The sequence below is a fragment of the Salmo trutta genome, chromosome 3, assembly GCF_901001165.1.
Source record: "Salmo trutta chromosome 3, fSalTru1.1, whole genome shotgun sequence".
NCBI lineage: Eukaryota > Metazoa > Chordata > Actinopteri > Salmoniformes > Salmonidae > Salmo > Salmo trutta.
In genome coordinates this window covers 48,873,434-49,007,835 of record NC_042959.1, presented here as the reverse complement: position 1 = coordinate 49,007,835, position 134,402 = coordinate 48,873,434, and the positions used below count along the sequence as shown (strand labels likewise).

Genomic DNA, 134,402 nt, shown 5'->3' with positions numbered 1-134,402 from the left:
TGTGTACGTGCATGTGCTGTCTGAATGTGTGTGTGAGTTTGCGTCCACCTGCACGTTTTTTCACTAGGAGTATTTTGAACTTAAAGTTAAGCACCACTGTACCCTGGGGACCAGAATAATACTACAGCATCAACATAAACCAGAGGAGGGGCGAGTAAACTGGTGAAATGTACACTACAGCAGTGGTTCCCAGACTGAGGGGTCGGCAGGGGTGTCCTCCCCCCCAAGAAAAGAAATATATATACATATATGTATATATATATTTTTTTTTAAAGGAACTCAGTCCGGCTTTAAACATACTGTTGAAAGTTGTAATAGTAGAATGTAAAAGGTGCTATTTATAACTCTTCCACATCAACTAGCCCATGTCAGCTAATGTTTTTTCATTTAGGTTTTTTAGCCCATAGATATTGTTGTAATTTTTTTGTCACTCAAATATCACATGAATACACATTAGACATGGCAAAATGTATAGAATTGCAAGAAAATGTGCTTTAAAACTGTAACGTTTTCTTTGCACCCCATGACAAAATGTGTAGAATTGCAGGAAATAAGCTTTAAAGCTGCAAAATTGTCTCCACCAACCAGAGGGATGTGAACAGCTTGTGTCATGAACAGCGCTTGTGCCCATAGAAATAGACGTGGCGTGCGCGTAGGGGGTGCATGGGATTTTCCCCAATGCTGGAAGGGGGGCCCTGAGTGAAAAAGTTTGGGAACCCCTGCACTATAGTATAACTAAGTACAAAAAGAACAACACAGAGGAGTGGTACTGAAACTGAGGGAGAATACGCAATTACAAGAAATACAAATACTCACTACCATGAGGGTGGAAGCAAAGTTAAGAGAGGGGAAGAATAAGGGGGCAGGGGTAAAGAAGAAGGGGTATAAGCCAGGAGCTGGAGAGAGACAGAGGGAAAGTAAAAACGGGGGATTTGTGAGGAGGGGAAGATGAAACAGAGGGAGGATGAGCGGAGTGAAAGCAGACAGAAGGAGAGTGAGAGGAAATTAGGTGAGAGGTGCCGGGAGGGAGAGAGGGAGAGCATTACAGACACATACAGAGAATAGAGGATAATAGAGAGTGAGAAGTGGGGAGATGAAGGAGGGAGAAAGCATTACACACACAGAGAGAGAGAGAGAGAGCGACAGAGAGGAGAGAGTAGAAGACAGAGAAAGAGAGAGAGGAAGTGTTTCTAGGAGCTAGCTAACGTTGTTTCTCATTACCGATGCAGAGCGCCTTCCTTGGCTTCTCTCCCACACCTCCCGGCTCATTACAGCCTGGGCACTGGCTGCCAGCGCGCCCCCATCCCCTACCCCACCGTACCCCCCCCCCCCCCCAGCCCCTATAATCACGCCCGCAATCACAGCCTCTAATTAGGTTAATTAATTTGTATCAGCCCTTGTAGGGACTTGGCTGATGAGGCAGCCATAATAGCGTTAGCGCTTGCCTCCTTCTCATAAAGAGAGAGATAGGGGGGAATAAGCGTTGTCTATTTAAGACTGAGACAACCCCGCCGCCTGTGACGAGACAGGGCCATAAACCACGGGGGCTCGTCCCACCAAGACCCCCCTCCCTTCCCATACACACACATCCCACCCTCCCAACCTGTCCCTACCCCCAGTACTCTTAATATTCATAGACCCATGGTGTGATATCATCCGTTGGTGCGTTCATGTCCATTGGGACGGAAGCATTCCCATATTGGTGTTTGGTGAGACTGAGACAGAGAGACAGAGAGAGAAAAAGAGAGAGAGAGAGAGATAGAGAGAGAGAGAGAGAGAGAGAGAGACAGTACCATATGATTATCATATCATGTAGTGAGCCTTGGTGCTTGGTGGACATCTTTGGCATCGTTGTGATGTCGTCAGAGACCTCCGAGGCATCACATTACACTCATCAGGACACTGATGAACACACTCTGATTAAAACGGAGACCTGATTACAGCAATCACACCCGTGCTACGGTGTCGCTATGCCCTGCACACACACACACACACACGCTTAGACATAACCGCAAACACATACACACAAATGCCCACACAATCTGAGAGAAAGAAAGAGATTAGATCATGTCATGTCAGATCATGATGAAAATGAAAATTAGAGTATGGAGGGGGGGGGGGGACTCAGTTAGAAAGTGGAAAACAAAAACAACTAGACTTTTCCCTCGGAGCACTGATGCTTCTACAGGACCCTGGTAAGGAGGCCTGAGTGTATGTCTCTGTACCAATGACAACTCTCTCGCTCTCTGGGGTGTTGACGCTCTCTCTCTCTGAGACAGACACCCAGACAGACAATGACACAGGGGAGCCGGTAGACAAGGACAGATCCGGTAGTTAAAACGTAATGAACACGTCCCTGAGGCACACGCCCCACGTCACAGGAGAATGATGGACTGACGGTAATACACGGGCAGATGGGTGCGCTCCATGCTCAGTTCTACACCCCCCCTCCTCCTCCCTCCCTCCCTCCCGCCATACGTCGCTCCCCCCGGCCCATCCTGTCCCGTCACCCGCAGCGTACCCCCTGTAGGTCTGATGGGGCGCTGGCGGTGGCGGGGGGGGGGGGCTATCGTGATTTAGGCTCCCATGCAAATTTAATCAATTCAAGTACCTCTCGCCAGCCAGCCCCGTGGCTCATTAGAGGCAATTTAAAGGGGGATCTGTGATCCCCACCTCCTAACACACACACACACACACACACACGCACACACACACACACACACATACACGCACGCACACACACACACACTGAGCATACACACACACGCATGTGAGCATGCACACAACACTGTCAAAATTTTTCTTCAGACGTCTTCCCTCTGGCACGAAGCCATCCTGAGAGCCAACCTCCGCCCGCCCCCCTCTGTCTTTCCAGTATCCACCACTTCAAACACACAGTGACACCGAACTCAAGTTAAAGGGAAGAGATTTAACGATAAAGCCTAGCTAGATACTCTCCTCCTCTCTCCATTTCGTTCTTTACCCCCCCCCTCCCTCCGTCCCTCTCTCCTCGACCCCGGGCTAACTCTTTCTTCTCTCTCCTCTCTCTCACTCTCTTCTCCTCTCCTCCTCCCTATCAGTCTCTCCGGTGTAATTGGAGGATCGATTAGCGCTATCCTTAACCATCCTTAACCTCTCCTCCAATGAAGGCTGTCTTTGAGCCAGAGCAGAGCTGAGCAGGTAGAAACTCCAGCGGAGTGGTAAAGTGTTGGGTCCTGCAGGGATCAACTGCTAGTCATGGGCTCCCGAGCGGTCTAAGGCACTGCATCTCAGTGCTAGAGGCATCACTACAATGTCTGGTTAGATTCCAGGCTGTAACACAACTGGCGGTGATTGGGAGTGCCATAGGGCGGCGTACAATTGGCCCAGTGTCATCCGGGTTAGGGTTTGGCCGGAGTAGGCGGTCATTGTAAGTAAGATTTTGTTCTTAACTGACTTGCCTAGTTAAAATAAAGGTTAAATAAATAAATGAAATAAAAACTCAACGCAGGCCATGAGGGCCAGAAATAGAAACGGAACATGTAAAGTGTTGGTTTCATGTGCACACACTTGTACATCTCTGTTAGTGAGCATTTATCTTTTGCCAAGATCCACCTGATAGGTGTGGCATATCAAGAAGCTGATTAAACAGCATGGTCATTACACTTTAAAATGTGCAGTTTTGTCACACAACACAATGCCAGTTTTAAGGTAGTCTGCAATTGGCATGAAGACCGCAGGAATGTCCACCAGAGCTGTTGCCAGCGAATTTCATGTTAATTTCTCTACCATAAGCCACCTCCAATGTCGTTTTAGGGAATTTGGCAGTATGTCCAACCGGCCTCACAACCACAGACCACGTGTAACCACGCCAGCCCAGGACCTCCACATCCGGCTTCTTCACCGGCGGGATCGTCTGAAGAAGGGTGGAAAGAGGGTTCTGAGGAGTATTTCTGTGTGTAATAAAGCCTTTTGTGGGGAAAAACTCATTCTGATTGGCTGGGCCTGGCTCCCCAGTGGGTGGGCCTGGCTGACAATTGTGTGGGCCCCTGCCCAGTCATGGGAAATCCATAGATTAGGGCCTAATTTATTTATTTCAATTGACTGAACTGTAACTCAGTAAAATCTTTTAAATTGTTGCATGTTGCGGTTATGTTTTTGTTCAGTATATAAGGTTTATATGAAATGTCAGGTTAAAGAAGGATTTTTAATACTTGAGACAATTGAGACAATGTATGCCATTCAGAGAATGGTCCACCACCCAAAGAACATCCAGCCAACTTGGCACAACTATGAGTAGCATTGGAGTCAACGTGCGCCAGTTTCCCTGTGGAATGCTTGACACCTTGTAGAGTCCATGCCACGACGAATTGACCTGTTCTGAGGGCAAAAAGGGGGTACAACTCAATATTAGGAAGGTGTTCTTAATGTTTTGTACACTCAGTGTAAAATCAAGTCGTATTTGATGATGGCTATTGAACACAGACACTTAGCTTAACACAACCTAAAGGTGTATGTATTATTCCACAAAACGTGACTGTATAAATAAGTAATACGGCCCGAGTGGGTGTGGTCTATGGCCAATATACCATGGCTATGGGCTGTTCTTAAGCACGACGCAATGCGGAGTGTCTGGATACAGCCCTTAGCCTTGGTATATTGGCCTTACAGTACACCACAAACTCCCAAGGTGGTACCTTACTGGTTACAATTGGTTACAATTACCACACCCATATAGCCTCGTTATTGTCATTTTATTATGTTACTTTGTAATTAATGTTTTACTTGAACTGCATTGCTGGTTAGGGACTTGTAAGTAAGCATATCACGGTAAGGTTGTATTCGGCACGTGACAAATACAATTTGATTTGATTTGCTTTGAATTAGAGCAGTAAAACATTTTTTTTGCCATACACATAGTATACAGTCTAATATACCAAGGTTGTCAGCCAATCAGCATTCACGGCTCAAAGCACCCAGTTTATAACAGCACATGTTAAACTAGTATACAGTAAGCCGACATACACACATATTAAACTGGTATACAGTAGACCTACATACAAACATATTAAACTGGTATACAGTAAGCCTACATACAAACATATTAAACTGGTATACAGTAGACCTACATACAAACATATGAAACTGGTATACAGTAGACCTACATACACACATATTAAACTGGTACACAGTAGGTCTACATACAAACATAAGAAACTGGTATACAGTAGACCTACATACAAACATATGAAACTGGTATACAGTAGGCCTACATACAAACATATTAAACTGGTACACAGTAGGTCTACATACAAACATAAGAAACTGGTATACAGTAGACCTACATACAAACATATTAAACTGGTACACAGTGGGTCTACATACAAACATAAGAAACTGGTATACAGTAGACCTACATACAAACATATGAAACTGGTATACAGTAGGCCTACATACAAACATATGAAACTGATATACAGTAGACCTACATACAAACATATGAAACTGGTATACAGTAGACCTACATACAAACATATGAAACTGGTATACAGTAGGCCTACATACAAACATATTAAACTGGTATACAGTAAGCCTCCATACAAACAAACATATTAAACTGGTATACAGTAGACCTACATACAAACATATGAAACTGGTATACAGTAGGCCTACATACAAAAAAATGAAACTGGTATACAGTACCACTACATGCAAACATATGAAACTGGTATACAGTAGGTCTACAAACAAACATATGAAACTGGTATACAGTAGGCCTACATACAAACATATTAAACTGGTATACAGTAGACCTACACACAAACATATGAAACTGGTATACAGTAGGCCTACATACAAACATATTAAACTGGTATACAGTAGACCTACACACAAACATATGAAACTGGTATGCAGTAGGCCTACATACAAACATATTAAATGGGTATACAGTAGACCTACATACAAACATATGAAACTGGTATACAGTAGGCCTACACACAAACATATGAAACTGGTATGCAGTAGGTCTACATACAAACATATTAAACTGGTATACAGTAGGTCTACATACAAACATATTAAACTGGTATACAGTAGGCCTACATACAAACATATTAAACTGGTATACAGTAGACCTACACACAAACATATGAAACTGGTATACAGTAGGCCTACATACAAACATATTAAACTGGTATACAGTAGACCTACACACAAACATATGAAACTGGTATGCAGTAGGCCTACATACAAACATATTAAATGGGTATACAGTAGACCTACATACAAACATATGAAACTGGTATACAGTAGGCCTACACACAAACATATGAAACTGGTATGCAGTAGGTCTACATACAAACATATTAAACTGGTATACAGTAGGTCTACATACAAACATATTAAACTGGTATACAGTAGACCTACATACAAACATATTAAATGGGTATACAGTAGACCTACATACAAACATATGAAACTGGTATACAGTAGGACTACATACAAACATATTAAACTGGTATACAGTAGACCTACATACAAACATATTCAACTGGTATACAGTAGGTCTACATACAAACATATTAAACTGGTATACAGTAGACCTACACACAAACATATGAAACTGGTATGCAGTAGGCCTACATACAAACATATTAAATGGGTATACAGTAGACCTACATACAAACATATGAAACTGGTATACAGTAGGCCTACACACAAACATATGAAACTGGTATGCAGTAGGTCTACATACAAACATATTAAACTGGTATACAGTAGGTCTACATACAAACATATTAAACTGGTATACAGTAGACCTACATACAAACATATTAAATGGGTATACAGTAGACCTACATACAAACATATGAAACTGGTATACAGTAGGACTACATACAAACATATTAAACTGGTATACAGTAGATCTACATACAAACATATTAAACTGGTATACAGTAGGCCTACATACAAAAATATTAAACTGGTATACAATAGACCTACATACAAACATATTAAACTAGTATACAGTAGGCCTACATACAAACATATTAAACTAGTATACAGTAGGCCTACATACACACATATTAAACTGGTATACAGTAGACCTACATACAAACATATTAAACTGGTATACAGTAGGCCTACATACAAACATATAAACTGGTATACAGTAGGCCTACATACAAACATATTAAACTGGTATACAGTAGGCCTACATAGAAACATATAAACTGGTATACAGTAGGCCTACATACACACATATTAAACTGGTATACAGTAGACCTACATACAAACATATTAAACTGGTATACAGTAGGCCTACATACAAACATATAAACTGGTATACAGTAGGCCTACATACAAACATATTAAACTGGTATACAGTAGGCCTACATACAAACATATAAACTGGTATACAGTAGGCCTACATACAAACATATTAAACTGGTATACAGTAGATCTACATAGAAACATATAAACTGGTATACAGTAGGCCTACATACAAACATATTGAAGTGCAATATACCAGAAACAACGTTATATAGAGCTGTGACTTGTTGCGTCACTCTTCCTCTTTTAACCAGGCTGCACTTTCATGCTCCTAAAACAGTTCAGAGTCAGTGTCATGCCCTGCAGCTGTGTAAATGACATAGGGCACACCCCCACCCCATTCCTCACCCCCTCTTATAACTGGTGACACGCAAGACCTTAACAAACCTCCGGGGTATCAGGGTGGGGGGCACACAGGATGCCCTGTGCATGTCGGCAAAAAGAGCTCAAACTACCAAACAATGCAGAGGAAGAGGAATGTTACGTGAATATCTTTAAAATCGGAGGATCACCCTCCACCCACCGCCCGCCCTGCTACCCCACTATCCCACCCCAGCCTCCCCTCTCCAGGCTCTGGCTGAATGAAAGGCGGGCTTCAGGGGGAAACAGTGGACTGTCTGTTGCGGACGGACAGAGGGACAGAGGGGTCCCGGAACTGCGCACACAGCGGTGTGACCGCTGTGGCCCATGCCGCCCCCTCCTACCACCACTCTCACCGCCCCTGGTCCTGGTCCCCTGGACCTGAAGGTCCTGACGAACGCACACTCCTCTGGTCATGTGACGCAGAGAGAAAGGGGTAGGGTGAGGGGAAGGACAGAGGGATGGAGTAGGGAGGAAAAGAGAGAGTGGGGAGGGAGAGGAAGAGACCGATAAAGGGCGAGTGAGTAGGGAGAGAGAGAAAGAGGGAGGGGGAGGGAGGGATGTCAGTCACACCGCCACCAGGTAGAACAGGACTCATGCACAGAGGATCAATATTGAAATGCCACAAAAGGATTCACGTTAAGCAGCTCTGTGGCTGTGTGTGTGCTCGTGGGTCAAAGTGCGCTACATCACCTTGACTTATTTCGATAATCTTGAATATTATTAAATATTTCCCATGAAAATTTGAATTCCAAATCTAGCCAGAAGGCAACACTTCTTATTTAGTATTTGTGGAACCAAAATATTCCATCGGTCTTGTTTAATTTTGAAAAGTTTCACCTATTTTGACTGTTGGGTTGTGTTAAGGCTATGGTGTTCATATTAAGACTATGTTGAGTTGTGTTAAGGCTATGGTGTCCATATTAAGACTATGTTGAGTTGTGTTAAGGCTATGGTGTCCATATTAAGACTATGTTGAGTTGTGTTAAGGCTATGGTGTCCATATTAAGCCAGCCTCAGAGTCAAAAGAATTGGAGCTGCTTCGTGTGAGGCCTAAACTAAAACATCACTCCCCATTTCCTTTTGGCCTCTCCTTAACAGCCGTCTCCCCTTTGCTCTGGTCAGCACCGCAACAGCCAGACCCAAGCTCAGTCCTCCACCCCCCAGGCCCGGTGACATTTGTGCAGGGCTCCCTCCGTCCTCCCGTGGGTCCCAGGAGAAGCTGATGGATGGAGCCTGTTTATGAAGCTGCTGCCACCACAGTGATCAATCAAGCCTGACTCAGAGTGATCTGGGCTCAGGGCCTGCAATCTTCTGTGTGTGAGAGAGCTCACACACACACACACACACACACACACACACACACACACACACACACACACACACACACACACACACACACACACACACACACACACACACACACACACACACACACACACACACGTACAACCACACACTGCAAATCTCTTGCAGCTCCTTTCCTGATGAACACACAAACCCATACACGTTCACAGTACATACAAACACGCACAAAGGTGTGTACATCTAGAGTGGGATGTTTTCCTTTGAGTCGATTTAAATTCTTGATACAGTAAGGCTGTGACTCTTGTGACTTTCGCCTGAAAGTCAGCTGTGGGTACAGTTCTCACCTGATCCCAGACCACAGTTGTTGGACATAAAAAAAACAAATGAGAGGGCAAATATGAGAACTTGGTAATGAGATCAAAGGAGGTTAAGTTTGTATTGAGTCGAGTAGGCAGAGCCAAGTAAATTGGCAGGTTAAATCTGATTATGGAAACTTTCCATCAGAACTTGTGTTTACAACTTTCAATAGATACACTGTGTGTACAAAGCATGAACACCTACTCTTTCCATGACATAGACTGACCAGATGAATCCTGGTGAAAGCTATGATCCCTTATTGATGTCACTTGTTAAATCCACTTCAGTCAGTGTAGATGAAGGGGAGGAGACAGGTTCAAGAATGATTTTTAAGCCTTGAGACATGGATTGTATATGTGTGCCATTCAGACGGTGAATGGGCAAGACAAAATATCTAAGTGCCTTTTATATGGTGCCAGGTGCACTGGTTTGTGTCAAGAACAGCAACGCTGCTGGGTTTTTCACTCAACAGTTTCCCGTGTGTATCAAGAATGATTAACCACACAAAGGACATCCAGCCAACTTGACACAACTGTGGGAAGCATTGGAGTCAACATGGGCCAGGATCCCTGTGGAATGCTTTCGACACCTTGTAGTCCATGCCCTGACAAATTGAGGCTGCTCTGAGGGTGAAAGGGGTGGGGGTGCAACTCAATATTAGGAAAGTGATCTGAATAGCTACACTTTTGCATATTTTGGACGCTGAACCAAAACCAAAATATAATATTAGATAAAGGGAACCTGAGTGAACAAATAACACAACATAGTAATACTTTTTTAAATGTATTTAATAAACAAAGTTATGCAACACACAATGCATGAAAAAGTAATTGAGGAATTTTTGCCCACTCTTCCATACAGAACTCCTTTAACTGAGTGACATTTGTGAGTTTTTGAGCATCAACAGTACGTTTCAGGTCCTGCCACAACATCTCAATCAGGTTTAGGTCTGGATTTTGACTAGGCCATTCCAGAACTTTAAATGTGTTACTTTTCAGCCATTCTCATGTAGACTTGTGTTTTTTGGTTCTTACTGTGGAATGCAGGTCTACATCAGAATGTCTGAAAAGCGACACATTTAATGTTCTGGAATGGCCTAGTCAAAGTCTAGTTAAAGCAGTTCTACATGGAAGAGTGGCCCAAATATCCTCCACAGGGATGTGAGAAACTGATCAAATCCCATTTTTTTATTTGTCACATGAGATTTTACTGTGAAATGCTTACTTACGAGCCCTTTCCCAACAATGCAGTTACATTTGTAAAAAATGTAAAAGGAAATTGTAACACAATAAAATAACAATAACGAGACTATATACAAAGAGTACCGGTACCGAGTCAATGTGCAGGATTACGAGGTAGTTGAGGTAAATGAGGTAATATGTACATGTAGGTAGTGTGACGACCCTCCCACGCTGTCTGCCGAATTCTCTCTTTGCTCTTGTTTTCCGTCATAGAATGTTGGTGGGCGGAGCCGGGAGGTTCGTCAGCGAAATGGAACACACCTGGGCTCGGGCTCGTCCCGGGGATATATACATCTTTCCCACATACATTGAGAAAACTCTCTCCACGCAGACACGCTGTTGTATTTTTCATTCTGGCATTTGGGGTTTCGTTGTGTTCATTTGTTTTGGCACGTCTCAACACCCCTCATTATCACCATCTATGCACGCATCCACTCACTTACAATACTGACTACACACACCATTGTTACTTGTATATAGTTGACTTTATTTAATAAAAATGTTTGTCATTTCATTATCTCCGCGTTGTCTCCCTCTTTGTTACGGGCAACGAGCCGGTTCGTAACAGTAGGGTTAAAGTGACAATCAGGCAATCAGGATAGATAATATACAGAGTAGCAGCAGCGTATGTGAAGTGTGTCTGAGGGAGTGGCGTCAATAAGCGTGTGTGTGTGAGCTTGTGTATTCTATATGTGTGTGTATGTGTGTGTTAGAGTGTCAGTGTAGTATGTGTGAGTGTGTAGGTATAGTCCAGTGAGTGTGCATAGAGCCGGTACAAGAGAGTCAACGCAAATATTCCGGGTAGCCATTTGATTTACTTTTCAGCAATGTTATGGCTTGGGGGTAAAAGCTGTTCAGGGGCCTTTTGGTCCCAACCAGTTATTGAGACTAACGGCCCTGCTACACTATAGCCATTGGGTGTCCGGCGTTGACATCAGCCGTCAGACGTTGAGGAAATGCTTCCATTGAAATCAATGAAAGCTGCTTCACTGCCCGAGTTGTGCTCGTGTTGTGCCACATCCAATGGCAGTGTCCAAGCGCAAGAATCGCTGAGGTTCAATTCTCGATGGCTGACGCACACATTCATTCGATCTGGGTAATGTGTCGTACTGGATTGCTAGTACAAAAAGTGAATTGCTTTGCCACATTTTTTGCAGAATTATTTTATTGCCTTGTTTAAAACAGGATGCATGTTGTGGGATATTTTTTATTCTATACAGGCTTCCTTCTTTTCACTGTCGATTAAATTAGTATTGTGGGGTAAGTTTTCTCCTATCACAGCCATTCATCTGTAACTGTTTTAAAGTCACCATTGACCTCATGGTGAAATTCCTGAGCTGTTTCCTTCCTCTCCGGCAACTGAGTTAGGAAGGACGCCTGTATTTTTGTAGTGACTGGGTGTATTGATACACCATCCAAAGTGTAATTAATAACATCATGCTCAAAGGGATATTCAGTGTCTACTTTTTTTTATTTTTTATTACCCATCTACCTATAGGTGCCCTTCTTTGCGAGGCACTGGAAAATCAGTGTGGATGAATCTGTGTATGAAATTCTCTGCTCGACTGAGGGAGCTTAAAGATAATTGTATGTGTGGGGTACAGACATCAGGTACTAATTCAAAAAGGATGTTAAACACTGTGTGAGCCCATGCAACATATTATGTGAGTTGTTATGCAAATATTGTCTCCTATTTAGGGTTGCCATAACAAAGGGGTTGAATACTTATTGACTCAAAACATTTCCCCTTTTCATTTTTTATTAATTTGTGAACATTTCTAAAAACATAATTCCAATTTGACATTATGGGATATATTGTGTGTAGGCCAGTGACAAAGGGTCTACATTCAATGATTTAAAAAACAGGCTGTAAAACAACAAAATGTGGAAAAAGTGTGTGAATACTTTCTGAAGGCACTGTAGCTAGCTACATTGACCATCTAAGTTCACAATGTAAAAAGCAACTTGTGAAATTAGAGGATAATTTAGTACAACCACTAGCAACATATTAATGAATATTTCCGAAAAACTGGCACAAAGCTATTGTACTTGCGCATAATCGAGGAATATGGTACAGTACAGTAAGGGAAAATAGAATAAAGAGGCTCTTCCACTCTGCTCCTCTCCGCTTTCAAAACAACATGCTCTGTGTAGCACGTAGAACGTCACATTGACGCGACGCTGATGGCAAAGCAACGCTTATAGTGGATCTGAAGTGTAAAGGGGCAATTCATTTTTCACACAGGGGATTTGGGTGTTGCATAACTTTGTTAATTAAAATAAAATAAAATAATTATTAAGTGTTATTTATTCACTCAGGTTCCCTTTCTCTAATATTAGGTTTTGGTTGAAGATCTGAACATTCAGTGTCCAAATTATGCAAAAATAGAGAAAATCAGAAAGGGGAAACAAAACTTTTCACAGGTATAATGGCAGCTATAAAAACTGGACCAGTCAAAAGTTTGGACACACCTACTCATTCAAGGATTTTTCTTTATTTTTACTATTTTGTACATTGCAGAATAACAGTGAAGACATCAACACTATGAAATAACACATGGAATCATGTAGTAACCAAAAAGTGTTCAACAAATCAAAATACATTTTATACTTGAGATTCTTCAAAGTAGCCACCCTTGACTGACAGCTTTGCACACTCTTGGCATTCTCTCAACCAGCTTCCCCTGGAATACTTCTCCAACAGTGCAGCACTCCATTACTCTCCTTCTTGGTCAAATAGCCCTTACACAGCCTGGAGGTGTGTTGGGTCATTGTCCTGTTGAAAATCAAATGATAGTCCCACTAAGCACAAACCAGATGGGATGGCGTATCGCTGCAGAATGCTGTGGTAGCCATGCTGGTTAAGTGTGCCTTGAATTCTAAATAAATCACTGACAGTGTCACCAGCAAAGCACCCCCACACCTCTTCCTCCATGATTCACGGTGCGAATCACACATCCGGAAATCATCCATTCACCTACTGCGTCTCACAAAGACAAGGCGTTTGGAACCAAAGATCTCAAATTTGGACTTATCAGACCAAAGGACAGATTTCCACCGGTCTAATGTCCAATGCTCGTGTTTCTTGGCTCAAGCAAGTATCTTCTTATTATTAGTATCCTTTAGTAGTGGTTTCTGTGCAGCAATTCAACCATGAAGGCCTGATTCATGTAGTCTCCTCTAAACAGTTGATTTTGAGATGTGTCTGTTACTGAAACTCTGTAAAGCATTTATTTGGGCTGCAATTTCTGAGGCTGGTAACTCTAATGAACTTATCCTCTGCAGCAGAGGTAACTCTGGGTCTTCCTGGTTGACTCAAACACATTAAGGAAAGAAATTCCACAAATTAACAAGGCACACTAGTTAATTGAAATTCATTGAAATGCATGCCAAGTGTGCAAAGCTGCCATCAAGGCAAAGGGTGGCTACTTTGAAGAAACTAAAATATATTTTGATTTGTTTAACACTTTTTTGGTTACTACATGATTCAGTGTGTTATTTCATAGTTTTGATGGCTTCACTATTATTCTACAAGGTAGTAAATATTAAAAGTAAAGAAAAACCCTGGAATGAGTAAGTGTGTCCAAACCTTCAATTGGTACTGTATTTACCTATGACAATTCTGACTAGTCTTATTTATACTGTTACGTAGATCATAATTGGTCTTTAAACGACGCCAAAAAATACTAACTACACTATAACGTTATTGAATTGAGCAGTCCTGAGCAAGTCCAACTGTACTTACTTCAAATCTGCCATCTAGACCCTCTGCCAAAATAAAGGAAACCCCAACATAAAGTGTATTAATAGGGCGTTGGGCCACCACGAGCCAGAACAGCTTCAATGCACCTTGGCATAGTTTCTACAAGTGTCTGGAACTCTATTGGAGGGATGCGACACCACTCTTCAACAAGAATTTCAATAATTTTGTGTTTCGTTGATGGAAAGCGCTGTCTCAGGCGCCGCTCCTGAATCTCCCATAAGGTGTTCAATTGGGTTGAGAACGGGTGACTGAGGCGGCCATGGCATATGGGTTACATAGTTTTCGTGTTCATCAAACCATTCAGTGACCACTTGTGCAATGTGGATGGGGGCATAGCCATGGAAGCCAAAATAATGCCCAGAATAATGGCCTGCCCAGTTTTTTACATGACCTTAAGAATGATGGGATGTTAATTGCTTAATAAAATCAGGAACCACACCTGTGTGGAAGCACTACCTTTCAATATACTTTGTATCCCTTATTATATTTACTCAAGTGTTACCATTATTTTGGCAGTAGATTCCATTCCATTGATAAAGTACACTAGTGCCATCTACTGGTAGTATAACTGAACAGCATGATATTGATAAACGCTCACATGAACCTATAAAGATGACATTTGACAGACAAGATTGAGGCTTTAGAAATGTGTCTCAAAACAATTTATTCATACAATAATCAAACTTATATCCTTTGATAAATATGTACAAAAGCCCTGCATTGCTGCAATCATAGAGATGAATCTATGAATCATAGAGAACCAATCAATCATAGAGATGAATCTATGCCTTCAACAACAATTGAGAGTGCATTCCTTTACCATTTCACTTGTCCATATCCACATGAATTGCGCTAGGCAATCCAAAGTCCACATTACTGTCCAATGGAGACTGACTGGTGATCGTATAACAGGCCACAGAAAGGTCCGGTTGATGATGCGTTTCCTGTTCAAAGAGGTTAACCTTTCTCAGCGCTTCCTCTTAGCTTCAAACTTGTAGACGGCGGAGGCATTGATCGTCTCGTTGCTCACCTTCACCTTCTTGTTCTTATCCTGGACAGAGGAGACACCATAGAGATAGAATGTTCAACAGTATTACTATCATTTAGTGTGCCACCGTATTCTTGTGGGAGAGACACACAAGCACAACGAGGACCAAAGAAACCTCCTATAAAGTTAACAAGCAGGCTGTTCTTTCTAGAAGTAGATGCCCCCTTTGGGACAGTGGATAGAATCAAATGGATTAGAACAGAACACAATTTAAAAGCCTAGAATTAAGCACAACTTGTCCACCAGAGGGGGGGAAACGTACCTTTGGCTTTGCTAACATGTGAAGCGCCTAGAAATACCCCATCAATACAATTATCATGGGGAAATCCATGTCTTTCCCAAACACCGTCTTAAGCATTACGAATCATTAAGTTTATATGGCTTGTAGTCATCTCCTACTCACGTGTAGGTTTTTGCGTGTCTGGATCTTCTGGCCAATGACAAACATCTTCTTCTCCCGGTCAATCCGCTGGGACAAGATCTTATACTGGTGCCTCCTCTGTCTGGCCAACTTCTGCAGAGAGGAAAACACACACAACCATCAATACATGCAACAGAGAAATAGTCTGTACAGAGTTGAATAACCACACACCACCATAATTGAGAAATGTGAGAAATCTTGTGAATTCATGCTAACAAAAAGGCCTTAAAATGAGAGACTGGAATGGTCTAAAAAAAATTGCAAACTCGACCCACCAGGTGCCCTGGGCGAGCTAAAACGAATGTACCCCAGGAGGGACACTCCTGACTGACCTTTATCACGAGAGGCTCCACGGCACCCTGGATGGTCTGGCTCTCCAGCGTATGGAGGGTGGGCCGGTTGTACACTCTGTCCACCAGCTCAGGAACTGTATCCAGGTGGCTGGCCAGGTCAAAGTCTGCTACTGTAGTGGAACACAAAACCAGGAGATATCAGGGCTCTGTCAGTTTCAATGGTCTTCACCCATTTTGAATGTTATTTCGTATTTGCGCATCTCTGAGCGATGTTCTATAGATTCCCGGGGACATATCATGTTTTCATGTGTATCGGAGCTACCTGATCCTAGATCGGCTCTCCTATTCTTAGACGCTTTATGAATATGGGCCCTGATTCCTAGGTGTACAAGAAGAATGTCTGTACGTATGATGAAAGTGGGAGTTAATGGCATTCTGTATGAAATATCCAACGCAATACTACAAAATAACACTGCTCAGTGTGTATATACAGTTGAAGTCGGAAGTTTACATACACATAGTTTGGAGTCATTAAAACTTGTTTTTCAACGCCACAAATTTCTTGTTAACAAACTATAGTTTTGGCAAGTCGGTTAGGACATCTACTTTGTGCATGACAAGTAATTTTTCTAACAATTGTTTACAGACAGATTATTTCACTGTATCACAATTCCAGTGGGTCAGAAGTTCACATACACTAAGTTGACTGTGCCATTAAACAGCTTGGAAAATTCCAGAAAATGATGTCATGGATTTAGAAGCTTTAGAGGCTAATTGACAACATTTGAGTCAATAAGAGGTGTACCTGTGGATGTATTTCAAGGCCTACCTTCAAACTCAGTGCCTCTTTGCTTGACATTATGGGAAAATCAAAAGTAACCAGCCAAGACCTAAAAAAAAAATGTATAGATCTCCACAAGTCTGGTTCATCCTTGGGAGCAATTTCCAAACGCCTGAAGGTACCACATTCATCTGTGCAAACAATAGTATGCAAGTAGAAACACCATGGGACCACGCAGTCATCACACCGCTCAGGAACGAGACGTATTCTGTCTCCTAGAGGTGAACGTACTTTGGTTCGAAAAGTGCAAATCCATCCCAGAACAACAGCAAAGGACCTTGTGAAGATGCTGGAGGAAACAGGTACAAAGTACCTATATCCACAGTAAAACGAGTCCTATATCGACATAACCTGAAAGGCTGCTCAGCAAGGAAGAAGACATTGCTCCAAAACCGCCATTAAAAAAATACATTACGGTTTGCAACTACACACGAGGACAAAGATCGTACTTTTTGGAGAAATGTCCTCTGGTCTGTTGAAGCAAAAATAGAACTGTTTAGCCATAATGACCATCGTTATGTTTGGAGGGAAAAGGGGGAGGCTTGCAAGCCAAAGAACACAATCCCAACCATGAAGCACAGGGTGGCAGCATCATGTTGTGGGGGCGCATTGCTGCAGGAGGGACTGGTGCACTTCAAAATAGATGACCTCATGAGGAAAGAAAATTATGTCAATATATTGAAGCAACATCTCAAGACATCAGCCAGGAAGTTAAAGCTTGGCCACAAAAGGGTCTTCCAAAATGGACAATGACCCCAAGCATACTTCCAAAGTTGTGGCAAAATGGCTTAAGTACAACAAAGTCAAGGTATTGGAGTGGCCATCACAAAGCCCTGATCGTAACCCTATAGAACATTTGTGTGCAGAACTGAAAAAGCATGTGCGAGCAAGGAGGCCTACAAACCTAACTCAGTTAAACCAGCTCTGTCAGGAGGTATGGGCCAAAATCCACCCAACTTATTGTGGGAAGCTTGTGGAAGGCTACCCAAAAAGTTAAACACAAGTTAAACAATTTAAAGGCAATGCTACCAAATACTAATTGAGTGTATGTAAACTTCTGAACCACTGGGAATGTGATGAAAGAAATTAAAGCTGAAATAAATAATTTGCTCTACTATTATTCTGACATTTCACATTCTTAAAATAAAGTGGTGATCCTAACTGACCTAAGACAGGGGATTTATACTAGGATTAAATGTCAGGAATTGTGAAAAACGGAGTTTAAATGTATTTGGCTAAGTTGTATGTAAACTTCCGACTTCAACTGTACTTTGCTTGGTGTTTGTATTAATGTATTCCTCTACCTTCTTGCTTTGAGTCCAAGTAGAAGGTGTGCCCGTTTTTCTGTTTGCCGTCAGCGTCCAGGAGATGGAGTTCTGATTTCAACCTCTCAATTTTCTGAAGGCAATTCAAAACACTTAAGCCTGCACTTTCACCACTGTATACCACCATTGACAACTTCAGTGATTAAACAGAGCGAGCACAAGAAAGCAACAGTCTGCACGTTGCACTCCACGGGATAAATTAACAGTTGACGTTGTTCAATTGCTTTTAATAGGCTCTTATTTGTGCGGACTGGCATAGATTCCCCTCACAATTTCACACTGTACATATTCACAGCCCATTCATTTATCTAATCATACAGCTAAAAGGAAATAAGTTCATTCAAGAACATAAGGAACAGTTTACTCAAGTTTAAAAGGCACCACACTGAGCTCTTACCTTGCCCTCAGCCACTCTCTTCATCTCTACATATCTGATATCCTGCGTCCTCATCACCTTCCTCTGTTCCTCTGTATTCTCCTCCTCTGTTCCTTTAGCCTTATTTGCCACATGCACTCCATCCTTTCAGAACACAAGAGGACCAGAGATGAGGGGATTTTATTATCAGACCGCAGAAATGGCACAACCATTAATCTATCACGTTTTACATTCATTCTTATACCAGCAAGGATGAAATATGGACATGGTATGACAGTCAAACATGAAATGACCGTATAAGCTAGCTATTGTATTAGCCTGAGTGCCAGTTTGTTTGTGCCATCATGCCAACTGATTATCACACCTGACAATGAGCATGGGAGTTGGCAAGTGCACAAACATATCTGGGACTAGGCTACTCCTGTATAACCTGGTCCCAGATCTGTGAGGTCTTACTCCATTGTGTTTGGCTTGACAATGACCAGAGGAGTTGACAAGACAGCACAAATCTGGGACCAGGCTAAGCAACAACCAACGAGTGATGATTTACCTTAAGCTGAGAGCTGACCATCTTAAAATAGAACTCATCAGGGTTTTTGTCCAAGGCTTTTTTACGCAAAGCGGCAAGGGTGTTCTGTTTCTTGTGGTAGTCACTGAAAATGTCAAAACAAAGCGTATAAGATCAGCAACCAAATCAAATCTGTACATGGACCACACATATCTAGCTGTGTAGCTCATGTGACAGTTCAGCAAAGGTGTGTTACTAGAATAAGCATGAATTAGATCGACTTACTCCGCACGAAGTTTGTAATCCTTTTTCTTTTCAAGATGTCCCAGATGTTTTCTGAAAACAGGCTGTGGCACAAAATGAAAGATTATTAACGTTAGTTATTACAGTAGGCAACAGGAACCAAATTCACATTGTCATTAACTAGTTAGCAACATAATGCTACATGTCAACAACCACCAATCACACCAGTCAATACTTTACACTTTGGTAGCGGTACAAACAATAGCATTGCTACCTGGAAAGTTAACGCGTTAGCTAACTAGCGATAGTGACTAGCTAACGTAACAACTATCTCATCCTTACCTGGGATCTTTCTTTGTGATTTTTTTGTTGGGATTTCAATGCCTTTCTAAACGACGACATATTGCCAATTTTCTAAGTAAAAAATATATAATGTAGACAGTTCTACCTAAAACAATCAAATGCCTGAATAACTACAAAACCAAGACGCAAATGCCTCAAAATTCTCCCCTAGTAAAACACGTGGGTATACAAGAAGCGCTACTTCACTTTTCATTTAAGAAGATTCGCTATTTCTTCGCTCGCCGCTGGCAACCATATGTAGTACAAATCAAACCAATGATATTATGGTGAGCTCTCTTGATATTATGGTGGGTGAAATGAGTGATGACGAAATATTAATATATGTTTAGAATTTCCGTTTGTGTCATTATTCATATCAACAAAATACACAACATCAAACTTTTGTTGAAATTATCAGATGCGGTTGTTGCAATATTCGCAATTAAACAGTAGGTGGCAATGTTACACACATTTTGACAATGCCCTGATGTTGAAGGTACTACGTGATAGGTGTTTGGGTATGATGATGAGTCAAGCTCCTGTACATGTCATCTTTTTGATAATGAATGTCCTAATAAAGATGATATAACTAACCCCTTGGTCCTAAGGACTACCTTCTAGTATTCAGCAGAATATGCTCACTAAACTGAGGGGCTTAAAAGATCTATTTTAATGCTATTATATGCGTATATTGTTATTAATGTCATTTTTCAGCGTGAATTTAAAAAGTAGCTTTAACTTTCGTTGTTGTGAGGATAATCAAATAAAAATCAGCGATAAGACAACCAAATTAGCCATTCAGCCCAATAAACCCTTAAAGTTTTACTGTGTTGAAAGTTTTCCGTTAAAAGTTTTACTGTGTCTTTAAAATATCAACTTTGGCAATCTTTCTTCAAGCAGACCAAGGCAGATGCCAACATCCTGTTACAGAGACACTGAGCGCACATCACCACATTAGCTTTATATGGACTTTGTAATCATCGGCATCCAACACTGGGATTGTCCAGTCTGGTCTGTTCTGTCGCATGCTGCACAATGCCAGGCTTGGAACCAGGAAGAGCTCCATAACAAACCCAGGTCACTGCGCTAGTCAGTTTATATGTCTTGGCCATAGTTTTGATGCTCCAAATTACTTAAGTCACTGTAATGAAGGCCTGCTTTTGCCAAATAAGTTGTTTAACACAAACAGATAATAAACTCAGCAAAAAAAGAAACGTCCTCTCACTGTCAACTGCGTTTATTTTCAGCAAACTTATCATGTGTAAATATTTGTATGAACATAACGACATTCAACAACTGAGACATAAACTGAACAAGTTCCACAGGCATGTGACTAACAGAAATTGAATAATGTAAACCTGAACAAAGGGGGGTCAAAATCAAAGTAAGAGTCAGTATCTGGTGTGGCCACCAGCTGTGGCCACCAGCTGCAGTGCATCTCCTCCTCATGGATTGCACCAGATTTGCCAGTTCTTGCTGTAAGATGTTACCCCACTCTTCCACCAAGGCACCTGCAAGTTCCCGGACATTTCTGTGGGGAATGGCCCTAGTCCTCACCCTCGGATCCAACAGGTCCCAGATGTGCTCAATGGTATTGAGATCCGGGCTCTTCGCTGGCCATGGCAGAACACTGAAATTCCTGTCTTGCAGGAAATCACGCACAGAACGAGCAGCATGGCTGGTGGCATTGTCATGCTGGAGGGTCATGTCAGGATGAGCCTGCAGGAAGGGTACCACATGAGGGAGGAGGATGTCTTCCCTGTAACGCACAGCGTTGAGATTACCTGCAATGACAACAAGCTCAGTCCGATGATGCTGTGACACACCGCCCCAGACCATGACAGACCTTCCACTTCCAAACCTATCCCGCTCCAGAGTACAGGCCTCGGTGTAACGCTCATTCCTTCGACAATAAACGTGAATCCGACCATCACCCCTGGTGAGACAAAACCGTGACTCATCAGTAAAGAGCACTTTTTGCCAGTCCTGTCTGATCCAACGACGGTGGGTTTGTGCCCATAGGCGACGTTGTTGCCGGTGATGTCTGGTGAGGACCTGCCTTACAACAGGACTACAAGCCCTCAGTCCAGCCTCTCTCAGCCTATTGTGGACAGTCTGAGCACTGATGGAGGGATTGTGCGGTCCTGGTGTAACTCGGGCAGTTTTAGTTGCCATCCTGTACCTGTCCCACAGGTGTGATGTTCAGATGTACCGATCCTGTGCAGGTGTTGTTACACGTGGTCTGCCACTGCGAGCACAATCAGCTGTCCGTCCTGTCTCCCTGAAGCGCTGTCTTAGGTGTCTCACAGTACGGACATTGCAATTTATTGCCCTGGCCACATCTGCAGTTCTTATGCCTCCTTGCAGCATGCCTAAGGCACATTCCGCAGATGAGCAGGGACCCTGGGCATCTTTCTTTTGGTGTTTTTCAGAGTCAGTAGAAAGGCCTCTTTAGTGTCCTAAGTTTTCATAACTGTGACCTTAATTGCCTACTGTCTGTAAGCTGTTAGTGTCTTAATGACCGTTCCACAGGTGCATGTTCATTAATTGTTTATGGTTCATTGAACAAGCATGGGAAACAGTGTTTAAACCCTTTACAATGAAGATCTGTGAAGTTATTTGGATTTTTACAAATTGTCTTTGAACGACAGGGTCCTGAAAAAGGGACATATCTTTTTTTGCTGAATTTATGTTTGTGTTTTTCCAACATGAGTTCTTTATGTTTCCTGCTGGAGTCCAGACCCCGAATATGACTCATATCCAAATCAATGGTTTCAAATAACCTGTGACAAACATCAGTGACAAATGCCTCTGTTGATGGACACCTGAGTGGATCTCTCTCCTCAAATTTTTACTCTCACGTTCCCCTGGCAATGTTTCCGTTTATGATGTGGGAAACATGGAAAATAGGTAATTTACAGTACCAGTCAAAAGTTTGGACACACCTACTCATTCAAGGGTTTTTCTTAATTTGTACTATTTCCTACATTGTAGAATAATAGTGAAGACAGCAAAACTATGAAATAACATAAAATCAGGTCGTAACCAAAAAGGTGTGAAACAAATCAAAATATATTTTAGATTTGATATTCTTCAAAGTAGCCACCCTTGACTTGATGACAGCTTTGCACACTTTTGCCATTCTCTCAAACAGTTTCACGAGGAATGCTTTTCCAACAGTCTTGAAGGAGTTCCCACATATGCTGAGCACTTGTTGGCTGCTTTTCCTTCACTCTGTGGTCCAACTCATCCCAAACCATCTTAATTGGGTTGAGGTCGGGTGATTGTGGAGGACAGGTCCACTGATGCAGCACCATCATTCTCCTTCTTGGTCAAATAGTCCTTACACAACCTGGAGGTGTGTTTGGTCATTGTCCTGTTGACAAACAAATGATAGTCCCACTAAGCACAAACCAGATGGGATGGCATATCGCTGCAGAATGCTGTGGTAGCCATGCTGGTTAAGTGTGCCTTGAATTCAAAATAAATCACAGACAGTGTCACCAGCAAAGAAGCCCCACACCATCGAACCTCCTTCTCCATGCTTCACAGTGGGAACCACACATGAGGAGTTCATCCGTTCACCTACTCTGCATCTCACAAAGACACAGCGGTTGGAACCAAAAATCTCAAATTTGGTCTCCCCAGACCAAAGAACAGATTTCCACCGGTCTAATGTCCATTGCTCGTGTTTCTTGGCCCAAGCAAGTCTCTTCTTATTGGTATCCTTTAGTAGCAATTCGACCATGAAAACCTGATTCACGCAGTCTCCTCTGAACAGTTGATTTTGCATATCACCCCTACCTTGTCACAACACAACTGATTGGCTCAAATGCATTAAGAAGCAAAGAAATTCCACAAATTAACCTCTTAGACCTCTTGGATCACGTTTAACAAGGCACACCTGTTAATTGAAATGCATTCCAGGTGACTACCTCATGAAGCTGGTTGAGAGAATGCCAAGAGTGTGCAAAGCTACCATCAAGTCAAAGGGTGGCTACTTTGAAGAATATATAAAATATATTTTGATTTGTTTAACACTTTTTTGGTTACTACATGATTCCATATGTGTTATTTGATAGTTTTGATGTCTCACTATTATTCTACAATGTAGAAAATAGTACAAATAAAGAAAAACCCTATAATGAGTAGGTGTCTCCAAACTTTTGACTGGTACTGTATGTCAAAATATGTGGGGCCACAGTGCATGAACCAGAACCATGTTGGAAATTACACACTACCCATCTCTTTAGCACAAAAATAGTTATTATTAATACATTCCATATACAGTCACGGGCATCGAAAGCATGCTCTTCTCCTCAGTGACGTGCTTTCATGGCCACATCATTCCATGGAGAGGATAAGGGGGTACAACACCTCCTTGGGGAACACCGCTCTCTCTCGCTCCACTTCTTGATAGAATAATCCAAGGAGAGACCAGGCAAAGCCACAGTGGCACCAGATCCCTAATCCCTAATCTCATGTAGACTTTCACTTTGAGAATGCAATGGAAAAAGCTCAAGAAGGAAGAGGGATATTCCATTATTCCACAAACCATCTTTTTTTCTGGGTTTGCACTCTCTGTGCTCTATCCCCCATGACCACAAAGAATGTGTTTAATATGTGTGAGATTTGCCCAGCGAGCAGAATATTCTGCGGGTGATGAAGAAACCTCTGAATGGGTTCAGTGTTTCCACTTTATGTCACTCACTTGTTTTTCATTTTCATCTCTAATGACCCTACTGTTCGGGGTCCACCTCGGGGCCACTATGATATACTAGTCCACTAACATGAGTCTAATTACCAAAACACAGACAGCACTTTAGGATTTATGGGTTAAATAATGTCTGCGTAGATTGTGACTAATCAGCACTACAAGCCCAAGGCCTGTTGAATTATTGTAAGGGGTAAATAGTAGAATGAAGATTGTGAGTCATAACAAGTAGATCCTAGAGTGGGAGGACAAGAGCATTCGTCTAGGGTCAGGGAATTCGGAATACCCTTAAGGTGGCAGATCAAATCAAATCAAACTTTATTTGTCACATGCGCCGAATACAACAAGTGTAGACCTTACCATGAAATGCTTACTGACAAGCCCTTAATGAACAGTGCAGTTCAAGAAGAGTTAAGAAAATATTTACCAAATAAACTAAAGTAAAAGAATAATAAAAAGTAACACAATAACATAACAATAACGAGGCTTTATACAGGGGGTACCAGTACCGAGTCAGTGTGCGGGGGTACAGGTTAGAGGTAATTTGTACATGTAGGTAGGGGTGAAGTGACTATTCATAGATAATAAACAGCGAGTAGCAGCAGTGTACAAAACAAATGGGGGGGGGGGCGGGGTCAATGTAATAGTCAAGTGCAATTTGAATAATTGTTCAGTAGTTTTATGGCTTGGGGGTAGAAGCTGTTAAGGAGCCTTTAGGTCCTAGACTTGGCGCTCCGGTACCGCTTGCCGTGCGGTAGCAGAGAAAACAGTCTATGACTTGGGTGACTGGAGTCTGTGACAATTTTATGGGCTTTCCTCTGACACCGCCAATTATATAGGTCCTGGATTGCAGGAAGCTTGGCTCCAGTGATATACTGGGCCGTACGCATTGCCCTCTGTAGTGCTTTACGGTCAGATGCCAAGCAGTTGCCATACCAAATCAAAATCAAATCAAATCAAATTTATTTATATAGCCCTTCGTACATCAGCTGAAATCTCAAAGTGCTGTACAGAAACCCAGCCTAAAACCCCAAACAGCAAGCAATGCATGTGAAAGAAGCACGGTGGCTGGGAAAAACTCCCTAGGAAAAACTCCTGAGAAAGGCCAAAAACCTAGGAAGAAACCTAGAGAGGAACCAGGCTATGAGGGGTGGCCAGTCCTCTTCTGGCTGTGCCGGGTGGATATTATAACAGAACATAGTCAAGATGTTAAAATGTTCGTAAATGACCAGCATGGTCAAATAATAATAATCATAGTAATTGTCGAGGGTGCAACAAGCACGTCCGGTGAACAGGTCAGGGTTCCGTAGCCGCAGGCAGAACAGTTGAAACTGGAGCAGCAGCATGGCCAGGTGGACTGGGGACAGCAAGGAGTCATCATGCCAGGTAGTCCTAGGGCTCAGGTCCTCCGAGAGAAAGAAAGAAAGAAAGAAAGAGAGAATTAGAGAGAGCATATTTACATTCACACAGGACACCGGATAAGACAAGAGAATACTCCAGATGTAACAGACTGACCCTAGCCCCCCGACACATAAACTACTGCAGCATAAATACTGGAGGCTGAGACAGGAGGGATCAGAAGACACTGTGGCCCCATCCGATGATACCCCCGGACAGGGCCAAACAGGCAGGATATAACCCCACCCACTTTGCCAAAGCACAGCCCCCCACACCACTAGAGGGATATCTACAACCACCAACTTACCGTCCGAAGACAAGGCCGAGTATAGCCCACAAAGATGTCCGCCACGGCACAACCCAAGGGGGGGGCGCCAACCCAGACAGGAAGACCACGTCAGTGGCTCAACCTACTCAAGTGACGCACCCCTCCCATGGACGGCATGGAAGAACACCAGTAAGTCAGTGACTCAGCCCCTGTAAAAGGGTTAGAGGCAGAGAATCCCAGTGGGAAGAGGGGAACCGACAAGGCAGGGACAGCAAGGGCGGTTCGTTGCTCCAGCCTTTCCGTTCACCTTCACACTCCTGGGCCAGACTATACTTAATCATAGGACCTACTGAAGAGATAAGTCTTCAGTAAAGACTTAAAGGTTGAGACTGAGTCTGCGTCTCTCACATGGGTAGGCAGACCATTCCATAAAAATGGAGCTCTATAGGAGAAAGCCCTACCTCCAGCCGTTTGCTTAGAAATTCTAGGGACAATTAGGAGGCCTGCGTCTTGTGACCGTAGCGTACGTGTAGGTATGTACGGCAGGACCAAATCGGAAAGATAGGTAGGAGCAAGCCCATGTAATGCTTTGTAGGTTAGCAGTAAAACCTTGAAATCAGCCCTTGCCTTAACAGGAAGCCAGTGTAGGGAAGCTAGCACTGGAGTAATATGATCAAATTTTTTGGTTCTAGTCAGGATTCTAGCAGCCGTATTTAGCACTAACTGAAGTTTGTTTAGTGCTTTATCCGGGTAGCCGGAAAGTAGAGCATTGCAGTAGTCGAGCCTAGAAGTAACAAAAGCATGGATTAATTTTTCTGCGTCATTTTTGGACAGAAAGTTTCTGATTTTTGCAATGTTACGTAGATGGAAAAAAGCTGTCCTTGAAGCAGTCTTGATATGTTCTTCAAAAGAGAGATCAGGGTCCAGAGTAACGCCGAGGTCCTTCACAGTTTTATTTGAGACGACTGTACAACCATCCAGATTAATTGTCAGATTCAACAGAAGATCTCTTTGTTTCTTGGGACCTAGGACAAGCATCTCTGTTTTGTCCGAGTTTAAAAGTAGAAAATTTGCAGCCATCCACTTCCTTATGTCTGAAACACAGGCTTCTAGCGAGAGCAATTTTGGGGCTTCACCATGTTTCATTGAAATGTACAGCTGTGTGTCGTCCGCATAGCAGTGAAATTTAACATTATGTTTTCGAATGACATCCCCAAGAGGTAAAATATATAGTGAAAACAATAGTGGTCCTAGAACGGAACCTTGAGGAACACCGAAATTTACAATTGATTTGTCAGAGGACGAACCATTCACAGAGACAAACTGATATCTTTCCGACAGATAAGATCTAAACCAGGCCAGAACTTGTCCATGTAGACCAATTTGGGTTTCCAATCTCTCCAAAAGAATGTGGTGATCGATGGTATCAAAAGCGGCACTAAGATCTAGGAGCATGAGGACAGATGCAGAGCCTCGGTCTGACGTCATTAAAAGGTCATTTACCACCTTCACAAGTGCAGTCTCAGTGCTATGATGGGGTCTAAAACCAGACTGAAGCGTTTCGTATACATTGTTTGTCTTCAGGAAGGCAGTGAGTTGCTGCGCAACAACTTTTTCTAAAATTTTTGAGAGGAATGGAAGATTCGATATAGGCCGATAGTTTTTTATAATTTCTGGGTCAAGATTCGGCTTTTTCAAGAGAGGCTTTATTACTGCCACTTTTAGTGAGCTTGGTACACATCCGGTGGATAGAGAGCCGTTTATTATGTTCAACATAGGAGGGCCAAGCACAGGAAGCAGCTCTTTCAGTAGTTTAGTTGGAATAGGGTCCAGTATGCAGCTTGAGGGTTTGGAGGCCATGATTATTTTCATCATTGTGTCAAGAGATATAGTACTAAAACACTTTAGTATCTCCCTTGAGCCAAGGTCCTGGCAGAGTTGTGCAGACTCTGGACAATGAAGCCCTGGAGGAATACCCAGATTTAAAGAGGAGTCCGTAATTTGCTTTCTAATGATCATGATCTTTTCCTCAAAAAAGTTCATAAATTTATTACTGCTGAAGTGAAAGCCATCCTCCATTTGCGAATGCTGCTTTTTAGTTAGCTTTGCGACAGTGTCAAAAAGAAATTTCGGATTGTTCTTATTTTCCTCAATTAAGTTGGAAAAATAGGATGATCGTGCAGCAGTGAGGGCTCTTCGATACTGCACGGTACTGTCTTTCCAAGCTAGTCGGAAGACTTCCAGTTTAGTGTGGCGCCATTTCCGTTCCAATTTTCTGGAAGCTTGCTTCAGAGCTCGTGTATTTTCTGTATACCAGGGAGCTAGTTTCTTATGACAGATGTTTTTAATTTTTAGGGGTGCAACTGCATCTAGGGTATTGCGCAAGGTTGAATTGAGTTCCTCGGTTAGGTGGTTAACTGATTCTTGTCCTCTGACGTCCTTGGGTAGGCAGAGGGAGTCTGGAAGGGCATCAAGGAGTCTTTGGGTTGTCTGAGAATTTATAGCACGACTTTTAATCTTCCTTGGTTGGGGTCTGAGCAGATTATTTGTTGCAATTGTAAACGCAATAAAATGGTGGTCCGATAATCCAGGATTATGAGGAAAAACATTAAGATCCACAACATTTATTCCATGGGACAAAACTAGGTCCAGAGTATGACTGTGGCAGTGAGTAGGTCCAGAAACATGTTGGACAAAACCCACTGAGTCGATGATGGCTCCGAAAGCCTTTTGGAGTGGGTCTGTGGGCTTTTCCATGTGAATGTTAAAGTCACCAAAAATTAGAATATTATCTGCTATGACTACAAGATCCGATAGGAATTCAGGGAACTCAGTAAGGAACACTGCATATGGCCCAGGAGGCCTGTAAACAGTAGCTATAAAAAGTGATTGAGTAGGCTGCATAGATTTCATGACTAGAAGCTCAAAAGACGAAAACGTCATTGTTTTTTTTTTTGTAAATTGAAATTTGCTATCGTAAATGTTAGCAACACCTCCGCCTTTGCCGGATGCACGGGGGGTTTGGTCACTAGTGTAACCAGGGGGTGAGGCCTCATTTAACACAGTAAATTCATCAGGCTTAAGCCATGTTTCAGTCAGGCCAATCACATCAAGATTATGATCAGTGATTAGTTCATTGACTATAACTGCCTTGGAAGTGAGGGATCTAACATTAAGTAACCCAATTTTGAGATGTGAAGTATCACAATCTCTTTCAATAATGGCAGGAATGGAGGAGGTCTTTATACTAGTAAGATTACTTAAGCGAACACCGCCATTTTTAATTTTGCCCAACCAAGATCGAGGCACAGACACGGTCTCAATGGGGAAAGCTGAGCTGACTACGCTAACTGTGCTAGTGGCAGACTCCACTAAGCTGGCAGGCTGGCTAACAGCCTAGACCCACTGAGAATGCTGTTCATTGACTACAGCTCAGCGTTCAACCCCATTGTGCCCATGAAGCTCATCACTAAGCTAAGGACCCTGGGACTAAACACCTCCCTCTGCAACTGGAACCTGGACTTCCTGACAGGCCGCCCCCAGGTGGTAAGGGTAGGCAACAACACGTCTGCCACGCTGATCCACAATACTGGGGCCCCTCAGGGGTGTGTACTTAGTCAGGCGGGGATGCAACCGATCAGGATGCTCTCGATGGTGCAGCTGTAGAACTTTTTGAGGATGTGGGGACACATGCCAAATCTTTTCAGTCTCCTGAGGGGGAAAAGGTTTTGTCGTGCTGTCTTCACGACTGTCTTGGTGTGTTTGGACCATAATAGATTGTTGGTGATGTGGACACCAAGGAACTTGAAACTGTCGACCCGCTCCACTACAGCCTTGTTGATGTTAATGGGGGCCTGTTCGGCCCGCCTTTTCCTGTAGTCCACGATCAGTTCTTTTGTCTTGCTCACATTGAGGGAGAGGTTGTTGTCCTGGCACCACACTGCCAGTTCTCTGACCTCCTCCCTATAGGCTGTCTCATCGTTGCCGGTGATCAGGCCTACCACTGTTGTGTCATCAGCAAACTTAATGATGGTGTTGGAGTTGTGTTTGGCCACGCAGTCGTGGGTGAACAGGTAGTACAGGAGGGGACTAAGTACACACCCCTGAGGGGCCCCAGTATTGTGGATCAGCGTGGCAGACGTGTTGTTGCCTACCCTTACCACCTGGGGGCGGCCTGTCAGGAAGTCCAGGTTCCAGTTGCAGAGGGAGGTGTTTAGTCCCAGGGTCCTTAGCTTAGTGATGAGCTTCATGGGCACAATGGGGTTGAACGCTGAGCTGTAGTCAATGAACAGCATTCTCACATAGGTGTTCCTTTTGTCCTGGTGGGAAAGGGCAGTGTGGAGTGCGATTGAGATTGAGTCACCTGTGGATCTGTTGGGGTGGTATGCGAATTGGAGTGGGTCTAGGGTGTCTGGGAGGATGCTGTTGATGTGAGCCATGACCAGCCTTTCAAAGCACTTCATGGGTACCGACGTGAGTGCTACCGGGTGGTATTCATTTAGACAGGTTACCTTTGCTTCCTTGGGCACAGGGACTATGGTGGTCTGCTTGAAACATGTACGTATTACAGACTCAGTCAGGGAGAGGTTGAAAATGTCAGTGAAGACACTTGCCAGTTGGTCCGTGCATGCTTTGAGTGCATGTCCTGCTAATCCATCTGGCCCGGCGACTTTGTGAATGTTGACCTGTTTAAAGGTCTTGCTCACATTGGCTACCGAGAGCGTTATCACACAATCATCCAGAACAGCTGGTGATCTCATGCATGCTTCAGTGTTGCTTGACTCGAAGAGAGCATAAAAGCCATTTAGCTCGTCTGGTAGGAATGTGTCACTGGGCAGCTCACGTCTGGGTTTCTCTTTGTAGTCCATAATAGTTTTCAAGCCCTGCCACATCCGACGAGCGTCAGAGCCGGTGTAGTAGGATTCAATCTTCATCCTGTATTGTCGCTTTACTTGTTTGATGGTTCGTCTGAGCGCATAACGGGATTTCTTATAGGCGTCCGGATTAGTGTCCCACTCCTTGAAAGCGGCAGCTCTATCCTTTAGCTCGATGCGAATGTTGCCTGTAATCCATGGCTTCTGGTTGGGATATGTACGTACGGTCACTGTGGGGACGACGTCGTCGATGCACTTATTGATGAAGCCGATGACTGAGGTGGTATACTCCTCAATGCCATTGGATGAATCTCGGAACATATTCCAGTCTGTGCTAGTAAAACAGTCCTGTAGCGTAGCATCCACGCCATCTGACCACTTCTGTACTGAGCGAGTCACCGGTACTTCCTGCTTTAGTTTTTGCTTGTAAGCAGGAATCAGGAGGATAAAATTATGGTCGGATTTGCCAAATGAGGGCGGGGGAGAGCTTTGTATGCATCTCTGTGTGTGGAGTAAAGGTGGTCTAGAGTTTCTCTCTCTTCTAGTTGCACATGTGACATGCTGGTAAAAAAGAGGTAAAACTGGTTTAAGTTTGTCTGCATTAAAGTCCCTGGCTGCTAAGAGTGCCGTTTCTGAGTGAGCATTTTCTTGTTTGCTTATGGCCTCATAGAGTTGGTTGAGTGCGCTCTTAGTGCCAGCATCGGTCTGTGGTGGTACATAGACGGCTATGAATAATATAGATGAGAACTCTCTTGGTAGATAGTGTGGGCTACAGCTTATCAGACGAGCAATACCTCGAGACTTCTTTAATATTAGACATTGCGCACAAGCTGTTATTGACAAAAAGACACACACCCCCCACCCCTCGTCTTACCAGACGTAGCTTCTATGTTCTGCCATTGCATTGAAAATCCCTCCAGCTCTATATTGTCTGTGTCGTCGTTCAGCCACAACTCTGTGAAACATAGGGCAGCCTGATCTGAGTCCTCTTTTCCTTCGTCTTTTCTTCACGCAAATGACGTGGATCTGGGCCTGTTCCCGGGAGAGTAGTATATCTTTCTCGTCGGACTCAGGAAAAAGCTTCTTCCAGTCCATGGTGAGTAATCCCAGATCTGATATCCAGAAGTTATTTTTGGTAAGAGATGGTAGCAGCAACATTATGTACAAAATAAGTTAAAAATAATCCAGATCTATGGCCTGTTTGGTTTTTAATATGACCCTGTAAAAATAACAGCAGTGAAATAAGCCTGCTGTACAGTGGCTGAGTTCAGGACTCTGGTCCTGTCCCCGCTGGCCCTGACCATTGCAGGGCCTTTTTTACATCAGGCCGACCCCGTCAGAAAAGTCCTCAAAAGGAGTTCCTTAGTGTGGTTCCAGATCTGTTTGTGCTGTCTTTCTAACTCCTATGGTCATTGGCGTGACAATGGCCATAGAAGTTGGCAAACAGCCCAAACAGATCTGGGACCAGGTTAGGAGTTTAACATTTTGGTCCCCCAACCAAGACCACAGTATTTTTCCAGTACAATTACTTTACGTTTCTATGAGGAGACCCAGCCTCTAAGACATATAGTGCAAGACATAACATTCTTCCTGTCTTTTCTCCCCGTCTCCCCCTCTGCTCCTCGAGAGCCAGCAACAGTGAGTGCACCCCTGGACCTGATTCCCACCCTCGCTCCCCGACCACAAATTCCTATAAAACGTAAATCATCCACAATTAACTGTTAAGTCTGCTGCTTAATTTCTCTGCTTGAGGTTGTGGTGTATATTACTGGATTACCTGTTAAATTATGGAGCCTCAGAGTGAGGTAGAGTGGGTGGTGGATGTTGTAAGTCTCCAAAATATGTCTGCAATCCTGAGGTAAAGACAGTTCATCTCAGGCTTCAGCTCAAGCAGCTGTGTGCTCTAGGCCTAGGGTTCTCTTATTGTCTTCTACTTATGCATAGCCTACATTTAATTTTTGGACAAGCAACCAATTGGATATTGCGTTTGGACAAGCAACCACCACTTCTTAGAAGTGGTCAAAAATACGTGGTCTTAGACATGGTCTAGAGATAGCTACTCTAGCCTATGGTGACCCATTATGGCTAACTCTCTTGGCAGATGCGGCAACACCCTTCAGAAATGAACATTTATTTTTTGTGACATTTTATTTGACACATACAGTACATGACAGTCACCTGGCTGAACTCATAACAGGTCATACCAGGTCGTATTCCGAACCGCATCCAAATCTGATTCTAAATTGAATCTAAAACTCTAAATCTAAATCAAAGGTCAAAATGTGTCCTGACATTACTGGATGCTGGTGGAAAATTGGCAGTCGTGTTATTTTTGCCATGACGGTTCCCAACCCGACACCACACACACACACAAACACGACAGGCTGGGTGCAGAACAGAGTCAGTCGCAAAGCAACACCCCTGGAGCAGTTTGAGGGATAATACCTCGCTCAAGGGCACAATGATTGTACAATAGGTGGTACCTGAGATAAATGCCAGCCTCCGATTGCCAACTCAATGCATATTTTCCCATCAGCACTGGTAATCCCCCGCAATCAGGAAATGTATCATAATCATATCTCTAAAGTCATAGGGCTTCAATTAAACTCTGTGCTTCTTTTCCAAAATTGAGACAGAGAGTTGTTCTGTGTTGGGGTATAATATGGATCTCAACATTTCTCAACATCTCTGGGAAGATCACTTTTTCCCTGTGTGAATAGAGCGGCTTCTATTCTCTAATTCGTTGTGCAGGACTGACAGGCTTCCACCTAGGTGTGTAAAATAAGAATGTATAATTAGGGGAGTGAGGTGTTGAGAGGTCCTGACAGTATCAGAGACACACTCTTCCAATTGTCTTGCCTTTGAACCGTGAAGACTGAGTGGTCTCACATGTCTTAGGAAACATGTGAAGAATCCTTGTTTATCAACACTCATCCTTTTAAGAAATGTGACACAATAGTTTTTTCCATAAGGTTTTGCAACCCATGATGCAGGTTGTAAAATATGAATAGGGTTTCTAATATGGTTTACATCACGTGTGTCTTCTTTATCCCATTAAATACAGTATACTGAATCTAACAGTAACATGCGCACTCTTGGTAAGGACCCTGCTTCAATGTCAAGACCATATCCACCCAGTTACTTTTCTAAATTACACTATCTTGTTTTCCATCTATGTACATTGACGATTTCGAGGCAGCACTCAAAACACTTTCTTTTAAAAGCTGCTATGAAGAATAATCCAAGCAGTGCTCAAAACTATTTCCTTGTTCCTTTTTTTTAATTATTATTTGAAAACCATAGATTTATTTGATCACATCCATCTTTTTCTTGACCAAGTCCTCAGTGAACTGGTACCGTTGGCACCCAGTTGGCACTCATGCCTAGTTATGTAAAACGTGTTTGGACTGAGTGCAGAACCATGTGAAACGGTGATCTGCCAGAGCTAGCCTAGGCACTTGTCTCCGTGTAGTCTAAATAAAATGTGACGATCAAAACCCACCAGTTCAGACCAGAACAATATCATGGTGTAGGGTGATGCATGTGTCAACATCATGTTCTACAGGCTCAGCACAGCTTGCTGATGAAACACTTGGATTAACCTCTCCTCTATTCCTGGGAGTGTATAAAAAAGTTTCTAGAAGTGCTGATCTAGGATCAGGTACTGCCATGTCCTTATAATGTTATTCATTATGATCTAAAATGCCAAACTAATCCTAGATCAGCAATCCTACTCAGAGACACGTTTTGCATACTGGCCCAAATCTCAGGTGAGTATTTCATTTCTACCCCAAGGACATACGGCTGTTGACATTTATATTGAGAACGCTCCCTCTTGTTGACTCATATAGACAAGATGAGACAAATGAAAAAAAGAGGGGAACAGAAGACAAATCTTACGAAACAGGAAGTGAGATCATTACCCATATTGGGGCAAAGTGCGCCAGATAGATCATGCCTGAGTTAAGAGAAAGAACAGCTGTGCAGTTTTGGGAAAATAAGAGAAAGTACTGATACTGGTCACACACACACATACACACATATAGGTTTCAGTTTAACACGTGTAAAAGTTATCAATAAACTTACAACAAGAAAAAACGTAATGAAAGAATGACCAAAGGATAAGAAAGCAATACCAATCCCAGAGGGCCTATTATGCACTTGTGGACAACATTGGATGAACTCTACGCAATGGCAATTCAAGTCCATAACACAAAACTATACAGTAGTAGGCTTACTGTCCATATTGTTGTGCAGGTTTGTTTGTCAATGTTGTGTATAAGCTAGGCCTACTTGTTGTCTGTTATCCCCACCTACCTGTTATGTGTGTCTAGCAAAATAATGATATCAGCTGTAGCCTAGATTGCAATCAAATCACCATTTCCATTAAGATATTTTTGGGAGAACTTGCATCTGTGTAAGGTGTGAACATACTTTGCTTGGGCTAATTGAGTGACTATCAGTGCCTGACATAACAATAGAAAAACTGCTGAGGCACAACCAAATGTATTAATTGCACCTTGTGTATTCTACTATTAGAAATGGCACCTTGTGTATTCTACTATTCTTACTCTCAACAGTAAATTGAGACCCCGACTTTTGGATGGGAATTCATCGCGGGCCTACAAAAGGTGGACTGGCAGTTTCCCATCCCTGGCCTACATGACCAAAGCACAGCACAGTCCGGAGGTTCGAAGTTAGAGGGAGGAGCTTTTTCTCCAATATCGGGGCGGAGTCTTGTGACTCACCATCAACTTCCTCATAGACAGTAGAGCCGGTGAACTGTGTCACACTTCAACATTGTACAGTTAGAGATCTGAGTAGACTGCAGTGAAAAAGGAACGGGACAAATTGTACAGTATAATAATCTGCCACTGGAGTAGCGAGCGGCAGAAATTCTCATCGTTTGAATGTCTGGTGATACAGCGCGAGAGGTGGGCTTCGATTGTCAAGTCGCAAAGGTGCATTCAACAGCAGATATAACGTCGGGTAAGCGCGATCACCCATTGCACCTACAATAGTGAACTGCAAACTTTTCGCCATCATATCTCCACTGTTCTTAGGTAGACCTACGTAAACTCTAGAGTCGGCCTACACACACGTTTATTATTCTTTGCACATGGATTTACTGATGAAAACCATTCTTTCTTTTTAATCATTCTATTGTGCCATTTTGAGTCCCATTCATTACGCATTTTAGCCTGATGTCAGTAATGTAGGCATAATATGCATGTATTGAAGTAAATACGTTTAATTTGAACTTTTCAGTTTTGAACTTTTCATTTGCAATGTGAGGCAGAAAATAAGTTAATCAGTGCTCCCGGATTCTGAATGAATGAATGAATGAATGAATGAATGAGAGATACAGCAATGCATATAAACCATGTCAGGAAAGGAAGAAAGGAACATCTGACAATTTAGAAATAGCCTACTTTGTAGCAGTTTTGTCCATATTATACTAATGAGACTAAGTGACCTGAGAATAACTGGAAATTGAGACTAAACTATCCTTATAAACTTCAGCTTTCTACTGGACAATGCAACAACGGGAGTTATAAAGTAATTCCATAACAGGATGTACGCTTTTGTTGTCTCACGTCAAGCATAAGAGCCTCAGAATGGGATCTTGTGCCTAATGATATGTCAATTTCCATATGACGTTTCTACTTTCCACATTTCTAAAGCAACAAATGGTCAATAGCTCCCACCTAAACCGCTCCAATTTATATCCTCATAAGTATAGTAGGAAAGGTGACCTCGTAGGCAATATCACTTCATTCGTGGATTTCTCCAAGTCTCAGTTGGTTGGAGAGATATTTAATATGTCTACACATTGTTATTATGTCTACTAACTCAGTATTTAACCATGTCTTCTATACAAGGGTATAGAAGTGCTCAGATAATTGGAGGTTCTGTAGACTTTGTCGTGTCCCTGAACATGCTCCAGTTGCACTGAGGGAATATGAACATTCTTGCCACTTAGCACCTTCAGTAATTACACACAGTGATAACTGGGACTGAAGACAGAGGGAGCCATGAGTGGAGAAGAGAGGGAACGATTGCAGGGAAAAGGGGACTATTCTTGTCACAGGGAGTGCTGGCCTGTCTAGTGCCCACAGATGGGTTGCATCCCAAATGGAACCCTATTCCCTACAGTGGAGGCTGCTGAGGGGAGGACGGCTCATAATAATGGGTGGAAAGGAGCAAATGGAATGACATCAAACACATGGAAACCATGTTTGATCCCATTCAACTGATTCTGTTCCAGCCGTTACCACAAGCCCGTCCTTCCCAATTAACGTGCCACCAACCTCCTCTGATTCCCTACAAAAAATGCAACACATAGGGCCCATATGGCTCTGGTCCAATGTAGTGTACTATGTAGGGAATAGGGTGCCATTTTAGACGGAGCCATGGAATACTTACCACCACTATTCCCTCTGTTTTTTCCTGGCTTTCGTGCTACATGTCGTACCCCAAGGCTGTCATCAGGACTGGCATGCCTGGGGCATCCTGGCACTGATGGAGGTAGCTAGCTGAGCAGTTCCCTCCTCATTGATTCAGTGGTCAGTCCCCAAGGCTGAGCAGTTCTTGGTTAGAACACTTCTGGAATCAGTATGGAATAAACAGGAAAACCTGGGAATTTTGCAACCCTAGTCATGTTGCTGTCTCATCTGTAACACGCGTGAAACGGCAACATTGGCCGAGAAAGGGAAGATGTGGTCACTGGAAGATAAATCATACCCTTAAAATAGCTGTGTCACCAGGCTTACTGTGAGTTCCAGACCGACTAAGTAAGGCGCCAGCGCAGTTGGTTCTCCCTTGCATGCTGCCTGCCTCCTGCTTCACCTGGGACAACTTTAGAGATCCCTGTTTTCCTACACTTAAAAGACTACAATAGCCACAAGGCTGTTGACAACCAAAGCAACCATTACTGCAGTTGTTTAGCACTTAACCCATTTCCTGTAGTTTGTTTCATGTAATCATTTTATTTAATTTCTACTTCAAGTGGCGCACACTTTGTTAATAACATGTATTAAATAATATTAAATAATGTCATTAAAATAAGTTGACTCACCCACATAAGTATATCTGGATGCACATGTATCAACTTTGAAATATGTTTTTCTTTGTTTGGCTAATGGCTAAGCTAATGTGGATTCTACCTAAGCGCAGACATGGCAGTGGTAATAGCCTGCAATTCACATCTCCCATGTAGATGGCAAAAATGTATTTAACTCTCAGTGCCTAGCCTCTTTCCCTCCAAACATTGTTCATTTAGCAGCATTGCTGCGTGAGCTAGGCGATGGAGACCAACTACAGCGCTGCTCAATTCACCGCCCTTTCACCGACTCAGGCAGTGACTCTTCTTCCGTCGGCGGCATCATTTAGGTTGGCCCCTAGGTATAGTTTTTTTTTTGGCTATGAACTGAGCGCGAACCGGCAGAGTTCCCACATTGGTTGTTGCGTCACCTCGCCTTAGCCGAAGAATGCACCCTTAACCTCTCTCACTAAGGTGTCAGAGGTCTGACAAACTACAGTCTTCTTTGAAGGAGCCTCTCTTCTGGGTGTGTTGGTACAATATAACAGATGCTCAAGCTAATTTATATATATACAAAAGTATGTGGACACCCCTTCAAATTAGTAGCTATTTCAGCCACACCTGTTGCTGACCGGTGTATAAAATCGAGCACACAGCCATGTAATCTCCATGTACAAACATTGGCAGTAGAATGGCCTTACTGAAGAGCTCATTGACTTTCAACGTGGTGCTGTCATAGGATGCCCCCTTTCCAACGAGTCAGTTTGTCAAATTTCTGCCCTGCTAGAGCTGCCCCGGTCAACATTTTAAGCGCTGTTATTGTGAAGTGAAAACGTCTAGGAGCAACAATGGCTCAGCCGCGAAGTGGTAGGCCACACAAGCTCACAGAATGGGACCACTGAGTGCTGAAGCACATTTGCAGCACTCACTACCAAGTGCCAAACTGCCTCTGGACGCAACGTCAGCACAAGAACTGTTAGTTGGGAGCTTCATGAAATGGGTTTCCATCGCCAAGCAGCCGCACACAAGCCTAAGATCGCAATGCCAAGCGTCTGCTAGAGTGGTGTAAAGCTCGCCGTCATTGGACTCTGGAGCTATGGAAACGTGTTCTCTGGAGTGATGAATCACGCTTCACCATCTGCCAGAAGAAAACTACCTTCCCGAATGTATAGTGCCAAATGTAAAGTTTGGTGAAGGAGGAATAATGGTCTGGGGCTGTTTTTCATGGTTCGGGCTTGGCCGCTTAGTTCCAATGAAGGGAAATCTTAATGCTACAGCATACAATGACATTCTAGACAATTCTGTGCTTCCAACTTTGTGGGAACAGTTTGGGGAAGGCCCTTTACTGGTTCAACATGACCATGCCTCAGTTCACAAAGCGAGGTCAATACAGAAATTGTTTGTCGAGATCAGTGTGGAAGAACTTGACTAGCCTGCAAATACAAATACTGGCCTGCACAGAGCCCTGACCTAAACCCCATCAAACACCTTTGGGATGAATTGGCATGCCGACTGCGAGCCAGGCCTAATCGCCCAACTTCAGTGCCCAACCTCACTAATGCTCTTGTGGCTGCAAGGAGGAAAGTCCATACAGCAATGTTTCAACATCTAGTGGAAAGCCTTCCCAGAAGAGTGGAGCCTATAATAGCAGCAAAAGAGGCATCAGCTCAATATTAATGCCCATGCTTGTTGAACATCTCATTCCAAAATCATGTGTCCACATACTTTTGGTATGTAGTGTATGTCTTTTATAAAAGATCTCATAGCTTATTTTCTTATTTAAAATAATTTATTGATTCATAAACAAGGATGGAAATAAGTGTCTTACCACTGTAAACCTTATGCAAAAACCTTCATTTAATAGATCAAATACAAAGCTTGTTTCATAAACACGGATAGAAATATCAGTAATCCTTGTCTTTGATCTATGCTAAATTACATTTGATTTATAAAATATGATTAGATGAGAATTAGATTTCTTTCGACATTGAACGCTCTTAATTTTTCTGTAGCATCACATTGTCACTTATGAAAGTCAAATATCATACCCCCAAGACATGCTAACCTCTCACATTACCAATAACAGGGGAGGTTAGCATGTCTACGGGCTATGATCTTTGACCCTCTCTAGGGTTCTATAAAATCAGTGTTGTGGAGAAGGCGGACAGATTCACAGAATCCAGACATTAAAACGGAATTCAACAATATTAAAACATTTATTGAACATAGGAAATCAACTAAATGCATTAATATGCCAAAGATTATCATAAGACATGAACAAAATGCATCAGTGATTCATATTTTCCCGTAAGCTTTCTGAAGAGGCAACGGCACATGAATCCACCTGTCTGAATTTGCACATTTGTCTACCACTTTGTGTAGCCGTTAACGATGATGCTAATGTAAGACAACCTCTTCTGGTAGATGGAAAGGTTCCCAAAAACCTTCTCAATTAAATGTTAACTACAAAGTAGCCTATGCCTACCTGGCAGAAGGATAACATGATTGTTTGTATCAATCCAGTGGCCATTTGCTTTGTAAAATCTGCAATCACATGAGCATTACAGAAACATTGCTAACCAAATGGTCTCAGGATGGTGCACAGTTAAATTTAAAGGGTAACTACACCCAAAAACGAAATTGTCTTAGATTTTTTCCAGACCTCAAAAGTGGTCTCCTGATGTGGTTTAAGCATTGTTGTGGACTTAGAACACCCAATTTTGTTGTTTTCTATTACAAAGGTGTGATTTTTGAGAGCAAAAAGCAGGGAAAAACAGAAACCTGGAAAATAAACACTTTTTTAGGGGGGGAAACTAACTGAATCGGGTATAATATTTGACAGATTTTTATAGGGCCCTACCTATGTAACTCCAAAATGACACAGTACATTATTTACCATTCATTTCTCTTGGGCACAAAATAATCTGAAAAACAGACAAAACAAACTGCAAATGCATCCAACAAGTTTGTAGTCACAAGCTTGATGTAGTCATTGCATGCTAGGAATATGGGACCAAATACTAAACTTTTGACTACTTTTATTTATAAGAATCTTTAGTAGTGATGGGAAATTCGGCTCTTTTTACTGACTCAGATCTATTCGACTCGTTCAGTCAAAAGAACAAATCTTTCAACTCATTTTGTTCAATAGAGTCAGTAATGCCCAGAACACGCAGGACCCCTTACCAGTGAACAATGAACTGAAAACTCTGAAGAGTCATGGTTCTGCCATTCATCATAAGGGGCTTATTGGAGCTGTCATTTGTCACTGAGACTTGTACATTCTTTAAAGCACAATTACATTTGTTGTTTGCGAGGCATTTGAAGTTGTGGCCGCAACCAAACTAGATTGTGAACAACTCTTGGCAGAATGCATTGCTTGATTGCCATGAGTGTGATTGGCACCATATCATTCGTGAATTGCAGCACCCCCAACGATTCATTCTCGAGTTCGAGTTTGTTGAGCAAAGGCTGTGTGTACTGTATGTTTTGGTTCTTCAAATCTGTCCATAACATTCAATAATAAATTAATTGCATTAATTCTTGCACCCTGCGATCAGTTATCCGGGTCTATACATGTATATCATTTTTTTGTGTGTATTTTACCCACCTTTTTCTCCCCTATTTCGTGATATCCAATTACGATCTTGTCTCATCACTGCAACTCCCCAACGGGCTTGGGAGAGGCAAAGGTCGAGTCATGCGTCCTCAAAAACATGACCCGCCAAACCGCGCTCCTTAACATGCACCTGCTTAACCACAAAGCCAGCTTCACCAATGTGTCAGAGGAGACACTGTTCAACTGACGACAGAAGTCAGCCTACAGGCATCCTGCCCGCCACAAGGAGTCGCTAGAGCGCGATGAGCCAAGTAAATCCCCCTCCTGGCCAAACCCTCCCCTAACCCGGACGACGCTGGGCCAATTGTGTGCCGCTCTATGGTACTCCCGGTCACGGCTGGTTGTGACACAGCCTGGGATTGAACCCGGGTCTGCCGTGCCACTCGGGAGGCCCATGTATTTTCTTCTTTATGCTGCCAGCAGCATGAAATGTTTCCCTGCGCCCATATATGACAGACAGCTGTTGGTCAGAGCACGGCTCCTGAGCCACTGAGCTGAAGGAGTGCATATTATGTAATTCAAATAATGAACTGTTTGTGAACTTCACATCACTTGTCAGTGTCAATCATTTTGATAAAAAAAAATACTTGTTAAACAATCTCTCTCTGAGCTATTTTATTAGTGTAAAACAGTTTCCCATTTTTTTTGCATACAATGTTATTTGAATCATTTATTTTATACAGTCATTATTGCTCATCTTTATCAAGGGTGTCAATAATTTCTGACCCTTCATGGACAGTGGTAGTTCAGCTCAAAGCAATGTACTATTGTCAACTTTGAAATAAAACAAATAGCTCTTCCTCTCACTTGTACACCACAACTCAACTTCTTCCTATGAAGAACTGTGTATCTGTAGTGTCCTGCTGTGCCAACAAGGCCAGTCTGATGGTTTTACAGTTACTTTTTTCACAAGAGGGCAATAAAAGCCAAAAGGTAACATCCTTTATGTAGTGTCTGGCATTCCTGCCTTGACCCACCTTATGGAGTATATAATATATCATGTATTTGTTTGCCTCTCTCTCTCTTTTCTCTCTATGGCGTTTTAAGAGATCACATTCTGTTCCCCGGGCGCCGAAGACGTGGATGTCAATTAAGGCAGCCCCCCCGCACCTCTCTGATTCAGAGGGGTTGGGTTAAATGCGGAAGACACATTTCAGTTGAACACATTCAGTTGGGCAACTGACTAGGTGTCCCCCTTTCCCTTTCTCTTTATTTGGAGGTGTCTTTGTTTTGCTGAAGGTTAGCAGTTCTCTGTTTTGGAGTGGTGCCATGTTTAAACTTCAGTGAGACCATAATGACTTGTAATCAAATGTATCAGTCACATACACATTTTTTGCAGATGTTATTGCGGGTGTAGCGATTTGCTAGTGGGTGGGGTTTGGGGGCTGACAGATTCTAGCTCATAGTACAACGATGACGGACAATCCACAGTCGATTGCTCGCAGGTTGTTAGAGACTGGAATGTTGAATTGTAGTTTTGACACCGCACACCTTTCTTTCCCTCTTTCTCCAACTCTGTTGTTGAGGAAGCTACTGGAATCTGTTACTTTTTGCAGTCTGCTTGCTGTTTATTTGCTGACTCTCAAACACTCTATGGGGAATCAGTATTTCGGTATGTGAAATATTGGTTAAGATGGGCAGTTACTTTAAGACAGATGTAAAAGCTACCCAGGCAATTTGAACACTAGTTCTTCAGAAAATAGAACATTATAAAGGTATTGAGCACGCAAGTGATCCTAAAATGAACCTGTCAAGCATTACCTCCAAAGCAGGCCTTTCTTTCTGTATCCTATATCCTCAAACCCCAACAGCCATTTCCCCTTCTTCCTGCCTTCCTCTGGTAGTCAGACTAGCCACTAACCAGGCACCCTTCAATTGAGTATGGGGGTGTGTGGCAGGCAGCTGGAGTGTGTCTGGCCTGTCTGTGAATGAGTGGAAGTGACCTCATGTTTCCTGCATGAGTGGGGGTGGGTGTCCAGGTGCTGCAGTGTTATTGTGAGTGGGCACGGCTTCCTCCAGCGGCTATTTTGTTGGTAAATGGCTGAAATCCGATTCTGAGAGATTGACCCCCTGGGGGAGGCAGCGTATGTTTTTAAAAATTAAATAAAAAAAATTATGTCACCTTTTATTTAACCAGGTAGGCCATTTTGAGAACAAGTTCTCATTTACAACTGCGACCTGGCCAAGATGAAGCAAAGCAGTGCGACAAAAACAACAACACAGTTACACATGGGATAAACAAAAGTACAATCAATAACACAATAGAAAAATCTGTATACAGTGTGTGCAAATGAAGTAAGGAGGTAAGGCAATAGTGAAGTAATTACAATTTAGCAATAACACTGGAGTGAAAGATGTGCAGATGAGGATGTGCAAGTAGAAATACTGGTGTGCAAAAGAGCAGAAAACAAGGACAAATATGGGATGAGGTAGGTTTGTAGTTGGTTGGAAGGCTATTTACAGATGGGCTGTATACAGCTGCAGCGATCGGTAAGCTGCTCTGACAGCCGATGCTTGAAGTTAGTGAGGGAGATATGTCTCCAACCTCAGTGATTTAAAAAAAAAAAATATTTAAAAAGCATTTTTTTTTTTTGTCTTTGTCTTTTTACTTTTTAAAAAATTATTATTATTTTATATATATATATATATATATTTTTTTTGCAATTCGTTCCAGTCATTGGCAGCAGAGAACTGGAAGGAAAGGCGGCCGAAGGGGTGTTGGTTTTGGGGATGACCAGTGAAATATACCTGCTGGAGCGTGTGCTAAGGGTGGGTGTTGCTATGGTGACCAGTGAATTGAGATAAGGCGGAGCTTTACCTAGCAAAGACTTATAGATGACCTGGAGTATGTAGCGAGGACCAGCCAATGAGAGCATACAGGTCGCAATGGTAGGTAGTATATGGGATTTGGTGACAAAACGTATAGCACTGTGATAGACTGCATCCAATTTGCTGAGTAGAGTGTTGGAGGCTATTTTGAAAATGACATCGCCAAAGTCAAGGATCGGTAGGATAGTCAGTTTTACGAGGGTATGTTTGGCAGCATGAGTGAAGGAGGCTTTGTTGCGAAATAATAGGAAGCCGATTCTCGATTTTAATTTTGGATTGGAGATGCTTAATATGAGTCTGGAAGGAGAGTTTACAGTCTAGCCCGACACCTAGGTATTTGTAGTTGTCCACATATTCTAAGTCAGAACCGTCCAGAGTAGTGATGCTGGACAGGCGGGCGGGTGCAGGTAGCGACCGGTTGAAGAGCATGCGTTTAGTTTTACTAGCATTTAAGAGCAGTTGGAGGCCACGGAAGGAGTGTTGTATTGCATTGAAGCTCGTCTGGAGGTTTGTTAACACAGTGTCCAAAGAAGGGCCAGATGTAGGTTCTCCCTGCTCTGTTGTCTCTTCTTCGGTCTCCTCTCTTTCTCTTCTCTCTCTCCTCTCTCAGGTATAAAGGTTATTTAGGCCATATGTTGTTCACTTCTCCCCTCACCCCTTTCACTCTTTCTATCATAAATGTTTCTTTGGTCCCCTCCTATGACATCAAATAATCCTTACGGTCTACCCGTTCTTGTCAATGCGTGTTGTGTAAGAGTTTGGCTATCCCAATACCATTTAGTGAGAAAGCCCTGTCCACTCTCCTAGCTGCGTTGGAACTGTGTGACGTCAGCGACAGCTCCATGGCTCTTGTGACGAAGCAGATGTTTTAGGTGCGTGATTCCTGTCGAGTCATCACCCCCCCCCAGTTGTGTATCTGGCTTTGTGAGTCAGCCATGACTGGTTCCCGGGCTGCGCCCAGACCTACAGCAGGAGGATGTTGTCTACTGCAAGACTATGAGAAGTACAACTATTGAGTTGTTGAAAGGCACGTAATCATATTTAGGCCCCTCTGCACAAAACAATCATGTGACATAGTCTGATTTAAAAAATGTATCCTGTATTTTAAGCCTCATCCAAAAATAAGAATTAGACAAATGAAAGCAATTGGCTGAGGATGATGCTGGACCATCTGACATAAAGAGGACAGTTTTGATAAATAAAAAAAAAAGGTTCAAATCCAGGCATATCACATGGTTGCGCAAACCACATGGCCCTAGTCATAATGCAAGACGGACTGTCTAGTTAGTATCAACACCTCCCTCGTGATTAGTGTTATCCTGTTAGAAAAGGCTCACCATTTTAATGGCACGTCTATAGTGAGTTAGCCTGCCATCTAAGTTGAACTGTTGTGAAACAATAGTGAGGACAGTGTTCACTCTGGTTTAGGCAGGCTGATGGTTGATTTCAGCGTTTTGGCATGCATTTCTATTCCCCTCGCCTAGACTTGCAACACTGTTAGAGAATGTGCCCTAGAACACTGGCAGCCACACCACAGTGCCTTGTCAGTTGTAAACATCACTCTTATTTCCCATTATTGAATAAATGGAGGCCATGTATAAAAAAAATTAAAGCAAACATGCCTCCAAAACCAACAAGCAAGTCACATCAAGCCGTGTAAAAGTGCACAAGGCACACATTGCGAGTTTGAGGACAAATTGCAGCGGTTTTGAGATAACGAGTAATGTGATGTGTATTATGAATTTCATACATACAGTAATGTTTACGTTGGGATGTGGCTAATGATTAAATCATAGGATAGGCCTATATGGTAAGAGGCGGTTGTGGGGGGGAGAAGAATGTAGGCCAATCATTTATACAGCGTGGTAGGGTGTGTAATTTCACCTTGCAACAAACCTGGGAAAGACAGTGTGAAGAGGCCTCTTTGCTGCTGTTCACTCAGCAACCCTATGTCCTCCATTGAATTGGGAGTGTATATGTTATACAGATATATTCGCCATACAGTAATTTAAACATCCCTTCCATAGCTGTCCCCTGTATTAATTTGGCAACTCCCAAAGCATTTATTTTCGAGGACCGTGACCTACCAGAAACCTACTGTCTGATAACAATAAAAGGAATAACAATGAGGAAGAAGGATGAAGTTTTATCGAGAAATCCATTCATCAATCAACCACATAAACCCAAACCTTTTCTGTTTGATTTTTTTTCTGATGATGATGATAATACATGGGTTTTATATAGCGTCTAGACGCTTCTACTCTGTGAACTTGAGGGCGGGCCCAAAAACCACATCTGTGGGACAGACTGTCCTGAAGGATCACCCGCTCGTGATAAGCATGTAGTATCTCTTGTCATCTTTTAGTAATCCTATTCTCGCCTAGATTTACACCTCCCGTAATGTATGTGATAGAAGTCCTTGTTCATCTGGAATGTCATGGATTTTGTCTTCTCCTTTTTTGGGGGGTTGCTCTCGCACACCAAGCATATGGCCTAATTGGCCATCACTTTGAGGCATTGTGGCTTGCTATGATCCCCACCAAAGAGTGATGCTCAACAGCCCTGAAAAAGGCCCGGCGCTAATGCTAACGATACAACCAGAGAGCATTAGAGGACCTGACTTCTTTCCAAAACAGCATTCTCACAAGGCTTTCTCATAACAGTGATGTCCTGGCGTAGCAATTTGCCTGCAATCCTTGTTTGTTCCAACACGCCATCAGCACCATCAACACCACCGCAGTGGCTTTGTCTTTATATGGTTCGGCTACCCACCTCGCCCCAGCACTCACACACTCGTGCACACGCTGAGCTAAGTGCCAAGGCCGGTGTATTAGGGCTTGATTGCTTCCCAACACTTAATGAGCCTAGCCTCCCACCACATCTGCAAGAAATGAAACCAAATGACTGACATCATCACAGATGTGGCGTAATCGGAGGAGAGTCTGTGTGCGCATTTCCTTGAATTTGTGCGCGTTTGGATGTACGTGGACCCATTTTTTTTGTGCAGATATTGAACCCTGTGCCATAACGGGTCGTTACTTACAGCTCATCTTTTCTGAAGGGGCTGTGGTGAAGTGTGTACGTGCGTAAACTCCTCAACCCAAGTTATGGATTGGCTCACCCTCGACGACCCGTCTTGCATGAATGCGTTAAAAGTTGTTACTTGTACAGATTAGATATGCATTTTCTCCTCTGTTAAATTCATACGGCTGTTTTTATTTGGAGCACAGCTGCGAGTGAGTGTGTTTCCCCTCTTTAAGTAACACAAGCAAATCCCTGTTCCGCATGATGAAACTGGTGGGCCATCAAGAATGTAACTCCTTATCGGGCATCTTCAGTAGCCGTCTCTCTCTCTCTCTCTCGCTCCCTCTCCCTCCATCTCCGTAGTTGAATAGACAGTCGAGTTCTCTACTCAGAGGAGGCAGGCTGAGACAGGCCAGACCGACCTGCCGCACTCACACATTCCGATAAAGGCGTGAGCGTATGTCACTCCGTGGCCCTTAAATCGAAGTGTATATGACAAGTTGCCCAAGTCCAACATAAACATAGCGGAGTGTTTACTTGGCAGCAGCATGGGTCCAGGTTGGCACTAATGTGGGGGGGGGGGGCTGTTCCCATCACAATGCCTTGTACTCGCAGGAGCCATAAATGGGAGAACGTGTCCTTGGCTTGGCTATAAAAGAACACAAGCTCCTGGTTGATGAGGAGGAGAAGATGGAGGTGATTTACGACAGGACGGTCAATGGAGAGCCACTGCCAGGGATCTTGAATGAAGGGATGCAGAGAGGAGATGGCGAGAGGAGTGGCACAAGAGGAACACCATTAATACTTGTAGGCCACTGACAGGTGTGCCTGTCACAGGATGGCTTCATCTGAGATTACTGCAAGTCCCTACTGTTTGGTTGGCGTTCAGTGCATACTAATGTTATTGATTCTCACTTGTAATGGTCTGTGTTAGGCACTAGGCCGGAGAAATTCCACTCCCTTTTTTTCCCCCTGCGCATTAAAGGTAGACTCGGTAATATGACGTAGATGCAGAAAATAAACACATTTCTGCAATAGTCTTGCATCTCTCTATCTGCAGTGCCGCTCATGGCAACGTAATTTAGCGGCGACTACCTTTATTTAATTCAACAAAGAGCGGAAGAGAACGTAATTTTATCAGACACACTTGATTAAACTGTTTACCTTTACTTTTAAGGTATTTTGTCAAACAGTCGGATCTATGAGATCATTGGACTAATGTTCTCCAAAGAGCGTAATCTGTTTGTTCGATAGGGTTTGCAGAACCGAAGGGCGGATTCAGCCCAGGATGTTTGTGGTAATTGAATATACACTGTAAAAAGAAAATCTAGTTGTTTTAACAAATAATTATTATAACAGCTTTTTAAGTTTACTCAACTTTTCTGTTAAAGTGTTACCTGAATTTAACCATTTTTAGTTGGCCCAAACTTGGCACCAATTTGAGAAGTCAGGCAAAAATTCTGTCAACATAAAATGTGTTTGCTCAATTTGTCTCATGTTCGTTCAACTATTATTTTGGCATATTAACTAAAAAAAGGCTGTGGAACCAATAATAATTATACTTAACAAAAATATAAACGCAACGTGCAACAATTTCAAGGATTTTCCTGTGTTTCAGTTCATATAAAGAAATCAGTAAACTGAAATAAATTCCTTAGGCCCTAATCTATGGATTGCACATGACTGGACAGGGACGAAGCCATGGGAGCCAATCAGAATTTAGTTTTTCCCCACAAAGGGCTTTCCTACAGACATAAGTATTTCCTCCCTCCCCCGCCCGCAGGTGAAGGTCCTGGGCTGGCGTGGTTACACGTGGTCTGCAGTTGTGAAGCCGGTTGGACATACTGCCAAATTCTCTAAAACAACATTGGAGGTGGCTTATGGTAGAGAAGTGAACATTCAATTCTCTGGCAACAGCTCTGGATGACATTCCTGCAGTCAGCATGCCAATTGCACGCTCCCTCAACTTGAGACATCTGTGCCATGTTGTGTGACAACTGCACATTTTAGAGTGGCCTTTTATTGTCCTCGGCACAAGGTGCACCTGTGTAATGGTCATGCTGTTTAATCAGCTTCTTGATATGCCACACCTTTCAGGTGGATGGATTATCTTGGCAAAGGATAAAATGCTCCCTTCCAGGGATGTAAATAAATTGAGAGAAATACGTTTTTTGTGCATATGGAGCATTTCTGGGACATTTTATTTTAACTCATAAAACATGGGACCAACACTTTACATGTTGTTTATATTTTTGTTCTGTGTAGTTGAAACAACTACAATTCTTTTTTTTCTTCAGTGTAACTCATTCCAGAGCAGAGACCAGAACATCTAACACATTTACCAGCACAGATGGGACCCAGACCTTAAATGCCATAGAGGTTCTGTTGATGTTGTTGTGTCTGCTGTTGTGCACATTTCTATGAGGTTCCCAGGCCTGTTAGACTCAGTAATGTAATGTCCAGACTTTCTGGTTCTCTGATCAAGACTTTTCTAAGTGTCTTGCTACCATCAGTCAAGACAACTTTTTGTGTCTTCATTCGAGAGGGAGAGATGTCTTCACTTGAAGGGGAATGTGACATCCATAGAAACAGAATCTGTTGGAGTCTATGTTCATGATGACATCACTCCCATGCCCCTGACCATCAAACACCAAGCTGACCCTTACTGCAGATGGAACCCTATCCCTACACGTGACCACTGACTTTGACCGTGACCCTGAACTGAAAGGTTTAGAGGACCTTTGGTTAGAGTGAAATCTATAGTTTCCCAGCTGCATTCCTGTTTAGGACTATTACACCCACGGAGGCAGTATTCTTGAATCCATTTCAATACTATGCTTAGGTTGTGAAAAATACTAATGTTGCTATAATTCTGCATTGGTGTGGGCTGGAATATAATCGCTGCATTGCACTGTTCAGCGCTCCTCAAAAGGTGTAGAGCCGGGTTGCTAGGTAACCATCCATGCACGTTGCCACCTCCATTCAGACTAATTTAATGGGGGTTGCCAGATTACCTCTCTATTCTCCACTGAGACTGTCCAGCTGTACATTCTCTCAACGCATCCACCCATTCCTCTTGAGCAAAGTCTGGCAAACATTATTTGTTTGTTCTCTACTTTTTGCCATACGTTAGCAATTGAGTTGCATTTTAAGGGGAGTAGGAGACCTAGGCATCCAGCATCAAACAGAACCACATCCAATGCAAGTGCAAAATAAATTAAATCAATGAGAGGAAAGGGGGAGCGCCAGACTGCTTGGAAAGCAGTACAGCATAGGGCCAATGACACCAACACCATGACTTCACCCCCCCCCCCTCGGCTGCCCTCATCCCCTCGCCGGCTTTCTCAAAGAAGCTAGTAGATGGAAACTGTAAGATTTTGTGACGGCTGAAAAAAAAAAAAGAATTAAGAAAACAGTGGCACCCCACTGGTCAAAAACTGGTTGAATCAACGTTGTTTCCACGTTTCAACCCCAAAAAGTCTAAGTGATGACGTTGAATCAACATAGAAAAGAGATTGGATTTGCAAAAAGTCGTACGACGTAAGGGCATTTTTAATAATTTTTTCAACCATTTAATTTTAAAAAATCTAAATCCAATGACGTGACTTTTTTTGTTGAATTCACAAAAGTTGACAACTCAACCAAATGTACATCAAAGCTAGACGTTCAACTGACGTCTGTGCCCTGCGGGACTATGACGTTAGAGGGCTTTCGGTCTTAAGTCGGCATATAGATAAGGATCATTGGTCAGACCATGTCATACTTGGACACAGAGATAATTTGTGTATGGTGTATACGTGTGCTCCTACACATTCCTGTGTTTTGTATGTGTGTGTGCCAGCTTTTTAACCTTTACAGTGTAGCCAGATTGAATGATGTTTACTGTAGAGTGCCGTGGGATGCCATTTGTCACCATCTGTGGTTGACTGTGACGTTGTGCAAGCCAGCAGCCCACTAATCAGGGGTTGTGCAGTAAATTTAGTTAATTTACACCTTGTGTGACAAACATGTACTTTTAGTTGATCGATGGAGACGTTCTCAGAGCACTGACTAAACCTGGCGCCTTGGACTAGGGAGTGTCAGTCTGTCTGCCAGGTTTCTGTCTTTTCCTGTCTCACTGCTAAAGTCATTTTCCTGTTCCTACTAGTGTTGCATGGTATACCGAAACTTCGGTACTTTTTCGATATTAGAACATGAAAAACGGTTTGGTACTAGAACTTGTTACTTTCGGTACTTCTGTGAAATGTGTCTCACGTCGTCTACTGATTGAGAGAGGATCATGTCTGTCTTACAGCGTGGCCGATGACCCTTATAGTGCGAACGCACCATGCCTGCTCCACTTACTCATTGCTAGCTCTAGCCTGTGCTGAGGAACCACTGCACTCACTGGGAGTCTGGGCTGCATCACCACTTATGCTGCACAGAAGTTAACACACTTAAATAATGCAACACGCCATTTAGAAATGTTAAACTGTTAATTTACTGTTCGCAAAACAATGTCCATTACAGGCTAGAACATTGATGGTAGCTTCCAGCTTTGTAGGCTAACTTTTCCTTACTAGCTTACAGCTAAAGCTAACATCAATACACTACCCTAGTACATCGAAATATAACGGGGGGAAAAAACAACATATTGTTGAAGTCCAAAGCTGATTGAATAAAGTTTTTGGTGACATTCACTTCGTCTCCCCCGCCTCACATCTCTCCCAGTCAAGATCATCTTTTCTCGAGCCTTGAACTGACTGACTGTGTGTGTGTGTGTGAATAAGCGCTCACTTTTATAAAAGAAGATATTGCTTCTTCTGCATCCAACTGCTGGCTTGCTTCTGATGCTAAGCAGGGTTGGTCCTGGTCAGTCCCTGGATGGGAGACCAGATGCTGCTGGAAGTGGTATTGGAGGGCCAGTAGGAGGCACTCTTTCCTCTGGTCTAAAAAATATCCCAATGCCCCAGGGCAGTGATTGGGGACACTGCCCTGTGTAGGGTGCCGTCTTTCGGATGGGACGTTAAACGGGTGTCCTGTCTCTCTGAGGTCATTAAAGATCCCATTGCACTTATCGTAAGAGTAGGGGTGTTAACCCCGGTGTCCTGGCTAAATTCCCAATCTGGCACTCATACCATCACGGCTGTCTAATCATCCCCAGCTTACAATTGGCTCATTCATCCCCCTCCTCTCCCCTGTAACTATTCCCCAGGTCGTTGCTGTAAATGAGAATGTGTTCTCAGTCAACTTACCTGGTAAAATAACGGTAAAATAAAATAAATAAATGCTATTGAATATGCATTCACCTGTATTGTGACTAGGCCTAGGTTACATCCTGATTTACCCAGTTTCAGTAGATTTACCATACTAATAAATCAATACCATTGTTAAGTAGTTGGATTGGTTAAAAATAAAATCTAATGGATTGTATAATTGATTTGATTAATGCATACATTCAAAATTCAAACATTTCTTCAAATGTAATGACATTGAACTAAAAATCAATCTGGATCAAGTGCAATTCTGTGACTTTAGGTAATACGTCTTGTTTTTTGCCGTGGTATCGTTTTGGTATCAAGTATTGTCATGGTATCGAGTATCGTGATACTAAACCTGGTATCGAAGTAAATATTCTGGTCTTATGTCAACACTACTTCCTACTCTGTTAAACTGTTCTTAAGTCCTAGTCTTGAGGTTTCCCCTATACTGTTTCCTATAGCCTACCGTTTCCTAAAGAAGAGACATGTATAGGACCAGAGTAAAAGAGGGCGTTTGAGAAAGTGCGGGGAGATTGTGGTTGATAGATTGCGAGAGAGAGAGAGATAAGACATGTCTGATTGGGACTCGACATAATTCAACTCCACTACCTGTATTTACCAAAACACCTGTGCTTGCTTACGTTGTCTCTTTATTTAACCAAAGTGCTCGGTGGACTTTGCATTTTATCTCGTTGCAGTGAATTAGGCGGAGAAGACGAATAGTGTTTTTGCATGGCTGCGTGATAAAGAGATCCCATGTGACACAGCGAGATAAGAGCGTGACGGATTGTGACTCTCCTCTGGTAAAGTCGAAATCGGATTTCTTAGATTGGGCTCTCCTTCAAGCGCTGTTGAACACACCAACAGTCGAGTTCCCTGTCCATTCGCCTCCAAGGTATATCTGCAATTTTTCATAATGATTATGATGATAAAAATGTGTCTTCTGAGCATCTACTTATAACAACCTGCCACTCCCCAAATATCTTCTATGACAAGGATGCAATGACCTGCCCTTGACCTGGCTACTGCTAGTTCTGACTCATTTTTCCTTAGCAGTGGAGGCAGAAGAAGGACGGGACAAGATGTGAATGAGCACTGAGAATGTGCCTGCATTGCAAAGTCCTGCAAATATTGCACAATATAGACATAGAATAAGGAGTTTCATCTCTGGGCCCATGCGCTACCATCTTTCATGCACAACTGAACGTGGCCCAGGTTCTCAGGTTGGAGAAGGGCAGAGAGATGGAGGGGTGAGGGGGAGGGTAGCAGAGGGGAACGGGGTGGAGTCCTTGGCATGGCAGCTTGATTTATGGACACCTTTTGAAGTTCGCTCATTCCAGCCGCGTGCACAGCCTGCGTTCTGAATATCAGAGCCCGGGGGGGGGCGTGTTTATGTGTGTGTGAATCAGGGCGTTCTCCCTGCGGTACGGAGAGGGAAAAAATTGACCCGCGGGTCGCTGACCCCCCACTGGCTGCACTGTTGGCTTCTCCAACAGACACGTGACATTCTCTTCTCTCGGGTCCTATGTGAAGGTCAAAGAGAAGGGGAGGGGGGAGAGAAGGAGAAAGGAGGTGGTCCTTTTTTGATGGGTCCGCTGGGGATCGTACAATTGGGTCAGGAGAGGCGTGTTTCGGCACAAGCCAGCAGTCTTTCCTCTTTCTTCCCTCATGCTGGACTCTGGAAGGATGTTTAGTAACTGTGTGGTTGTGTAAGTTTTGTCATTATTCCCTTGTGGCCTAATGCTGATTTTCATGGCCGGCGTGTATAAGTTGACACTTTTTTTTTTTTTTTTTTTCCCCCTGTTATGTCAGCTTCAGTGAAATCACTGTTTGAATGAGCACAGCTTTCATTGGTCTCTTATACCAATGAGGAGAGTAATTTGGCAGGATTATGCCTATTAAACCCTAGTGCTTCTTACCCAGTCTGGTCTGCTCTCTGTCTGGATTGATTATCCACTCAGTGTGCTTTGATGACCAGGATCTGCCCACTTTGTTTTTGGAGTTCATTTCCTAAATATATCAAGTTGTTTGATCTTATTGGGTTCATTTATGAGTGGAACAGTCGGAATTGTGAATATGAGCACTAATGACACTCAATGGGAAGTCCCCACAAAGAGACTTTGTTTTCATCCCAAATGGCACCCTGTTCCCTATATAGTGCCCTATGTTTGACCAGAGCTGTACGTGACCTTGTCAAAAAATAGTGCACTATAGAGAATAGGTTGCCATTTGAGACTCGGCTTTAAACAAACTGCTGGTGTGTGTATGCAGCTGCTCACCGCTTCTGGTCTTCCTGCACAAGTCACCCATTGTCCCCTGATTTATTTTTTTTATTTTTGTCTTTGGACCCTCTATCTTCTCATTTAGCTTTTCAGCGTAAAGAAATGGTGTGTGTGTGTATGCAAACTTTTGCATGTGCTGTATATGTTTGTATGTGAGAGCGGTGGCCTGTCTGTAACTTTGTCTACTTGCTTGTCTCTGTGTCAGGCGTGTTTATACAGTACGTGTCTGTTTTTCTTTGTGACCGTGTGTGTACTGTGTCTGTGATGGGATCTGTGAGAGCTCTGGGATATATCTCTGTTCTGGGGACAGGAAGGAGCAACTGGCCCCCGCATTGTCTTCGACCCCACGCCAGTCATAGGGGTCACCGTCCAGCAGGAAAGGAACCTACTTCTGGCCTCCCCTACAAATACCAGAATGAAAGAAATGGTCATTATTTTTTTTTATGAGTGGAAAATTCAAATGTGATATGTATCAGACAGGCCAACTGGGGGAATGGGACTCTCGAAATAGAAATGCCTGTCTGTCTGCCTGTCGCTCCACCACCATTTATCACACCTAGTTATTAGACCTATTATTCTGTTTTTGTACAGTAGATCTTTGGTACGCTGCTTTTAATATGCTTCTGTTATACGGTCCCTTACTGTACAGACATGGATTTACCTGATCCTCAGGTTCTGGAGGCTTTTGGCCAACTTTCCAAGCGTTGCATCAGTTTTGTGTATGACTTATTTAGGGCACCTTAGATCCAGCTGTCAGCTCCTACGCCAACGACATAAAAAAAAAAACCTCATTATCGGTGTGAAAGGAATGAAGTCAGCCCACGAGTTATGTACAGTATCTGATGAAAGTGAAATAGTTCATCTACGAGCGTGTGCGTACTCATTCAGTGCAAAATTGATCATACGGTACGTTGAGTGTGAGAGTCAACATATTTCGCATTGCCACGGTATCACCTCCAGAACACTGGTTGCTGCCCTCAGTGAACTCTGGGAGGACTAGAAGCAAGGGAAGACTTCACTGCCAAACGTTTTATGGTGCCGGGGAATGAGAGCTCTGTTTACACGTTTCCAAGGAGACCTTACTCTGTGAGGGGGGGGGGGAATAAAAAAAAGGACCTCTGCATATTACTGGAAATTACTTTTAACGGTGATTCATCCCAGTCGTTTCCCATTTGGCAGGTTCCCTCAGCATTTTCTGGACATACGTAATGTTTTTTTTTCTCTCAAATAAACCCATCTTTTCAAGGTCATGGAGGGAGAGAGAGAGAGAGAGCGAAAGGGCTGGTTTTTGGTGACTGCAATTTACTCGTGAGTTGCAGAGAACATAGCTAGGGTAGGTTAAGTTCAGCTTTGATACTCATTACAAGTGTACTTACTAGGAACGTTACGCAACACTTCTAATCGAACATGTCTCAGATGCCTATACCTGCAAGCCACAAAGCCTCCAGATAGTCCCAATATAGGTTTGAAATAGAGAGAGCGAGCAATAGGGAAAGAGAGCATTGCCACATTGACCAAAGATCTGGCCTCTCAACCCAAGGATCAGGTGCCACCATAGCAATCATGAGTGGCCATGTGTGTGTGTGTGTGTGTGTGTGAGAGGAATAATTGCTTGCAGTTGTGGCGAGCAGCAATTGCATGTGGCCATCAAAGGGTGCTCAAATTGCTGACTGTGCGGGCTCTGAAACTCTACACCAGCTCCTTGATGCCCTCGCTGAGTCGGCTGAATCAGGCGACCACCTGGGAATGGCCAGGTTACAGGAGGCATTTTGGCTCTGTGGCGCGTGGTCTAGCCTTGGTTTTTGGTCCGTGTGGGTTGGAAATAGCCATGGACCTATAAAAGGCGGCGGGGAGGTGGGGGATGACGTGAAATCAACTTGCTGATGTATTCATGAACATTGTGCTTACTCTATGTTAAATGGGCTGTGTACATTTGACTAGCCAACTTTGTGTCAAAGGTTTAAGGGAACTACACAGATGACCACATTCTGTATTTGCTTACCAAATGAAGTGTCATTCAGGTCAGATCCCTAGAAACCAGGAAGGATGGAATTTGCATTGTCCGTTACAGACGAAAGGAAATCCACGGCTCTGGAAAGGAAGGATCAGAGGCAGTGTGTATCTTTCACCACTGTCTCTGCATGACGGACCGGGCTCTGAGAAATGCCTTTGTACTGTATATCAAGTTCCTGGTGCCCTTCTGTTTTATTTTTCCTGGTTTGGGATTTTTTTTCTTCCGTTTTTCACTCTCAAAATTGCAAGTATTCATAGAGAACAATAATATTGGATGTTCTAAGTCCATGTCAATGCTTACATTGCATCAGAAAATTTGAGGGCTGAAAAAAACAACAAAAAAACACATGGATTTCTTTGGTCTAATACCCCTTTTTAATTGTGCATTTTGCAAAAGAAGAATGTGCTGGTCTAGTGACATTTTTACTGCTGCATATATCCAGTGGTGGAAAAGTACCCAATTGTCATACTTGAATAAAAGTAAAGATGCCTTAAATGACTCAAGTAAAAGTGAAAGACACACCCAGTTAAATACTACTTGAGTAAAAGTCAAAGTATTTGGTTTTAAATATACTTCAGTATCAAAAGTAGAAATAATTGCAAATACTTTATATTAAGCAAACCAGACGTCACAATTGTTGGGTTTTACATTTTTTTTACTACGGATAGCCAGTGGCACACTTTGTGTTTTAGTGAGTCCGCCAGGTCAAAGGCAGTCGAGTGTGTGAATTGGACCATTTTCCTGTCCCGTTAAGCATTCAAAATGTAACAAGTACTTTTAGGTGTCAGGGAAAATGTATTGAGTAAAAAGTAAATTTATTTTCTTTAGGAATATAGTGAAGTAAAAGTAGTCAATGTAAATAGTAAAGTAGTTATCCCAAAACATGACTTTAGTACTGTATTTTTACGTAAGTACTTTACACCACTGAATATATTACGACAGAGTTTGTAAATCAAAAGCCCCCCCCGATTTTATATAAATAATCATTATATAATTCTGCCAGGTAAGCTTACTTTGCAGTTAACATTTAATTGAAGGTTTTGGGGAAAGTATTTTTCTACCCAGAAGACAGTTCTCATTGTCACGAACTGGTTACACAAAGTGAATAAGAGACAAACGTGCGCAGCACACAGACATACAAGGGCAATATTGATTGAACTTAATTGGCAGATATTGTGTCATGTTTGGCTTTTAAGCCGATTCTGGCTAACTAGGAGTGGGATAATGTGGATTTGATTGGTTAGAGCTTGAGGTGTCTCATACTTGTGAGATTTGTTTGACAGTTTGCGCTGGAACACGTGAAAAATACATGCACTTTCAGAATTGTTTGGCAAGCTAGTGATAGGTGGGCTGCGAGCTACCAGTGTTCAACCTGTTAGACTCCTGTACTACAGCATAAAATGTGTGACTGAATCCATTTCTATGACTGAATCACTGACCTCCAAATTAGAAAATCACAATTTCCGTACCAAAGTGTCAAGTCTTCACAGTTCAGAAATATCTAACCGATTTTGTGTTTTGTTTCTGGGTCCAGACATAACAGCCTTGTGTCTTGACTACTGGGGAGGTTGTTGTGTCTGGCTGTAGGTACAAACGAGGGGAGCGGGGAGGGAGGCGAGATGTAAAACACCGTCAGAGATTAAATTGTCACCGCGCCAGTAAAGATATTGCATAGGAGGACTCCCTCCGTTTCCCCTTCTGAAGATTAGTGCAAACACCACCCTCTCCGGAGACCAGCTAGGCTGACCTGCTGCTGAATCACTCTGAAAGGGGGCCAGAGTGTACTGACCTACTGTAACTAAATATTCTGGTCGTACTGCTCTGGTAGCGCAATTCACCTTTAGGTGGGAGAAATACAATACTTTTTCAAGGATCAAGCTAAGGCAGTGTGTTTAAGTTCTGTTGCAATCATTAATGAAATTTACCACAAAGAAATTACTACAGCCTTTGACAGATATTCAAACAATCGACTTCCCATGGTATCTACACGTCTGCATTTCCACCTTTCTCCATTGAAGCCTCAGAGGATGATATTGAGCCAAACCCTCCCCTCACTCTGCCAGTGTCTGTAGTATTCAGTAGGGTTTTGTTTTCAAAGAGATGAAAGGGATGCCCTGGCCTGTCCCCTGGATCGGAGTGCAGATGACCGGCAGCCCAGCCAGGGGAGGACAGGACAGTGACGAGAATGATGGGATGGCCATGTTTGGTAATGCATCTGCACAGTGTTGCTGGTCAGTGGGAAACGGGGTAGCAAGAGCATTCCTGGGAATCAGGGCCATGTTTTGTTTGTTCAAGGAGGAATAATATACTCCACCTTCTCATACAGTGGCTTCTGAACTGTACTCACCCCACTCCATATAATACACTCCCTACCCCTACCAATGTCCGCTAGGGCCCTAACTGAGATTTACTGTAATCAAATCAAATTTATTTATATAGCCCTTCGTACATCAGCTGAAATCTCAAAGTGCTGTACAGAAACCCAGCCTAAAACCCCAAACAGCAAGCAATGCATGTGAAAGAAGCACGGTGGCTGGGAAAAACTCCCTAGGAAAAACTCCTGAGAAAGGCCAAAAACCTAGGAAGAAACCTAGAGAGGAACCAGGCTATGAGGGGTGGCCAGTCCTCTTCTGGCTGTGCCGGGTGGATATTATAACAGAACATGGTCAAGATGTTAAAATGTTCGTAAATGACCAGCATGGTCAAATAATAATAATCATAGTAATTGTCGAGGGTGCAACAAGCACGTCCGGTGAACAGGTCAGGGTTCTGTAGCCGCAGGCAGAACAGTTGAAACTGGAGCAGCAGCATGGCCAGGTGGACTGGGGACAGCAAGGAGTCATCATGCCAGGTAGTCCTGAGGCATGGTCCTAGGGCTCAGGTCCTCCGAGAGAAAGAAAGAAAGAGAGAAAGAGAGAATTAGAGAGAGCATATTTACATTCACACAGGACACCGGATAAGACAAGAGAATACTCCAGATGTAACAGACTGACCCTAGCCCCCCGACACATAAACTACTGCAGCATAAATACTGGAGGCTGAGACAGGAGGGATCAGAAGACACTGTGGCCCCATCCGATGATACCCCCGGACAGGGCCAAACAGGCAGGATATAACCCCACCCACTTTGCCAAAGCACAGCCCCCACACCACTAGAGGGATATCTACAACCACCAACTTACCGTCCGAAGACAAGGCCGAGTATAGCCCACAAAGATGTCCGCCACGGCACAACCCAAAGGGGGGGCGCCAACCCAGACAGGAAGACCACGTCAGTGGCTCAACCTACTCAAGTGACGCACCCCTCCCATGGACGGCATGGAAGAACACCAGTAAGTCAGTGACTCAGCCCCTGTAAAAGGGTTAGAGGCAGAGAATCCCAGTGGGAAGAGGGGAACCGACAAGGCAGAGACAGCAAGGGCGGTTCGTTGCTCCAGCCTTTCCGTTCACCTTCAAACTCCTGGGCCAGACTATACTTAATCATAGGACCTACTGAAGAGATAAGTCTTCAGTAAAGACTTAAAGGTTGAGACTGAGTCTGCGTCTCTCACATGGGTAGGCAGACCATTCCATAAAAATGGAGCTCTATAGGAGAAAGCCCTACCTCCAGCCGTTTGCTTAGAAATTCTAGGGACAATTAGGAGGCCTGCGTCTTGTGACCGTAGCGTACGTGTAGGTATGTACGGCAGGACCAAATCGGAAAGATAGGTAGGAGCAAGCCCATGTAATGCTTTGTAGGTTAGCAGTAAAACCTTGAAATCAGCCCTTGCCTTAACAGGAAGCCAGTGTAGGGAGGCTAGCACCGGAGTAATATGATCAAATTTTTTGGTTCTAGTCAGGATTCTAGCAGCCGTATTTAGCACTAACTGAAGTTTGTTTAGTGCTTTATCCGGGTAGCCGGAAAGTAGAGCATTGCAGTAGTCGAGCCTAGAAGTAACAAAAGCATGGATTAATTTTTCTGCGTCATTTTTGGACAGAAAGTTTCTGATTTAATGACTGTCAACTACATGCTTGCTCCTTTTTTCAGACATTTCTCTATCTCGCCTTAGACTTAAACGCTATCTTTTATTACTATGACTAGCTTTTTTATCCTTTTGTTGAACATGATCTCTATATAGCCTTTTCTCTCAGCTCTTTTGTCCCTGCATTCTTTCACTTCCTGGGTTCCCCTTGCAATGCTGACAGTCTTGTCATTATCTCTCCATCAACTAGTGTTTCCCACTCAGCTCTAGGCCGATATCTTTTCCCGCTTGCTCCCCGTCTTTGTCACTTACTGTACCTCTCGCTTTCTTTCTCGCTCTCTCCGTTTTTCCCTCTGCCCTCTTAACATTTACCGGCAAATACCAGTGCTGCAGAGAAAGTAAAGACACCCCTTCCTGCATTCTCCAGTCAGTGACTTTCCAAAACCTCCTTCGGCATGCTGGAGTTGACTGCATACTTCCCCGAATCCAAACCAGATGTGGAATTGTAATGTATGGCAGCGTTTTTTTTTTCTTTCTCTTCAAAGGAAGACAAATGTGGGACAAAAACAAAGTCTTTTGACCATCCACACAGTGATGTAAAAATAGATCGAGATACATTTTCCAAAATCTAAAGCTGTCCTTCATGATTGGTTGAAAAAAGCACTGTAGAATTTAGGTACATTTCTTCTGTTATCATTTGGTGTTGGGGGAGAGTTATGGTACGCTTGGATAGACAGTTTGCAGAGGGGGGGATATATGACAATTGCATTTCGGGCTGTGCTTTACTTCTGAGAGTAGCTATTCATTCTTTCCTCACAATGAACATGTCCTCTCTTGGCAGGTAAGAATATGGTTTCATCACAATGTCATTTTTGAGGTTTGTGTCCCACATAGGTCTGTCCTTTTCCTGGGTTTCCTCTGCCTCTTCAAATCTCTAAATCACATCTCTCCTCTACACCTGCTCGCTCATTAAAAGCTAAGAGAAGAGACAAATTACAAATGCCCTGCCACAGGTACTCATTTGGCCTCCTTTATGTTTACGACACTCCCTCATTGGAGCCCTCGGTGTCCTCCCACCACCACACCAGGCTGTGTTTAAATGCTCAGGGACAATGACAGGTTAGGCCTCCTGTGTCTGGTCCTCTGCCCAGCCCTCCTTTTGGTGAAGTCAAACCCTCCACATAGGAGCACTGTACCGCTTTCTCACTACTGAGCTAAACTAAGCTGAGCTGTACTGGGCCTGCCTGTTTACGGTTCCAGCATAGTTGCTGGAACCATGTAGAAAGGACGATATGAGAAGAAAATATCTGAGCCAGCACGGTATGGCTCGAGTCTGCACGATAGTATGAAAATGGTCAGTAGAGACGAAGCATCTCGGTGCTGTTATTTTAGGGACCACAGAGAATAGTGATGGTGAATAGTGATGGTGATGGCAGTAGTGTTTTAGTGGGCCTCGGGCCTACTGATTGTAGCATCATGAAATGTGCGAGGAATGAGGATGTTGGTAGGTGGGCCAGGTTGTTCTCCTCTGAAAGTGGGGGAGAAAAGACGTAGAAGTGGCAACTCTTCAGCTGGATCCTCTGTTTGTTTACCAACGGCGTCCGATCTGTGGCTCCACTCCGAGGCTGGAAGCGTAAACAGCGGCGGCCACAAATTGCGCAATGGCTATGCATCCCGACCCGTGGAAGCTATGGAGTGCTGGGGCGGAGTTGGCCTGTTCCAACCGCAATTAAGGAAATGATGCATTGCTTAACAGGAAGTGTTGGTTTGACCTACCGAGACGCATCAGAGTTTAAGATATGCCTCAGGCATTTTAATCGTGACGAGTGTGCCTTTGTCCTCGTTTTTTATGTTGGGTACTATTGGAAAGCAGCTAGCTAGGTTCTGTGTCATATTATCCCCATGTGACTCGTCATTTGTCAGTTAGAAGCAGAAAGTATCTTTGTGGTCTGAGTGTCTGTTCATTGGGTTGTTATAGTGACTGTGTTTGGAAGCAGAAAGCATCTTTGTGGTCTGAGTGTCTGTTCATTGGGTTGTTATAGTGACCGTGTTTGTAAGCGTGGCGTTATCTCGTTTTCATTGGCTTGTTATAGTCACTGTTTTTGCAAACGTGGTGTGATCTCGTTATCATGAGCAATTTCCTCTGCTTCCTCTGACTTCATTGGCTCACCCCTTCCGCACAGTTACTGTAGTGTCTTTATCTGATACAGCGAATGCCAGCGAGTGCAGCTCACAACTAGAAAATACAAACAGATGTTGCACATGAAATGTATCCCTAGTTTGACTTTGTTGCTTCATTGTGCCTATAGTCTCTCATGTCAACTGACTTTCATAGGCCGAGTTACAGTGGCTTCAGAAAGTATTCATACCCCTAGACCTATTCCTCATTTTGTTGTTAGACTAAATTCAAAATGTATTACATGGTTTTTTTCTCACCCATTTTCATGCAAAACGCCATAATGGCAGTGAAAAGTTTTTTTTTTTTTTTTTTTTTTTGCACATTTATTGAAAATATCTCATTTGCATAAGTATTCACACTTCTGAATCAATACTTTGTAGAAGCACCTTTGGGGAAGTCTCTAAAAGCTTTCCACATCTGGATTGTGCAACATTTCCCCATTCTTTTCAAAATTCTTCAAGCTCTGTCAAATTGGTTGTTGATCATGGCTAGATAACCATTTTCAGGTCTTGTCATAGATTTTCTAGTAGATCGAAGTCAAATCTGTAACTCGGCCACTCAAGAACATTTACTGTCTTGGTAACATACCTATGACATGATGCAGCCACCACTATAGTAAAAGATATGGAGAGTGGTACTCACTAATGTGTATGTTTGGGGCAAATCCAATAACACTTTGTATTCAGGACAAAAAGTTATATTGCTTTGCCACGTTTTTTTGCAGTATTACTTTAGTGCCTTGTTGCAAACAGGATGCATGTTTTGGAATATTTTTTTATTATGTACATGCCTTCTTTTCAATGTCAGGTTAGTATTGTGGAGTAACTACAATGTTGTTGATCCATCCTCAGTTTTCTCCTTTCACAGCCATTAATCTATAACTGTTTTAAAGTCACCATTGGCCTCATGGTGAAATTCCTGAGTGGTTTCCTTCCTCTCCAGCAACTGAGATGGGAAGGACACACATATATTTGTTGTGACTGTGCGTATTCATACACCATCTAAAGTGAAATTACTAACTTCTTCATGCTCACAGTGATATTCAATATTAGCTTTTATTTTTTATTTTAACCATCTACCAATAGGTGGCATTCTTTGCGAGGAATTGGAAAACCTCCCTGGTCTTTGCGGTTGAATGTGTTTGAAATTCACTGCTCGACTGAGGGACCTTACAATTATCTGTATGAGTGGGATACAGAGATGAGGTAGTCATTCAAAAATATTGTTAAACACGATTGTTACACTCCTTGAGTCCATGCATCTTATTATGTGACTTGATAAGCACATTTTTACCCCTGAACTTATTTAGGCTTGCCATAACAAAGGGGTTGAATACATATTGACTCAAGACATTTCAGTTAAACATGTTTTATTAATTTGTAGAAACAAAAAAAATGTATAACGTAATTCCACTTTGACATTATGGATTGTGTGTATACCAGCGACAATTGTTTTTATCAATTTGAAAATAACATGTGGAAAAAGTAATGGGATGTGAATACTTTCTGAAGGCACTGTACTCAAAAGCCTAAAAAGGCAGCCTGTTGATGTCCTGATGTTAAGGGAAGTGGCCAGTCAAATGTCCAGTCATCTTCTCCTCTTAGCTTTCTCTGTGGAGAGTGTAGTCCTTGAATTATCAAGTGTTTAAATCCCAAAGGACACTGGCCTTACATTCCTGTTTAAAGGGATTGTAATCCTAATGACAGTCTAACACAAACAGGTTCTGGACCATGAAAATATTGTTGTGTAATTCATGCAATTGACATTTAACATTCGTCACCAAATGGAAAGTCTTATCTAGCGGACACGGCATGATGCATTGAGTAAATAAGGCAGGGAGAGGTCCCCTTTTGGCTTAGTTTTGAAATGGCCATTGCGATTGGACTGTAACACATTAACTTTTCTCGATATGCTCAACCGGGCCTTAAATGATATACTGAAGTGTCCAGCGCTGTATTTCTCTACCCATCTCAAAGCCAGCCAAGGAGCTTTACTCTGTCTGGAAGACATCCAGACAGTAGAACTGAGGAGCACAATGTGGTGGTATGTGTTTATCCAAACCCAACGTTTTACTTTTCCTCTGCTCTGATTTATGACCTTTCATAGGTTTCAGATCCAACGCCAAGATTGGATTTTCCTCTAAATGTCACCCTCTTCTTTGCTCTTTCTATCTATTCTATTCCATTTGATTTCTTCTTAATTTCTCATCACTCTCCTTGCCCATTCTCTGTCCCTCTCATATTCCCCATTCTAGCCAGTTTAGCTAATGCAGCAATTGTCATGTTTAATTCAAAAAAATACTAAGCAGCTTAATATTAATACACTACATGACCAAAAATTATGAGGACACCACTTAAAATTAGTGGCTTCGACTATTTCAGCAACGCCAGTAGCTGAAAGGTGTATAAAATCGAGCATACAGCCATGCAATCACCATAGACCGACACTGGCAGTAGAATGGCCCGTACTGAAGAGCTCAGTGGCTTTCAATGTGGCACCATCATAGGATGCCACCTTTACAACAAGTGAATCCTCACATTTTTTTGACCTGCTAGAGCTGCCCCGTTCAACTGTAAGTGCAGTTGTTGTGAAGTGGAAACGTCTAGGAGCAACAACGGCTCAGCTGCTCCCAGAACGGGACCGCCGAGTGCTGAAGCATGTACCGTGTATAAATCATCTGTCCTCTGTTGCAACACTCATGTCTTATTAAAATCTTGGGCAGATTTATGCATTTTCTAATAAATTCAATGCATTTAGATTGATTTCCTACTAAGTTCAATACATTTTTTTTATATTGTTGAATTCCATTTTAATCTCTGGATTCCGTGATTCTTTTCAGATTCTCTGCAGAGTGGATTGTATAGAGCCCTAGGTTCGGCCAGTAAAACACCATCATTAAATGCTAACATCTTGGTTGGTTAATGGTTTGGTTGCATTTCATTTAGGTTCTTTGTTACCTGAATACTTAATGACATTCTAGACGATTCTGTGCTTCCAACTTTGGAAGACCCTTTCCTGTTTCCGCATGACAATGCCCCCGTGAACAAAGCGAGGTCCATACAGAAATGGTTTGTCTATCTTTGTGGAAGAACTTGACTGACCTGCACAGAGCCCTGACCTCAACCCCATCGAAAACCTTTGGAATGAATTGGAACGCCGACTGCGAGCCAGGCCTTATTGCCCGACCTGACTAATGCTCTTGTTACTGAATGCAAGCAAGTCCCCGCAGCAATGTTTCAACATCTAGTGGAAAGCCTTCCCAGACGAGTGGAGGCTGTTATGGCAGCAAAAGGGGGAACAGCTCCATATTAATGCCCATGATTTTGCAATGAGATGTTTGACAAGCAGGTGTCCACATACTTTTGGCAATGTAGTGTATATGCATTGATGTTTTTATATAGACCAGTGGTTAGTTCAATGTGTGTAAACTATATTCCTTTGGGCCATAGGAACCATCTTTGTTTCACCTCTACTCCATGTTTTTGAGATGTTGTAATGTAGGAGAACTATTGGATAGACTCTGACGGACTGGCTTATCTTGACACTTTTCTCCTGAGGAGTGGCCATAGACTGTATGGGAGTACTCTTTGCACACCAGACTTGCCTGACCAACTGCAGAGTGCTGAGTGGTTAGAAGTAATATTCCTAAGGAGGCCAGCTCATGTCTAACACACAACCACTCCCCATATTCTGGTAGTCTGTCCTTTCTTTTCTCACGGTTTAAGATGGCCATTCATGTCCTCTTTCTTTTATATATGTCCTTGAAAAAGAACAACAACAGTGGTCTCATTCCCAGTCAAATAGAAGAGGCGTTTTGAAAGCGGGAGCACACATTCTTGTCGAAGTTCAAACAGTTGTAGTCGGTAATAATAACAAGGTTTTGTTGACCTTGTTTGAATCTCCTTTCCACACTTTGGAAAGGAGACTCAAAGATACAGCAGCATTGAGTGTGGTTGATGCATGTGTGTGAGGACACTGAACCTTTTGAGGATCTGTGTGTGTGTGTGTGTGTGTGTGTGTGTGTGTGTGTGTGTCTGTGCGTGTTTTGTATGTGTGCATATGTATGTGCTTAATCATAGAGTACACACAGACAAGCAAGAGCTTGAACTCAACACAGAACACCTGTTGGGTGAAGTACACAGGGCGATGTCGCTGTCTAGTACGTCAAGGGCTCTCCTTGCCATGTTTACATCGGCTCAGCTCCAGCAGCCTAACGCTTACTCATCAACACTCTCATCCACTCCGACAGACTAATCCTCCACACATGATTATAGATGACATTTCCAGAAGTGACACAAGTACAGTAGCGTCACGTTTTTCAGCCTCTAAGACATGCATGTGTTTCCCATAAGATTTATGCACTCTGGCAATAGATAGGCCTATAATGTACTTGGTTTATTTGGTTGTCTCATAAATATCACCCTTTTATATCCACATTTTGAAATCCTTTTAGAATAACTTTCTCTGCTCATGCTCTTCATAACATGTTCCTTCACAACAGCTTGTCTCTCAACAATGGTATTCCTGTGTCTGTAATTGTGAAACATTAGAGGGTTATGTCATAATTTGCTTGTGTAGCATACTTTGTGGAACTCGCTACAGTCTCTCTTTCTCGACAGCCAGGGACTGTCTCTCTCATCTGTTGATGTAACACACGGTCTACTGCTTTGTCTGGCAACTCTGACCGTAGCCAAACAGACGTTTTACAAGCGGATACTCTCATTGGGCGTTGGGACAGGGGAAGAGTGCTAGGGACTGTTCCCAGCGCGGAGTGCAACGGCCGGCTCGTTTGGAGTGAACCGAAGCGGGAGCAGAGTTTTATCAGGGGATTAGCGGACCGTCATTTAAACCGGACTGAGCACTGGGGTTGGTGTGAGGGAGCCTTAGCTAACCCATCTCTGCCGCACATCCTGAGTCTGAGCCTGATCAAACGGCATATAGTGCTGACTGACTTGGCCGCAATGAGTAAACAACTTGCATAGACTCATAGAGAAAGCGATCAGCCGCTCTATTGTTTTATCTCTATGCATAGAGAGAATCACGTTTACATTGCTAGGGTTCTATCTCTATGCATAAACCTCTCTCTGTTGGGTCTCCAATAAGCCCACCAACTTGTTGGGGGGGGGGGGTTGTGTAGACTAGACTGACCTTGACGCTCTCTAGCTATCTCACCGGATGTTCTGGCTGAGAATGAGACTTCAACTCCAATCAACGGCCTTGAAAGAGTAAAGGAAGTCAGAGAAAAAGGCACTGGTGAGGAGCCGCTCCATTTTACCTACAGTATATAGCATTTGCAGCATCTGGATGTGTTTCCATTGAGCTAAAATGTCTTTCAGGCAGTTACATTCTCTTTTGGGAATTATGCATGTAATATGCCAGAATGTATTACAAGTAACCTTCCCTACTGTAAGATATGATATCATAAACAGAATTGTTGGGTCGTTGGTCATCCTTGGCAGGGGAGGTAGTGCTTTCCTAGAAGTCTCTCTCAGGAGAATGTGTCACTCACTACTCTAGTGTTTGGGAATGTTACGAGCAGAAAGTGGTTTTTCTTAGTCACTGCGCCCCAAGCGCGGAGAATATGGACTCCTTCCGGGAATCCAGGATACACTGGGAGCAAAGCAGTGTGAGAAGTAGTCTAGATCGTTGTTCACTGAGTGCCATTTCCACATTCTTTCTCTCTCGCTCTCTCGCTCTCTCTGAGCAAACAGCAGCCCCCTCACTGTCTTTTTAGGGGGTGGTGGTGATTTGAAGGGTGGTCGTTTTGGTTTCTGGATTCAATCACTTGTGGAGCCCCAGGCTCGTACACTGACGTCATGCTCTCTCGCTGTGAGAGCCCAGGTCCTGTGGCATCCGGAGTTCATTTACCCATCAGGGCTCGCTGCTTGCCCCTCACGGAGTGTTGCTCTTGCATTTCAATACTACAAGACGTAAAGTCAAAACAACCCGTTCTGTCCTACCATAATATGTATCGGGCTTTGGAATATCGACGAGTGTAAAGTTCCCATCCGTAGTTTGAAGCCACTGGCTGCTTCCTAATCTTAACTGATTGCTGGCAGGCGGGTTATTGTAGCTCAAGCCGTCGTCTCCCCGGGGGCCATAAATACTTGTAAACTCAGCAAAAAAAGAAACATCCTCTCCCTGTCAACTTTATTTTCAGCAAACTTAACGTGTAAATATTTGTATGAACATAAGATTCAACAACCGAGACATAAACTAAACAAGTTCCACAGACATGTGACTAACAGAAATTGAATAATGTGTCCCTGAACAAAGGGCGGGGTTCAAAATCAAAAGTAACAGTCAGTATCTGGTGTGGCCACCAGCTGCATTAAATACTGCAGTGCATCTCCTCCTCATGGACTGCACCAGATTTGCCCGTTCTTGCTGTGAGATGTTACTCCACTCTTCCACCAAGGCACCTGCAAGTTCCCGGACATTTCTGGGGGGAATGGCCCTAGCCCTTACCCTCCGATGCAACAGGTCCCAGACGTGCTCAATGGGATTGAGATCCGGGCTCTTTGCTGGCCATGGCAGAACACTGACATTCCTGTCTTGCAGGAAATCACGCACAGAACGAGCAGTATGGCTGGTGGCATTGTCATGCTGGTGGGTCATGTCAGGATGAGCCTGCAGGAAGGGTATCACATGAGGGAGGAGGATGTCTTCCCTATAACGCTCAGCGTTGAGATTGCCTGCAATGACAACAAGCTCAGTCCGATGATGCTGTGACACACCGCCCCAGACCATGACGGACCCTCCACCTCCAAATCGATCCCACTCCAGAGTACAGGCCTTGGTGTAATGCTCATTCCTTCAACGATAAACGCGAATCCGACATCACCCCTGGTGAGACAAAACTGCAACTCGTCAGTGAAGAGCACTTTTTGCCAGTCCTGTCTGGTCCAGCGATGGTGGCTTTGTGCCCATAGGCGACGTTGTTGATGTCTGGTGAGGACCTGCTTTACAACAGGCCTACAAGCCCTCAGCCCAGCCTCTCTCAGCCTATTGCAGACAGTCTGAGCACTGATGGAGGGATTGTGCATTCCTGGTGTAACTCGGGCAGTTGTTGTTGCCATCCTGTACCTGTTCCGCAAGTGTGATGTTCGGATGTACCGATCCTGTGCAGGTGTTGTTACACGTGGTCTGCCACTGCGAGGACAATCAGCTGTCTGTCCCGTCTCCCTGTGTCTTAGGTGTCTCACAGTATGGACATTGCAATTTATTGCCCTGGCCACGTCTGCAGTCCTCATGCCTCCTTGCAGCATGCCTAAGGCACGTTCACGCAGATGAGCAGGGACCCTGGGCATCTTTCTTTTGGTATTTTTCAGGGTCAGTAGAACGTCCTCTTTAGGACACTTAGTTTTCAAAACTGTGACCTTAATTGCCTACCGTCTGTAAGCTGTTAGTGTCTTAACGACCGTTCCACAGGTGCATGTTCTTTAATTGTTTACGGTTCACTGAACAAGCATGGGAAACAGTATTTAAACCCTTTACAATGAAGGGGATTTTTGGGGATTTTTACGAATTATCTTTGAACGACAGGGTCCTGAAAAAGGGACGTTTATTTTTTTGCTGAGTTTGGATGTTGGTCCAAAGCTGCCTGGATGGGCCACGCAAGGGGGAAATAAGTGGGCTCCAGAATGCCTTGGATGATCCATTCCAGGCTCCGAAAGCTTGTACCCTTGGTTGTTTAGACATCTCCAATGCAATATTGGTCCAGCCTTCACTGAACTAGTGCTTACATCAAACGTAAGTGCTTGGCCATACTTTGAACGACTTGTTTGCAAGCTACTGATACAAATGAACTGGGAAAGGGCAATAAACAGATCCTCCATTTATTTTAGATGAAGGATGATGTCAGAACACCGGCTAACCTTTGCTTTCAGTACTGCATGAGTGTGCACATGCCTGGTTTCGTTCACCTGTTTGGAAAGCAAGGCTAGCGCATACCTGGTGCAGCAGATGCGTTTTGGTTTGACGGTGCAGCCTACATCTTAGCCTTGTGCCATATGTATAGACAAGTCATTGGCATGAAGCTAGCTAACATTTACTTTGGCTCACTAAAGAAAGTCATAGGTATTGAACCGTGGGGCTGCAAGCTCAAATTCCATCCGATCATCCATGTTCGGTTTAACCAAGGTGGTTGTCAGTGACGCCGGCCCCCCAGTTTCATGGCTATGAAGTGAATAATGGTTGAGTCTCTCAGGTCCTTGGGAGATGGGTTTCAGTTGCCTCATTAGTTGTAGTGATGTGGCAGGCTAGTGACGTGAACCAGAGACCGCAGGACTCCCCAACAGTAACGCTCCCTAATTTATGGTTCTGCTTATTGAAGGGGGAAGAGAGGGGGTTAAAAGTGCCTCGGCAAAATGGGTAAAGTGGTGTAATTTCAGAGAGAACACATCATTGGGTTATTTATGAACATTAGGAGCAGGTGAGGACATTTATCTTGATTGCATCACCCGACTCATTTGAAGCAATTCCACATGAATGACACTCACATTTTAAAATAAAAATAAAAAATGTACGTCAAACAAAAACCAACGATTGCAAGTTAAACAAACCTTACAACTCTATGCACAAGGACTACTTATATTAATTTCCACAAATGTAATAAAAACACATTTACTTGAACAGTAGAATTGACCCTCACCGAGAGCTGAAACGTGATAGTTTCGGTCTGATGTGGTCTTTGATCCAGTATCGTGTGTGTGTGTGTGTGTGTGTGTGTGTGCATATTAACACAGGCAGCACTAGACCTCTCAAGTCTTGATTTCATTATTTTATCAGACATGATTATTATTTCTGGGTGGTTGAACACTTAACACAGGGCTTTCCTTCAGCGACACTGTAATGTTTTGGCAACCAGATACTATTACCATAATGCACAAACAATATTATTGTGCACTTTGTGTACTTCAGCTAAGATATAGTATGTCATCAAACTGATGTGCCTTTTTTAAAAACTGTATGTATAAATATAACATTACAGTATATGTTAGTGAATATACACTACATGACCAAAAGTATGTGGACACCTGCTGGTCGAACATCTCATTCCAAAATAATAGGGATTAAAATGGAGTTGTTCCCCCCCTTTGCTGCTATTAGGATCAAATCAAATTTTATTAGTCACATGTGCCGAATACAACAGGTGTAGACCGTACTCTACAGTGAAATGCTTACTTACAAGCCCCTAACCAACAATGCAGTTGAAAAAATACGAATAAGAAATAAAAGTCACAAGTAGTTAAAGAGCAGCAGTAAAATAACAATAGCGAGACTGTACCGGTACCCACTGTATATAGATTCAATATGCGGGGGCACCGGTTAGTTGAGATAATATTTACATGTAGGTAGAGTTATTAAAGCGACTATGCATTAATAATAACGGAGAGTAGCAGCGGCGTAAAAGAGGGGGGGGGGGGCAATGCAAATAGTCTGGGTAGCCATTTGATTAGATGTTCAGGAGTCTTATGGCTTGGGGGTAGAAGCTGTTTATAAGCCTCTTGGACCAAGACTTGGTGCTCCGGTACCGCTTGCCATGCGGTAGTAGAGAGAACAGTCTATGGCTATGGTGGCTGAAGTCTTTGACAATTTTTAGGGCCTTCCTCTGACACCGCCTGGTATAGAGGTCCTGGATGGCAGGAAGCTTGGCCCCAGTGATGTACTGGGCTGTACGCACTACCCTCTGTAGTGCCTTGTGGTCGGAGGCCGAGCAGTTGCCATACCAGGCAGTGATGCAACCCGTCAGGATGCTCTCGATGGTGCAGCTGTAGAACCTTTTGAGGATCTGAGGACCCATGCCCAATCTTTTCAGTCTCCTGAGGGGGAATCGGTTTTGTTGTGCCCTCTTCACGACTGTCTTGGTGTGCTTGGACCATGTTAGTTTGTTGGTGATGTGGACACCAAGGAACTTGAAGCTCTTAACCTTGCTCCACTACAGCCCCGTCGATGAGAATGGGGGGTGCTCGGTCCTCCTTTTCCTGTAGTTCACAATCATCTCCATTGTCATTGTATGCTGTAGAGTTAATATTTCCCTTCACTGGAACTAAGGGGCCTAGCCCGAAACATGAAAAATAGCCCCAGACCATTATTCCTCCTCCACCAAACTTTACAGTTGGCAGTATGCATGGGGTAGGTAGCGTTCTCCTGGCATCCACCAAACCCAGATTAGTCCGTCGAACTGACAGGTGGTGAAGCGTGATTTATTACTCCAGAGAAAGCTTTTCCACTGCGCCAAAGTCAAATAGCGGTGAGCTTTACACCACTCCAGCCGACACTTGGCATTGCGCATTGTAATCTTATGCTTGTGTGCAGCTGCTTGGCCATGGAAACCCATTTCATGAAGCTCCCGACGAACAGTTTGTGTACTGATGTTGCTTCCAGAGGTAGTTTGTAACTCGGTAGTGAGTGTTGCAACCGAATGCAGATGATTTTTAAGCCCAATGCAATTCAGCACTCGCCGGTCCCGTTCTGTGAGCTTGTGTGGCCTACCACTTTGTGCTTGAGCCTTTGTTGCTCGTAGACATTTTCACTTCACAATAACAGCACTTACAGTTGACCAGGGCAGCTCTAGCAGGGCAGATATTTGACGAACTGACTTGTTGAAAAGGTGGCATCCTACATTGGTGCCACGTTGAAAGTCACTGAGCTCTTCAGTACGTGCCATTTTTATTTTTATTTTATACCCTTTTTTCCTCCCCAATTTCGTGAAATCCAATTACGATGTTGTCTCATCGCTACAACACCCCAATGGTCTCGGGAGAAGCGAAGGTCGAGTCATGCATCATCCGAAACATGACTCGTAAAACCACGCTTCTTAACACATTGAAGCCAGCCGCTCCAATGTGTTGGAGAAAACACTGTTCAACTGATAACCGAAGTCAGCCCGGCCTGCCACGAGTCCCTAGAGCGCAATGAGCCAAGTAAAGGACCCCCGGCCTAACCCAGACGACGCTGGGCCCATTGTGCGCCGCCTTATGGGACTCCTGGTCACGGACAGTTGTGACACAGCCTGGGATCGAACCCGGGTCTGTAGGGCTTTAGACAGCTGCGCCACTCGGGAGGCCCAGTAAGGCCATTCCACTGCCAATGTTTGTCTATGGAGATTGCATGTCTGTGTGCTTGATTGTATACACCTGCCAGCAACGTGTGTGGCTGAAATGGCCCTATTCACTAATTTGAAAGGGTGTCCACATACTTTTGTGTATATATAGTGTATGTAGGCCTATCCTCGATTTGTGTTTTCACAAGTCAACTGTCATGAGTTTGACATGAGGGTAGTCAGTCTTCACCGCTGTCTCGGTTGGTGGTCCAAACAGATCTCCATCTCTTCCCAACATAAATATTTACCTCAAATATTTGCATTTACCGCATTTTCCTTTCATCTCGGAGACAGTAGATTCAGAGGGGTTGATAGTGTTACGGAGGAGTGCAAGCAAAGCCCAGAGTGATAGCTCTGTGCAACTCCTCTCTCTCTGTGTCTGTCTGCGTGTGCATCTCGCTTTCATCACACAGCAATAAAAGTTAATAGCTGTTTTGAACTACCTCTCATGAATGCCATGTCTCCATCTCCTGTTCCCCCTCTTTCTCTCTTTCTCCGATTTCACTCTCCCTGCTCTCTCTTTCTCCTCTTTCACACTCCGTCTCTCTCTCTCCATTGGGTGTTACGTTTTAGTTAAACTTCAGTTCAGTTAAAGGTGAACAGTGGAAAGTGAAAAGAATGACAGACAGAAAAATGCTTGCAAATGACAAATTTAACAGAACACCTGTAGTGTTTTTGTAACATTTTCAAGTTCACTGATGGGTACTGATGTCTCTCCTTTCCAGAGTTCATCTCATCTCCCCCTCTCCACCCTGTGTGTCCCCCTCTCCCTGCCTCATTGCCGCTCGCCTTCCCTAGCACAAAGGGTTCATTTTAAAGGCTCATGTTCATGCCGGCACTGTTTTTCTGTTGCAGGGATGGAACAAGTCACAATGAGCGACCGGTTCGACTGCGACAACTGCAAGGAGTCCCTATACGGACGCAAGTACATCCAGGCAGATGGGGGAGAGGGGGACAACCCCTACTGCATCCCCTGTTACGACAGCCTGTTCGCCAACACCTGCGACGAGTGCAAGGAGCTAATCGGCCATGATGCCAGGGTAAGACTTTTGATTTTGGATCCGCTAGTGGGTTATGTTCATTAGGGCATGCAATACTTGTTGAGTCAATTCAACACTGCAAACTGTTGTTGCATGGTAATGAGTGGTAGTTAGTAGTTCTCGTTAATTATGCATTCTGTATGCTAAATGAGGCAGTTGTCTTTCATGGTATGAATGTGGCAGTTAAAGGTTTAGGCAAATTTAACATGCCATTACAGATGGTTTCCAACCAAGCTCAACCAGCCAGCCACGACGTGTCAGACCATGAAATGTTGTGAGGAAAATGTCTCCTTGTTCTCCACAATGAATGCCGTTTTAATATTTCCTTAATGGAAAACACAAACACATGAGGCTGATTATTTGCAACAGTAACAAGAGGGAGTGGATGGAATAAGCGATGAGGGTGGGTGTGTTCTCTCTCCTGCTCTCTCTTCTAGCCCTCTCAGTCTCTTCGAGCCCGCTCCTCTGCCTCGCTCTCGTCTTCAGCCCTCTCTCTCTCTCTCTCAGCCCTCTCGCTCTCATCTCAGTCCCTACTCTCTCGCCTTCTCTCAGCCACTCTCTCTCGCTCAGCCCTCCTCTCTCTCTCCTCAGCCCTCTCTCGTCTCATCTCTCAGGACCGCCTCTCTCATCTCTCATGCCTCTCTCTCTCTCTCACCCCCTCCCTCCTCCACCCTCAAACTCGACCCTCCCCCCCCCTCATCTCTCCCTCTCTCTATCAGGCCCTCTCAGCCCCCTCTCTCTCTCTCTCTCTCTCTCCCCCCCCTCTCTCTCTCTCTCAGCCCCCCTCTCTCTGCCCTCTCTCTCTCTCTCAGCCCCCCTCTCTCTCACTCTCTCAGCCCTCTCCCTCTCTCAGCCCTCTCTCTCTCTCAGCCCTCTCTCTCTCTCTCTCAGCCCTCTCTCTCTCTCTCTCTCAGCCCTCTCTCTCTCTCTCTCTCTCAGCCCTCTCTCTCTCTCTCTCTGCCCTCTCTCTCTCTCTCTCTGCCCTCTCTCTCTCTCTCTCAGCCCTCTCTCTCTCTCAGCCTCTCAGCTCGGGGATTCGACCTGCTGCCCCAGGTAGCCTATTCCCTCTGTTCATAACCAGAAACCCCAGTGTTAGCTTGAGGTTTCCTGGTACTTGCAGTGTCAGGATGACCTGGGAGTCACCAGAGTTGTTTTCATTACAGATCTGGAAACACTTTACATTAGTTGTATAATGCACTCTTTTCAGATAATATACAATACTCGACCATGGTGGTCACAGTAGTTCACTGGTCATTTGAAACAGGGTCACCAATGCAATTGTATCCAATGTACATGTGTAGCCAATCACTTCTACCATACACCTTCCATTACATTGTGTGGCCTACATTGTACTCCTTTCCAGAAAGTCCTAGGAATATGTGTCTATAAATTGTCTTAGATGGAAGAATAGAATGACAAAGTACTAATCTTGCAAATGTAACCGGTATTTTGACCTGCTCCCAACTACTCCAAACACGCCAAAAAAGCACCGGGTCAGCAACAGTGCAGCGCCCCTGGAGCAGTTTAGGAGTTAAGTGGCTTGCTCAACGGCACAACGGTAGTGGATGGTTGCTATGATTCTGATCTCTACTGTTGCCCTTGTCGTATCTCCAGGAGCTGTTCTACGAGGACAGGCACTACCACGAGCACTGTTTCCGTTGTTTCCGCTGTGACCGCTCGCTGGCGGACGAGCCCTTCACCAGCCAGGACGAGGCACTGCTGTGCAACGACTGCTACTGCAATGAGTTCTCATCCAAGTGTGTGGCCTGCGACAAGACCGTCATGCCAGGTACTGGGGGGGGGGGTGCTGCGGGAGAAATTGTGGATGTAAAGAAATGAATGGAACTTTGCCATACCTTTCCAGCCATTACAACGAACCCATCCTCTGATTTCGTGACACCAGCCTCCACTGACATGAACACACTCACTCCTAGCATATATATATTTAACAGGCTACACATACTGTACACTACGTGACACAAGACTGTAATCATGATCTCCCCCACGTCCTCGGAAATTGTTTGTCCTCGCGTCACCCTGGCACTGTTCATAATTTGTGCAGCTGAGTGTTTAAGATGGTCTGAAGATATAGGACACTGAACATGAAAAGCACAAAGAGGCTTTGTCGTAAAGCTTGAGATCTAGAGAAAGATCTTTGACAACGAAACATTTGCACCAAGCCAGAGAAAGAGAAACAGAGGAAGCGAGAATGTCAGAGACAAAAGAGGGAGAAGAAAGAGTTAGCGAGTCAGCGTGGCCGGGGCAGAATGTGACAGAGTAATTGCCAGCTTGCCTTACTTGCTGTCTCTGAGCCAAATCCCCGTGCCTTGGAGAGTGGCCAAGTGTCTGATGATAACGAGATAAGCCTGTAAACTATTTCGGCACCACTGTATCAGCCAAAACGAAAAAAGTCGTAAAACAGCAAATGATTCCAGGAAGAGTGTGGTGGAGGTGGTGTACCTTCTTTTTTTTTTTTGTGAATACTTCTCTTTTAGTTGAGACAAAAATTCCCTTCGCTGTATTCAGAATGCGTTGATGGTGTTGGATGGTGTCAGTAGAGATGTCAGATAGCTAATTGTAAAGATGAATGTATCATGTTTCCAGAGCCTGGAAAATAATGACATGTTTTAGTGCCAACCAGATTGGGTATAGTGTCATATTTTTCGATCACACTTTATTTGGACGAATAATTTTTCTTTAATGAGTTGGACGAGAGGGATTTACTCCAGACACCCGAACAGGCCCTCATCCCTGTCATTTGCAGGAGAAAGAGATGGAGGTAGGGCGGAAGGAGATCGGGGTGCCTTGTGAGGATCCGGCAACGTGTGGCAAATCTGCCTGTGTACGTTAGCCAATTGTAACGATGGCAATCGCTGGATAATAAAGTGGACGAACTAAAAGCACGTATATCCTACCAACGGGACATTAAACTGTAATATCGTATGTTTCACCGAGTCGTGGCTGAACGTCAACCTCTTCTTGAACTGCACTGTTGGTTAAGGGCTTGTAAGTAAGCATTTCACGGTAAAGTTGATGCTTGTATTCGGCGCATGTGACAAATAAAGTTTGATTTGAATAACATACAGCTGGCGGATTATACACTGTATCGGCAGCGGCCTCTAGTAAGACACCTTAGTCATAGACTGTTCTCGCATGGGGGAGGAGGTGTGGGGGTGCTTTGCTGGTGACACTGTCAGTGATTTAATTAGAATTCAAGGCACACTGAACCAGCATGGCTACCACAGCATTCGGCAGCGATACGCCATCCCATCTGGTTTGCGCTTAGTGGGACTATCGTTTGATTTCAACAGGACAATCGTTTGATTTCAACACACCTCCAGGCTGTGTAAGGGCTATTTGACCAAGAAGGAGAGTGATGGAGTGCTGCATCAGATGACCTGGCCTCCACAATCACCTGACCTCAGCCCAATTGAGATGGTTTGGGATGAGTTGGACCGCGAGTGAAGGAAAAGCAGCCAACAAGTGCTCAGCAATGTAGAAAATAGTAAAAATAAAGAAAAACCCTTGAATGAGTAGGTGTGTCCAAACTTTTGACTAGTACTGTAGATGATCTACAGATAGTCATACTATCAAGAAAGTATCTTTAGCATCTAGGGTTAGGTTTAGAATAAGGGTTAGGGTTAGTGGATTGTTTGTTGAAATGTTGTTGACAGTTATTGAACATTATCTGTACTTGGGAGTTGGGACTATCCAAATAAAGTGTTACCTATTATTTTGATGTTGTGATGTAGCTAGTGGTTTCTTGCCTAGGGTGTAGTTTTGCACTGTTAAGCTTCACTTGGTAAAGCTCAGGTGTCATTTTTCTTAGAACTCCATACCAAACTTAAATCACCTCAAGAATATCCCCTAAGCCATTTGAATGGAATCCTGGAATCCTCAGAAGCCCTCTGTCACCTAGACGGATCTGATAGAACAAGACCTGGGTTCAAATACTATTTGAAATCTTTCAAATACTTTGAGCATTTGCTTTAGCCTGCCTGGTGTACCAGGTGGGCGGGGTTTGCACATTTTGGACTTTTCTATTGGTTCCATTGCAACAGGCAAGTTCAATCAAGTACAGCTTTAAGTATTTGACATTGTTTCAAAAAGTATTTGAACCCAGGTCTGGATTGAGCTACAGTAATGTCGGTTGCCAGGGATATTCAGCCAAGCGGTGAAGTGTTGTGCACTCTTGACAGGGCTTTTTCTTTTTGTTCTCACTCAATTTTCCCTTCAACAAAGTATTTCCTCAACAGTGGGACATTCTGTTGCTATTATCGCTGTCAACTGCCATTCATCTTCTGACTTGGACCTTCTTTTTCTTTTTTCTTCTTTTTTTAATGCTTTTTACTTCAATATTGTCTTCTACCAAATAAATATCTCCTTCTTTCTCACTTCATTTTTCTCTCATCTATTTTCTCTCCTCTCTCTATCTCTACACTCCCAGGCACGAGGAAGTTGGAGTACGGTGGCTCCACATGGCACGAGGGATGTTTCATCTGCCACAGCTGTGAGCAGCCCATCGGCTCCAAGTCCTTCATCCCAGACAAGGATGAACACTACTGCGTGTCCTGCTATGAGGACAAGTTCACCCCGCGCTGCACCCGCTGCAAAAAGGTCAGTGTGAAAATTTCCCCCAAATTCCCTCTGTTTATTCCCTGCTTATTCCTTATTTCCTGATTCTGGGAACCAAAGGGGTTAAGGAGTTCTGTGGCAAAAGCTTTAACAGAGGGTATCCATTCTGTGATAAAAATGTTTCATAATAATACACCTATTGAGTGTTTTCCATTCTATCATTTTGACTTGTGGTCTTTGACTAACTATGATGACCTTTGACCCTCTCTTCCCTCCAGGCCCTGGCTAAAGGGGGCGTGACGTATCGGGATGAGCCGTGGCACAAGGAGTGCTTTGTGTGTACGGGCTGCAAGGTGCAGCTGGCAGGGCAGCACTTCACCTCGCGCGAAGACAACCCCTATTGCCTCAAGTGCTTCGGCAGCCTATACTCCAAGAAGTGTGAGGCATGCAGCAAGCCTATCACAGGTAGGGTCAGAGGTCATAGACCGCTATTATGACCCAGTAGCAGGGGACAGTTGAGAAAGTCTGCTATAGACATGGATTTTTTTTCTGAAGATCCAGGTTAAGTGAGTAATTGTTGGCCGTGTTCCAGACTGCCTACATAGCAGTCGCGCACCAAATCTCAAAAGGGATGGATATCATGGGATTCAATCCATTTGTTATTTTTACTCGTGTCGACTGCTTTGCGGATAATCTGATTACACATGTTTATGTATGGGAGGAGACCTCAGTGGCTACTTGCTGTTTGTTAAATAACAATTCCAATGTTGAAAATAACACCTTCCTGTCTTGTCCAGGTTTTGGTGGGGGGAAGTACATCTCGTTTGAGGAGCGGCAGTGGCACCAACCCTGCTTCACCTGCACAGAGTGCTCGGTTTCTCTGGTGGGGGCGGGCTTCTTCCCCAATGGAGACCAGATCCTGTGTCGCGACTGCAACACCAATAGCAATCTATAGACCACACACAGACACCGTATCGCCCCTCTCCTCACACACGCCCACCTAGGTCAACCCCAGGGCCACCCATCACTGCCAAGGTTGTTAACACAGACCCATAGACTGCCTCTCAGGTCATGCCAACACACACAACTTGCTCACTAGACCACAGCTCGATCCCTCATCCTCCCACAGAGCTTTCTGCTGCTTGCTGTCAAATACCAGAGCTAAGCATCAGGCTACTGAAGCACAGACACAGACAAAAATCAGCCAGACTAAGGTTGATCTAACTTGGCAGAGGCACGTTTTCAATGTTTTCATTGCCAAATAGACCTACTTTTCCTTCACCTGTATATATGAGTGACTTTTAGGTCAGATTATGTTTGGTTTAACAGAGGAAAAAGTCTTATCTTTGGACAGAACTGAACCGTTATGAACGATTAACTGATTAGTGGTGTCATTTGATGGATTGCCAATGATCTACCAACCAAAAGAATGATCTACCAAAGAAATGTAATATCTGCCATCAAAGAATTAACTGGTATGGGGGAAAACTATAGATCTGAATTCACTGAAGAATTGAATTCCAGTATCACTACTTCAATGTGCTGTATTAGAGGCTATAGCATTTTAATATGTGAGGATAACATTGACCAACATGCCAATTGTCCATCGAACATTGGTCGAAATCATACTGTTTTGATGTAGTTGCTATCTAGAGTGGAGAGGGGAGATCCACTCCAAGGCTTTCCTTCTCCACAATAAGTTGTGACTATGTGAAAAAGTTATGTGCCTTTAAAAAATGCCATACTTTATATAGTATGTATTATCAAACCAAAGAAAAGAAAAATGCTTACAGCTATGCATACTTTTTGCTAGATTCTTGTATGAACGCATCACCACTAATCTATGAAAGCAACACTTTGTAAAGCAGCCACAGAACACTGATATTTACTACGTTGTAAATATGTTATGCAAGTAAAATATGTTTGAGTGATTCAATGCTGATAATTGCAGTTTTGTGCATGGCTGTTCTCCTGTGTCAATTAGGTTTCAAAGCAGTATTTGCTGTCATGCTTTAGTTGTTACTTAACCTGTAGCCGTATCATAATTATTTGAAGAGAATATTATGTTGCAGTGGTTTGTTTATGCAGTTGTCAAACACTGCTCTAGAAAGTGAATGTCCTTTATAGTATACCAAAGAATAGGTCCAATAGATGAAGAAAAATATAGAAATTGAGAGAACGTGAAAAGAAAAAGCTTGTTGTGCTGGAGAAAACCAATGGAGTCAGTTAAGACATTAAGCAAAACGTTGTCATGTATTTGCACTATGGCTAAAATATTCCCCTTGCTCCCATAATTTGTGAACATACAAACGCAACTCGAGCATTTATATGTGGAGCAACACCTAAACCACTCTTTGCCTTTAAATAACTATTGTTTACTTTTTTCCATATTGACACTTATCTATGATATTTTTAGTCAAGCATAATTCCTTTTTTTGCCTTTGTATTTAATCTTTCTGTTATTATCGCTGTTGTTTGATAATAAATGGGCTAGTCCCAAAGAAGCTGAGCTGCATTTCATCAACTAAGTGGTATGCATGTCTTTGTCATTACCACACATGGGTTCAAATGCTATTTGAAATAATTTCAAATACTTTAGCTGGGCTTTATTGAGCTTGCCTGGCGCAATGGAACCAATAGAATAGTCTCAAAACTGCTAACCCCGCCCATTGGCACTTCAGGCAGTCTAAGGCAAATGCTAAAAGTATTTGAAAGATTTCAAATAGTATTTATTTGCCTAAAAATTACATTGATTGTTGCTGTTGAGATTGTCAGGTATAGAATTTAAAAAAAATAATAATAATAATTTTATTTCATTATTTTGAGCTTTGATGCTGGCAAGTCAGAGTTGGCAAATGTGCTTTTTATGATTCTAAAAAATGATGGAGAAGCACACCATCGGTGTGATGGAAGAGTTGATTCAAATCAGTTAAGTGTATTCTGTTAAATTGTTCATTTGTATGACCTGTTTATAAAATGTAATTAAAGAAATCTTAATTCAAACTTAGTAACTTTCATTTAAAAATAATAATGTTTCATCGAAAGCCAGATGTTTTGGACTTAGTTTTAGTGAAACACCTCTTCTGGTCTTAATTTTGACAGTTCATTGCAAAAGTGATATTTTGGTCTTTTTAGTAGTAAATCTAGCTCTTTTTGCTCTTAGTGGTTCAACTCTACCATTGAAATTGTGATGTAGAGGCACCTACAAGGTGCTTCTAAGTCATCTCAAGGGAGGTATTCAGTATGAAATAAATAAATATATAATATAAAAGCAGGTGACACAATGGTCTTGGTAAGTGGAGTGTGCCAATGATATATTGCATGATGCTTCCTTGACCTAACTACTGACGTTACACAAAATTCAAAAGGAAGTAAGGTCCATTTCCGCATATGAACAAATTGAACGTTTATAAAAATGTACTGTATGTGCTTTTACGAATAAATAAAACGTGTAGGCTATGAGGATTATGTTTATATTCGTAGCTACATCCATTGTAACAAGAAATAGATGACAATGGTGGTCATGTCAACTAGTTTTTTTTGGTGGCGCAGTCCGATTAAAACAGTTGGCTCATAGTTCAATCAATCAATCAAATGTATTTATATAGCCCTTTTACATCAGCCGATGTCACAAAGTGCTGTACAGAAACCCAGCCTAAAACCCCAAACAGCAAGCAATGCCGATGTAGAAGCACGGTTGCTAGGGAAAACTCCCTAGAAAGGCCGAAACCTAGGAAGAAACCTGGAGAGGAACCAGGCTCTGAAGGGTGGCCAATCCTCTTTTGGCTGTTCAATGATTGTGAGTTCTAATTCCACATGGGACTGTATTTACAATATTAATTCAGTGCCAACACAATTCTCATTCTGAAAAGTACTTGTGAGATAGGTCACCCTGGTAGTAGTTGTAGGTTTTAATACAGTACCCAAGACCAATCTGTGAGTTAATTTGACCATTGGAAAAAAAGGTACTGCGTAAATACTGCAATGCAGGTTGGATTGAATTGAACCCCTAGTCTTCATTTTCAAGGTGATGATTGCACTTTTCTTCCCAACACAATACTGCAATAAATGTGAGTCCACATTTCAAATACTTTTTGTGTGCCCAATGGGGGATTTGAACTTTGCACTCTGCAAGTGGCAATAGATGTCAGGAACTCTCCAAAGCCATATTTACATCCGATGCACATTATTTTATTATCAGAACGTGCCAGTGGACTTCTGGTAAGTATGCTTTAGTGAAAAAGTGTTGGGATTAGGTACAACTAAATTTACCCACCCCCAAAATGAATAATTACGTGCAGTTCCCCCCCACCCACAACTTCTCACCTGAATGCATTTTTTGTATTTATTTGAAGGGGTTGGGCAAAGGTTGAAATTGGGGTTGAGATTTACCCTAATGTGTGGGTTGATGTTGTGCTAGTGATCTTATACTGTATACAGTAAGTCATCCAGCTCGGCACTTGTTTGTGCAACTAGCTTTAGACAGTCAATGTATGTAATTCAAATGATATTTTACTGGCAGTATAGTATATGTCCAGATTCCTACTTCTTTGTTGGCCGAGGTTCAGTGTAACCCAACTACTGGAAACCTCTAGGCCTGATTCAGTATATAACACAAGGGTGTAGGAACTACACATCTTTGCTATGACAGTGTGTGTTTATGCTGAGTAGGCCGTTTCATCGTCTCGATAAAGCAAACAGGCCAATAACAAACAGACCGCCAGATACTCTCTCTCCTGCGGGCATTGGTTCAATGTCTTTCTCCCTCCTGCCTTTCAGATTTTTTCACCAAAAAAGGAAATGGAAAACTTTGCTCATGGGAGGGGAGGAGGACTGGAGGGAGTGGGAGAAAGAGGGAGTATGAGCACATCTGGAGCTGCTCCATGGTAACTTTCACTCGGGGCCAGTTGCACACACATGGCCCCTCAGATTTATGGGAAGATGACTCGGGTAGTGAGGTGAGGGCTGATCGGAGTGGTCAGAGCAAGCCCATATGACGGAACCGTCTCACAAACAGACATGAGCTGAAGTTGTTTATATGGAAGCTGACCTTAAACATGGTATAGGCTACACAAGACTCTGGGGCTCTAAGAAGTTAGACTATATTTGTAATGACTGAAAGTGTTGGGGATGGAATAAAAAAATTACACAATCTAGCAGGGAATGAAGAAAGATTCAGAGTATTGTGGTAATAGTATATTGTATATCTTGTTCTATAGTGATTGGTCAGCCAACAGCAGTGACTGAAAAGTGGTCCTCAAGTAGAAAAATGGCCAATAAATCCACAGACAATGCAATTGCACTGCACACTGCCCTATCCCATTCAGACAAGAGGAATACCTATGTGTTAGGAGAATTTTGTTCCCAATGTTCATAAACTGAACTTCAATTAAACTACTCAGTCTGCACCCCAGAGTTTGTAAGGTTCTGGTTAAATGACACAGACGGAGGTCCAGCCTACAATAGTCAACCAAGTTTATTCACGAGAGCTCTGAATATCATACAATGTACACAGCCTTTTATACCTAACATTTGGTCAGATCATATGTCATACCCCTTACAGATGCCCCCTCCTCTTCTTTAAGAAGATGCTTATTTACAAGTCTTCTCCATCACATACATTGCTTATCATATCCTGCCCCATGTTACATAATCTACTGCAAGCCTAAAGTTTTCTCCCCTCTCTGGGTGGGGAGACCTTCTTCCTGTTATCAGTTTCACTGTGGTCACAAGTTGTCTTCTGTCTGGTAACAGTTCCCCCTTTCCCTTGAATGTCTTGCCTATATTGCTAAATCATTAAGCTTAAACTTTTCCAACACACACACACACATTAGTACATTCATCTTATAATCACTCAGTTATACCTTTTCAGGGTGAAATCATTTAGTCAAACCTTTAATCATATAATTTCCATTACACTATGTAAGAATGCTGTTCATTGACTATAGCTCAGCCTTCAACACCATAGAACCCTCCAAGTTCATCATTAAGCTTGGGGCCCTGGGTCTGAAACCCACCCTGTGCAACTGGATCCTGGACTTCCCGATGGGCCGCCCCCAGGTGGTGAAGGTAGGAAACAACACCTCAACACATGGGCCCCACAAGGGTGCATGCTCAGCCCCGTCCTATACTCCCTGTTCACCCATGACTGCGTGGCCATGCACGCCTCCAACTCAATCATTAAGTTTGCAGACAACACAACAGCAGTAGGCCTGATTACCAACAATGACGAGACAGCCTACAGGAAGGAGGTGAGGGTCCTGGTGGAGTGGTGTCAGGAAAACAACATCAACAAAACGAAGGAGCTGATCGTGGACATTAGGAGACAGTAGAAGGAACACGCCCCTATCCACATCAACGGGACCACAGTGGAGAAGTTCCTCGGCGTACACATCACTGACAATCTGAAATGGTCCACCCACACAGACAGTCTGGTGAAGAAGGCGCAACAGCACCTCTTCAACCTCAGGAGGCTGAAGAAATTCAGCTTGGCCCCTAAGTCCCTCACAAACTTTTACAGATGCACAATTGAGAGCATCCTATCATCAAGGACAACAACCACCCAAGCCACTACCTGTTCACCCCGCTATCATCCAGAAAGTGAGGTCAGCACAGGTGCATCAAAGCTGGGACCGAGAGACTGAAAAACTGCTTCCAACTTAAGGCCATCAGACTGTTAAATAGCCATCACTAGCCGGCTACCACCCGTTTACTCAACTCTGCACCTTAGAGGCTGCTGCCCTATGTACATGGAATCACTGGTCACTTTAGTAATGGAACACTAGTTAACACTAATAATGTTTACATACTGTTTTACTCATTTCATATGTACAGTTGAAGTCGGAAGATTGCATACACTTAGGTTGGAGTCATTAAAACTCATTTTTCAACTCCAAACATTTCTTGTTAACAAACTATAGTTTTGGCAAGTCGGTTAGGACATCTACTTTGTGCATGACACAAGTAATTTTTCCAACAATTGTTTACAGACAGATTATTTCACTTATAATTCACTGTATCACAATTAAAGTGGGTCAGAAGTTTACAGACACTAAGTTGACTGTACCTTTAAACAGCTTGGAAAAATTAGCAAATGATGTCATGGCTTTAGAAGCTTCTGATTGGCTAATTGACATAATTTCAGTCAATTAGAGGTGTACCTGTGGATGTATTTCAATGCCTACCTTCAAACTCAGTGCCTCTTTGCTTGACATCATGGGAAAATCTAAAGAAATCAGCCAAGACCTTAGAAAAAAAATTGTAGAACTCCACGAGTCTGGTTCATCCTTGGGAGCAATTTCCAAACGCCTGAAGGTACCACGTTCATCTGTACAAACAATAGTACGCAAGTATAAACAACATGGGACCACACAGCCGTCATACCACTCAGGAAAGAGACGCGTTCTGTCTCCTAGAGATGAACATTGGTGCAAAATGTGCAAATCAATCCCAGAACAACATAAAAGGACCTTGTGAAGATGCTGGAGGAAACAGGTACAAAAGTATCTATATCCACAGTAAAACGAGTCCTATATCGATATAACCTGAAAGGCCACTCAGCAAGGAAGAAGCCACTGCTCCAAAACCGCCATAAAAAAGCCAGACTACAGTTTGCAACTTCACATGGGAACAAAGATTGTACTTTTTGGAGAAATGTCCTCTGGTCTAATGAAACAAAAATAGAACTGTTTGGCCATAATGACCATCAAAGAAGAAGACAATCCCAACCATGAAGCACGGGGGTGGCAGCATCATGTTGTGGGGGTGTTTTGCTGCACGAGGGACTGGTGCACTTCACAAAATAGATGGCCTCATGAGGAAAGAAAATGATGTGAATATATTGAAGCAACATCAAGACATCAGTCAGGAAGTTAAAGCTTGGTCACAAATGGGTCTTCCAAATGGACAATGACCCCAAGCATACTTCCAAAGTTGTGGCAAAATGGCTTCTGGACAACAAAGTCAAGGTATTGGCGTGGCCATCACAAAGCCCCGACCTCTATCCTATAGAACATTTGTAGGCAGAACTGAAAAAGTGTGTGTGAGCAAGGAGGCCTACAAACCTGACTCAGTTACACCAGTTACACCAGTTCTGACCCACTGGGAATGTGATGAAAGAAATAAAAGCTGAAATAAATCCTTCTCACTACTACTATTCTGACATTTCACATTCTTAAAATAAAGTGGTGATCCTAACTGACCTAAGACAGGGAATTTTTACTAGGATTAAATGTCAGGAATTGTGAAAACCTGAGTTTAAATGTGTTTGGCTAAGGTGTATGTAAACATCCGACTTCAACTGTATATACTGTATTCTACTGTATTTTAGTCAATGCCACTCCGACATTGCTCGTCCTAATATTTATATATTTCTTAATTACATTCTTTTACTTTAGATTTGTGTGTATTGTTGTGAATTGTTAGATACTACTGCACTGCTGGAGCTAGGAACACATCTGCTAAATATGTGTATGTGACCAATACACTTTGATTTGATATGTCGGCTCGTTTGGAAATTACCTTCACATTTCTATCGCGATATCTGTAATGCTTCAGCGGAACAGATTGAATAGAGCCCTTAGTGGCCCAAGACTACACACTGTCTGTTGAGTCTTGTGCAGTGTCTCTCAAGCTAAAATATACAATCTCCAAATTCCATGTCACAAGTGCTATAAGAGAAACAATCAAACTTATCCCTCACTGGCCTCAAGTCTCCGGATCCTAACTTGAGATGATTGTGCACAATTTAAATTTCAGTGCAAATAAAATCCAAAGAAATCCAAAACAGACTGTAAAATAGACTATTGCCATTTAGCAACCACTCAGATGCTTATGAACAACCTTGGCCTTCCTAATAATGTCTACAGATGTTTTCAGATGGTTCACAGTAGGACACAATGAAACAATTCAGGTTTGGCATCTGTATACTGTAAAGGCTAAGCTCCCCACCTGCGATTTAAAAATGCAATCCTCTGGCGAACAATCGCCATCTTTCGTTACCGCACCTATTAACAACATTAGATTATGTTCAATTAGGCAGGTTTTCTTGGAAATAGAATTGTGGAATTGAATCACAGTGAATGTCTGGTATCTAGCCACAACTGGCAAATGAAAGAACATCACATACTCTCAAGGTTTCTACCACAAACAGGAATTCAGAAGAGCACAAAAATGCATAATCTCCCGCTCTCTCTCTCCTCTCTCCCTCCCTTCCATTGAATTTGTTTGCCATCCGTTTCTCAGTTCCAAGCCAAATCATCTTTGCCCAGCAAAAATGCCTGGGAAACAACTCAGGCCAGAAAGCTGGACAAACATCTAATATTTTGATTACATTTTTTTATTTCACCTTTATTTAACCAGGTAGGCTAGTTGAGAAAAAGTTGTCATTTACAACTGCGACCTGGCCAAGATAAAGAACAGCAGATTGACACATACAACAACACAGAGTTACACATGGAATAAACAAACATACAGTCAATAATACAGTACAAAAAGAAAAAAAAGTCTATATACAGTGTGTGCAAATGAGGTAAGATAAGGGAGGTAAGGCAATAAATTGGCCATGGTGGCAAAGTAATTACAATATAGCAATTAAACACTGGAATGGTAGATGTGCAGAAGATGACTGTGTAAGTAGAGATACTGGGGTGCAAAGGAGCAAGATAAATAAATAAATACAGTATGGGGATGAGGTAGTTGGAAGGGCTGTTTACAAATGGCCTATGTACAGGTCCTATGATCTGTGAGCTGCTCTGACAGCTGGTGCTTAAAGCTAGTGAGGGAGATATGAGTCTCCAGCTTCAGTGATTTTTGCAGTTCGTTCCAGTCATTGGCAGCAGAGAACTGGAAGGAAAGGCGGCCAAAGTAGGAATTGGCTTTGGAGGTGACCAGTGAGATATACCTGCTGGAGCGTGTGCTACGGGTGGGTGCTGCTATGGTGATCAGTGAGCTGAGATAAGGCGGGGCTTTACCTAGCAGAGACTTGTAGATGACCTGGAGCCAGTGGGTTTGGCGACAGGGTATGAAGCGAGGGCCAGCCAACGAGAGCGTACAGGTCGCAGTGGTGGTAGTACTGTATATGGGGCTTTGGGGACAAAACGGGTGGCACTGTGACAGACTGCATCCAATTTGTTGAGTAGAGTGTTGGAGGCTATTTTATAAATGACATCACCGAAGTCGAGGATCGGTAGGATGGTCAGTTTTACGAGGGTATGTTTGGCAGCATGAGTAAAGGATGCTTTGTTGCGAAAATGCAGTGAGTTGATGAGCTCATGTTGCATATGCATGATAAACTACAGTATGGGCTTTCACTTGGCTCCATCAGGCTCTAGTGACACATTTGGTTTAGTTTCTTAATAATGCCCATTTGAAAATGGCTTCACAAGTCAGTCCTCACACGCATCCACGCGATTCAGAAGTCCTTAAGTTTCTGAAAAAAGACGGTAGCTACAGTTTCTGACTTAACATGCACAGTTTGACCGACCGCTAAGCAATCATGACAACCGTGAGTGAAAAGGAAATAGTAGCTAATTCATATTTAGGCTGTGAGGCCAGTAAGAACAACAAAGTAGTCATGACATTACTTTAGTTTCTCACTCAATCAAACATACTGACAAGCTTTGTCATTCAAGACTGCCTGGCCATTTTTGTTTATTTCTAATCTTTAATTTCCACTGATGTGGGGGAAAGGAACGACAGTTAAGAAAATAATATGATGCCTCTGACTCAAAATCCAGAATATTTCTCCCAAAATATATTATTTTAACAAACGAGATGTTTTATTTTTTTACTCTTATTAAAACTCTAAGCCTTGGTTGGGGTGGGGGTACTATGAGTTTTTATTTTAGGGCCCCATTAGGTATCAATTTTTTGTATTTTTTTTAATGTATTTGATAAATATTGAATTAGGCCTTTACTAATATAGCCCAGAGAAATGCATTTAATAACACATTCATAAATGGCAAAAAGACAGTCAAAAAAGATATCACAAGAAACAAGGTTTTGAAGTGTTTGTCATATATCTAGGTGATATAAGAAAGCTCAGGAATTATTATCATAATTTTTTTAAATGTACACATTAACCCCTTTTTTGGGTAGGCACAAAATACCTTCTTACTTCCAATCATTTTTTTTACTAGGACTCATCTGAAGGTACTGGCTACCTTCAGATGAGTCCTGTGGAGATCATAGAGCAAAACGGAGAACACCATTGTGTTTGTGAGAATCTCCCCTATCCACATTAGTTTGTAAGTCAAACCACTTGGACGCTACAGACGTTTTCGTGAGAAGACCGATTTTCGGGATGTCTCCTGGTCTGACAAACACCACTCTAGCTCTGTCACTTTTCACCGCAGATATGAAGGTACGACATAGGCGGATGCGGTGGATTGAGACGCGTACGATGCAAAAACATACAATGCACCAGTGCGTCAATCAACTCTAGGGGGTTTACACAAAGGCAGTCTATTGCTCCACATCTCCAGCTAAGGGACCTCTGGTGCACATGTGAGTTTCATCCCACTAATAATTATGCTCATCGCACTTCCAGCACGTGGCACAAAATCATTTCCCCGACAATAAAGGGCATAACTGGTTATTATAAAGTCCATAAAAGTAGGAGGGAGGCCTGATTTGACACTAGTTCCAGTGATCCTCAGGCCTTACAGGAAGTTGGGTCCATAAAGCCAGCTGTATAGGGTGATAACAGGCTCCATGTTGTTCCCACATGGCCGTTCCCATTCTCATTATCCTAGACCTAGAGGATCAAGACTGCCAGTTACCGGACCAGTTAACAGAGGCAGCAAAACCAAATGGCTGGTTGAATAGTGTAATAATCATTGTTTATTAATAGTTTATAAATATGCATATGTAAATACAAATACATAGTGAAACTTCATACTAGACTTGTAATGTTTCAACCACTGAAATTGAATGATGAAGTGAGATCCCCCTCAATTTGGATTTGTGGTAAGTGTAACACTTGGGTAACACAATAGTTGTTATTCAGTTAGGTTGATTTGATAAGCTGAAAACATTACCCTACTAAGAAACCTGTCGAAGTATAATAGTTCTGACTCCTAGACACGTTATCTCACTCTCATGATGAATCAGGCCTTTCATCCACTAAGTGGACACATTTGGGATTCTGAGAGCAGTTTAACAACTGAATAAAACAGCTTTTTCTGTTAAAGCTGCTACATTGTTGAAACAGGTGGTTTCATGGAAGACTGATAAAAAGTAGGAACTGAAGTGTGTTATACTCAAGAGGAGGGGAGGGAACATAATTAAAGTCACGCAGGAATTACACAGATCACCATCTACACAGCAGATATTCTTTGCATGTGATTTTGGCTAATTTGAAGGGAGACATTTTCAGAGATGAAAATCACACCATTCGCACTTAGCACTGGAATTGGAGAATTAGTCTACTGGAAGACAATCGCAAGTCAGACATGATCAAAGACGGATAAACCAGTCTTGACCAGACATTTTATTTCTTTTGTCTGTTCCAAGAATTCACACATACAGACAGTGCTTTTCTTTTTTTAGCTCTTAAAGATAACTTCCACCAATATTTCTTTCCCCAAGCAGACATACAGTGAGGGGAAAAAGTATTTGATCCCCTACTGATTTTGTACGTTTGCCCACTGACAAAGAAATGATCAGTCTGTAATTTTAATGCTAGGTTTATTTGAACAGTGAGAGACAGAATAACAATGAAAAAATCCAGAAAAACGCATGTCAAAAATGTTATAAATTGATTTGCATTTTAATGAGGGAAATAAGTATTTGACCCCTCTGCAAAACATGACTTAGTACTTGGTGGCAAAACCCTTGTTGGCAATCACAGAGTTCAGACGTTTCTTGTAGTTGGCCACCAGGTTTGCACACATCTCAGGAGGGATTTTGTCCCACTCCTCTTTGCAGATCTTTTCCAAGTTATTAAGGTTTCAAGGCTGACGTTCGGAAACTCAAACCTTCAGCTCCCTCCACAGATTTTCTATGGGATTAAGGTCTGGAGACTGGCTAGGCCACTCCAGGACCTTAATGTGCTTCTTCTTGAGCCACTGCTTTGTTGCCTTGGCCGTGTGTTTTGGGTCATTGTCATGCTGGAATGCCCATCCACGACCCATTTTCAATGCCCTGGCTGAGGGAAGGAGGTTCTCACCCAAGATTTGACGGTACATGGCCCCGTCCATCGTCCCTTTGATGCAGGGAAGTTGTCCTGTCCCCTTAGCAGAAAAACACCCCCAAAGCATAATGTTTCCACCTCCATGTTTGACGGTGGGGATGGTGTTCCTCTGGGTCATAGGCAGCATTCCTCTTCCTCCAAACACGGCGAGTTGAGTTGACGCCAAAGAGCTCCATTTTGGTCTCATCTGACCACAACACTTTCACCCAGTTGTCCTCTGAATCATTCAGATGTTCATTGGCAAACTTCAGACGGGCATGTATATGTGCTTTCTTGAGCAGGGGGACCTTGCGGGCGCTGCAGGATTTCAGTCCTTCATGGCGTAGTGTGTTACCAATTGTTTTCTTGGTGACTATGGTCCCAGCTGCCTTGAGATCATTGACAAGATCCTCCCGTGTAGTTCTGGGCTGATTCCTCACCGTTCTCATGATCATTGCAACTCCACGGGGTGAGATCTTGCATGGAGCCCCAGGCCGAGGGAGATTGACAGTTCTTTTGTGTTTCTTCCATTTGCGAATAATCGCACCCACTGTTGTCACCTTCTCACCAAGCTGCTTGGCAATGGTCTTGTAGCCCATTCCAGCCTTGTGTAGGTCTACAATCTTGTCCCTGACATCCTTGGAGAGCTCTTTGGTCTTGGCCATGGTGGAGAGTTTGGAATCTGATTGATTGTTTGCTTCTGTGGACAGGTGTCTTTTATACAGGTAACAAGCTGAGATTAGGAGCACTCCCTTTAAGAGTGTGCTCCTAATCTCAGCTCGTTACCTGTATAAAAGACACCTGGGAGCCAGAAATCTTTCTGATTGAGAGGGGGTCAAATACTTATTTCCCTCATTAAAATGCAAATCAATTTATAACATTTTTGACATGCGTTTTTCTGGATTGTTTTGTTGTTATTCTGTCTCTCACTGTTCAAATTAACCTACAATTAAAATGATAGACTGATCATTTCTTTGTCAGTGGGCAAACGTACAAAATCAGCAGGGGATCAAATACTTTTCCCCCTGTAAGCCTGATTGCTGTAATGCCATTAGCCTGTAGCCATTAGCCTTGTTAGCTACAAAACTGCTAAGCCAAAACTTTGTTCTATTTACCAGACAGAAGATTGTGAGGTCATTTGCTGTTTGAGGCAGTACTAATGATCAAAAGACAGTGGTTAAGTGTTTGGCTTGTGCTGCCACTGTATTATTAGCTGTGACAACGAATGAACCTTTAAGGCCTACACATTGACATTGTGAACAAGATGCCATGTTGGGAAAAGTATAGCCTACTAAGTTCATTGAACAAGTTGCTAAAGTCTAAAATGGAAAGCAATCATAAACTAGTCTTCTCATTGCTCATGGACCAGTTGGTCAATAGTGAAGTCTGGTGATGCCTACAGTATTCATATGGCTGTCCTAATATGGACACCTTACCAGTGTCAATTTCTCCTGTGATACTCGATGACTGACGATGACGTGATCTGAAAACCTCAATCTGTCCAGCCACTCAAAACAGCTGCCTTTCTCTCAGTAGTAACTCCTCGCTTTGCCCTGTGTGAAGTCTGTGCAATGTCTAGACAAGCACACCTAAAGATTAGTCACTGAGATGGTGTTACTAAATGTGTCTGTAATGTGCCCTGAAACAAACCATAAAAATGGAGGCCATAAATTATGCCATGTCATGGCGGCTCCTGATGCTGGGCCAAGGGGAAGGGCCACGGAATGTGGTGAGATATCATCATCTGATCTAACACAGTTGTGTCCTCCGGCAGCACTGAGGCCACCTGCCACTCCTGGCCCGTAAACAGACCGAGCTATGAGAACAAATGGGACGGGCCATTTCACCCAAGCATTTGAGTCAGCAAATGCCCACACAAGTTTGTAATAAATGTCTATAGACATTGCAATGCCATGATGTCATCAACTACTTGATTAGATACCAGTAAACAAGACAACAACAGTGTTATCAACTTTTTATTATGTTTTTCAATTTAATACCAATGCAATAATAACTTTACAATAATAGCATTATAATCTGCATTGGTTCAACTGAAATGAGGAATATTAAGGAGAAAAGCTGAGGACGCATGAGACAAACTTTGTTGGATTGCAAAAAGATGACTTGAAGAAACCTCAAAGCTGTCTTTTTACTACCTCTTCCAAAACAAATGATAGATCAGGGTTTGTTCATCATCATTATTGATTCCATCTGAAATGATGGGTCTACGCGGAGTACCATCAACCCCCAGTTGAACATAATCCTTGTCTCCAATCGAACACAAGTCAAAACTGCTGTAAGTGTGAGTGGAAATGCATGAATGTGCAACCCAGATGGCCCCAGTTATCAGCAGTGACAATCCACTATCATTGGGTGTGGGTGATACGTGACAAATCAGAAAGCATGGTCTTTCCTTTCCACAGTGGACAACATCTTCTACAGATATTCATAGATCACGTGAGCGATGGCACAGAGCTGCTCACTTCTGAGTTGTACTGTGTGCCGTGTGTGTAGCCAAGCCAGTGTTCCACTGAGGACAATAAAGAATCCATCAGGACTCGTGTGGAGACGGTAACGTAAATTGGCTCGTGGGAATCCCTGTGTTTGGGGTTGGCACAACCACTTGTCTGATCTGCTCTCTGGCTCCTGTCCCTAGCTGCAGTCAACAGCGGTCACCCAGAGGCGGGGGGAGGGGGAGTGGAACAGCACGTCAGAAATCATCTCAATGTAATTGAAGAATCCCATAGACTGTAACCACTTCTGGGAAAATTGGAAAACACTAAACAACATGAAAAGTTATCTATCCAAAATGGAGATGTATGGGTAAACCACTTCTCCGCCCTTTTTTTTTATTTTAACCAGGCAAGTCAGTTAAGAACAAATTCTTATTTACAATGAGGGCCTAGGAACAGCCTTGTTCAGGGGAACGACTGATTTTTACCTTGTCAGTTCAGGGATTCGATCTAGCAACATTTTCATTACTGGGCCAACGCTCTAACCACTAGGCTACCTGCCGCCCCTATAACAAAGAACAAACAGCAAAAACATATACATGATCAAATACAAATCTTAGAATCAACTATTAAAGACTACCAGAACCCACTGGATTCTCCAATTACATTGAATGAACTACCAAACGAAATACAAACCCTCCAACCCAAAAAGGCCTGTGGTGTTGATGTTACTGTATCCTCAATGAAATGATAAAATATACAGACCACAAATTCCAATTGGCTATACTTAAACTCTTTAACATCAATCTTGGCTCTGGCATCTTCCCCAATATTTGGAACCAAGGACTGATCACCCCAATCCACGAAAATGGAGACAAATTTGACCCCGATAACTACCGTGGGATATGCGTCAACAGCAACCTTGGGAAAATCCTCTGCATTATCATTAACAGCAGACTTATACATTTCCTCAGTGAAAACAATGTACTGAGCAAATGTCAAATTGTCTTTTTACCAAATTACTGTAAGACAGACCATGTATTCACCTTGCACACCCTAACTTGACAAACAAACCAAAACAAACGCAAAGTCTTCTCATTCTTTGTTGATTTCAAAAAAGCTTTAGACTCAATTTGGCATGAGAGTCTGCTATACAAATTGATGGAAAGTGGTGCTGAGGGAAAAACATACAACATTATAAAATCCATGTACACAAACAACAAGTGTGTGGTTAAAATTTGTAAAAATAAACACACATTTCTTTCCACAGGGCCGTGGGGTGAGACAACTCTCTTCAACATATATATCAACGAATTAGCAAGGGCACTAGAACAGTCTGCAGCACCCGGCCTCACCCTAATAGAATCTGAATTCAAATGTCTACTCTATGCTGATGATCTGGTGTGACGATCGTCGTAGAGAGGAGACCAAGGTGCAGCGTGGTAAGTGCTCATGATTAATATTTATTATAACTCAGAACACTAAATCAAAACAACTCTCTCTCTCTCAGGTCAGGGCGTGACATCTGGTGCTTCTGTCCCCAACCAAGGAGGGCCTACAGCAGCACCTAGATTTTCTGCACAGATTCTGTCAGACCTGGGCCCTGACAGTAAATCTCAGTAAGACAAAAGTAATGGTGTTCCAAAAAAAGGTCCAGTTGCCAGGACCACAAATACAAATTCCATCTAGACACCTTTGCCCTAGAGCACACAAAAAACTATACATACCTCGGCCTAAACATCAGCGCCACAGGTAACTTCCACAAAGCTGTGAACGAGCTGAGAGACAAGGCAAGAAGGGCCTTCTATGCCATCAAAAGGAACATAAAATTCGACATACCAATTAGGATCTGGCTAAAAATATTTTAATCAGTTATAGAAACCATTTTTTACCTTTATTTAACAAGGCAAGTCAGTTAAGAACAAATTCTTATTTTCAATGACAGCCTAGGAACAGTGGGTTAACTGCCTCATTCAGGGGCAGAATGACAGACCTGTACCTTGTCAGCTCAGGGATTTAAACTTGCAACCTTTCAGTTACTAGTCCAACGTTCTAACCACTAGGCTACGCTGCCACCCCATTGCCCTTTATGGCTCACCAAACAAGAATTCACAAAATGGGACAAACACCAAATTGAGACTATGCATGCAGAATTCTGCAAAAATATCCTCCGTGTACAACGTAAAACACCAAATAATGCATGCAGAGCAGAATTAGACCGATACCCGCTAATTATCAAAATCCAGAAAAGAGCCATTCAATTCTACAACCACCTAAAAGGAAGCGATTCCCAAACCTTCCACAACAAAGCCATCACCTACAGAGAGATTAACCTGGAGAAGAGTCCCCTAAGCAATCTGGTCCTGGGGCTCTGTTCACAAACACAAACAGACCCCACAGAGCCCCAGGACAGCAACACAATTAGACCAAATCAAATCATGAGAACCAAAAGATAATTACTTGACACATTGGAAAGAATTAACAAAAAAACTGAGCAAACTAAAAGGCTATTTGGCCCTAAACAGAGAGTACACAGTGGGAGAATACCTCACCACTGTGAGTGACCCAATCTTAAGGAATGCTTTGACAGACTCAGTGAGGATACCCTTGCTATTGAGAAAGGCTGCCGTAGGAAGACCTGGCTCATAAGAGAAGACAAGCTATGTGCACACTGCCCACAAAATGAGGTGTAAACTGAGCTGCACTTCCTAACCTCCTGCCAAATGTATGACCATATTTGAGGCATATATTTCCCTCAGATTACACAGACACAAAGAATTTGAAAACAAACCCAATGTTGATAAACTCCCATATCTATTGGGTGAAGTACCACGGTGTGCCATCACAGCAGCAAGATTTGTGACCTGTTGTCACAAGAAAAGTGCAATCAGTGAAGAACAAAACCCATATTTATTTTATTTATTTTCCCTTTTGTATTTGAGCTATTTGCACATAATATGACATTTGTAATGTCTTTATTCTTTTGGAACTTTTTAATTTTTATTGTTTTTTAAACTTTTGTTTATTATCTATTTCACTTGATTTGGCAATGTTAACATATGTTTCCCATGCCAATAAAGCCCTTCAATTGAATTGAGAGAGAGAGATATTTGGGGTAAGGTGGGGTGGGGGCTTGATTTAAAAAATCTGTGTTAGAACAACATTACTACTGTACTACATCACAAATGCAAGGTTGAAATGTCTGAAAATGAACGGCAACAACAAATATTAAACGCAAGGTTGAGTGACAGTGACAAAGCAACGATCTGTGCAAAACAGAGGAACAGGAACTGGTGTTGTCCTCAATGAGTGAAGGTCAGACAATAACAAGCCATTTAGAAATTGGCTAGTACAATCTGGCGGAAAGGCAAGATTATATGATTGTCTCACTCTACACAATGGCGACTTAATTGTACTGTATGCTTACTGTGTCACACCCTGATCTGTTTCACCTGTCCTTGTGATTGTCTCCATCCCCCTCCAGGTGTCGCCCATCTTCCCCATTATCCCCTGTGTATTTATACTTGTGTTCTCTGTTTGTCTGTTGCCAGTTCGTCTTGTTTGTCAAATAAACCAGAGTTTTGGTTCTCAGCTCCTGCTTTTCCCAGTCTCTCTTTTTCTCGCCCTCCTGGTTTTGACCCTTGCCTGTCCTGACTCTGAGCCCGCCTGCCTGACCACTCTGCCTGCCCCTGACCCTGCCTGCCGACCGGTACCTTTGCCGCACCTCTGGATTATTGACCTCTGCCTACCCTGACCCTGAGCCTGCCATCCGGTACCATTGCCCCACCTCTGGTTTACTGACCCCTGCCTGCTTTGACCTGTCTATTGCCTGCCCCTGTTGGATTATTAAACCATTGTTAATTCGACGTTTCTGCATCTGGGTCTTACCTTGATTCCTGATATACTGGGAGACAAAATGAGACTAGGAGACACAGTGGGGTGTTGTCACCAGAGTTTAGATTTAAAAAAGTAAAAACAGCATAAAAAGATTACATTTTAAGAGCCTGGTACTAGCTCTGTTTGTGCTGTCTTGCCCACTCTTATGGTGAATGTCATGCCAACGACCATAGAAGTAGGCAAGGCAGCACAAACCGATCTAGGATCAGGCTAACGTTTGAGTGTTGCCTCAGTGAAACGTGGCACCAGACGTGCTCTGTATGGGAGTGGGATGGTTACGGTGTAAAAAAAACAGGGAACGCATTCCGAGGGTTTACTCATCATTCCAAAGAGGCTCTCCCCTAGCCTGTCTCAGGGCTTTGGGTTAGCCTGGGTGCCTTTAGCAGATGTGACTCGACCCCAACGTGTCAGACAACAGGGCTTTCTTCCCAGTAACTGTACTTTAACTGTATAGCCATGCCTCACCGACCACTGACCCGTAACAGCATGTTTGTTACCAAAGAAATTGGGTTTGTTACCAAAGATATGAGGACAGGCTTTATAAGTGAGTCAGTAACTACACCAAACATGTCTATGTACTGCCAGACTATGTATCGTCTATGAAATCATAATAATGTTATCACAGCAACAGGAGGAAAAGTCAAAGCTACCGCACACTGGAACAAGAGATAGGCCTGGTTGCACAGTGTACAGTCCGTAACTACACCAAACATGTCTATGTACTGTACCAGCATTGATACGTTGATGGAGCGTCAAATGGAGCGACATCCTTAACATTCTGCTGTGACATGATGCTTCCTGTACTAATATAGCAGTTCCATGCTTCATTATGTACAAACCTCCACATGCAGTCCTGATTTGATTTGCTGTACAAGTACTAGTACTGTAGCACGGAAGACATTACGTTGGAGCTACCAGAAACATTCAAATGGAGCTACCAGATACATTTAAATAGTGCTACCAGAAACATTGAAATGGAGCTACAGTAAGTCAATGTATAATTGTACAGAGAAAAACACAAGCTTCCCTAGCCCCAAACGGACACTCCCGGCCGTGCCTGATGTTGATAGCTCTCGTCTTCCCCATTCCCTCCCGTCTGAGGTCAAGGAGTTGGGGCTTTCTTGCAGATCCTCGGCTGTGGAGTGGGAAGCTTCTGTACTGTCCCATAATGAGTTCTCTCTGTGGGGAAGACTAGGCATTACTTTTCCAGAGGCAGGGATGAATGGATGGATGGATGGATGGATGGATGGATGGATGCAGCCTTGGGTCCAGACAGCCAAACCTCCAGACAGAGGCACTTTGTTGGGTCAGTAAATGGCTGCATTTCGAGTGGTAACATTGTCCTCTGAACAACACTGTCATATTAATTGACAGACAGACAGACAGACAGACAGACAGACAGACAGACAGACAGACAGACAGACAGACAGACAGACAGACAGACAGACAGACAGACAGACAGACAGAGACATGCAGGCAGACAGACTGTCGCATGAGTTCTCTCTGTGGGGAAGACAAGGCATTGTTTTTCCAGAGGCAGGGATGGATGCAGCCTTGGGTCCAGACAGCCAAACCTCTAGACAGAGGCATCTATTCACCCTGATACTATCATACTAATCATCTACTGTATGTTGATGGGAGTGAGTCACTGCAAAAGGTCCGGTAAACCTCATAGGATGTGAAAGCATATGGGAACTATAGAATCGAAGGAAAAAGCACTACATAAAATAAATAATTAAGTAAAATCATCCTTGAAGAATGCAAATGTGGAACATATGAGAAGAAGACAGAACAATTACAAATACTCAGATTCCATAATCAATGTGTTTAAATTACTCACAGACCAGGTATAGGAGCTTTAAGATAATGGCATCAGAACGTTTGAATACTGTTTGAGTAACTGTTCACACGTGTTGCTTTGTTACCGTCCCATCCCATTGTATTTCATACATGATGCAGACTTCTAAATATGCATTAGCCTGTTCCCAGAGCTGTTTATACTATCTTGTCAACGCCTATAGTGATTGACCGCACAAACAGATCTGGGACTAGTCTATGTATGCATGATTTTCCAAGTAAATGCTCTACACACTAAAAATAAATGTTTCTAATTAGTACCAGATAGGGGTTCTTTGGCTTGCAACCATAGCGGAACCCTTTTTTAGTGCTATATAGAACCCTTTTTTGAAGGTTCAATAAAGAACCATGCTCATAAGGTTCTGAATGGAACTCGTATGGTGCTATAAAGACCCCTTTCCTAAGGTTCTATAAAGAACCATTAAAAAAAGTTCTATATAGCATGAAAACATAGTTCCGCTATGGTTACAACCCCTTTTGTATGGGGTTGTAGAACCTTTATGGAGAATAGTTCTAAAAGGAACCTTTCTCAATCTGAAAGGTTATGTGTAGATAATTTTGAAGAACAATACAGGGTTTCTTATTCTGGTCAGCCATATAATATTGTTACAATTCCATAAGGGTGTTAATATTGAGTCAAGTGAACTCCCTCTGAACAGCTGGGGGTCCCTGACAAGAGAATTGAGAACCACTGACTGATTTAGTCAACCGTTCTAAATTGACAAGACCATACACAAGTCTTTTACAAGACACCATCACTGCTGGCCATGATCAGATATAATTTTTCATGGCATAACACAACACATTTGATAAACTGGAATGACACTCTCACTCACGATTACACAAAAAGAGCTATGAGGCAACTACGCCCCCAAATATTCAAATGAGTCACCTCCCCTACATTTCAATTATCACCAAAAGAGCAAAGAACCCTCTTGTGCTCAAAGGGTGAATGACTCAAAGAGTTCTTTGAGTCATTATGGTTCCACATAGAAACATCACCCTTTCCAAATAACTCTTGAGGAACCCTTATTTTCTTGCTTTTTTATTAGTGTTTTTAGCCACACAGTTTGTAACATACAAACCTAACTTTGCTCCTTGTCTTGTTTTACTGCCAAATACCTTTTGCAATGACCCCAGTTTACCCATAATGTCTTTGTTCTCTCCAGTATTCAGTTTCCTCCAAAAAATGTGTACATCAAATTAAGGCCAGCGAGACTTTGAACATGTTGCTTGTGTTCAAAGAAAATGTTTGGGGCAAATTTAACACAACACATCACTGACTACCACTCTTCATATTTTCAATCATGGTAGTGGCTACATCATGTTATGGGTATGTTTGTCATCGGCAAGGACTAGGGAGTTTTTTTGAAAATAATGAAAAGCAATAGAGCTAAGCACAGGCAAAATCATAGAGGAACACCTGGTTCAGTCTGCCTTCCACCAGACACTGAGAGAATTCAGCTTTCAGCAGTACAATAACCTAAAACACAAGATAAATTTTCACTGAAGTTGCTTACCAAGACAACACTGAATGTTCCTGAGGGAAAATTGTTGTCTTGCAATAATCAACAAACAATTTGGCATAGCTTGAAGAACTTTGAAAATAATAAATGGGCAAATGTTGCACATTCCAGGTGTGGAAAGCTCTTGGAGACGTACCCAGAAAGACTCACTGCTGTAATCACTACCAAAGGTAATTCTAACATGTATTGACTCAGGGGTGGGAATACACATTTAAATGAGTTATTTCTGTATTTCATTTTCAATACATATTCAATTTCACTTTGTCGTTATGTGGTGTTGTGTGTAGATGGGTGAGATAAGAAAATATATTTAATCCATTTTGAATTCAGGCTGTAACACAACAACATTTTGAATAAGTCAAGGGGTGTGAATACTCTCTGAAGGCACTATAAACCTATAGCTCATTTTCGGGGTAGGAAAGAACATTAGGTCCAAGAGTAGCAGTGTTTCTTCAAGTGCCTGTGTGGCACAAATGAAGACATTTTTAATAACCTCTATTTAGCCAGGGGAACCCATCGAGACCAGGGTCTCATTTCCAATGGTGCCCTGAGAACAACAGCTCAAGCAACGTGAGCAACAATTCTTGCATGATCACTACAAAATTACAGTTACAACATATTAAATAAATCACGTTACATTCAAAAGGGCATTAAAAACAAATATATACAATCAATCAAAACACGTGCAGTTGCATTTTTTTAATCAGAGCCCTAAATTCACCTTTTGTGACCAAAGAATCAAGTTTTAGAGAGACATGTATGACTGAGGAACATAGTAACTGAAAGCAGTTGTCCCTAACTCAGAGGAGAACTGCAGAACCTCTAGAACTAACCAGTCTTATGAGCGAGTCTTATAGTTGCTAGATTTCCAATTTAAAAGTGAGGTGAGGTAGTATGGGAGTTTCTGGAGAAGTGCAACATGTGCTACATACAAATAATAGCCAAGGTTAGGCCCTTCTGGTTGTCAGACTCCCAGCCAACAGAACTATATGAGACAATGATGCATATGGAAATGATCACCAGTGATAAAACGCAAAGGTGTGTAGTAGATTGAATCTAGAGGTTTTAACACAGAAGCTGTCACGTGGATGTAGATTGAGTTGCTGTAGTCAATTACTGGGAGGAGTGTTGCTTGAACAATCTTCCTCCTATTTTCAAAAGTGAGACAGGATGTATTTCTATACAGCAAACCAACGGTTTACTCGCAACTTTTTAGTCAGCTTATCAATGTGTGTTTAAAGGACAGCTTATCGCCAATCCAATACCTAGATACTTTTAATTGGGCACAAGCTCAATTTAGGTTCCTCTCAAGGCACAGATATGCACGCAGGTCTTTAGGATCAATTTTACTAGACCTGGAGAAATCCAGAGGTTTTCAGGGAAACCAACATTATTCATGTAAAAACTGAACAGTAAAGGGCCTAGTATTGCGCCTTGTGGCTCTCCTTTGGTTATGTTAAGAAAATTAGACTGAGCTCCATCAGCAGATATACATTGAGTTCTGTCATACAGGTAATTTTTTAACCAGACGCAGGCTGCATGGTCCTGACTTCCGTAGAAAGAGTGTATGATCAACCATATCAAATACTTTCGACAGATCAATATAAAGGGCAGCGTAATGCTAGTGTTTTATCTACTTTATGCCATTTATGATTAGAGAAGCAGCTGAGATGGTGCTGTGTTCTGGCCTAAAGGCCTGACTGGTGAGAGTTCAGAATACAATTTTTGATCTAAATGGACCACAGCTGAAAATTTACCAAGAGTTCTAATATTTTCGCTAAACTTGAAAGTTTTGAGATTGGGTGACAATTATTAAAATCACAGGGATCACCACCTTTGTGGATCAGGAGAACAAGGGCCGATTTCCACACCTTAGGAATTAATACCCAAGAGAATGGACAGATAAAAAAAGATGTGTCAAGGGCTCCACAATCAGAGGTGCAGCAAGCTGTAGAAGACACAGGTCAAGCATGTCTGCCCCAGTGGACTTTTTAACATCAACAACAAAGAGAGTGTCCAGAACTTCCCTAGTAGTGACTTGCTGAAGAAATAACAATGGGTCACCATGTCATTAGCGTCGTAAGGATTGGACCAAGGTGCAGCGAGTAAAGTGCTCATCTTCTTAATTTATTTAAAGAAAACACTTAAACTAAATAAACAAACGACGAAACAGGCTATACAGGATAACAACCACCCACAAAACACAAGTGAAACAAACCCCAACTAAATATGGCCTCCAATTAGAGACAACGACAACCAGCTGCCTCTAATTGGAGGTCATTGCCAAAAACCCAACATAGAAATAGAAAACTAGATATAAACATAGAAATAGAGAACATAGAACCTAAACCCAAAAACACTGAAACACACAAAACAAACACCCCCTTCCACGCCCTGACCAAACTACAATGACATATAACCCCTTTTACTGGTCAGGACGTGACACACCATTTACAGTAGCAGGCAAGTCTGTGATTGAACATGGGTGCATAAGAGATGAGTTTCTGTCATGAAGTCTTTTCAGAGTTGTCCTTATTGCTGCTATTTGCCCTTTCAAATTAATAGCCTGCTGCAATAAAATGTTGGTTAAACACAGCAGTTATTTCAGTTTAGCCTTTTATAGTACTGTCACACCCTGATGTTTCACCTGTCCTTGTGCTTGTCTCCACCCCCCTCCAGGTGTCGCCCATCTTCCCCATTATCCCCTGGGTAGTTTTTATACCTGTGTTTTCTGTCTGTCTGTGCGAGTTTGTTTTGTTCCTCAAATCTACCAGTGATTTTTCCCCCTTGCTCCTGCCTTGTCTATTTTCTAGTTTTCCCGGTTTTGTCCTTTCTGCCTGCCCTGAGCCTGCCTGCCGTCCTCTACCTTTGCCGTCTACTCTGGATTACCAACCTCTGCCTGCCCTGACCCTGCCTGCCATCCTGTACCTTTGCCCCACTACTCTGGATTATCGACCTCTGCCTGCCCTGACCCTGAGCCTGCCTGCCGTCCTGTACCTTTGCCCCACTACTCTGGATTACAGACCTCTGCCTGCCCTGACGCTGAGCCTGCCTGCCGTCCTGTACCTTTGCCCCACTACTCTGGATTACAGACCTCTGCCTGCCCTGACGCTGAGCCTGCCTGCCGTCCTGTACCTTTGCCCCACTACTCTGGATTACAGACCTCTGCCTGCCCTGACGCTGAGCCTGCCTGCCGTCCTGTACCTTTGCCTTCCCGTGTTCAAATTAATAACCTTTTGTTACTTTGACACTGTCTGCACCTGGGTCTTACCTACAAACGTGATAAGTACTGGAGTTAAATAGAACCTCATTGGGCAGAGAGGTGTGGCTGCTACTTTTTAGTGATTTAAAATCCTTCCAAAATTTGAATGAACCACAAGGGTCAGAAATGGGATTAATGAATGAGCTTGACTTAGCCCTTTTTATGGAAGCAGTATATTTGTTTCTAAGACATACTGTATAAGGAGATAAAAATGTAGGTACATCTGACCGCTAACCAGGTGACACATCGTGGTCACACATGGAGGATTACATTAAATGTTACTCAACCTGTTGATTCTGTGAAATCCCCTTGTTAGCAGGATCTAATGTATGTAAATGAGAGCTAGACAGGCACTGCATCTGTGTAATGCCAAGGAACTTAAAACTGCTGACTCTCTCTACTGCAGTTCAGTTGATGTGGATCGGGCTGTGTTCCCTCTTCTGCTTCCTGAAGTCAACAATCAACCTTTTTTTGCTGACGTTGAGGGAGAGGTTGCCATCCTGGCACCACAATGCCAGTTCACTTACGTTCTCCCTATAGCCTGGCTCATCGTTGTTGGTTATCAGCCTACAACTGTGGTGTCGTCAGCAAACTTGATGATGGAGTTGGTGTCGTGCAAAACCAAGCTGTCGTGGGTTAACAGGGAGTACAGCAGAGGGCTTAGGAGACACCCCTGGGGGCCACTGTGTTAAGAGTCAGTGTGGAGGAGGTGTTGTCGGCAATCCTCACAGCCTTTGGTCTGCCCGTCAGGAAGTCCAGGATCCAGTTGCAGAGGATAGTGTCCAGACCCAGGGCTCTGAGCTTGGTGACAAGCTTGGAGGGAACAATAGTGTTGACTGCTGAACTGTAGTCAATGAATAGCATTCTCAAATAGGTGTTCCTCTTGTCCAGATGTGTTAGGGCTGTGTGAAAAGCTATGGAAATGGCATCTTCCATGGATCTGTTGGAAGCGGTAGACAAATTGGATTTGGTCCAGTGTGCCTGGCATGCTGGCCTTGATGTGGGCCATGACCAGCCTCTTGAAGCACTTCATGATGACAGGGGTGAGTGTGGCGGGTGATAGTGTCGTCACACACAGAGAATAATCCATCACATTGTGACCTGGAGAGAGGTCACCCTGAAGGATGATCAAGTCTCAGTGTTGTCATGTTGCTAAACAGGGGGCCAACACCAGATCTTCCACAGATGGAAAGAATAAGATCCATCCTACTGATACTTCACCTCCCCCTGCCGTTCTGTTTATCGTCTTGTGTGAGGGGTATAAATGGTGAAGGGACTAGACTACCAAAAAGCACAGCAGGACATGGACATGGATATGCAGGATATGGACATGGAAAAAGCTCATTAGTTAATGAAAATCAGGTGGTCAATACAGTTACATAGTCATCAATACGAATCTCAGAACAACAAAAAGGTTCACAACATTTTTATTATATTCTGCCTACCCAGGGTAAGTGATTTCTGCATTACTGACCATGTAATCTGTTTGTAGAAATGGTATACTGAACAATGTATGTCATATATATTCTGCACAAATATGTCTTCATACTGTGTAATTCAAGTTTACCGGCATTTATTGTAGAAACTATTGAGTAACATTTAATAGTGACTGTAATGATTCTATGTGGTGTGAGACACTCTAGTGGTTAACTGTAACATTACACTCATGACCATAGGACTTCCCTGACAGAGCCATACAGTAATATCACAGATAGAACAATGAGACGGATATTTCACCGGATGTATAAATGTGAAGCATCTGCTTGGGGTTTCCACTCACTGTTTTCTATTGATAGTTCTTTGTATATATCCATAAAAATTATGCTGATTCATGATTTTGACTGGATAAGAAAAGCTGCCTGCCTGTCTGTCTCATCCCGACTCCCGACATGTTCATTACTATGGGACACCTGGAGATTTTAAATATTGAAACAATGTTGCAAATGTCAGATGGACAGACAGCAAGGTTTATACAAATCTCCTCTGTTGAAAGAGATGGGAGATCATTTCTAGATGCTTTTGATAGTGGAGATCACGTTTATAAATTGCCTGGCTGGGCTGATGAGACAGTGGATTGCGCTGTCAGATGGAACAGAGTAAATAGGTATTTTAACAGATTTAGCTTATAGAATAGACACCGGCAGGAAGGCGGTTTTAACCAATCAGCATTCAGGATTAGACCCACCCATGTATAAATTCATAGACACAACGCTATAGACTTCTGCAATGTTCCATTACATGATGGCTACTCAGTATATGTTTGACAGAATATGACTGTGTGCCCTTTGCATATGCATTTAATCGCAATGCGGGCCACCGTTAGAGGTCTTGCTGTCACATATCCAGCCACAGTCCTTACACCGTGAACATTCTCTCTTTTAGGCTACCCTCTTCATCCACAAATGGAATGGGTCTGGATGGCTTTTTATCTTGGATTTCCTGCACAGCAGATACAGCCCCTGTGGTCGAGGTCTAACTTTCTGGCTTTGGATATGGGGGTCACAATTTCCTTGCCCTATTGCTGCAGGAAAAGCCTTTGTCAATGCCGCTTTCCTTTTTCCACTGATGGTCCATTTCAATCTACAGGACAAAGGCGTTGTAGGCTGACATATCGATGATGTTGTAGAAGAGCACCATAGACCATAGACCATCTACCACTGGCAGTTGTACGTTCCTGTGGATTTGTCCAGGTTGTCAACTCCTTCTGTCGTAGCATTGTAGTCAAAAATCATCTGTGGCTTTTTGGCCTCTCTCGTGCTCACTGCTCCATTTTTGTGGCATGTGCTGATCAAAGTCACATTTTAGTTTTTCTTGGGACAGTAGTTGTTGGTTGTAGTCTTAGTCTTGGTGAGGCAAATTTAGAACATGCAGCTTTCTGTCCTGAATTCGCAGAAGCTCATTGGGCAGTTCGGGCTTGTTTTTCTTCACTGTTCCCAGCATGGTCAAGCCTCTATCCAGCAGCTCTTAGGATGTGAATAAGTTGTCACACATGATCATGTGATCTTGGAGCCCTTCTATCATGTCCAAATCCACCTGCATTCCTTGATTCTTTTCAAGTACTCCTCCTGATTTTCCTGTATAAATTTGTAAATCCATGCTCAGCATCACAAGCGACCCATATCTTAATGCCATACTTTCTTGATTTGCTGCGCATGTACAACCTAAAGGGACAGTGCCATCTGAATGGAACAAGATGTTCATCTACCATGACATTATGGCCAGGGTTGTACAGTAGGGGCAAGCACTCTACCCATATATCCCATACATCTCTGATTTGGGCCAACTTGTCTCTTGCACCTTCACTTGTTAGGGTTTTTCTTGTTTTGCAGTTGTCAAATCAAATCACTCAGGCATCACTCAGAATGTGTCCATTGACATTGTGGCTGGAAATATTCCCCTGCCAGTGTCTTGGTTCCATAAACTGTGCAATGCTTCACCTCAGTAACCATATGTAGGCATGCAACTGTATCCTATCCAGTGTCTTCCACTTGTCCTGGTACACACGCTTCCCCTCCAAAGGGGTAATTTTAATAAGGATATTTTGAATAGGATCGGTTACATGCCACGGCCACAGCCACGGAGGCGTAATTCGGTAGGCCCTGGGTGCACTTTCAAGATTTTGTTGGGTTGTCAGTCTGCCTAAATTCCATTGTACATGATGTGGGGACCAGGCTATATTGCCCTTTCTGTACATAAACATCTCTGTTTCTGTATGTGGTTGTGGTTGTTGGCTAGCGCGAGATGTTCCATCAATTTCCTCCACTAAATCCTCTTTTTTTTTATCACAATCATTGGGATAATTTTCAACAATCATTTGACTATAACTGACGGGATTATCATCTTCTTCTGGTTCTGACACTCCCTCTTCTGTAGGTCGAAATGGATATGACACTCCCTCTTCTGTAGGTCGAAATGGATATGACACTCCCTCGTCTGTAGGTCGAAATGGATATGACACTCCCTCTTCTGTAGGTCGAAATGGATATGACACTCCCTCTTCTGTAGGGTCGAAATGGATATGACACTCCCTCTTCTGTAGGTCGAAATGGATATGACACTCCCTCTTCTGTAGGTTGAAATGGATATGACACTTCCTCTTCTGTAGGTTGAAATGGATATGACACTTCCTCTTCTTCCATTTCTGTAGGTGGTTTGTTAGGTTTCTTTCTTCCTGCTTGTTGGTTAGAGGGACAGCACTAGAGGATGATTCACAACCATTGTATTCAGAAGGATCCTCTTCATTTAGTTGACTAATTGACAGGATCATCGTACTAGTGATTGTCCGGGAGGGGTTTATCATCTCTACCTCGTGTTGAGATTCAGAGTCCAGACCACTTTTAACGTGAGCTGCAGCTCTACGTCTCTCTGGTCTGGTATGTTAATTTCGTTATCCATCATTTATGCAGTTTGTTCGAGAGGGGTGGTTCCGTCAGGCTGACACGCCCTCTGACCTCACTCAGGGGCGTGACTTGTCACTTGTACAAAGTTATGTAAAACTATTATCTCTTTATAGTTTCTCAAATTATATAGGATGACCACTTCACACATGTAGTGGGTATATACCCACTACAGTTACAGTTACCGTTTTCCTTTATAACATCACAAAATAACAAACAAAATGACATAAGTATTCTATAGATCTTCTCTGACCATTCCCCACGTTCTATGTTGGAAATATTGTTCCAGTATTAGCTTTAGAACTTGTTACGAGTTTAGTCTCTTGAAACAAAGGTACATTCCTTGGGTGAATTTGGAGAGGGAGACCTGAATCCTCTCTCCTTGATTTACAACAGGGCGTGATGTGTTAACCCCCACCAGTTTCCTCCTCCCCTGGTTGAAGGTACTCGTTGCAAACCTGATCTATTTGGATCCTCACAGGACAGTCATGACACGGTATTACCAAATATCCTGGGATGGCACAAGGTTGGTATAAAGGTATAACAATCTGGACACCGCCAAAGTCTATCATGAACTTCAAATAGGCCTACTGGTAGCCAGCGATGTAGTGTTAAAAAAAATTGGTGGGTAAACTGATTGACGGTCACGGTGAAAAAAGTTCCACTCCTTCTACTTTCAATGCATTTTTTTCCAAAAGGTGGGTAATTGGCGTCAGAGAGGAAGAGTGAGGCCCAAATCGGTGTAAAAACGGTCACCCTCCAGCAGGTGGCGATTCTTTGTTGTTTCGTCCCTCCAAGCAAAGAGTTTTTGTATGGAGGTCAATGAGAGTCTCGAATTTGGTCAACAAAAGAATGTATGGCTTATTTGCTAGGTGAGGTTAATTTGATCGAATATAAGTTTTGTAATTCTTAAGTTGTTACAAGTGATAAGTAGGACAAGTGACATCCTGGCATCTTTTGAGAAAAAAACGCTTTGTCTTGAGATGGCTATTCATATTCTTTGACAGCATTTACCATCCACTAGGCCTACACCACTTGCTGGTAGCCTACCCTCTCCGGCAATTTTAAACACATGAACAAGCGCAGAATAGGTAACCTACATTCAATATAATATATGAGTTGAATCAAAACATGTTTTACACCCTAGTTCATGAGTTAATGCTTGGAGTCTTCACAGATCGTGTGACATACCTTTCCTTACATTAATGACAGTGTTATTTGTCATTATTAAGCATTTAACAATTGAATTAGAACATTGAACGTAAACCCTGTACAAATGCATCTTGGAGATCTTGGAGATCTCAGAAAATACACTAAGTGTTTTTTAAAATTTTACCTTTATTTAACTAGGCAAGTCAGTTAAGAACAAATTCTTATTTTCAATGACAGCCTAAGTGGGTTAATTGCCTTGTTCAGGGGCAGAACGACAGAGTTGTACCTTGTCAACTCTGGGATTCGAACTTGCAACCTTTCGGTTACTAGTCTAACACTCTAACCACTAGGCTACCCTGCCGCCCCAAAGTGTAACAATGCCTACGTAACATTTCATTATGTTTTCAGTGAAAACAAATTCAAAATAATGTAGGCCTATGCCATTGCAAAATTGAATGTTTCTAACCAAAAGAGTCAACTATTGGCCTTCTGTCATTAACGTATGCTTGTTGGATGGATTGGATGCTAGGCTAGTTGTCTGGTGATATTGTCGATCATCATCAGCTGATCCAGGAAATAATACAAATATTGATAGAAAATCATAAAGCTAAATAAATGGTCTACTACTTCTAGCCACAGATGGCACAGAGAACACCACTACCCGCGCGCACCCGAAAAACAAAGCAATGAGCACTCTAAACAACTGACTGACAACAATGCTAAATGAACGGATAAATCTTATGCATTGGAATAAAGGCAATTTTTTTATCAAGGGCGCATGGCAAACAAACAGTGAAAATTAGGAAGTACAAAGGAAAATCTATGCGTAAAGGGGCTCGGCTGAGGCCAAAATTCAGCACTACTGGATGAGTAGTAGCACATAGAAATAAATGGTTTAAACCATGACAGAGAGGAGGTGGTGTTCGTTTCATTGGATGATTTTTTAAAAATATTTACCTCTGTAAAACATATATACCACTGCATTTTAAACAAATAGGAGAACGGTGAAATTAGCATTATTTAGAGAGTTTGACTTTTGTAGCATTTAGGGGAGTGTCACGCCCTGACCAGAGAGAGCCATTGTTTCTCTATGGTGTAGTAGGTCAGAGCGTGACTAGGGGGGGATCTAGTATATCTATGTCTATGTTGTGTTCTAGTTTATTTTTCTATGTTGGTGTTTTGTATGATTTCCAATTAGAGGCAGCTGGTAATCGTTGTCTCTAATTGGGGATCATATTTAAGTAGTTATTTTTCCCACCTATGTTTGTGGGATCTTGTTTCTGTGTAGTTGCCTCTGCTGTATCGCAAAGATAAGAAAGATCAGGAAACTGTTTTTATATTTTCTCTATATGTATTTAACCCCTTATTTTAGACAGATTGGATGTACCAGCTTCAGACAAGTCCCGTGACGCTTGTGGAGAACACCATTGTGAACACCATCATGTAGTACACCATCGTGAACACCATCATGTTCATGAGAGTCTCATCGTTCCATAGATGGGCATCTGGAGTACTCAATTGTAATAAGTAAAAGTAAAGATAGCTTAATAGAGGGAAATATTACTTGAGTAAAAGTATCTGGTTTTGGGCCTCCCGAGTGGCGCAAAGGTCTAAGGCAAGGCAATGCATCGCAGTGCTAGCTGTGCCACTAGAGATTCTGGGATCAGGTCCTGGCTCTGTCGCAGTGTCGTTCGGGTTAGGGGAGGGTTTGGCCGGCAGAGATGTCTTTGTCCCATCGCGCACACTAGCGAATCCTGTGGCGTGACAGGTGCAGTGTACGCTGACACGGTCGCCAGGTGCTCAGTATTTCCTCCGACACATTGGTGCGGCTGGCTTCCGGGTTAAGTGGGCATTGAGTCAAGAAGCAGTGCAGCTTGGTTGGGTTATGTTTCGGAGGACGCACGGCTCTCGACCTTCGCCTCTCCAAGTCCGTACGGGTTTTGCAGCGATGAGACAAGACTGTAACTACCAATTGGATACCACGAAAAAGGGGTAAAAAGTAACAAAACATTTTTTTATTTTTTATTAAAAGTATCTGGTTTTAAATGTATTTAAGTATAGTGGTGGAAAAAGTAGTCAAAATGCTATACATCAAATTCCTTATATTAAGCAAACCAGACATGATTTTGTTTTATTTTATTTATGGACAGACAGGGGCACACTCCTGCACTAAGACATCATTTACAAACTCATTATTTGTGATTAGTGTTCAGAGGCAGTAGGGATGACGTGTTATATTGATAAGTGGGTGATTTGGACCATAATTCTGTCCTGCCTGTGCATTCGAAATGTAACGAGTGCTTTTTGGTGTCAGGGAAAATGTATGGGAGTAAAAAGTACATATTTTCTTCAGGAATATAGTGGAATAAAACTTACAATTGTCAAAAAATATAAATATTAAAGTACAGATACTTCTTAAAACTACTAAAGTTGTACTTAAATGTGTTTTTATAAGTACTTTACACCACTGTAGATGGGTCAAAATAGTTTTCTAGGCCAAACCGTTCGGCACTACAGACATTTTCGTGAGAAGACCAATTTTCGGGATGTCTCATAATCTGACAAACACCGCTCTAGCTCTACCACCTTTCACTGCAGATGTGGAAGGGCGACTTCGGCAGATGCAGTGGATTAAAATGCAGCCCGTGCAAAAAACAGATATCTCTAGTTTAAACTGACGGTTTTTGATGCAGATTGTTTTCTAATGACAATTTGATTTCTGCAGGGCCACGGACATCTACTCTTATGAAACACTAGGAGGATTTTAAAGTCAATCCTATAGTTGACCAGTAGCCAGTGGGGTTAAGCAAGGATGGTGAGTGTCATCATGCATGCAGCACTTTGGGGTGGACACACCTGTCTCAATCAATGAGAGATTTGAAATAGACAAGATTGTGACGTACACATTGTTGGATTACTTCATGGATGTATTTTAATAACGGAGCTTTTTCTAAGTTCAGACGCACCACCTGCAACTGGACAATGACATTTTCGAGAACGAAGAGAGTATCGCCAATACCAGGTCAATTTAAAAATCTCTGCTGACATTTTATATAGGCAAACCTGTAATTCCCAGTAATAGATACCAAAAATCTGACTAAATCACATATTTTGTAACAATCTGTCGCTAGTAATAAATACCCTTGGTGTACGGATACCTTGAGAACAAGGTTCAATCTCTCATGTCTAGATTTTGCACTGACCTTCTTCTCTACCCCATTCATTGCGGAGTGTCACATCATGTCAGTGTGGGCACGTTCAAGGTCGTCGTTATTTTGAGCATGTTGCACAGATTCTTCTTCGATGAGCTTTAATGGCGGTTGGCATCCAACATATGTTGCATTACCGCCACCAACTAGACTGGAGTATAAATCCATTATAAAACCCACCACCCTATTACACTATTTAACCCTATCTGGTCCTACACCAGGCCAACGGCCTGGGAGGACGGAACACCACCACTGAACACCCCCTGTAACTCTTCTGCAGTAAAATCTCGTAAACCCAAGTATTTATCTGCAGCTGCCACCATAACAGCTATTTTCTGTGACTTACGTTCCATGCCTGCAGTACAGTTGATAACCGTAGTAATGAACGCTAAGCCAATCACTTTGTACGGGCACAATTCTACTATTCCCCAGGTGCCTCTTAGGATCCCTCCCCCTTATCCCATCTTACTCTACTTTTTTCACTGCCTCAGCATATGACACCTTCTGTACAACTCTAACCCTGGAATCCTCAACCTGCCTCTCTCGCACCGGACACCTCTGATCCCCAGCAACTCGGGCTCAGAAGCCCTCGCCACACCTTCCTTCCCAAATAATTCATCCTCACTATCATCCAATTCACCTTCAGAGCTACTGGAGTACTGCTCACCCCGCTTGTACATGACACCCTTCACCCACCTCCCTCGGAATTCAACTCCTCTTTCTCTTCCTCACTATCCATATTCGCACTATAAAACACTATTTTTCGCTCAGCTGGTGCAGCCAGCCGGCCTTTAACCTCGAGCATATCGTCTGAGCCTTCCACCTTCTTTTTCTTCTTTTGCCCCATCTTTCAGATAGTATTTGGAAAGCTAACATATAATAGCAAACACTGAATTTCATTCTTATTATCTGATAAACATTAGCGACCCTCCTTGAGCTGGCTTGTTTCTCCTGCTTCCTCTTGAAATCCCAACCCACCTGACCAAGGCATTTTGCTCAGATGGGCAGGGGCCTCATTTATAAACCATGTGCGTATGTACATAATATACTCCAAAATGTGTGTGCGTTAGTTTTCACGAAAAAGTTTGTATTTATAACAAATGATCTTGATGTGAGAATGTGCTTACGACCCCGCAAACTTTAGACCATACACACAGTTATCTGTTCATCTGTTAGCAGTTGAAATATTGTATTTCATGCTGGCAATTAAGTATTTTGTGCAACTATGATGAGAAGCATATTAACCAGAATGCAGCTATTTGCAGTTAGTGAAAAGAGTGAAAAATCAATTTATTTTTAGAATCTAAAATAATTAGACATAGGAATCTTATAATTAGACATTGGAATCTTTTTCCAATTTATTTTATTTTCATAACCATTGCAGTTACATGTTGTTATTACAGTGTAACAATGAATTATTACAATTAATGACAATACTTGTTACAGTGTAATTACATGTATGTAATTACATTGTATTAAGGACCCCTTAAAATGAAGTGTTATTGCTGCAATTATTGTAATGATTAAGTATTGGAAAAAGACTATGGAAATGGTGCCCATCTCTTCCATTTTGAGAGTTATTTGGCAGTGGTAAGGGTTTTGGAAACTTCAGAAACTGCTCTTTCTGATAATATATAGAAATCAAAACGTTGTACCTGCATTTGGCTCTGTAGGAGGATGTGAAAAAGTGGCACTCTGGTGAAAAACATTTCCTTTTAAAACTGTTTAACACATTCTGTTTGTGATATGAAACATTCTTAAGACGTGTGTTAAATACACATATTTATGAAAGGTCAAGGACGGAGGGGGGCATGACTTAAAACATGTGAGAGATATTTGAATTTTAAATTCATATTGAGTCAAAAAGACAAGTATACTTGTATATGGGTCCCGTGTGGCCCAGTTGGTAGAGCATGGTGTTTGCAACGCCAGGGTTGTGGGTTCGATTCCCACGGGGGACCAGTACGGAGAATTTTTTTTTTTATGCATTCACTACTGTAAGTCGCTCTGGATAAGAGCGTCTGCTAAATGACGTAAATGTATACTGAACATTCTCTATGAAATTGACTTTTAAATTATGTATGTCCATTTTAAAAGTGGTTATGATTCATGATATTTTGATGACGATATTATGATAAAATAAAACATGTCATTCATTTTTTTAAATTTGTATTTTAACTTTTTGAAATGACTAATTAACAAACCAAAATACCCAAAAATCTCAATTGATAAATACAGGAAAAAATGTGCCTGGCTTTCAGAGAAATCACATGCAGTCTTGTTTACAAGTTCGAACACTAGAATGTGGAACACCTCAATTAGGCTGATAGTAATCTTTTTTATTTTGTTAAATGACTTTCAATTTAAGAGTCATTATTTCAATATAGCGTACACTTTCTCGTTCTGTACTATTAACAGAGTTGGATGGGTGTGGCTTTGTGACAATGATCAAGAGCAACTGCTCACCGATTTGATAGCTCAAACGCAGACACCCTCAAAACATCAGCTAGACGGGTGTCGGCTATCACCAGTTAACACTTGATCTAACTGAATCTAGGTAATAAATAATGCAACCAAATTACAAATGCAATTTTCATAGATTTTTTATCTCCATTACGAAGTAGTCAATTGAATTCTTCACGATTGGCTGATCCCTCCTGATGACCCCGTTTGACATGACTCCGCTAGAGGCAGGGGCGTAAATCCCGGGGGGGACGGGGGACACACGACCCCCCCCATCCTGGGAAAAATATGATTTGTCCCCCCCAATATATCACTGAAACATAACTATGTAATTTAAATAATATTAATAATACGCAATGAAAGCAATTGTGCTGAATATAGACACTTAATAGCGCGTTAAGTTTCAAAAGATTGCGACCCCCCCCACTCTTTGCCTCACAATGGTTTAATCCACTGCCAGTTCCTTTGTTGGCAAGGTAACAGGTCGTATCTACTGTCTGAAAGGCACTCAATGAACGTAACTGACGTGAGGTTAATCCAGTCAATCGTGCACACACACTAGCTGAATATGCAGAGCTAGCGCGCAAATATTAACTATTAAGCTAGCTAGTACCTATTCCATTTATGTGGCCTCGTCAAAGATGGAATCTTTGCTATCGTCAATTTATTCCAAGAATAAGCATGCAGATGATGTAAGTTAGTGCTTCAAAGTCCATGTGATAAGGTTAGCGATAAACTGAAGTCCAAACTGAACAGAACTACACTCTCTTCAACCATTGTCTTAAATATATTTAATGGTCTCGTTGCAAAAGCTAAATTGTCGCAAGGGAACTTTTATTTATTTATTTTATTTAACCCGGGTAGCAAAGATTATAGCAAACACCACTGAAACGGAATTGGTGCTCGCTAGCTTTGCAAATTCAGCTATTGTTGGAAGCCAGCCAATATGAAACAAACTATTAAAATTACAAAAGGTTGCAGCATATGTTGTGTAAATGGTGAACTCATACAGCTGTCAACTCTTGTCATTTTAATCCGTTTCAAATTTGCTAGCTACCTTTTAGATCGAAGCCCAAATAGAATGATTGAAGATGATAGAAGCCCATCTCCTACTGTAAATAACCTACACACTGTGTGTGTAGCCAGCCAGCCAGGTAGAAAAATGTCAGAAAAATAAAAGACGGACATCAGAGTATTTTTCAGTACACCAAAACGCATAGTAAGAACCCTAGTAGCCTAATATCTCAAAGTCTAGTTGATAAAATGTTCATAAGAAAGAAATGAAATTCTAATGGAAATGTTTCACAATGATGTCATTAGGCAGAGCAAGCAACAGATGGCACACAGACAGCAGAGTTGGGGACAGATATGTAGGGACAGACTGGCAGAGACATGGAGTCTCAGGTAAGTTTGTTGAGTCTTTGTTTGGCAACATTATGAAAGGTTCTCAATTTTTTTGACTTGTAAAATAGGAACATAATTGGAAAATGCCATGGATACCCCCACTCTCAACTTAAACTGGTGACTGAACTAAGATTTGTTAAAGGCAATGGTATTGCTGTTGTGTAGTTTTGGGTACCGGTAGTTAGGAGTACGGCAAACACCTTATTTCTTTGGTTCCTCAATATACATTTACCATATTACAATGTAGGCTATGTGTTACAGCACTACTTTTGGTGTCCCCCTCAGGAATTGCTCTTGAGAAAATGTCATGTAATTGTCCCCTCCAAAGTTGATAGCAGATTTTCGCCCCTGGCTAGAGGCCTCTATCATTCTCTTCCCCAGATTGCAGGGTGATGATGCAGAGTCACATAGAGCACAACATTATGGATCCTATATATGGCAGCCTACATTAGGCGAATCTAGGCAATGCATGCCAACGTTTTGTTTTGTATAATTATTGCAATTATGCCAAGGACTATGCATTAAAATGTACAGAGAAAGTATAGGGCTAATGCCACAGTAAAGCACAAAACATAAACAAAGCCACAGTGATGTAGTCTTCTTTATGCAAGTAATGGATTATTCCGTTGACAACCCACAGGGGGTGCTATAGGCCTATGTAATTTCAATCATTTATGCCAGGCCATCAAAGTGATACAATTGGGGGTGTTTTCTAGTCAGTTTTTCTGAATATACCTTACTTGCCTATAACTAACCTGTAGACAGATTATTTATATATAATATCGTTACTATCATAGGGTTTCCTATGCCTAATTGATAGGCAAACATTACTTCTTCAATATACAGGTAACTGCCAAGATAAAGAAAACATACAAAGGGATACAATGTATATTGAAAGCTGGTGTTTCCACACAGGTGTGGTTCCTGAGTTAATTAAGCAATGAAGATCCCATCATGCTTAGTAGCTGCCTTATTTTTGATTTGTTTTATAATCGTTCTCTGTAGAGGGAGCAGCTGGTTTTTACATATTGTGTACACTACCATTCAAAAGTTTGGGGTCACAAGAAATGTCCTTGTTTTTGAAAGAAATGCACATTTTTTGTCCATTAAAATAACATCAAATTGATCAGAAATACAGTGTAGACATTGTTAATGTTGTAAATGACTATTGTAGCTGGAAACGGCAGATTTTTTTATGGAATATCTACATAGGTGTACAGAGGCCCATTATCAGCAACCATCATTCCTGTGTTCCAATGGCACGTTGTGTTAGCTAATCCAAGTTTATCATTTTAAAAGGCTAATTGATCATTAGAAAACCCTTTCGCAATTATGTTAGCACGGCTGAAAACTGTTGTGTTCATTAAAGAAGCAATAAAACTGGCCTTCTTTAGACTAGTTGAGTATCTGGAGCATCAGCATTTGTGGGTTCGATTACTGGCTCAAAATGGCCAGAAACAAATAACTTTCTTTTGAAACTTGTCAGTCTATTCTTATTTTGAGAAATGAAGGCTACTCCATACGAGAAATTGCGAAGAAACTGAAGATCTTGTACAACGCTGTGTATTACACCCTTCACAGAACAGCGCAAACTGGCTCTAACCAGAATATAAAGAGGAGTGGGAGGCCCCGGTGATAACTGAGCAAGAGGACAAGTACATTAGAGTCCTTAACTGCCAGCTTCATTAAATAGTACCCGCAAAACACTAGTCTCAACCTCAACAGTGAAGATGCGACTTCGGGATGCTGGCCTTCTCGGCTGAGTTCCTCTGTCCAGTTTCTGTGTTCTTTTGCCCATCTTAATATTTTATTTTTATTGGCCAGTCTGAGATATGGCTTTTTCTTTGCAACTCTGCCTAGAAGGCCAGCATCCCGGAGTCGCCTCTACACTTCAAATCAAATCAAATTTTATTGGTCAAATATAAATAGTTAGCAGATGTTATTGCGAGTGCAGTGAAATGCTTGTGCTTCTAGTTCTGACGGTGCAGCAATATCTAACATGTAGTCTAACAATTCCACGACAACTACCTAATACACACAAATCTAAGTAAAGGAATGGAATAAGAGTATATACATATAAATATATCACAAAACCGGATAGCAATCTCTGCCCAGTGAAGTCTACAAAGCATATTGCATGTACAGTAACACAGTTACATGACCATTTAACAACCCTTCATTTAGTACCACAGAGTTACCACAAGTCGCAAAGAAAACAGGAGCTTCCTCCACTATTACAGCACCATTTCAACTTCAACATTTGAACATCAAATCAAATTGTATTTGTCACATGCGCCGAATACATACAGTGAAATGCTTACTTACAAGCCCTAACCAACAATGCAGTAAAAAAAGAATAAGAAATAAAAGTAACAAATAATTAAAGAGCAGCAGTAAAATAACAATGGCGAGGCTATATACAGAGGGTACCGGTACAGAGTCAATGTGCGGGAGCACCGGTTAGTCGAGGTAATTGAGGTAATATGTACATGTAGGTAGAGTTATTAAAGGGACTATGCATAGATAATAACAGAGAGTAGCAGCAGTGTAAAAGAGGGGGTGGGGTGGTGGGGCAATGCAAATAGTCTGTGTATGCATTTGATTAGATGTTCAGGAGTCTTATGTCTTGGGGGTAGAAGATGTTTAGAAGCCTCTTGGACCTAGACTTAGCGCTCCGGTACTGCTTGCCATGCGGTAGCAGAGAGAACAGTCTATGACTAGGGTGGCTGGAGTCTTTGACCATTTTTAGGGCCTTCCTCTGACACCGCCTGGTATCGAGGCTCTGGATGGCAGGAAGCTTGGCCCCAGTGATGTACTGGGCCGTACGCACTACCCTCTATAGTGCCTTGCGGTCGGAGGCCGAGTAGTTGCCATACCAGGCAGTGATGCAACCAGTCAGGATGCTCTCGATGGTTCAGCTGTAGAACCTTTTGAGGATCTGAGGACCCATGCCAAATCTTTGAGTCTCCTTAGGGGGAAAACGTTTGGTCGTGCCCTCTTCACGACTGTCTTGGTGTGTTTGGACCATGTTAGTTTGTTGGTGATGTGGACACCAAGGAAATTGAAGCTCTCAACCTGCTCCACTACAGCCCCGTCGATGTTAACGGGGGCGTGCTCGGTCCTCCTTTTCCTGTAGTCCACAATCATCTCCTTTGCCTTGATCACGTTGAGGGAGAGGTTGTTGTCCTGGCACCACACAGCCAGATCTATGACCTCTTCCCTTTAGTCTGTCTCGTCGTTGATCAGGCCTACCACTGTTGCGTCATCGGCAAACTTAATGATGGTGTTGGTGTCGTGCCTGGCTGTGCAGTCATGAGTGAATAGGGAGTACAAGAGGGGACTGAGCACGCACCCCTAAGGGGCCCCCGTGTTGAGGATCAGCATGGAGGATGTGTTGTTACCTTCCCTTACCACCTGGGGGCGGCCCGTCAGGAAGTCCAGGATCCAGTTGCAGAAGGAGATGTTTAGTCCCAGGGTCCTTAGCTTAGTGATGAACTTTGAGGGCACCATGGTGTTGAACGCTGAGCTGTAGTCAATGAATCAAATCAAATCAAAGTTTATTTGTCACGTGCGCCGAATACAACAGGTGTAGACCTTACAGTGAAATGCTTACTTACAGGCTCTAACCAATAGTGCAAAAAATGTGTTAGGTGAACAATAGGTAAGTAAAGAAATAAAACAACAGTAAAAAGACAGGCTATATACAGTAGCGAGGCTATAAAAGTAGCGACACTACATACAGACACCGGTTAGTCTGGCTGATTGAGGTAGTATGTACATGTAGATATGGTTAAAGTGACTATGCATATATGATGAACAGAGAGTAGCAGTAGCGTAAAAGAGGGGTTGGCGGGTGGTGGGTGGCGGGACACAAGGCAGATAGCCCGGTTAGCCAATGTGCGGGAGCACTGGTTGGTCAGTCCAATTGAGGTAGTATGTAGATGAATGTATAGTTAAAGTGACTATGCATATATGATAAACAGAGAGTAGCAGCAGCGTTAAAAGAGGGTTTGGGGGGGTTGGGGGGGGCACACAATGCAAATAGTCCGGCTAGCCATTTGATGACCTATTCCGGAGTCTTATGGCTTGGGGCATTCTCACATAGGTGTTCCATTTGTCCAGGTGGGAAAGGGCAGTGTGGAATGCAATAGAGATTTCATCATCTGTTGATCTGTTAGGGCGGTATGCAAATTGGAGTGTGTCTAGGGTTTCTGGGATGATGGTGTTGATGTGAGCCATGACCAGCCTTTCATGGCTACAGACGTGAGTGCTACGGGTCGGTAGTCATTTAGGCAGGTTACCTTAGTGTTCTTGGGCACAGTGACTATGGTGCTCTGCTTGAACCATGTTGGTATTACAGACTCAGACAGGGAAAGGTTGAAAATGTCAGTGAAGACACTTGCCAGTTGGTCAGCGCATGCTTGGAGTACACGTCCTGGTAATCTATCTGGCCTTGAGGCCTTGTGAATGTTGACCTGCTTAAAGGTCTTACTCACATCGGCTGCAGGGAGAGTGAGTACACAGTCGTCTGGAACAACTGATGCTCTCATGCATGTTTCAGCTCGTCTGGTGGGCTCATGTCACTGGGCAGCTCTCGACTGTGCTTCCCTTTGTAGTCTGTAATAGTTTGCAAGCCCTGCCACATCCGATGAGCGTCGGAGCCGGCGTAGTACGATTCAATCTTAGTCCTGTATTGACGCTTTGCCTGTTTGATGGTTTGTCGGTGGGCATAGCGGGATTTCTGCATTAAAGTCCCTGGCCACTAGGAGCGCCGCCTCTGGATGAGCGTTTTCCTGTTTTCTTATGGCGATATACAGCTCATTGAGTGCGGTATACAGCTCATTGAGTGGGGTCTTAGTGACAGCATCGGTCTGTGGTGGTATGTAGACAACTACGAAAAATACAGAAACTCTCTAGGTAGATAGTGTGATCTACAACTTATCATGAGATACTCTACCTCAGGCGAGCAAAACCTCGTGCACCAGCTGTTGTTTACAAATATACATAGACCGCCACCCCTTGTCTTACCAGAGGCTGCTGTTCTATCCTGCCGATACATTGTAAAACCCACCAGCTGTATGTTGTTCATGTCGTCGTTCAGTCACGACTCGGTGAAACATAAGATATTACAGTTTTTTATGCCACGTTGGTAGTTTAATCTTGCTCGTAGGTCATCGATTTTGTTTTCCAATGATTGCATGTTTGCCAATAGAACGGATGGCAGTGGGGGTTTACTCGCTCACCTACCTGTCCATGGTTCTGATTTCTGTGTGTGTGTGTGTGTGTGTGTTCGTGCAAGTAGAAAAACATGTTGACTCACCCTACTTGTTGAGAAACGCCAATGTCATTCTCCCCTCTTTCATGTTGACGAAACGGTCTATCACTCTGTCATACAGTACACACTTTTATTTTTTGTTGTCCTAGGTTATTCATGGGCAACGTTAGCTACTTAACATTAGCCTTCTACATCTAGCTACATATTGCACCAGGACCATTCACAGTTGAGCTCACTTAGTTTAGCTCAACGCTGGCTGGCATATTTTTTTAAACTTTTTTTGTCAGGGGGGCCAGATGCTCGTAGGCTTCCCTTGCCTTCAATGCTACCGGTGGCAAAAATGTCTTACTCGTTTGGACCAGACAGCATCAGATAGATGGTCTACACATAGTGTAATGGTTCTGTAACGACAGACACTGGGAGACGAGAAACAAGTACAGGGTGTGGATTTAATAATAAATAGACATGAAACAAAACAAGAACAGCGTCTGGACAGGAGAAACAAAACAACATCAATGCTGACTCGGGAATGAAACTGAGGAAGTGACAGACAACGGGATGTAAATGACGTGATGGAGTCCAGGTGAGTCCCATAATTAAGCACAGGTGCGCATAACGATGGTGGTAGGTGTGTGTAATGATGAGTGAACTGGTGACCTCAAGCACCGGAGAGGGGGAGCAGGAGCAGACATGACACAGAGAGACAGAGGGGCGCTGTTTCGCTCGATCTCTCTTGTGAGATACACTACCGTTCAAAAATTTGGGGTCACAAGAAATGTCCTCGTTTTTGAAAGAAATGCACATTTTTTGTCCATTAAAATAACATCAAATTGATCAGAAATACAGTGTAGACATAGTTAATGTTGTAAATTACTATTGTAGCTGGAAATGGCAGATTTCTTTATGGAATATCTACATAGGTGTACAGAGAACCATTATCAGCAACCTTGACTCCTGTGTTTCAATGGCACGTTGTGTTAGCAAACCATGTTTATCATTTTAAAAGGCTAATTGATCATTAGAAAATCATTTTGCAATTATGTTAGCAGAGCTGAAAACTGTTGTGCTTATTAATTAAGGAAGCAATAAAACTAGCCTTCTTTAGAAAAGTTGAGTATCTGGAGTACCAGCATTTGTGGGTTCGATTACAGGCTCAAAATGGCTAGAAACAAAGAACTTTCTTCTGAAACTCGTCAGTCTATTCTTGTTCTGAGAATTGAAGGCTATTCCATGTGAGAAATTGCCAAGAAACTGAAGATATCATACAACGCTGTGTAATACTCCCTTCACAGAACAGTACAAACGGGCTCTAACCAGAATAGAAAGAGCAGTGGGAGGCCCCGGTGCACAACTGAGCAAGAGAAAAACTACATTAGAGTGTCTAGTTTGAGAAACAGACGCCTCCCATGTCCTCAACTGGCAGCTTCATTAAATAGTACCCGCAAAACACCAGTCTCAACATTGTCATGGCGTGGCCCTCTTTGGGTATAGCGAGTGCCTTCCCCCTCTCTCTCCCTCTTACACCCAGGCTCTGTTATCTCAGGTCATAAATTCCTAGAGGAGACTCTCCTCAGGGCCAGGCAGTATAGCAAGCAGAAAGAGACACATAGAGAGAACAAAGGAACTTCTTCTACATCACAGAACAATATCCATGTTTTGGAGAATGTGTAAACGGTCGGTGGAGAAACCAGCTACGACTGGTCCATTTTGTTTTATGATTGTGACATCAGGAAAGACAATACAGCCACATTACCATAACTATGTTTATACAGGAGCCTCAGTTATGAGGTTTTGCATCTAATTATTGTATAAAATGAATGAGTAAAGATGAAACTATTTGTGAAATTATGTAAGGTGATGTTGAACCGCTAATGTAAGATAATTGTATTTCTGTTAAAGGTTTAACTAAGTCATTGGCCCGTCCCATGAGCACAGACACTGATCTGGCGTCATGGGACAGCCCTTTCCTACTGTTACGAATATAACCCCCACCTGAAGAAATTTCCTTCAGACCATGCCTATCTCGGTCAGCTGAGGGAACTAAGGTTTGAGTAGAGACCACAAGAATCTCAGTATAAGCTAAGGTTGTAATGGTTGTTGAAACTTTGAGACTATCGATTCCGACAGAATAAGAGCAACTCTTCAATACTAATTACTAGTCTGCAGCAAGGAATTATGTACCATTGAATGCGAAGACCGACAACCACCGAAAAACATCTATTCTATAAGAACATTTCTGAATGGGACTCTGAAGTATCCATTCTAACCACGACAGACTCCTTGGAAGCAGATGGATAGACATGCGGATGAACTTTCCAACAGAAAGACGGACGATTCCAACAGAGATCACGATGACACACTGAGCGTAAATATATATATTGATTGCAATTATTCTCGAATGAGTGAGGGTTCATGTGCAAAGGATTAGCATTTCAATCAATATAATTATCAACGTTGTAGTGACTTTTGTCTTTCGCGCCCTTCTCAGTCCACACCCACTTCCCTTTGTCCGCCAAGCCGCCATATCGGCTTAGAGAACATCACCTATCATTTCCTTGTAACCATATCTACTGTTTGTTTGTTTGTTTATGCATTTCTGTGATTATTTAGTTAGTTAGTAAATAAATGATTAAGACAATTGATGTATGGATGATCCATAATGAAGGCTGGGTTCGTGCAGATAACCAACAACTTACGACGTTTGGAATGAGACTAACGTGAGGTAAAGAATAATTCATTAATTAGAAGACTAATTGATCAGATATTAAAATATCTGAAAAGTTATATTAGGAAAATTATAACTTTGTAATCTGAAGATTTTCCTTGGTGCCCCGACTTCCTAGTTAACTACATTTACGTGATTAGTTTAATCACGTAATAATAATTACAGAGAATTGATTTGATAAAATAAGTCTTCAAGTTAATGATGCCAAAGACACGACAACGTCAACAGTGAAGAGGCGACTCCAGGATGATGGCCTTCTAGGCAGAGTTCCTCTGTCCAGTGTCTGTTCTTTTGCCCATCTTAATCTTTTATTTTTATTGGCCAGTCTGAGATATGGCTTTTTCTTTGCAACTCTGCCCAGAAAGCAAATATATTGATAAAAGTTACCTTGTCCGAGAGAGATTTGCGTGATTATCAAAATGTCACGCCAGGGTAAGCCTGCACGAAACACAGACCTTAAATGAAATAGTTCTAAAATCCCCTACAGAAATATGAATGGTGGAAAATGATTGGAACAATTTCCGGGTTTTACCACTAGGTTTTATGGGTATTATGACTCATACTGTGGTACTCAATTCACCAAGCATGGACTGATTCATTCTGTGAGGAGAACCATCCTACTGCAGTTTGAACTGGCCCTGCCATTATAATTTAGACATTGGGACCACATACTGTATGCTTTTGCCTGTTGTCTTTTCTGGATTTTGTCTTACATTTTATAGTTGAAGAACACCCAGTACAGATACACGTGCTTGTTTGAGCATTGTCTCTCATTTTTGTCCCCCACGATCTATTCACTAAGTTCTGCAGTTTGAACGATCCCTGACGTTCTATTTGGACATTGAGAACACAAATGCATTTGTCTGTTGTCTTTTCTTTGTGGGTTTTTAAGAGTGTTGGGCCAGTAACTTAAGTTTGGTTGTTTGAATCCCCGAGCCAACTAGGTAAAAAATCTGTTGACGTGTCCTTGAGCAAGGCACTTAACGCTAGTTCTTCAACCCTAGTTCCTTCTGTAAGTCGCTCTGGATAAGAGCGTCTGCTAAAAGACAAATGTAATGTACTGTAGATACTCCAAATATTGCCTGAAACACCTTTGCTATTTGTCTCTACTCAATAAATGGTGAATCACTAATTGTGATGGTGTTTTTTATTCGTATGTACAGTATATGCAGGAAACATACATGATGGAAATGTCTCACACTCCGTCATAGTTAGTAGAATAATGAATGCATTGGCAAGACTTTGGCACTTAACATTTAGAAGGTTAGTAGGAAAGTTTATAATTTAAACCACCTAAATATACTCACATTCACTGAACATTTAGTAACTGCTTTTTATATAATCCTACAGGCTCTATCATTCGCCATACCTTATATTCCAATGCACCCAACAAAATGCATGTCCACCATGTTATTGGTGTGGCAGGTAGCCTAGTGGTTAGCATGTTCGACTAGTAACCAAAAGGTTGCAAGATCGAATCCCTGAGCTGACAGGGTAAAAATCTGTCGTTCTCCCCCTGAACAAGGCAGTTAACCCACTGTTTCTAGGCCGTCATTGAAAATAATAAGTTAATTTGTTCTTAACTGACTTGCCTAGTTAAATAAATAAAAATATTGGGCTGTTGTTATTTGGTAACCAGAGTTTGATTTCTAAACCAAATTAGTTATCTTATTGCAGAGCACATTATACAACTGATTTTAGAAAATATAGTATTACAAGGTATGCCATATGTGTGGGTTATGTATTGGCTAATATGCATCTGCAGCTGTTCTTTTTAAACCTTCATTCTAGCATACATGACACCCATCTTTCTATCTGCATGCCTTTATTGGGTTTCTATGAAAAGTATATGATTGAATGTGTCTTTAAGCCTGCAGCTAGTTACTTTAAATGAGACATATAATCATGCCAAAACATGATTCAATAATTGAATTCACTGACAGAGGTAACTAATGAAACAGAAACTGGCTAGTCTAACATTGGCTAGCTTTCAATAAATTGGGTAAATAGTCAATGGAGCTACCTCTTCATATGATCAAGACAATTCGTATTGCATGATGCATATTTCAAGTGAACTCAAAAACAGATATTTATCTCATTTCATTCTGGGAGCTAGCTAGCTATATCTGTTCCTCTTCATCAGACAGCAGCTGGCGTTTTCATGAGGTTGTGTTACATCGTAGATAGAATCCGGCCATTGGCTGCCTTCATCACGAGGGGTATGCACGGGAGTTTGATTGGTTTCAAGTGTAGAAGTTCAGCAAATTTGCCTGAACGGCCGAGTGTTGAAATATACTTTTTATGAGAAAATGTGCAAGAATTGAAGGTGCCAAGACATTTTATAGTAAGAATGTTTTACTGTCATATACAAAAAATCAGCAACTCCCTCGACGGGGATCAATCAACTTCACGTTTTAAGGCTTCGGCCCACCATCTATAGTTTAATGTATAAAAATGCTGAGTTGCCCATTATTTTTGGCTACCATGGGTAGAAGAAGAGATCTCAATGACTTTGAAAAAGGGGTCTCAAATGGGCATAGAGGGTTTAAAGTGTGTGTGTGTGTCTCAGTTACCAGATCTCAACCAAAATGGAACACGTATGGGAGATTCTGAAGCAGTGTTTTCCACCACCATCAACAAAACACCAAACACCAATGGTGTCGTATCCCTCCAATATAGTTCCAGACACTTGTAGAATCTATGCCAAGGCGCATTGAAGCTGTTCTGGCGGCCCAAAACCCTATTAAGATACTTTATATTGGTGTTTCCTTTATTTTGGCAGTTACCTGTAGTTTAGGTCTACTGTATCAATATTGATGCAATATGGGTTTACCCCAAAGGGGGGCAGTATAGTAACATAAAGCAATGAGGATGTTTTCAAGACTTTGGGGTTTTCAGTCTTCATCCCTTAGGATAATTGACTCATCAACAATACAGGCCAACTGGCCTTGTAGTCTCAATTGTAATTGTCATCAGATTCATATGTGTACTATGTAATGTTGTCAGTCCGTTTCTTCAATCAATGAGAGTACTCGCTGTGAGTAGGGCTAAGGCATTGACATTGATGGCTTTTAATGATCACAGACATTATGCTCTCTCTGTGATATTGTTCCTCAGCTCCAATAGCGTGGATTCCCTATCAATGGATGGCCCATCTCTAAATCAAGTGGGTGGCCTGTCAGTCTCTTTCTGGCTTGACACATTTCCCACTATATATTTTGGAGTAATCAAGGCCTCCCTTTGAACATTCCCTCTGGCCCCTACTGGTCTACCTCTCAGATCTGTAGCCATGAGAGAGAGAGAGACTGCTGTGACCCAGAGATGGAAACCATGGATCAGTGTAGTCTCTGGGGGGGAAGTCTCAGTGGGTTCATCTTAGGAGAGCTGGATGGAAGCCGCGAGCTCCACTGGATTTTGGGAGAGGCTTTGAATGGAGGACAGCAATGGGTAATTGGTAATAACAGTGTAAACCCTAATGTAGTGCACCGCTGTTGGAGTTGCTGATGTGACTGAGGCTGTGACTCTAGCAGTGCAGTGGCCTCATGTGGCCCCAACCCCCCATTCACCCCCATTGGTGAATGGGATGACGCAATAGGGGGAGGGGGGCAGCAGTGGCTCAGAAAGGCCCCCGGTCTCTTGCTTCAGTCTATGGGAACTAACCAGGGCCCCGGGGCCTATTTTTCAGTGAATTATGAAAATGACAACAGGAAGGATTCCCATCTCTATAATTTGCAGGGGGTTGGCTTGGCTAGCAGGGCCTAATAGGGGTGACAGGTACAGTACAAACAAGGGAAAGTGAGCAAGCACAGATGTGGCGATGAGGTTTCACACACATAGAGACTGTGTCCTAAAAGCCAAGCAAAAGTAATGAGATCAAGTGTTTATGATCCTGGAAAAGCAAGGGCACCTATTTACTCTTGAGACTTACCATCAATTTCTCTCCCTGGAAAAGACGGAGGGAGAGAGAGAGAAAAAAGAGAGTGGGAGCCTGAATGTGATGGAGAGCTCAGTCCATGGAGCCGGGGTTGAGAATTTATGGTCAGGAAGAGGGATGAAAGTGTAATTTACAGTCCAAACTCTACCGTTCCCCTGCCCTCCCCTCTTGTAATGAGAAACGGCTGTTTTTGTTGCACAGGATGAAGGCCTGGTAAATTAGACCAGAGTAGACCCATCCCCCTAGCTATGACACATCCTTCGTTTTTTTTTTGTCCCTGCTTTTATAGCCCCTGCCCAGGCTCCAGCGTTTGGCCCAGTACTCAGAGACTGCCGCCCCGCTTGCACTAGCTGGGTCATTCCCGTTCCACCTCCCAAGATGGCCTCCCGTTGCTCCCAGCGGCATGCAGTGCGGAAGCTGGCTTTCCATACTGTTGCTCCAAACCATCATCACCTGGATGAACTGAAATTCCCCAACCTGCCCCACATTTCAAGCCGTTTTCCCATACTTCAATGGAATAAATACAGTATTGTCTCCATATGGCCATTCACAGCCATTTTATACAGCCTATGTTAACAGTCCAGCACTGAATGTACCACCAACACAGCCCTCCATTGCCCAGAGTGATTATACTCTATGTCAGGGATGGGCAACTTTGATGGGGTGGGTGCCACAAAAAAAATCTGAACTCATCATTAGGGGTTGCATACCCACATCCATACCCACACATGCAGTCTGAGCCGGCCCTAGCCTTTTGGGGGCCCTAAGTTACATTTTGTTGGGGGTCTCCCTCTTGACAGCAGAAAAAAAACATTGTTTTCGCATTAATTTCCTGCAATTCTACACATTTTGCCTGGGCCGTAGAGAAAATGTTGCAGTTAAGTAAGTTTGCTGCAATTCTACAAATATAGCCATAGGGCGGAAAATATTTAGCAATTTTATAACCAATTTCATGCAAATCTACTCATTTTGCCATGGGACAGAGAGAAAAATGTGCAGTTTTACAGCTAATTTCCTGCAATTCTACACAATTTGCCATAGGGTGGAGAGAAATGTTTGCAGTCTTTAATATATCTGACTGAAAGTGACTAAGAAAATCAATGGGGGCCCACGATCAGTAAATCCACCATGATTATTACAAGTTTAGATAGCTGTCTAGACTAACTTACAAATCTAAAACATTTTAGCTGACAGACTAATTGAGTGACTGTCAGTGATTCACATAACAAGAGAAAAAATTCTGATGCACAACCACATTTCGGAATTGCACCTTGTGTATTCTACTATTCTAACTCTCAACAGTAAATTGAGACTCAACTTGATTTCCCATGAAACATTTTGGGAAATTGATCCCCAGGCCGTGAGCTGCCAGTTTCCCAACCCTGCTCTGTTGTTCTACTCTTATTGTGCCACTGAATGAGATCAACATTATAATAGAGACATAATGGAGACATAATAGAGCGGTTGGAGAGATTGACTGTGGGGAATGTGCAATGTTGTCAGATTTATGTCATTTTAATTTGGGCTTGTGCATCGTGGTTCAGTTTTTATGGAGACATTACATGAGATTTGTGCACTTCCTTCAGCAATGACAAACATATGCCGTGAATGTTGAGTTCCTCAGGTGCTGTCATTATAAATTTAAAGAGCCCGTGAAAGGCAGTCTTAATATGTGTGTCAATTATTATGGTGACAGTATACTTACTGGTATAGTACACAAATACAGATCATTGGTATAAATGTAGGCTACCGTACTGTATATCTATGGCATATACAGGCCAACTACTGTATGTGTGAAAAGTAAAAACCATTGAGAGACCACGGAGAACAAAAAGGAAATGGAAACATGGAAATGGAAAGACTAATAATAATATTTGATTACACAGGAAGAGACTGACTACTGTAAAATATACAATGATCATGCTAGTGTGTCTGCCATGTTTACTGAATCTGAATTTTATTCAAGCTTTCACAGAAGTAATAAGATATATCATAATGATACTAATAGTCGTTATGATCAATGATATACTGACGTCGGCATTTTCTATCCACAAAATCCACAATATGAACGCGTATTTAACGTATACCTTCTCATGAAGCTAATATTTTTGTGTAAAGCAAGTAGACCCAGGGAAAGCTAAACAAAATGTGACAATGATTGCTCGTAGATTAGTGTCAAACGGTACAAAAGCTTTAGTTGCTCTGTCGTATCAGGCTGACAGTAGTTGTATAATGCAATGATTATTTCCACTGACAGAGCTGTATATAGCACAGAACATAAAGGCTGTGCAATATGTCGGACCCTGTTGCAAAAATACATGATTACTGAGCAGCTGTAGACGGTTTACATGTAACCAGAGGCATATGATTATGGAAATATTGATGCGTTGATATATAACTGTGCCTTTACAATGGTCTCGCTCATCATCTAAACTCAGCAAAAAAAGAAACGTCCTCTCACTGTCAACTGCGTTTATTTTCAGCAAACTTAATATGTAAATATTTGTATGAACATAAGATTCAACAACTGAGACATAAACTGAACAAGTTCCACAGATGTAACTAACAGAAATTGAATAATGTGTCCATGGACAAAGGGGGGGGGGGGTCAAAATCAAAAGTAACAGTCAGTATCTGATGTGGCCACCAGCTACATTAAGTAGTGCAGTGCATCTCCTCCTCATGGACTGCACCAGATTTGCCAGTTCTTGCTGTGAGATGTTACCCCACTCTTCCACCAAGGCAACTGCAAGTTCCCGGACATTTCTGGGGGGAATGGCCCTAGCCCTCACCCTGCGATCCAACAGGTCCCAGACATGCTCAAGGGGATTGAGATCCGGGCTCTTCGCTGGCCATGGCACAACACTGATATTCCTGTCTTGCAGGAAATCACACACAGAACGAGCAGTATGGCTGGTGGCATTGTCATGCTGGTGGGTTATGTCAGGATGAGCCTGCAGGAAGGGTACCACATGAGGGAGGAGGATGTCTTCCCTGTAATGCACAGCGTTGAGATTGTCTGCACTGACAACAAGCTCAGTCCGATGATGCTGTGACACACCGCCCCAGACCATGATGGACCCTCCACCTCCAAATCGATCCCGCTCCAGAGTGCAGGCCTCGGTATAACGCTCATTCCTTCGACAATAAACGCGAATCCGACCATCACCCCTGGTGAGACAAAACCACGACTCGTCAGAGAAGAACACTTTTTGCCAGTCCTGTCTGGTCCAGCGACGGTGGGTTTGTGCCCATAGGCGACGTTGTTGCCGGGGATGTCTGGTGAGGACCTGCCTTACAACAGGCCTACAAGCCCTCAGTCCAGCCTCTCTCAGCCTATTAAGGACAGTCTGAGCACTGATGGAGGGCAGTTGTTGTTCCCATCCTGTACCTATCCCGCAGGTGTGATGTTCAGATGTACCGATCCTGTGCAGGTGTTGTTACATGTGGTCTGCCACTGTGAGGACAATCAGCTGTTCGTCCTGTCTCCTGTAGCGCTGTCTTAGGCGTCTCACAGTACAGACATTGCAATTTATTGCCCTGGCCACATTTGCAGTCCTCATGCCTCCTTGCAGAATGCCTAAGGCACATTCACGCAGATGAGCAGGGACCCTGGGCATCTTTCGTTTGGTGTTTTTCAGAGTCAGTAGAAAGGCCTCTTTAGTGTCCTAAGTTTTCATAACAGTGACCTTAATTGCCTACCGTCTGTAAGCTGTTACTGTCTTAACCGTTCCACAGGTGCATGTTCATTAATTGTTTATGGTTCATTG

General features: G+C 42.7%; 2 protein-coding genes across 4 annotated transcripts; one reads left to right on the top strand and one right to left on the bottom strand.

Moving 5' to 3' along the window:
• Positions 1–14,982: 14,982 nt before the first annotated feature.
• Positions 14,983–19,964, bottom strand: LOC115176930 (probable U3 small nucleolar RNA-associated protein 11). 2 transcript variants are annotated; one of them, XR_003872307.1, is made up of 9 exons: positions 19,741–19,963; positions 19,441–19,502; positions 19,198–19,300; positions 18,669–18,791; positions 18,251–18,344; positions 16,145–16,275; positions 15,795–15,905; positions 15,126–15,394; positions 14,983–15,086 (listed from the first exon to the last, which is right to left on the bottom strand). XR_003872307.1 is itself a non-coding variant. In XM_029737336.1 (8 exons), the coding sequence occupies exons 1-8, from the start codon at positions 19,798–19,800 to the stop codon at positions 15,311–15,313; spliced, it is 768 nt and encodes a 255-aa protein (XP_029593196.1). In that variant the 5' UTR covers positions 19,801–19,964; the 3' UTR covers positions 14,983–15,310. The 2 variants fall into 2 exon arrangements, 1 of the variants encoding a protein (XP_029593196.1); XM_029737336.1 differs by having other exon boundaries at positions 14,983–15,394; positions 19,741–19,964.
• A 15,794-nt stretch (positions 19,965–35,758) lies between these two features.
• Positions 35,759–82,910, top strand: LOC115176917 (four and a half LIM domains protein 3). Of its 2 annotated transcripts, none has more exons than XM_029737315.1 (6): positions 35,759–35,983; positions 75,148–75,332; positions 76,947–77,121; positions 79,780–79,949; positions 80,186–80,372; positions 80,705–82,910. In XM_029737315.1, exons 1-6 carry the CDS (start codon positions 35,905–35,907, stop codon positions 80,860–80,862), a joined length of 954 nt encoding a protein of 317 aa, XP_029593175.1. In that variant the 5' UTR covers positions 35,759–35,904; the 3' UTR covers positions 80,863–82,910. The 2 variants fall into 2 exon arrangements, with proteins under 2 accessions (XP_029593175.1, XP_029593182.1); XM_029737322.1 differs by lacking the exon at positions 35,759–35,983 and adding an exon at positions 68,312–68,438.
• Positions 82,911–134,402: the final 51,492 nt, after the last annotated feature.

Bases quoted from the DNA above. Each gene is read 5' to 3' on its own strand.
- LOC115176930 (XM_029737336.1), bottom strand. From the start codon at position 19,800: ATGTCGTCGTTTAGAAAGGCATTGAAATCCCAACAAAAAAATCACAAA. The intron at 19,503-19,740 runs GTAAGGATGAGA...TTTGTGCCACAG, and splicing joins ATCACAAAGAAAGATCCCAG to CCTGTTTTCAGAAAACATCT. The intron at 15,906-16,144 runs GTCAGTCAGGAG...TCCTCTCTGCAG, and splicing joins TGGAGCCTCTCGTGATAAAG to AAGTTGGCCAGACAGAGGAG.
- LOC115176917 (XM_029737315.1), top strand. From the start codon at position 35,905: ATGTCTGGTGATACAGCGCGAGAGGTGGGCTTCGATTGTCAAGTCGCA. The intron at 75,333-76,946 runs GTAAGACTTTTG...TCGTATCTCCAG, and splicing joins TAATCGGCCATGATGCCAGG to GAGCTGTTCTACGAGGACAG. The intron at 79,950-80,185 runs GTCAGTGTGAAA...TCTTCCCTCCAG, and splicing joins GCTGCACCCGCTGCAAAAAG to GCCCTGGCTAAAGGGGGCGT.